The sequence below is a fragment of the Phoenix dactylifera genome, chromosome 18 (assembly GCF_051530095.1).
Source record: "Phoenix dactylifera cultivar Ajwa chromosome 18, Ajwa_hap1_PhDact_Kaust_v1.1, whole genome shotgun sequence".
Lineage (NCBI taxonomy): Eukaryota > Viridiplantae > Streptophyta > Magnoliopsida > Arecales > Arecaceae > Phoenix > Phoenix dactylifera.
In genome coordinates this window covers 8,519,706-8,663,884 of record NC_143207.1, presented here as the reverse complement: position 1 = coordinate 8,663,884, position 144,179 = coordinate 8,519,706, and the positions used below count along the sequence as shown (strand labels likewise).

The 144,179-nt window shown below is 38.3% G+C and overlaps 3 protein-coding genes, 1 long non-coding RNA gene and 1 other non-coding gene across 21 annotated transcripts; 4 read left to right on the top strand and 1 right to left on the bottom strand.

Annotated features, from left to right (window-relative positions):
* The first annotated feature begins 6,238 nt into the window (after positions 1-6,238).
* HAG1 (histone acetyltransferase of the GNAT family 1) lies at positions 6,239-51,963 on the top strand. 6 transcript variants are annotated; one of them, XM_088714268.2, is made up of 14 exons: positions 6,244-7,103; positions 30,725-30,789; positions 30,941-31,021; positions 32,772-32,843; positions 36,025-36,193; positions 36,863-36,906; positions 37,568-37,667; positions 40,271-40,339; positions 43,199-43,253; positions 44,558-44,673; positions 45,136-45,229; positions 49,893-49,922; positions 51,207-51,348; positions 51,474-51,963. In XM_088714268.2, exons 1-14 carry the CDS (start codon positions 6,471-6,473, stop codon positions 51,535-51,537), a joined length of 1,734 nt encoding a protein of 577 aa, XP_088570394.2. In that variant the 5' UTR covers positions 6,244-6,470; the 3' UTR covers positions 51,538-51,963. The 6 variants fall into 6 exon arrangements, 4 of the variants coding, with proteins under 4 accessions (XP_088570396.2, XP_088570394.2, XP_088570395.2 ...); XR_015974676.2 differs by lacking the exons at positions 49,893-49,922; positions 51,474-51,963 and adding an exon at positions 45,436-46,807 and having other exon boundaries at positions 6,240-7,103; positions 51,207-51,346; XR_015974675.2 differs by lacking the exons at positions 49,893-49,922; positions 51,474-51,963 and adding an exon at positions 49,010-49,079 and having other exon boundaries at positions 6,240-7,103; positions 51,207-51,342.
* Positions 51,964-70,625: 18,662 nt separating this feature from the next.
* LOC113463021 (small nucleolar RNA R71) lies at positions 70,626-70,731 on the top strand. Its single transcript, XR_003386560.1, has one exon. It is a non-coding gene; the product is annotated as a small nucleolar RNA R71 (small nucleolar RNA).
* A 6,576-nt stretch (positions 70,732-77,307) lies between these two features.
* Positions 77,308-106,394, bottom strand: AARE (acylaminoacyl-peptidase-like protein). 4 transcript variants are annotated; one of them, XR_015974745.2, is made up of 19 exons: positions 106,121-106,343; positions 105,193-105,368; positions 104,744-105,053; positions 104,366-104,587; positions 104,027-104,266; positions 103,799-103,876; positions 94,142-94,280; positions 93,019-93,170; positions 92,854-92,936; positions 92,651-92,772; positions 92,475-92,553; positions 85,420-85,600; positions 81,890-81,950; positions 81,665-81,787; positions 79,704-79,901; positions 78,977-79,045; positions 77,704-77,981; positions 77,538-77,614; positions 77,308-77,462 (listed from the first exon to the last, which is right to left on the bottom strand). XR_015974745.2 is itself a non-coding variant. In XM_039116603.3 (18 exons), exons 1-18 carry the CDS (start codon positions 106,240-106,242, stop codon positions 77,399-77,401), a joined length of 2,496 nt encoding a protein of 831 aa, XP_038972531.2. In that variant the 5' UTR covers positions 106,243-106,394; the 3' UTR covers positions 77,308-77,398. The 4 variants fall into 4 exon arrangements, 2 of the variants coding, with proteins under 2 accessions (XP_038972531.2, XP_017699420.2); XR_015974746.2 differs by having other exon boundaries at positions 105,193-105,345; positions 106,121-106,336; XM_039116603.3 differs by lacking the exon at positions 77,704-77,981 and having other exon boundaries at positions 106,121-106,394.
* A 10,199-nt stretch (positions 106,395-116,593) lies between these two features.
* Positions 116,594-117,137, top strand: LOC149750895 (uncharacterized). Its single transcript, XR_016398940.1, has 2 exons — positions 116,594-116,786; positions 116,922-117,137. It is a non-coding gene; the product is annotated as an uncharacterized LOC149750895 (long non-coding RNA).
* A 1,093-nt stretch (positions 117,138-118,230) lies between these two features.
* Positions 118,231-141,361, top strand: GR (glutathione reductase). 9 transcript variants are annotated; one of them, XR_005507160.3, is made up of 13 exons: positions 118,231-118,762; positions 121,067-121,292; positions 121,404-121,682; positions 121,767-121,943; positions 122,063-122,116; positions 122,220-122,368; positions 132,019-132,082; positions 132,257-132,427; positions 132,527-132,664; positions 132,862-132,918; positions 137,634-137,684; positions 140,756-140,911; positions 141,003-141,262. XR_005507160.3 is itself a non-coding variant. In XM_008797841.6 (11 exons), exons 1-10 carry the CDS (start codon positions 118,362-118,364, stop codon positions 132,901-132,903), a joined length of 1,701 nt encoding a protein of 566 aa, XP_008796063.4. In that variant the 5' UTR covers positions 118,231-118,361; the 3' UTR covers positions 132,904-132,918; positions 141,003-141,262. The 9 variants fall into 9 exon arrangements, 4 of the variants coding, with proteins under 4 accessions (XP_008796063.4, XP_008796062.4, XP_088570398.2 ...); XR_015974678.2 differs by lacking the exons at positions 140,756-140,911; positions 141,003-141,262 and adding exons at positions 138,334-138,398; positions 138,980-139,262; XR_016399043.1 differs by lacking the exons at positions 140,756-140,911; positions 141,003-141,262 and adding exons at positions 138,334-138,460; positions 138,955-139,262.
* Positions 141,362-144,179: the final 2,818 nt, after the last annotated feature.

Here is a 144,179-nt window from a genome sequence, read left to right as displayed (position 1 = left end):
GTTCGGTGCTCTTCTAAGCACCTACGTCCACTTTCAAAGCGATTCCTTGAAAATTCACTATAATTCCGTGGATTACAGTTGGATTGTTTTCCGGGCTCACAATCCAAAAACCTTTACACTTTAGTTTTCCGGGATCACCAAGAACCTATGTTGGTTTTACGGGCTCACCAACGAACCTTCATAATTAATTTTACGGGCTCACCAAGAAACCTACACCGTTGGTTTTACGGGCTCACCAACAAACCTTTACAAGGTGATTAAAGAGAAGAAGAAAGTTGAAACTCCTAAATGAGCAAGTATAATAATTATAAGCTACAAAGAAGAGTTTAGAATATAGTTATCGCTTGATGAGACTTCTCTCTTCTTTGTCAAGAATGCTTAACTCTTCAGGGGTGGATGGAGCTCTTAATGTCTCTTGGAATCTGCTCAACCACTTCCTTTTAACTCTTTGAATGAAGCACTTGGATGAAGAAAGTTAGGAATCTTGTCTTTCTTGGGTAAGCTTTGATATTTTTCAAAAGTCTCTTTCCTTTGATGAATAGTGTCCCTTTAAATAGTTTTTCTCATCCATTGGACACCCCCCATTGGTTAGATTTCAAAAACTAGCCGTTACTTGCTGTTGGGAGGACAAAAAGTACTTCTGCAGAACTAGCCGTTATGCTTCTACCCGTGCTTGGGTCGACCCAAACTTTCCTGGGGTCGACTCAAACCACTATTCATCAAACTTGGGGTCGACTCAACTTTCACTGCGGTCGACCCAACTTTCACTGGGATCGACTCATGCTACATTGGGGTCGACCCTCTCAGGAAACACAGAACCTTACATTTCAGCCGTCTATCACTTGGGTCGACTCAACTCTTTTTGGGTCGACTCAAAGTTCAGGTGGGTCGACTCAATTTTCATTGGGGTCGACCCTTTCAAGGATTTCAGAAAATCAATTTTTGAATGACACAGCCTTTGGGTCGACTCATGTTCAGTTTGGGTCGACTCAGGGTGGGGTCGACTCAAGTTTCATTGGGGTCGACCCTCTCAGGGATTTCAGAGACTTGTTTTCATGAGGCTTGAAGATGGGGTCAACTCAACTTTCACTTGGGTCGACCCAAGTACTATTCTTCCGTGCCATTTTTGCAGAAGTATGCCTGATGGTTCCTTGATGTGCCGGGGTCGACTCCACCAATCTTGGGGTCGACTCATTCGACATTTTGTTGCAACTTAAGGTTAGATTCATCCATATAGTCAATGAAATATACTTCAAGCAATTTTGAATATATGTCATGGTGGTGCTACATACTCTAAATAATGAAAATTACTACCGTCCACTTAAGAGTACGTTTTACTTAAAACTTTGCCGAGTTGGAATTTAGAATTCACTATCCCTTTTCTATCGCAAATTTTATCTCATTGGTAATCATTGAAGTACATCTTGATCTCATTCTTCTAATATACCGTGGGTGACGAACTTAGTAATGATGTATCATATTACCTTATAATATCTAATTAGATATTTCCTTAATGGTTGTGTTAATCATCAAAATACCACTATCATTCTCAAAGTAGCAACCATACTCATTTTTGTCCTTTAATATACTTCAAGTACAAATAGCCCTTCTTCTAACTGCTTGTACCGCTCACACATCTAAACCATATACTAAGGCTCCCATAGATGTAGAGGACTGCGACTTTGATACCAACTGATTTGATCTGATCAAGTGAGAATTCCATCACAGAAGAGCATGGCTCTGATACAAACTTAATCCGATCGAAGAGAAGAAAGATTTTATTCAACCCACTTAACTCGAATCTTTCAAAAGAAAAATAGAAGATGGAAGGAATCATGAAAGTAGGACTTAAAGTCTCCTTTTTTTTATTAATTCTTAAAAACTTGAGATTCATAGCCTCAATTTATAATGTGAGATCCACCCCAACATAATTTGGGTCGGATTCCTCTTTTGTAAACCTAGTAGGACTTTTTTTTATAAAATAGATATCTTTAGTAGAAATTTTCTAGAATAAACTAAAAATTTTGAAGAGATAGATCTCCACTTCTACATCAACTTTGCTTTTGTCGCTTCGCTCGATTCTTCTCAAATAAAAAGCTACGCTTAGTCAAAGTCTTATTCGAAAAAAAAAAAATTTCATTTTGAACAACCTATTTTAGGGTCTAACAATGAAATTTCATCATAATTCAATCTTCTAGTTATAGATCTCGAAAAGATACCCAATTTTTTTAAAAAAGATTATCTCAATCGGGCATCGTATGACCAAGTTATGGCTTCCAAAAATTTGGTTGCGACTTAGCTTTCCGTATGGCAGATTTCGCTCTTGAATCCTGTCTAACCTCGCTCATAGTGGTCAAAGTGGTCTACATCGAGTTTAGTGATCTTTCTGAATACTCATAGTAGCCAAAGTAATCCACTTCGAGTCTCGTGGTCCTCTTGGATATCTGTAATATCTAAAGTATTTTATATCGAGTCTAGTGATCCTCCTAAATACTCGTAGTGGCCAAAGTATTTCACATTGAGTTTAATGATCCTCTTGGATACTCGTAATGGTCAAAGATCTATATTGAGTTTGGTGATCCCATTGGATACTCGTAGTGGCTAAAATGATCTACATTAAGTCCAGTGATCCTCATGCATCACTTATTTTTTTAGCAGCTAGCGAAGGTTAGTCTTTTATGACATTAAAAAGGTTAGTCTCATCTCGAGTTTATTTGCAAAATTAAAAAGGTTTTGTATGGTCATAAGCAGGCGCCCATAGCATGGTATGAAAAAATTGTAAAGTTTTATTATTTTGTAGCTATTCTTTATCTTCCGTAGACTAGTTTTTTTATGAAGCACACTAGTAAAGGTATAGTGATTATTTGCTTCTATGTTGATAATTTAATTATTATCTGTGATGATGTTGACTAGGTTTGTAATGTTCGTGGGTAGCTATATATCTATACAGTTTGAGATAAAGGAATTTGGTGCATTGAAATATTTCTTTAGAATTGAAGTAGCTAAGTTTAAGAATGGCTATTTTATTTGTTAGAAAAAAAAATACTCTTGATTTATTGAATAAGTATGGATTAGCTAATTGTAAACATATACGTATAACAATTAAATTAAATTTAAAGTTAAGCAAAGAGCAAAGGAAACTTTTTAATGATCTTACCATATATAGATAGGTTGTGAGTAGTTTAATTTATTTGACTATCATCATGCCAGTTATTTCTTATGAAGTTGGTCTTGCTAATTGATATATGCAGCATCCTTAGCAGCCACATTTTGTTGCAGTTTTATGGATCCTAAGGTATATTGTTAAGACTATCTATTATAGTATTTTATATACTAATAATTATTCAATCAAGTTAGTAGGCTTTATAGATATAAACTATGCTGGTGATGTACACACATGTAGGACTTGTCAGGATTAAACGTTACCATTACACCAAAAGCAATTGCTGTTAGTGAAGGCGCAGCTCTATTTTCTTAACCAAGGCAGCACAAAGCACCCACCACTTTGGTGCCAAGGGTTCTCGAGTCAAAGGGTGGTGCTGCACCCCACCTGGGCCAACAATCACTCCCCCAGTACTAGCCTGTGCTTGGGAAAACTCGAATCCGCGACCTCAGGCTTTGATACCAACTGTCAGGATCAAATGCTACCATTACATCAAAAGCAATTGCTGTTAGTAAAGGCGCAGCTTTATTTTCTTAACCAAGGCAGCGCAAAGCACCCACCACTTGGGTGCCACGGGTTCTCGATTCAAAGGGTGGTGTTGCACCCCACCTGGGCCAACAGGGCTCCCACTGGTTATTCTTTTAGCTTGGGATCTAGTATTATTTCTTGGTATAGTAAGAGACAACATACTAATTCATCTTCTACAAAGATAGAGTATTGTGCAGCTGTGATGGCAATTTAGGAATTGACTTGGCTCATGAGATTGCTTGATGATTTAGGTCAAGACACTAATTATATTATTCCTCTTTATTGAGTGCTCCGATGGGTAAGGAATCTGATGTTTCATGGGAGGACAAAGCACATGGAGGTTCATCATTGCTTTATTAGAGAGAAAATTAATGATAAAGAAGTTGATTTGTTTGTTGGTTCCATAAAAGATTAGCTAGTGGATATCTTCACCAAGGTTTGGCAGTCAAACGGTTTAAAGATTTGGACAATAAGCTCGGTGTTGTTGGCATGGACTTCGCAATGAAGGAGAGTGTTGAAAATCGTCGCTTGTTTATAATGAAATTCTATTCATAGTTTTATTTTACTTAGTTATTCTATCTAAAATAGACATTGTTGTCCTTTAATGATTATCAAGGTTTGTCTTTTAGTGGTAGTGGCACCGAGCCTATGTGGGGCATCTTTTAAGGGGCAATATGAAGTGTTCATATGTGGAATGAGAAAGAAAGGGAGAGAGAGCGGGACACATCCTTATGGCATCCTTGTAGTAGTGAGTAGCTGGACTTCTATTTTTAAATTAAAAATTTTGTTTTCTCTCTCAAATTTTTTTCTTTCTCTTCTTAAACTTTTTCTTCCTGTATTTCTTCCCTACTATTTTTTTGGGATATTTTTTCTAAATCTTGGGCCGCCATGATCGATCTACTCTAGATAGCGTTCTACAAAGCATTCATCCTATATAGATCACATTTGGTGATCAAATAATATCCTTTATAAAGAGAGAGCAATCCATTCATCCTCTTCATGATCATGTGTTAGAACGAGCTATCGACAAACATAGCGATATTTACTGATGTTGCATGGTTTAGAAGGAGACATTGCAGATTCCTTATCAACTACATGATAGGAAAGTTGCTGCTAAACCAAGATTGAATGTTGAAGGAACATTAATTGCATTCCCGGTATTGAAAGATGCGACGATCAAAGAAGTGTTCATAAACCAGACTAAAGAGGAGCGCTTTCCATTGATAGAAAGACAGTCTTTACCTTAGTTCTCTCCTATGTTCTCCCCAATAATTTACACCAAAGACCTTCCTATATTCATTTCACCCTCAGCCACCATGGTAGGTCGTGGGCTCTTTAATGTTGGACCCTTGTGAATCTCATTCTTTGGTGGGATTTTGGCTACGCGTCCACTCATGGACTTGGATATTGTATGTTTTCTTTTCTTCTTGTTTTTTTTTTAGCAAAGGTGTTGTAGGTTTAATTTTGGATGGTATTATGGGTTTTGGTAATTTAGTTTTCTTATTTTGGTGATGTTAAGTGGGTGGAATCCACCTAGTATTTATAGATCTTACGAGGCTTATGACATGGATGATGGTCTTTGATATTTTATAGTGGTCATTATGATGTTTATTGTTAGAGAGTTTGGCTTCAATGTTGTCTAAACTATAAATTGGATCAATTGGTATTAACAAACTCTATGTATAGAAGTCACTTTCACAACACTAAGTTCTACAGGCTATGTGATTTATTGGGTTCAAGGGATTTTGTAGCCAGCAAAAAGTATATTAGCACTAATAAATAGCTTACCACTTTTGGGCAAGGAGTCTTCGATGTAAAATTGCTAAGAAATTATTTTACTCTAAGAGATCACAAGTAGGCATTTCAATTTAGTACTCAGAAATATGATGTCTTTGAAGCAAGAGTCCATGTAGTTATCGAAATCTGAAAGTGATGGTCCAATCTTGTGTTAGGACAACCTCATTTTTACCATCATGTCAAGATAATTTTGATGGTTAAGTTTTTAATAATCAGCATTGCTATGATGTAAAATAGAATTAAGAATAAATTATAAAACTCTTCTCGAGATTTATGTTTATTACATTTATACTTAGTAATTTATGAAACTGACATTTATGCTGAGTTCAATTAATAGCATTGGTAAATTCGTTTACTTCATATGAAAAATTAAAGTTGCTTTTGAATGAAGAGGAGGATACATATATTTTTATATGTTTTTGGATGGCTGTTATGCTATGTAAAATTATTTTAATTATTTTTTATTTTTTTAAATATAATATTTAAATTTATTTAAAGTTAACTGTTTGGCTAACATTCTGTTATGCGCTAAAGTATTAGATAAAAATAAATTTTAGAGAATAAACATAGATTTTTGGACATAAATATAATTTATCTTTAATCTTATTTTTTTAAATTTATTTTATAATTTAGTATTTTTTCTAGTCAACTATCGTTTAATTATCGGTAGAAATCTTTTAGCGTAATTCATGGCGCACACATCCGGCTTTATGTGGAAAAGGATAAGCAACAATATTATCAAAATCATTCGATTCCACTCGGTAAGAATATGTCCTATCTGATTTTGGGGAGTGCCCCGATAACAAAAGACAAAAAAAGGATTGGAAATTATCTCGATCCATGATGTATATTGTACTGAACTAATCGTTCGCAGCACGGGTGTTATGCTGCGTCGAGGATTATTTCGTCTCCTCAGAGGAGCGGCTCTCCAAGCGATCGCCCAAATTCCCCTAAAACCCTAGCCTCTCGATCGTAACCCTAGATGGACGGCCACTCCGCCGCCCCCGTCCGGTCGCGGAGCTCCCAGTCCCCGTCCCCCTCCCACTCCGCCTCGGCCTCCGCCTCCGCCTCCAGCTCTGTCCACCACAAGCGCAAGTTCCCGGGTGCCGCCGCCCCCACTGCCGCGGCGGCGGCGGCGGCGGCGGCCGCGGCGGCCCCCTTCTCCCTCTCCGACACAGGTGCCCTCACTTCGAACGACGACCTCGACAGCATCAGCGCCCGGGAGGAGGAGGAGGACACCGAGGAGGAGGAGGAGGAGGAGGAGGAGGAGGAGGAGGAAGAGGAGGAGGAGGAAGATAATGACTCCATGAGGGCCTTCACTGCTGCCCGCCTCGAGGCCCCCGGTGGCGTCGGCTCCAGCAACCCGAGGAGCGCGAAGCCGCCCAAGGCCGAGAATCCCTCGATCAAGGTTGAGCCTTCCGGCGGAGGGCTTTCAGAGATTGGAGTGAAGGATGAGCGCGGAGCCACGGGCTCGTCAGGTCAGCAGAATGCAGCTGCTGCGGCAAGCCTGATGCCGGGAATTGTTGTGAAGGAGGATACGGTGAAGGGGTTATTCACCGAGAACATACAGGCCAGCGGGGCTTACAGTGCCAGAGAGGAAGGGTTGAAAAGAGAGGTATTTCTTCTTGCATTTAGTTTTCTACCCTTTTCTTTTCTTGTCCCCTTGCTATCATGCTTAAATTAGACAGAACAATCATTTAAGTAATGCATCCAACAAGGACTTGTATGAAAGCTCCCATACTTAAGAAATTAGATAGTTTAAACCGTGATTTACTGTTGTCATTAGATAGTTTTGAGTTCATGTGGGTAAGATCAGATGTTACTTAACATGGAGGTTAGAATTCCTTTAATCTCAAAAATTGAAAGCAGAACATTATGAAACCCTTTTTTGTTAGTGGTCCTAGACGGAGAAGGTGATTGTGAAGTTACGGAGATAATGTTAAGACCTAAATTTCAGTCCATAGATATTAATCACTGTTTGTAATTCTGTGGTTAGCGACTTCTTCACAATGTTACCTTCATGTAAATTATACTTTTTACCTGTACAAGAAATCTTTACAGGACAAGGGATTTGAAGAATCGAAAAGAAACAACGGACATAATTTATGTGATGAAGTTTCAGGAAAAAAATCAAAAACAAAATTGTGGCTCCAATCAATATCATGGACAAGAGATACTATGAAGTGATTGATTTCTAAACTCAATTTTACAGAACAATAGAGCGATAGATGAAGACACATATAATATGACCACAAGTTATGATGCACGTGCATATGCATATGACTTAAAAATTTAGATTCATGATATCTTAAATAAATTCTGAATTCTAAAAAATTGATAATAACTAATTTATAATTTTCCTAGTGCATTATTTCTCACCTTTCATCTCGTGGTTCAGAAGTATCTCCCTTCCTCTTCCTTTAAAAGTTCTTAGAGTCCAAATATACTAAGTTATCTTTTTTAAAAGTTTTGAATTCTTTCATTCTTGATAAATTGGAATTTTCTCATCTGTTGATTTGAAGTTAGCATGAGTAGGTCTGTTCTTAGGTACCGTCTCTCCTCCTTTTTTTTTCATTTTTTCAAGTCTAGCAATATTATAAGTCTACCATGTTTTATACTTTTAAGAAGGAAATCCAATTAGGCTTGTTATACAAATATTTGATCTTTACTTTAGATCTTTAATGAACTAATTTGATTAGGGTTATTTTTGGAATTGAAGAATTGAGAAATTAAGCTGCTTTTATATAGTTTAAGGATTACTGTTTGATGGATGAAGTGGAAAGGTTCTATTGGGGTGCCATCAAATGGTTACTTAATGTGGTGATGTGAGGGAAAAGTTTATAAAATGATTATAAGGACTTTTAGTGTTGTATTATTTAGAATGTTGTGCAGTGTACTGGTTTCAAAGAAATAAGTTGAATGCAGCATATGAGAAAATTGAGATGGATGTATGGTAAAATTAAGAAATAAAATGTTATTTTAGTATATTAGAGGAGTCTCAAGATATTTTACAAGCAAAAATTAATTATAGAATTGTTCACAAATAGCATGAGGGTTGTAATTCTTGCCATTTGTACAACCTATGGAGGATTATAAAGATCACCTTCTTTTCTTTTTTGATTTGGAGAAACCTCAGAGAAAGCTCCCTGTCCCTCCTCTTTCAAACACCATGATTTCTCCAGACTCTATTTTCCAAGAGGAAAGATTTGCCTTATCAACATTATGCTAAAACCTAGCAAAAGCTAGATGAGTATTCCCAACATCAGTAACTTGAAATCATTATGAATATGTTGGAAGTAATACATATTTGAAATTCAGTACTCTGTGTAGTGGTAAGTGAAAACAACACTACTTTCTTATAAAGATCTTAATGTTGCATTCTAGACTTCTCTGAAATAGGTTACTTAAGTTAACACATGTATAATTTAAGCACATCATAGCTTTTCCCTTCTCAAATTAATGTCTAGCTTTGATTTTTAACTTTAACATAATGTATTAAAAATGGATAGTGGGCATGTGAGGCCTAGGCCATTATGGCCCAGACCTAGCAAGGCTCGCCACAAGGCGGTGCCTTGCATGGTGGAAGTGGGAGAGGGGCCTTCTGGCTTTCTATCCGGGAGACAAGAGAGGGGCCACACACCCTTCTCTTCCTTGTGGAAAAAAAACAAAGAAAGAAGAAGATAAACAACGTGATGGATGCTTTGTTCTTCTTGTTCTTCTTCTTCCTCCTATCGTGACCACCCCAACCTAGCTGATGCTCCCTCTCGCTCTCTACATGCTCTCTCTCACACACTCTCTCTCGCTCCTACTCTCTCTCTCTCATCTCTTTCCCTCTCTTGTGCTAGAATTTCCTCTCCCTCCCATGCCGTGTTCGACATTGTCTGCTGCTTCTCTCTCCTTGCACCCTTAGCCACTGGTAAGTCTCCCTCCTCCTTTGTTTTTTTTCTTCTTTTAAAGAGCTTTAAAAAGGAGATTAGTATAGGACTTTGTCTCCCTATTTCCACGGTGGCCGGAGATCGTGTCGTGGTGGCCGGAGGTGGTGCCGCGGGTAGTGGCTGTAGGCTGACCACGTGCATGTTTCCTTCTGCTCTTAGATGAAAAAAAACAAAAATAGGAAAAGAAAGAAGAAGAAAAAATAGGAAAAGAAAGAAGAAAGAAGAAGAAAAAGAGAGGAGAAGAAGAAAGAAAAGAAGAAAAGGAGGGTGACAAGCATCTCTTTTCCTTCCCCTCTTTTTTGTAAAAAGCCCAAAAAGGAAGAAAGAAAGAAGAGGAGGGCTGTCACCACCCCCTCTCTTCTCTTTCTCCCTCTTTATTTCGTGGAACCAAAAGAAATAAAAAGAAGAAAAATAGAGAGAAAAGGGGGAGTTATTTTCTTCCTCTCCTTGTGTGTGTGCGATTGCATGTATAAGGTTGTACAACAAGGAGGCCCCCACAGTGTCGCCTCTTGTCACACTAAGCATGAGTTGTAGCATAGACATGAGAATAGTAACCATTTTCCTGTTATAATAGTCCTAGGCTAGAAAATCGGAACTTTCGAATTTTGGCAAAAATTTTAGAATTATATTGGAAATATAGCTCTAATTTGATGTTTGTGTGATTTGGAGGATGGTTAGGTTCCAACAAGTCCTAGTGAAGTGATTAGATTATTTGAGTTCTCGGCATCCGCGATGTAGGTAGCATGTACGTTCTATATTATTGTCTAAATTAATTATGTAAATAGTTATCATGATTCCAAATGAATTAAATAGGAAGTTTATGATTATATGAGATCTGAGTTATCATTATGTTTCTATTGATTAATCGCATGATTGAATCATCATTATGGATTAAATCTGTAAGTTTAGTGGAAGAACTTATAGTGATATCATAAAAGTAATGAATACTGGATCTATATATATATATATGTGTGTGTGTGTGTGTGTGTGTGTATTACTTGACTTTGAGCATGACTGCGTATAGAATCAGACTTGATTACATGTCTCGCCATGGCGGTAAGCATGGGGACCCTACCATGGGGGTCAACATGGCGTGTCCCTGCCACAGGGGATATATGTGGTGACACTACGACGGGGATAAGTATGGCGTGACCTAAACTGCAGGGGCTCAGTGCGGTTGCGTGATCATTATTCTGATTGAGAATCTAGACTACAACGGTTATATGTGAGGGCCCCGCCATGGGGTAAGCATGGCATGACCTATGTTGCAGGGCCTAAATGCGGTCATAGTTATTGACTGTAGAGCAGAAATTGTAAATTGGATACCCGGGTATAAGTATGTGTATAGATTGATGTATCAATATATAAATATATGCATAGTATAATCTTAAGACTTGGATAATTTTTCTCCGATTTCAGTGATTCATTTATTCTATGTATAATATTGAAAAGGTGAAATGTATCATGTTACTATATGACTATTGTTAAAACCGATTATCATAAAGTAACCTATACAGATTTGTCATGTTTGTATGATTTGATTAAGCTGCATTGTATAATTTAATTTTATTTAATTCTATAAAGTGAATTTGTTACTTACTGAGCCGTGAAGCTTATAATGTTTACTTATATTTTTTAGATCTAGGGATTAAATTTTGGGGGGTGCGAGTATCAGCATTTTGGGGCATGTATATAGAGGCAAGGCCAACTTGTAGTTGTTAGATATAGTTCTTTGGATCGGTCTGTATATTAATGTGTCATATGTGGATTATGTATAAACAGGTTAAATACTAAAATTTTGAGATGTAAGGATAATACTTAGTTATTTTTGATAAAAACCACTATATGTGTATGGAATATATTATTTTCCAAATTATATTAGATTGATTGATAGGTAGAATGCCTTGTATGCTTATAGGGTCATTCCTTGTGAGCATGTGGCGGCTATTCATGCCCTCGAATTGTGATTCTGGGGCCGGGGGCATGACAACTAGAGTGGTATCAGTGCAGTTAGGTTCTATTTATAGGAATTTATTTAGATCTTAGGAGATGACATACGTTGAGTGTAGGTGGGGTAGTCACTAGATGCTAGAATATAAGTTCTATCTATTATGTTATAAGTGGTTAATAACTTTAAATCTTAGTTTCTTGGAATCATTATAAAGAACTTTTGGTTGTTGTTTCAGTGTGGATTAGAAATGGCATCCCATCGTATTAAGAAGGTTGCCCAAATTGTTGATGACACTCATATGGAGGAACCTTCAAATCAATGGGCTAACAACACCGGTTAGCAAGAGGGTGCTACAACCTCTACTGAAAATATCCAGATTGATCAAAAATAACAACCTACAATGCTCTAGTTTATGGATATCGTAGTTGGAATAATGCAACAACAGTTGCAATTTCAACAACAGATGCAACAACAGTAGCTGTTGCAGCAAAACAAATCGCAATCAGCTTGTGTTGAGGCCCATCTTGAGGTGGGGAGGTATTTCCGAATTTAAGGTGGTGGCTTCACCAGCTTTCCGAGGTACTACTGAACCTTTGGAGGCTAAGATTTGGCTGGAGGAGATGGAGAAAGCTCTACTGATTATAAAATGCCCAGAAGGAGATAAAATAGCCTATGCTTCCTACATGCTGCAGGGGGAAGCCTTGGATTGGAGGATGGTACAACCTAAATATATCTCTGAGATGGAGCGCCTCACTTGGGAGAAATTCTGTAAGGTATTTTATGAAAAATATTTTCTTGCTAGTGTTAGAGCTCAGAAGGAACAAGAATTCATTGCTCTGAAATAGAAAAATATGACTGTAGCTCAATATGAAGCTAATTTAATAAACTTGCTAAGTTTGCCTCTAAGCTGGTAGAGGATGAGCAGACCCAAGCCTGCAAGTTCCAAATGGGCTTAAGAGCAGAGATTAGGAAAGACATGGCACCTCTCCAGTTAACTACCAATGCAGAAGTTATAAATACAACTTTGATAATAGAAAGAGAAATTGAGCAAGAACAGAAGAAAAGGAAGTTTAGAGAAAGAAGTTTAGGCCAATGACTTTACAAAGGGGACAGAGTTCGGCCGGACAATCAAGAAAATTTGTCCAGGAAAATGCGATTAATCAGCAGAAAAGGAGTTCTGATCAATGTTCATGGTGTGGAAAAAGTCATTCGGAAATGTATTGTCCTTGGAACATTGGTGCATGTTTTAGGTGTGGACAGAAGGGTTATAAAGTAGCGACTTGCCCAATGATAACTCACAGTGGGGCTGCTTCGATCCCTTTTGTAACCTAGTCAGCTCAAGCATCTGTTATCATAACTCCTACTGTACAACGTAAAAGGGGGAAATCTTAAAAAGAAGCTTACAATACTAGTTATGCTGTGTATCCTGATAGCATCAAGCTGTACCGGAATGTAAACTTTTGTTGTATATATATATATATATATATATATATATATATATATATGTTATGGCTAGTTATTTTCTCGTGTCTAAATTAGTTGGATAGTGGAAAAAAAAGAATTGTTGTGCACTCAAATATTTAAGATATGATATTGACATGTATGGTGTGAGGATTTTGGAACAAGACTAATTTTGAGAAGTTCTAGTATTTAGTTAAATACTGAATTAGAGTTGCATGGTGGAATTATAACTCATAGGTTGTGAAAATTGTTGATACATACTTTTCTGATGTTAGTTCTAAAAAAAAATATTTATTATGTATATGGTTATATTCCAGTTAGAATTTATTTTTGAAACATATATATTGATGGTCATTTTGGATATGTAATTAACCTTCTTGTGGTGGTAATTACAGAGGAATGGAGGTTATTGAGATATCATTAAAAGTCATTTTAATAGAACAGAAAAGCTAAAACTGCCTGAACCCATTTATGGACATGAACGGCACAATGGACAATATATAAGATCGTTTGTTGATATGGTGGTAAACCGAGGGGAAGAGCCACATGAAGTTGTCAGGCTGTGGGGGCCTAGAGGTGTAGAACAGCAGAAGTCGAAAGAGAAAGCAGCTGCCTTTGGTATTAATAAACTCAAGGGATAATTTAATTTAGAAATTAAAGATGTAATTTTGAGGATGAGGAGTATTACAAGTGTGTATATCAATGAGTTGATGCCGGTTATAAGGACCTACGATTGGAACATCAATAACTAAGATGGGAATTTGATGTATTAATGAACATATACAGAAATCAAATGAATAAGTGTACTCAGTTACAGCGAGAAGTAGAAAAATATAAAAAGATGTTCCGTCCAAATGCCGAGTCCTCAGTTGGGGAGAATTCTATATAGAAAGAAAGAGAAAGTTGCACCAGATGAAGATATAATTTATTTTATATAAAATAGATAGTTATTTCACATGCATCATCTTGGTTATTGGTTTTGATTTGTATTGAGATTTTTTATGTGCCAAATGATTTAGTAGTACGATAAATTTTGAATTATATTGTTGAAAACTCTTATAAGCTAGTTAAATATCTTGAATAATGGTTAATAGAAATAATTATTCAAGTCTTGAGGAATGTTCGAGTTATGACTTAAGGGTTTGGTACATGGATATTTATTTTTAGTAGACGTTACACAAGATAGCATATTCAAGATAATATTTGAAATAGCATCATACATGGTAGTCCAGAACAAGGTTAGATCTCTTGATATTTGGGAAGATAATTGGAAAAGAAAGTGATTAGTAGTTACAATGGTACATCGATAGTGGAATGGATTCGACAAATCTAGATATTTTGATGCCATCATTCTTGAAAGTTACAAGATTAAAGGAGACACAGTATGTTTTGATTATTTTTGATCTTCAGAATATAAATTTCGAGGACGAAATTCAATTAAGGGGGGAGGGAGGGGAGGAGGATGTCAGGCCCAAGCCACTGCGACCTAGACCCGGCAAGCCCCTTGCATGGTGGAAGCAGGAGAGGGGCCATGCGGTTCTCTTCAGAAGACTAGTGAAGGGCCACGCGCCCTTCTCTTCCGTGTGAAGAAAAAACAAAGAGGAAGAGAAATAGAGTGATGGATGTTCTGTTCTCCTTCTTCCTCCTATCGTGAGCACCCCACCCCAGTCAACGCTCCCTCTTGCTCACTGCTCCCTCTCACTTTCTCTCTCTCCTACTCTTTCTGTCACATCTCTTTCCCTCTTTTGCGCTAGAATCCCCTCTCCCTCCCATGCCATGTTCGACGCCATCTGCTGCTTCTCTCTCTCTCTCCTTCTTGCACCCTTAGCCACCGGTAAGTTTCCTCCTCCTTTGGTTTTTTTTCTTCTTGTTGTAAAGAGCTTTAAAAAGGGGATTGGCATAGGACTTTGACTCCCTATTTCCACTGTGGTTGGAGGTGGTGCTGCGGGCTGACCACCCACATGTTTCCTTTCTGCTCTTAGATGGAAAAAAAACAAAAACAAGAAAAGTAAGAGGAAAGAAGGAAAAGAGAGGAGAATAAGAAAGAAAGGTAGAAAAGGAGGGTGACAAGCCTCCTCTTCCCCTTTCAGTCTCAGTCTCTTTTCCTTCCCCTCTTTATTGTAAAAAGCCCAAAAAGGAAGAAATAAATGAGAGGAGGGCTGTCGCCACCCCCTCTCTTCTCTTTCTCCCTCTTTATGCCGTTGAACCAAAATCAAAAAGAAGAATAAAAGAGAGAGGAAGGGGGGGGGGGTTGTTTTCTCCCTCTCCTTATGTTTGTGTGCGTGCATGTGTAAGGTTGTACAGTAAGGGGGTCCATCCAGCCTCCTGTCACACTAAGCATGGTATAAATATGAGAATAATGACCATTTTTCTATTATAACAGTCATGGGTTAGAAAATCGGGACTTTAGAATTTTAGAAAAAACATTTAGAATTATTTTGGAAATACGGATGTAGCTTTAATTTGATATATGTGTGATTTGGTGATAGTTAGGTCCCAAGAAGTCCTGGTGAAGTGATCGGATTATCTGAGTTCTCGGCATCCGTGATGTAACATTTACGCTTTATATTTTATCAAAATTAATTATATAAATTGTTATCATGATTTCAAATGAATTGAATAGGAAGTTTATGATTATATAGGATCTGAGTTATCATTATATTTCTATTGATTAACCGCATGATTGAATCGTCATTATGAGTCAAATCTGTAAGTTTAGTGAAAGAACTCATAGTGGCATCATAAAAGTAATGAATACTGGATCTATATATGTATATATATGTATCACTTGACTTTGAGCATGATTATGTACGGAATCAGGCTTGATTATGTGCCTTGCCATGGCGGTAAGCATGGTGACCCCACTATGGGGGTAAACATGGCGTGATCCTGCCATAGGAGATATATGTGATGACCCCGCCATGGGGGTAAACGTGGCATGACCTAAGCCGCAGGGTCTAAGTGCGGTCGCATGATCATTGTTCTGATCGAGTACCCAGACCACAAAGGTTAAATGTGGCGACCTTGCCACTAAGATAAGCGTAGCATGACCTATGCAAAAGGGGCTAGATGTAGCCGTAGTCATTGATTGTAGAGCAGAAATTATAAATTGGGTACCAAGGTAAATACATATAATTTTGAGATTTGGATAATTTTACTCTGATTTCAGTGATTCATTTATTTTATGTATAATATTTAAAAGGTGAAATGTATAACGTTAGTATATGAATATTGTCAAAACTAATTATCGTAAAGTGACCTGTATAGATGTATCATGTTTATATTGTATAATTTAGTTTGATTTTATTCTATAAAGTGAATTTGTTACTTACTGAGCCGTGAAGCTCATAATCTTCACATATATTTTTCAGATCTAGGGATCAGACTTTGGGGGCGCTAGTATTGGCATTTTGGGGCCTGTATATAGAGGCAAGGCCGACTTGAGGTTGGTAGATATAGTTTCTTGGATCAATCTCTACAGTGGATTATGTATAAATGGGTTAAATACCAATGTTTTGAGATGTAAGTATAATAGTTAATTATTTCTAATAAACACCACTGTATGTGTATGGAATATATTATTTTTCAAAGTATATTAGATTGATTGATAGGTAGAATGCCTTGTATGCTTATAGGGTCATTCCCTATGAGTATGCGGTGGTTGTTCACGCCTTCAAATTGTGATTTTGGGGCCGGGGGCATGACAGAGCATGTAGCAGCTGAGAAGTTTCACAGCAGAGTGGATAGCAGCCAATTTTTAAAATAATACTACATGTAGGTTGAATGTAGGATAAGATAATTGGCATTGTAGCATGAATCAATGTTTCTAGTATCAGTATTGGACCCATAGCGGTACCTTACCAATATAAGTTGGATTGGTACGGTACACCATTGTACCTATATGTAGTATGACATTGGAATTAATACTGCAGCTGTATCATGTGCCAATATGAGGGTGATTTGAGCCCATGTTGTACTTGTGGGTTGTAACATACCGGCTGGTGTGGGCTGGTATTGCAAACACTAGTATGGATGCTATGGTAATCTGTTATTTGATGCATATATATTGATTTAAAGGTACCAACAAGAGCTAGTAGATATAGGTTCAACACTAAAGACCTTAACAACTTGAAGGTTGTTGCCTCAGACTTAGGTGGATATGGATGTGTAAATTATTTTTAATTACAGGTGGCATAAATGTAGGATCCTTCTAATCCAATTAGCCACTATAAACAAGAACTTCTTACCCAATATCCTGTGCTTAGTGCCTTTATCTTTAAGTTTATTGCATGCTTAATCATTATCGAGGGAATGGAAAGGTTCCACCTTCCTTTGCTACGTGAGAAAATGGAAAGGGGGTTGCTAGCTTCATTGGTTCAAGAACCCTTGGGGAAATGCATCTTGCCTCTCACCTGTCCCTTTGTCTCGGCCCCAACCTTAAATTCACGATACGAGAGTTTGAATAGCCACTTCATACTCACAAGGAATGACCCTATAAGCGTGCAAGGCATTCTACCAATCAATCAACCCAATATAATTTGGAAAATAATATATTCCATACACATACAACGGTGTTTATTAGAAATAACTAACTATTATACTTACGTCTCAGAACTTTAGTATTTAAACCATTGATACATAATTTACATACAACACATTAATACACCAACTAATCCAAGGAACTATATCTGCCAACAACAAATCGGTCTTGCCTCTATATACATGCCCTAAAATGTTGATACTTGCCTCCCAAAATTTGATCCCGGGATCTGAAAAATATATGTAAAGATCATGAGCTTTACGGTTTTGTAAATAACAAATCCACTTTATAGAATTAAATCAACTAATTATACAATGCAGCTCAATCAAATCATGTGTTCATGTAACTTTATGATAATCAGTTTTGACAATATTCATATACTAACATGATACATTTCGTCTTTTCAATATTATATATAAAATGAATGGATCATTGGAATCAGAATAAGATTATCCAAGTCTCAAGATTATAGTATGCACATGTTCATATACTGATACATCAATCTATATACATAATTACATACTTAGATCTGGGTGCCCAATTTACAATTTCTGCTCTACAGTCAATGACCATGGCCGCATTTAACTCTTGCAGCATAGGTCATTCCATGCTTATCCCTGTGGCGAGGTCGCCATATTTAATTCCTGCGGTCTGGGTTCTCAATCAGAATAATGATCATGCGACCGCACTTAACTCCTGCGGCTTACCCTTGTGGCGGGGTCACCATATATATTTCCTATGGTAGGGTCACGCCATGTTTACCCTCATGGCGGGGTCATCACTTTTACCCCTATGGCAGGGCACATAATCAAGTCCGATTCCGTACGTAGTCATGCTCAGAGTCAAGTGATACATATATACATAAATCCAATATTCATTACTTTTATGATATCACTATGAGTTTTTCCACTGGACTTGCATATTTGATCCATAATGACGATTCAATCATGTAGTTATTAATAGAAATATAATGATAACTCAGATATGATATATCATAAATTTTCTATTCAATTCATTTGGAATCATGCCAACAATTTACATAATGAATTTAGATAATAATGTAAAGCATAAATATTACTTACATCATGGATGCCGAGAACTCAGATAATCCGATCACTTCACTAGGACTTCTTGGAACCTAACCATCCCCAAATCACACATATCAAATTAGAGCTACATCCATATTTCCAAAATAATTCTAAATTTTTTTCAAAATTTCAAAGTTCCAATTTTTTAAACCCAGGATTGTTATAATAGAAAAATGGCCATTATTCTTATGTCTATGCTACAATCCGTGCTTAGTGTGACAGGCGGCGACATTGTGTGGACCCCCTTGTTGTACAATCTTACACATGCATGCATACACAAGAAAAGGAGAAAGAAAACAACCCCCCTTTTTCTCTCTCATTTTTGTTCTTTTGGTTCCACAGCATAAAAAGGGAGAAAGAGAAGAGAGGCGGTGGGGACGACCCTCTTCTGCTTTCTTTCTTCCTTTTGAGCTTTTACAATAAAGAGGGGAAGGGAAAAAGAGGCAGAGACGGATAGGGAAAGAAAGGGTTGGGACACCCTCCTTTTTTTCTTTCTTTCTTCTCCTTTCTTCTTCTTCTTCTTCTTCTTCTTTCTTTGCTTGTTTTTTTTCTTTCAGCTAAGAATGGAAGGGAAACATGCCGATGGTCGACTTGTAGCCGCCACCCGCGACACATCCTCTGGCCACCGCAGCACGGCCTTCGGCCGCCGCCACCCATAGTACGGCCTCCGGCCACCGCAAAAAGGACCCTACACCCTTTTTTCCTTCCAAAAACCAAGGAAGGGAGACTTACCAGTGGCTAAGGGTGCGAGAAGGAGAGAGAGAGGAGCAGCGGATGACATCAAATGCGGTGTGAGAGGGAGAGGGGATTCCAGCACAAGAGAGGGAAGGAGACGTGAGGGAGAGAGAGAGCGAGTAGAAGCGAGCGAGCGAGAGTGAGAGTGTGTATGAGAGAGAGCGAGATAGAGAGCAAGAGGGAGCACCGACTGGGGTGGGGTGGTTGCGATGGGAGGAGGAAAGAAGAAGAATTGAGTGTCCATCGCTCTATTTCTCTTCTTCTTTCTTTGTTTTTTCTTTCCACGGAAGAGAAGGGCGTGTGGCCCCTCTCTTGACTCCCGGAGAGAGAGTCACGTGGCCCCTCTCTCGCATTACCGCTGCTAAGTTGGGGCTGGGCCGTAGGGCAAAGGGCTTGGGCCTCACACCCCTCACACCCTTTCTCTTCATGCATAAGTTTCAGGGAAGGAGGCACCTTGCCGTGCGTGTGGCATGATATCCTCTTATACATTCTTTTTATTTGTAGGAGATCGTGAGGGAGAGGAAACTAGCTGCTGATCCACCTCCTCCATGTGTATAGTCAGGAGAGAAAACAACCCTTCTATCTCTTAATTTTATCTTTAGTTAAACAATCAGTCTTAATAAAAGGAAAGATAATTTTCATGGTGAAATTTCACTTTCTTTTACTAATACCCAAATGACTCATTCAACATTTAGTTACATTTTACTAGGGGCACGATAACCACCATCAATGCCTTGATAGCCAGTTGTGAAAACTACTCAGACTATGCAATGAATCCTAATTCAGTACTTGTAACTAGAGTTTGCTCTTTTGAAATTATTGGTAAACAAAAGATTCATAAAGTCATTTCCAAGTGGTAGGGAGAAAGTGTAATGATTATGATACTAATGGCATGACGTTTTTTTTGTCGAGGATAAATGCTATTGTAAACAGTCACTTTTCAGTCTTCACCATTAAAGTTTTAAAAAACTTCTATTTTGGTTTTTGAATTTGAATTAAGCTTTAGCTTTAAGTTTTATTCCATATTTTTGAAGTACCTATACTATGTACAACATGAGAGGTCGCCTGAACCATACTTTGTCCATTAGCATTAGCCTTCACTTCTTTTCATGAAATGGAAGAATAGTGATGCTAATGATTATTGGATATTCATAAGCAGCCTAATCTGGAAAAGAAAATAATCTGAATGCCCAAAAGAACTAATGAATCTTAATTACGTATCTTGCCTATCGATGAATGAAGCAAGAAACTATGTAGAATACCATTTCAAAGGAGTTCTTTTTCCTATTCTATTCCACAAGCCCCTGTAGCAGAACATGAAGGATGGCAATTTTTGATCAGAAGACACTGGCCACCCAAAATGATTGGTTTTAGTGGGGGTTTTTTATAATTAGGTTGGGTTTTGATTTTTTGAGATCATAGTATGCCGTACCATACCGAATTAGACGGTATCGGACGTACCGTGTTGGTTTGGTACCGGTGGCGTACCGGTTTGGTATGCCAAAAGAACTGCGTACCGCACCATACTGACACTATGCTAGTGTGGCACCGATATGAAGTCCGGTACTGAGACAATGAACCTTGCTTGAGACCAACCTAATTATAAATGGTTAAGTTTTGGGTTTGGCATCTATATATTATGGGTCACCATAGGTTGGAACAAGGATTCAAATTGGTACCAAGGATGGTACTGGTTTTTTCCATAAGTGGCATGGTATCAAACCATCCTAATTGACTCTTAGAATGAAGCATTTTTTTCAACTTTTTAATTTTTGGTTTCTTTAGTTTTTTCGCGGTTTAAAATCCTCTTACCTTTTGTTTTTTTTTGGTTTTTATCCCATTGTCGATGGCAGAGAGGTTGGAATAGCGGTGATAGAAGTGGAAGTTGTGAATGGGGCTGTGATGGAAGGGGAGGATTTTGGCATGGCACCTAGAACACCAGACAATGAGGTCGGGTAGAGAATGCTTGGAGGGTTTCAAGGAGGATCTTGCCATTGGTAGAGGTAGGTGAGGGTCCAGAGTTGGTACATTTGGGAGGAGATTGTGGGGAAGGCAATGGTAGAGGCTTTGAAGGAGAGGATATGAGAGAAGAGGCATGGAATGGGGATTAGGGTTTGATTTGTGACCTTGGGTTGGGTTTGAATAATCGGTCGGATTTGAGTCGACCCCGATTATGGTGCACAAAATTTGATTTACGACATCTTGGACGTTGAAGGGGGAGGATGAGGAACCCTAACTCTTTGCCACTCCCTATCGCTCCTCTCTCATTCTCTCTCTTCCTTCCTTACGCATCTATTGCCTTCCCTTGCTTAGCCCAAAGGCAGGAGGTGATAGTGGAGGCCGCAAACCACCGCACCATATTGTGATGTTTGTGAACACCACGAACTGCCATGGAGGAGGAAGCTCCCACTCGTCTGCCTTCGCCTCCTCTCCCTCTCTTTCTCTTCTCTCTCTTTCTCTTCTAAATCCCACCCCACATTGGTACCCATCAGTATTGTCTTGGTACTGATTGAACTGATGCTGATACTCCTGTGTTCTGTCCGGTACCTATCTGTACGATTGGTATACACCACTACTACTCGATTTTGGCAATATGGCACGCATCCTAGTACCACTTCTCACTAAAAAGATATGATACTGTGGTACTTTTGGATAATATTTAAATCCATGGGTTGGAATAACCTATAAAATCTAGGTTCCTAGCATAGTGGTTAATAGTGCATGGGCCATGGGCTAATCAAGGCTTGGTTTGAGTGGTTGAGATCGGGGTTGGTGGAACTATCCCAAATCATGTGGTTCTGGCCGTTCCGAGCCATATCAGCAACCCACCGGTACGGTTCCATCAACGGAAACGAAAACCGTTGCCGGAGGCGGAGAAGGAGAAGGAAAGAGAGAAAAAAATAGCAAGCGGGGGAGGGAGAGGGAGAGAGGGAGGGTGGTGGAGGGTGGTGTCGGGGCAGAAAGGGGAAGTCGCGGCCGTTCTCTTGTTTCATTCGAAACAGGGGTCGATCGCTTTTTTAATTTTTCGATTTTTAAGTAAAGTAGGCAAATTGCTTTCCGACTTCACTTAAAAATCGATTTTTTTTTTTAATTTTACGATTTTTAAGTGAAGTCGGCAAGCAATTTGCCGACTTCACTTAAAAATCGTGAAATAAAAAAGCGGCCGACCCCTGTTTGGAATGAAATAGGGGAACGATTGCGACTTTTCTTTTCCACCCCGGCGCCGGCCTCTGTCGGTCCTTTGCCAGCCTCTGCCACCCTCTACCGGCTTCCCTCCTTCCCTCCCCTGCTCTCTCTTTTTTCCTCTTCATTCTCCCTCTACCCCGCCTCTTTTATTGTGTCGGTATGGTCCGGCACGGCGCGGGCCCATACTGACTCGTCCAGTTGGAGGACCGGTGCGGTGCCCGGTACCAGTTTCGCCGACGTTGGTTGAGATAGTGATGTAGCTTGAACTATTGCAAAGAAAAAAGTCGGGAAAGTTTTCTTTGAAATCTGATTTAAATCTATCGAAACAACACTACTTTGCTTGATATTGTAGAGTTCTGTAACAATTTGCTGCGAAAATATATTTGGAGAGTAGTGAAGAGAAAATAGAAAGAGGATTAAGGAAAAACCTTTAGAAAGATGAATGTTAGGATTTGTCACATGCCGCTAAAATTCAAAAAATTTTTCAGATGCGTAGCGGAAGGACATGTGCATATCCCGTTCATCGTATGAACGTATTTTAAAACCATTTATAGATAGATTAGGATTAAATTCTATTTAAATCATTTTAAAATCATGATTAAGAAGATCAGATCTTCACCTTGTGCGGGTAGATGGTCTCCGTAAATCTGATTTACGTGGATTTGTAGAAGGTTCGATGGAAGTCGCACACGCGTCCGGCCTCTACGGGTATCCACACGAGGTAGTGAACCGATCGAAGCTTTTGGATCTCCCCAGGGTGCTAGCTCCCTTGCAGAGATGGCTATAGATGGCTGAGATCCTCTCCTTTAAATCAACTCTTGATTGCCTTGAGAAGAGGAAGATGAAGAAGAAAATCTAGGAAGAAGAATAAAAGGCCCTTCGCAGCCTTTTCTTTTCCATACGCTAGAACTAAGGAAGAAAGACCAAGAGGAGATGAAAGCCTCCTCTTCTTTTCTTCTTGCTGATGGCGGATGAAAGGAGGAAGAGAGGAGAGGTCTTCACGGCTGAAAATGAAGGGAATTCATTCAAAAATTCGCAGCCCCTTGACCCCCTTCTTTTATGGTGTGTGAATAAGGATGAGCTCCTAAATTTTAGGAGCTCATCTTTATCCCTATTTTGAATTCAAATAGGAGGGGCATGGCCCCTCCTTTTTCCTTCACGCCACCAGCCAAGGGAGAGGCGTGGGCCCCTCCCTCTTCTCCCATATGGTCAGCCCCTAGTTGATCAAATCAAGTAGGGAGGGTTGGGTCCAAAGGATGGGTCCAATCCTATTCAAAATAGGATTATGTACACCCATTTTAATTTCTCCAAATTCTAATCCAATTAGAATTTAATTGAACTATGACTCAATTGAACTCTTCAATCCTAATCTAATTAGGAGTCATTTAATTAATTAGATTAAAATTAAAATTAATTAGGACTTAAGAAAATTCTAATCTAATTAGGACTTATTAAATTTCAGCCCTAATGCAATTAGGACTTTAGAAATCCTACTCCAAGTAGGATTCTAATTTAATTTGAAATCCTAATCCAATTAGGACTCCAAGAATCCTACTCCAAGTAGGACTTGTGATCAAGTCCAATTAATTAAATCCAATTAATTAAATTAAATTGCAATCCGATTGCAGTTATTTCTTCTTCGAACCACTAACTCTTAGCTGGTTAACCAATTATCAATCTAATTGATCATATGTGATTCTTAATCACAATTCAATCATCGGATCGGTCATTACCTTTAATGTGTGTGACCCCATAGGTTCTATTCTGACTGGTAGTGAGATATATTGCGATCTCTATTACAATATCATTGAAAACTCCTTTCAATGGTTGAAACAATTCCAACTCAACTCACCAGAAATTATCGACCATCAAGATGATCCCTGTGAGTCTCACCACCACCAGTGACACCTAGCAGTATGTAGTGGCTATCCAGCAGAATAGAATAATGAACCTCTAGGTGCAGTTATCGTATGATACAGTCTTTCTATCGTGGATCCCTACAGACCGGAGGTCATGGATAACTCGTCAAACCCCGCCGTCTGTCATATGTCTAGATTTATTCGACTTAAGTCCGATAGTGAAAAACTCTTTCTCCACCATATATTACTGCCCTGGCCAAAGTCTTAGAACTCAGTCTAATAAATCACATAGGTTCACTCCTCTTCTATCAAGGTCGATAGATTTCATGTAAGTGCATACCCTACTTCTATAGTGAACCTACTGCAACCAATCTACACTACAAGGACTCATATGACTAGAGACTATGTATATGTGCAGTCAAACTACAATAACCTCACTGTGAATAGCGGAAGCACCGTAGGTCAAAGGACCAGTCAGACCACTGCAACATCAAGCAAGTCACTGACGAGTGGATAGACATCTAAGTGACTTCTTGTCTTGGTCACGCTCAGTACCCTTGTTTTTTAACAAGCACTTGCACTATCACTTCAGTGTCCCTACACTGTGGACTCGAGTCTCATCCATCCATGAGGAAAGCCATCTGTGCACTGATCGGATCGATCACCGTCCTCGTGATGATTCATTGATCAGAGCATTTAAAAATTAATCATCAATAATACAAGGCTCAAATTCTCAACTCTTGAGAATATGTATCATCTTATTAATTCCTTGGATGATTCATAGACACATAAACAATATAAAAGAAAAGATGCCCATTTATTATTCAATAATAATGAAGTCAAGTACAAATTTATGTCCCAGAATTAATAATGTGTCCGCCAGATTGGCTTCTATGGCATACATTTAACAATCTTCCACTTGCACTAAAGCCAATCAGACATATATCTAAGTCCCATCTTCTCAAGGTGGGCTTCAGTCTTCTGCTGATTTAACTGCTTAGTGAGCAGGTCCGCCACGTTGTCCGCGGAGTCTACTCTCTGCACCTCGACATATTTCTTTTCGAGGTAGTCTTGTATGAGGTGAAAGCGCCGCTCTATGTGCTTGGACTTCTGATGAGACCTTGGCTCCTTAGCAAGAGCTATGGCGCCATTATTATCGCAGGAGAGTATGATGGCATCTGATGGCATTACATCTAGCTCTGCAATGAATTTCTTGAACCAGAAGGCTTCTTTTGCAGCTTCAGAGGCGGCGATATACTCAGCTTCCATGGTAGAATCAGCAATGATCGGTTGTTTGAAACTTTTCCAATTTACCATACCACCATTGCACAAGAACACATATCCAGAAGTAGATTTTCTATCTTCAATATCAGTCATTAAATCTGAATCTGTGTATCCTTCTGTCTTTAACTCTGATAATCCTCCAAAAACTAAGAACAAATCTTTAGTTCTTCTTAAGTACTTAAGAATGTTCTTCACAGCAGTCCAGTGCTCTTCGCCTGGATTCGACTGATATCTGCTAGTGACACTCACAGCAAGGGCTATATCAGGTCGTGTACACAGCATGGCATACATAAGGCTTCTTATTGTCGAAGCATAAGGAATCCTGCTCATGCGTTGAATCTCTTTAGATGTGTTGGGGCACATCTTCTTGGAGAGATGAATCCCATGCCTAAGGGGTAATAGACCTCTCTTGGAGTTTTCCATACTGAACCTCTTCAGTACCTCCTCTATGTACATCTTCTGTGATAGGCCAAGTATCCTTTTAGATCTATCTCTATAGACCTTAATCCCCAAAATATAGGATGCTTTCCCAAGGTCTTTAATGGAGAACTCTTTTGACAACCAGACCTTGATCGAGGTTAGCATGGGAATATCATTCCCTATCAGGAGAATGTCGTCTACGTACAGTACGAGGAACACGACAGCCCTCCCACTAACTTTCTTGTAAACACACGGTTCTTCTTCGTTTTTGATGAAATCAAACGATTTGATCGCATCATTGAAATAAGTGTTCCAACTCCGAGATGCTTGCTTTAGTCCATAGATGGACCTTTGCAGCTTGCAGACCTTGTGATCTCCATCACTGGAGGTGAAACCCAAAAGCTGCTCCATGTAAATACCTTCATCAAGATATCCATTCAGGAAAGCAGTTTTCACATCCATCTGCCATATTTCATAATCATGAAATGCTGCAATGGCAAGCAATGTTCGAATGGATTTCAGCATGACTACAGGTGAAAAGGTCTCCTGATAGTCAATGCCTTCGCGCTGACTATACCCTTTCGCCACTAGCCTTGCCTTATAGGTCTCTACCTTTCCATCCGAACCTATCTTTCTTTTGTAGATCCATTTGCATCCAATAGGTACTATACCTTCTGGTGGATTTACTAAGGTCCAAACTTGGTTGGAATACATGGAGTCTATCTCTGACTTCATGGCTTCCAGCCATTTCTCGGAATCGATATCAGATATCGCCTCGTTGTAGGTATTGGGAATCTCCCATGAGGAATATTTCCTCGGTATTCTCTATAAGCATACCTAAGTATCTATCAGGAGGATGGGAGACCCTACTAGATCTATGAGGTGGAGGAGATACTACGTGTACTGGCTCTATGTGAATAGGTTCTATAGGATCCATTACTCGTTGCTTTTCAGAGACTCTCTATTCGAGCTCAATTTTCCTCCCACTGCCTCTATCAAGGATAAACTGTTTTTCCAAGAAAATGGCATTTCGGCTCACAAATACATTGTGATCCTCTGAGACGTAAAAATTGTATCCTAATGACTCTTTAGGATATCCTATGAAACGAGCACTTATGGTCCTAAACTCTAACTTGTCCGCCTGTTGTCGCTTGACATGGGCAGGACATCCCCAAATCTTAAGATGACCAAGACTCGGCTTCTTACCATGCCATATCTTATACGGTGTGGTAGGAACGGATTTAGAGGAAACTCTATTCAGTAAATAAATTGCGGATAATAAGGCATCTTCCCAAAGAAACATAGGCAGATCTGTGAAGCTCATCATGGATCGAACCATATCCAATAGAGTCCGATTCCTCCTTTCTGACACCCCGTTGAGTTGAGGTGTACCCGGAGGCATCCATTGTGAGACTATACCATTCTCCTTGAGATAGTTCCGGAATTTTTCACTAAGGTATTCTTCTCCTCGATCTGATCAAAGAACTTTAAGGGTTTTTCCAGTCTGTTTTTCTACTTCATTTCTGAATTCTTTGAACTTGTCAAAAGACTCATATTTGTATCTCATAAGATACACATACCCATATTATGAATAGTCATCAGTAAAGGTAATGAAGTACGAATAACGACCCTTGGCTGACACATTAAATGGGCCACACACATCAGTGTGTACCAGGGTAAGTATTTAAATGGTCCTCTCCCATGTCCTACCTTGAAGACAAGACTCACAAACTGGATATGACTCGGAAGTCAATGGGCCGAGAAGCCCATCTTTCTCCATTTTGTTCATTCTGTCCTCTCCAATATGGCCAAGCCTGAGGTGCCACAAATACTTCTGGTTTATCTCATCTCTGGATCTTTTAGATCCTATGGCATTCGCTACTTGCTCAGACACATATACACACACATCAACATGCAACATTCACTTCGTCTGTCATATGTCTAGATTTATTCGACTTGAGTCCGATAGTGGAAAACTCTTTCTCCACTGTATATTACTGCCCTGGCTAAAGTCTTAGAACTCGGTCTAATAAATTACATAGGTTCACTCCTCTTCTATCAAGGTCGATAGATTCCATGTAAGTGCATGCCTTACTCCTACAGTGAACCTACTGCAGCCAATCTACACTACAAAGACTCATATGACTAGAGACCATGTATATGTGCAGTCAAACTACAATAACCTCGCTGTGAATAGCCGAAGCACCGCAGGTCAAAGGACCAGTCACACCACTGCAACATCAAGCAAGTCATTGACGAGTGGATAGACATCCAAGTGACTTATTGTCTTGGTCACGCTCAGTACCCTTGTTCTCTAACAAGCACCTGCACTATCACTTCAGTGTCTCTACACTGTGGACTCGAGTCTCGTCCATCCATAAGAAAAGCAATCTATGCACTGATCGGATCGATCACCGTCCTCGTGATGATCCATTAATCATGAGCATTTAGAAATAAATCACCAATAATACATGGCTCAAATTCTCAACTCTTGAGAACATGTATCATCTTATTAATTCCTTGGACGATTCATAGATACATAAACAATATGAATGAAAAGATGCCCATTTATTATTCAATAATAATGAAGTCAAGTACAAATTTATGTCTCAGAATTAATAATGTGTCTGCCAGATTGGCTTCTAGGGCATACATCTAACAATGAATAGAAGAGAGCGAGCTTTGGTGCAATGGTAAGGTTGCTTTTGTGACTTGGATGTCATGGGTTCAAAACATATATGTAGTCTCTCCATATATGGGGGTAAGGTGCATACATTTAACTCTCCCTAGACTCCACAATGCAGAAGCCTCATGCACTGGGATGCCTTTTATTAGAGATGAATAGAGGAATAAGAGAAAAAGATGCAAACAGAAGATAAAATAGAAGAAAGAGAATAGAGGAGTAAAGATAGAAGAGAGACGAGAGGAGAAGTGGATATGAGGCTTGTTATTCTACTCAAAATGACTCAAATACAAGACTGATTTTTACCACTATCAGTCGGCCAGAAAGGCTTTATTTACAGACAAAATAATCTCCTTTTCACCCTAAATAGGACTCTCTAAATAGGAAATAAATCTTAGAAAAATCAGTGACTGATACCCTCCAGCTGGCCACCTTTTCTATTACTTAAAGGACTCCTAAATTTGGAGAACAAATAGCAACTAATCCATGTAATTTTGGTTTGGCTGGCCACCTAGTAACTTCTCATTTTGAGTCTAATTAGGACTCCTAAAACGAAACTAAGCTTCATTTTATTGGGTGTCCATTATATCTGAATACAAGCCTTAAAATCTGGAAAAGGAATCCTATTGCAATCTGAAAATAGCCTAACAAAATCTGAACCAAAAGACAAGACCTTTTGCTCTAATAACAATCTATTGTAGCTTGAACTGTTGTAAATAATTGCAGCAGCTTTCTTCCAAATCTGGCGGTGTTCTGTCAAAATAGCAATACTTTGCTTGATATTGCAGAGGTCCGTTACAGCTCACTGTGAAAATATATTGAGCAGCGAAGAGAAGATTGAAAGAGGATAAAGGAAAAACTTTAGAAGGATTAGAGATGAATAGAGGAATAAGAGAAGAAGATGCAGAGTCAGGGAGAAGATAAAGAGAAGAAGAAAGAGACTAGTTTTTCCCACATAAAATAACTCATTATACAAGAGCAATATTCACCACCATCCGTTGACCACAAAGGCCTTATTTACAGACTAACTGATCTGTTTTTCCAACCTAACTAGGACTCTCAAAATAGGAACTAAATCTCAGAAAATCCAGTGACTAATATGCTTCAGCGGGCCAACTTTACTATTCCTTACAGGACTCCTAAATTAGGAAAACAAATAGCTACCAATCCTTGTACCTTTTGCTTTAGCCGGCCACTTAATAACTTCGCACTTTGAGTCTAATTAGGACTCTTAAGTGGAAGCTAAGCTTCCTTCTGTTGGGCACCTCAATTCGTAGTTATTTGAGCTCCATTACATCTCAATACAAACCTTAAAATCTGGAAAAAGAATCCTATTGCAATCTGAAAGTGACCTAAAAAAATCTGAACCAAAATACATGGCCAAAATTACAACCCATAGTAGCTCTTTTGGTTGGTATTAGCTGCACCAGATAGTTTACTGGTTAATTTTTAAGAGAGTACAAAAAAATACCGGAAGGAAACATGGAACAGGCATTGTGTTCAGGATCTGTCATATTTTATTCTCTACTTTATTTTCTTCTCCTCTCTCTTTATTTTGTTGCCCAACCATAGATTTCCTCTTGTTTTCATGTTTTAAGATTTATTTACTGATAAGTGAAGTTTAAACTAGGTTGGTCGTTGTGTACAGGTCCATGTAAAAATACATGGGTAGTTATGGTTTTACTTTTTTCAACCTGATCATAAATGGGTTGGTTATGGGTTGAAAGATATTTTGACCTTATCCTGGTTTGACCATTCTCAACCCTTACCACTCCGATCTGTTGCCAACCCTACAAAACATATAGAACAGATCTTCATGTTGTTGTACACCTTTCTTGGATCTACTTTACCCCATCTTTAAATTACATTTATAACTGAGTTCATACATGGTTATTGTTGCAAAAAGCCATTAATCAACTCTAATGTTCAAACAGTTAATGAAAAATTATAAGAAACCACACATAAACCAAAACCTTAATTATATGGATGCCTCCTTAGAGACATTCGGTAAAATTGGAGTAACCAGACTTGTTTTAGTAGTTATTGTTTTCCATTTAAACTTATGTCAAGATAACCATCTAGTTTTCTTTGTAGGAAGATGCTGGAAGACTCAAATTCTTGTGTTATGCAAATGACGGGGTAGATGAACACATGATCTGGTATGTGTTTGACTTTTATCTTCTATTATTCTTCTGTGACATAGCATGTAATACTAATTATTTTTATGCTAATGTTAACTTTAATTCTTACATAAAATCTACAGTAGTTCTAGATGTTATTGGTTTTTCCATTTTTTTTCCCATACTTCAGGTTGATAGGATTGAAGAATATATTTGCAAGACAACTTCCTAACATGCCCAAGGAATACATAGTCCGCCTTGTTATGGATAGGTAGGTAAACATCCAGAATTTCTTTTAGGGATAATTTTGTAGAATACATAACTAATATATTGCTTGTTTTGCTTGAGTTTATGAATGTCTGATCTCCTGAAGTTATATAATTTCATTTCCATGGTCAGTGTCTTCTTTTTTTTTTGACATGAATAAGCATGGTCTGTTTATTGATCATTTATTAAAAATTTGTATGTGATGTTCATACCCTATTACTAATTTATCTTTAGGTTTTTACCCTTTTTTTAAAATCTAATCCTCGTTACAATGCTCGCCCCCCTCGTTCACTAACTCTTAATTCAATCAACATGGATGAGTAACATTGATTCTGCAAAAATTAACCAAAGAAAAGGTTAAAGTACACTTACTGGCCATCCATACACATATACATACTCAGACTTGTATGTACACATATACAAACACATATGGTTATTTATATGTGTGTGTGTGTGTGTGTGTGTGTATACTTATTTATACTTAATGGGTGTATTTACTTATTCTTGAAAAGGCACACACCTAGTGAAAGTAGCATAAGCTTAGATTTAAATATATGTCATACTAGCAAAACAGGATGGTCTTTTGCATTGGTTTATTGGTATATAGACCCAGCTTTTAGATTTCCTTCCAATTTCTAAAGATGAACATTTTAAAGTATTGCAAGAAATGGGGTGAAAGATAACTTTGCTCCACTTAAGACATCATAGGAGAAAAAATAAAAAAAGGAGATCTCCATAAATAACCATGTTGTATGCCAATATTCCTGTAGTTGACTGTGACGAACATTTCTGACATTCTTCTTTTGTTGGCCATATTGATGTAAGAACTGCTTGGAAGAGGAAGAGGGTAAACAGCGTTTAAATGAAAAAGAGTGTTTGAACACTTTTTTTATGTTCAAATTGGTTCATGAAGTAGAACTTAATCTTTAGATTATTGGGTTATGGACTCCTCTAATTGACACAAACCTGCAAGGCTGCAATAGATTTGGAATTTTGAGAATTCCTTATAAGCATCTTGTAGAAAGAATGAATTCCTACACATTCCAACAAGGAATTGGAAGACCTTAGTGGAGGAACATTCACCCCCAAAATTTGTGAAAAAAAGTCCTCACTTGCTAAACAATCTTCATCTTGTCTCCCTAAGTAACCATGTAATATTTACATGTTGTGGTCAAAAGTTGTCAAATATGGCTCCTTAATAACCAGTATTGCAGATGAAGGGAAACACAAACCAACACTAATTATGCTAGTGGTTTGCAAGAAGGCTTTTTTTTATTACTTTGTTCCATATCCTCTACATCCCTTATTTTGCATTATAAAGATAAGGTGTCTGCTATATGTGCTAGAAAGACCATTTGTCCTTTTACTTGTAAGTTGACTACTGAAGGTTAGTCTAATAAAAAGTCGTGCTAATATTCGAACATAGAAACAGTTACAAACCTGTTGGTTATCAACACATGCATTATATATCAATAAACGAATTACTTGCACAAATCAAAGACCTCTGTATTCATCACCATTTGTTGGTTAAATGCCGTTTTCTCTAATCAATCCCAGTCATTAATTCATGCATATGATGGTGGATGTACACAGCTTTTCTTACCTTTTTCCAGTCCATTTTAATCAGTGACATGACACTGATATCAATATGTTTAGATGTCAACTCTTGAGATGACCTTGTTTATATTCTCTTTCGGCTTCCAGTTGTTTTTTCTTTAACCTGTTCTGGTTCATTTTCTTTGTAACTGTTTCAGAAGCCACAAGTCTATGATGGTTATTAGGCATAATCAAGTTGTGGGGGGCATAACATATCGCCCATATATCAGGTAAAACTGTTGATCTGTTTTCTTCTTATCTCTAAGTTGTCTTTCATTCTTACTTGAGTGAAGATGCTAACAACTTGTTTATTTTATTACGGGAGCTACTTTCTTAATGATACTTGTCTGAGAAAACAGTAGAATCAAAACAGCCATCTAGCAGCTCTCTGCTCAACATATTCAACCTAACGTTCTTTAGAAGTTCACATAATAAAGCAACTATTTGCCAGTAGTTCCCATGATAAAGCAACTATTTGCAAAATGACAATGCAGACAGTGTGAGACTGTGAGTGCTGTTGGGGGAACTGGGAGTCTTATTATCTGGATTTGAGTCTGTACATATGTACATACATACATACGCTTTGCGTCCAGTCAACTACATTAATCCTCTCTCTTCCACAATTCATTCCTGTGGAATTTCACTTCATGCGTGATTCGCAACAAGAACATCTTTTGTGCGACCCGCCCACTATTACTACGAAAAAAGCCCTGCCCTGGCACCTTCACTAGATGGAGAGTAAACGACTTCTATTAGCGCCGGACCGTCGAGTCGAATTGATCGTGTCATGTGCAACGTCCATTAATGATGGTTCATTAATGTCCATTACATGGTATGCCGAACCGGCCTGTACCGGCCGATACTGGCCGGTACGGGCCGGTTCGGTTAGCTACCGGTACGCCGGAGCCATGGCAACCGGTACGGGCCGGTTCTGTGCCGGAGACGAAGAAGATGAAGAGAAGGAGAGAGAGCGCGGGGAAGAGAGGGAGGGAGGAGATCTGTGGCCGCCATCGGAGAGCCATGAAGGGGTGGCGGAGGCCGGGGGGGCTGCGGAACCCGGTGGGGGGTGAGGAAACTCGCGGGGGCACCGTGGAGGCCGAGGCCGCTACCGCGTCTCCTGTTTCGAAAGAAGTCGACAACCGATTTGCCCACTTCACTTAAAACCCCCAAATTAAAAACCTGCGGCCCCGTCCTCTGTTTCTTTCTTTTGAAACAGGGGATGCGGCCGCGGCCTCGGCCTCAGCCGCCTCCTTGCAGGTTCCCCCGCCCCCCGCCAGGCTTTGCCGCCCCCCCCCTCCCCGGCCCTCCTCTGCCCCTCCGCGGCTCTTCGATGGCGGTCACAGGTCTCCTCCCTCCTCTTCTCCACGCGCTCTCTCGTTCTCTTCTTCCCCGGCTCCGGCGGGAAGAGCTGGCCAGTTTGTACCGCCCGGTTCCGGTACAAACTGGAACCGTACCGGTCCGGTTGATGACCGATACGCAAACTGGACCCGGTATGGCGGACCTTGGTCCATTAATTTAGACTCCTTCCCCCTTCCCTTATGCGAAAAAGATCTATGGTGCTATCATTTTTGGTGCTTGAATAATCTATTCATGATATTATTGTGGAGAATTCATACATATGTTTTGGGCTCATTCATCTGCATCAATCCTCTCTTCCACAATTCATTCATTTGGAATTTTACTTCACACGTGATCCTCAACAAGTACCTCTTTTGTGCAATAAGCTCTGCGGTGCTATCATTTTTGGTGCTTGAATCATTTATTCATGACATTATTGTGGAGAATTCTTGAGTTGAATGACATGCATCTATTCCTCTATTTCATTCCCATCATGTTTCATAGATCTTTATTCATATCAATGCACTCTTCTCTATACGACAGGCATCAAATGGCTCCAATAATTATATCCCTTCATTAATTTTATAAGTTCTGTGATATTTTTGGGTTTTGCTATCAAATCAGTTTAAAATCTTCATTTGAGCTTTCTTCCATGTAAATCAATCTGCTTTCTGAGCAAATGTTACATGAGAAGAACTCATGTTGACATTCTCCAACCAAATCTTAATACATCTATTCCAAACTCTCTCTCTCTCTCTCTCTGACTCTCTCTGAGTCTGAATGTCAGTGTCGGTATCAAATTGTCCCATGTGCTCAACAGCTAGTGCTAATTCTTGATGTAGGCGTTCATAGCCCTGTCCAACTTGATGAAAATATTCGTCATCCGTTTACAATGTTTGGTCATCTTTTGCTGGACCTTGTGATTGCCAATCTGTCCTATAGTGATCAGCTGGTTAATTGCTGTTGCTTGTGAAAGGGGTGGTGACTGGTGAGTTAATTTCCAAAACTCTTGACCTTCCATTACCCTTTTTAGTTGCTAAAAGCAGAACAAGGCTTGCTACTACTTGTGCTTGAATGCACGTTGATTAGGTTGTCCTTGTGCCTGATTTATACTCAAGGTTTGCAATCTTGGTACTGGACCTTGTAACGGTACCTTCTTGATGTCGTGTTTCATAAGCCTAATACGGGGGTCGATTCAGCATACTGATACTCAGTACACCCTATATCACATATCGGTACAATATCAGTCTGCACCAGTACAGGCCGGTATGGCGTACCATGTTAAATATACTAAGCAAAGCAACTGGCAATCAGGGCTGCACTGAGCTAGCGTGCTTACTCGTCATCTCTATTTTTCTAAACATCAATCAGGTTTCAGGCTAAGCTGGGTTTGGGCTGTGGCTTAGGGAATCAACCTAACCTGAACCTTACCTGTAGTTGGATAATTGGCTTCCAATCTGACCATATTAATTTTGATCCAAACTATGTATGTTCTTTTTGTGAATTTTGTGTCTTCCCTTGTAACCAAAGTGGAGAAAATTCTTCAAAGTTGGAAACTTGTGTCTGGTACTATTCCAATGCCTCCAGACCGCTGAATTCTGGTTACATTTGCACAGTCATCTCTGTAGTTGTCGCAAACAATAATTTTTTCCTTCTCATAAAATACCAATATCTTTTCTACCCAAAACAACTGGTGAGATATCCGAAGAGTTTCATTATGGTTTTTATTTGACAATTAGGAAATATATGTTTGAAATATTAACCCCACAGAGAGCATGTGATGGCGATAGATCATAGGTGTTTGTTCTAGTCTAAATGTGCAAACATATTGTTTCTTTTTTCCTGCTTCCCTTTTTATTATGTTTATTTTCTTAGCAATCTATTCCTCTAAATTATTGGAGCATTTGTGTTATTTATATCTAATCTTATATCATCTCATTCTATATTTGAACTTGTGAAAGTAATGAAAAAGGTGCAAGATGTCCCTTTCATCTTTGTCATGGTACAATGATTCTAGTTGATATCAATCTGCATGATTTTGTCCATTAACATATGATCTTTGATTGCTTGCAGTCAGAGATTTGGAGAGATTGCATTTTGTGCAATCACAGCTGATGAACAAGTCAAAGGCTATGGCACAAGACTCATGAATCACTTGAAACAACATGCTCGTGATGTTGATGGGCTCACTCATTTTCTAACTTATGCAGACAATAATGCTGTTGGCTATTTTGTAAAGCAGGTATGATTACCCTACTCAGCCACACAAAAAAGGGAAGAAAGATAGCAAAGTTCTCTTTTATTTGCTATATAAGTTGATTTTGGTTCACGACCACAATGTTACCAAGCCATAAGCTGTGCTCTATTTGTAGCTTCCATTCAACTTTGCAAATTTCACTTGACATCTTAAAGAGCTCATTTTTTTTCCTTTTTTCTTCCGCTGATGGACACGAATCCTTGTTTTGTGGGTACATGGTGGGTCTGGAAAAGTTGTTGTACCTAGCATTTTTGTTCGTCACATCTTAACAATGCATCATTTTTGGCTTTTAGTTAAGGTGGTACCCTACAACAGCTACTCTCTCTCTCTCTCTCTCTGCGCGCGCGCGCATGCACATGCCCATGCAAGTGCATGCGTGCACCACTCACATGGAGATGGTGTCTCGTTTGAGCTTTTCAAGACTGACCTTGTGTTCGTGAATGGAGCTTCTCTGCTGCTTCACATCACACACTTGAAAGCTGCTCATGTTTTCCTTTTATGCTGATTGTTTATACCTGTAATGCAGTTTTCTGACTTTCCTTTGCTCTGCTATCATCAGCATCATCATTCTGATAGTCCAATTGTAAAGTTGCAAATACTCTCATGAACCAATTGAATTTAATATCATACTCATTATTTGATCTGTTCTTATAGGGCTTCACAAAGGAGATCACATTGGAGAAAGAAAGATGGCAGGGGTATGCATATTATTTTGTCTATATGACTTTTTAAGCTTGGCTTGCTTCTGAAGACTTATCTGCCTATTGACAATTTTGTAGTGTAGCTTTACCCCCATCATTTTGGGTTGAGCTTCACTAAAAGCTGAAATAGTCTTTACCAAGATTTATCCTGAACCTTGTCACTAGTTCTCACATATTTTACATGACAATTATGAGACTGGTCTTCTGGTATTAAAACACTGTTGAGTCACTTTCTAGTGTCCTCCAACATTGTCTTTAATATTTTGATGATTGATTAATTCATAAAATATCAAACATACTGTTTTTATGTTGGTTTCATGATAGTTAAAGAGGTTCTAAATACTGGTACCGAGCCCTATAACGTTTTTCTATTGCAATGGTATGGTATCGGTAGAATACCAGTACCGATGATACGTATGAAAACTAAGTTATTCTAAAACTTGAAAAACCACCTGTCAGATCAATACGATAACCTATCGGTATGTATTGGTATAGAGTGGTATAGATCGATATGGACGGTACATACTGGTACAATTGTTTGGGCATCCTTGCACCTGTACCAGTACTGGTTTCACCTAGAATGGATGGTACTGGTTGTACCATCCCGTTTTGACGGCTTTTGAAAATTTACCTTACCTTGATTATTTGTACGTTTCAGGTATATCAAAGACTATGATGGAGGTATACTAATGGAATGCAAAATTGATCCAAAGCTTCCATACACTGATTTGGCTACGATGATTCGTCGACAAAGGCAGGTAAATTGAAAGATGCTGCTTCACATAGTCAAACTTTTTGTTCCATTTTTTTGGTTGACTTAGGAAGCACTTTCTGTCGAAGGTCAGGTCTTCAAAGGTGAAAAGTGTTTTCAGATCCATAATTGTTACCATCCAAGTCCTCAACCCATTTTTGTCTTTTTTATTTTTATTTTTAACCTTCATCCAAATCCTATAATTTCTTTTTATTGGGATCTTATTTGGCCTATGCTGCACATAGCTAAACCTTTTTGAATTATTCTCTCTCACTTTTTTTCACCTTTTGTTTGTGTTACTCTTATGTATTCTAAAATGTGCATATTTTTGAACTCATGCTTGTTACCCTACCCATCCATCTCAATATCCTTGTATCTACTATGCCCTTACATGTTCATAGACCCTGTTATTTGCTCTGCTTTATTTCCAATGCTTTCTTTTTTAAGTGTCTTTGTTGTTTGATGATCAAATGATGCTCATGTGCATCTTTTCTTTGTCTATTTGTGGAGCATATTTATTTCCATCTCTTTTTGCATTTAATAGATTGTTGGTGTAAATAATAATTTGTTTGGAAGATTTCATATTTGTTAGTTCAGATTGAATTATCTAATTTCAACATCAAACCATAAGCATAACCAACTAACATACCATAGTTGTAACCTTTACTTAGATAATGGCTACACCTACAAGGACTCAAAATTGGGTTATGACTGGGGTTTTCCCATTCAAATGAGTTGAATGGTTGGGTTCCAGCCATCATAATCTGTAGCTTTGGCATCATCTAAGTATTTTGACAGTAATTTCCTCATTTGACCTCTGATTGAGGTAATTCTAGATGCGTTGGAAAGCTAATTTGATGCTGGATATAATGGAAATGGTCCCATTCATAATTCCAATTATGCTATTTCTATTAAATCTCTGAAGTTGCTGGGGCTTACAAAAATATCCACCTACGGCTAATATCGCTGAAGTTTGAGCCCATTGAACATCTATGAGCCAAGTGCAACCCATTCAACTACTAATAGCTTCCTTGTGGTTTGGAGGTTTTCCTCTATTCATTTTGATGTGCCGACTAATGTTTGCAAGAATCTAGAAGCATGGATTTTTTGGCTTGTTTTGTCACAGCTTTCTATGCAACCATGACTTTGCTTGAGTATTGGAAGTTTTTTACTGCTGTTGTTGGTATTTTGAGGTCTCTCATCGCCAACCTTGATAAAAAATAGGTATGGGATGCTTTGTTCCATATCAACGAGATTTGTATGGACTAATTATTTGCTTTCCACATACAGTCTCAAATAAAGGATGATGTGTTATAAGAATGAAGAATCTGAGTTATACTTGAATTGGTGATTATAGCCTAGAGGTAATAATATGATTATCTAGGAACCAAGACAATAGTTGATGGTTGGATAAAATTTTGTCTGCCTTAAGTGAGAACTATATGTAAGTGCATGGTTACATAGTCACCCTTCTTTTAGATATTTCTTTTTCAAACATTCATGGTGTTTGGTATTACCACTTGGGTCAAGCTCTATAGATCTAAGGGTTGGGATTGAACAAGTGTTTTTTTTTTCTCACTCAATCATGATGTCCATCTTATTGTCTAGTTGACAATAGCCATGATCCTAGGGAGGATCATGAGGAACTTTATGGCGATAATTCTAATAATTGTTGAAGTTATTATTATCAAGACTCAATCACTCATTCTTTTGTTTCTACCTCTAGAAAAGTTTTGGTCTCTCCTAAATCCTAAGGGAGGAAAAGTTATCTGCCACCAAATATGCTTCAGTTCTCAATCTTTTAATGCAGTTGATTCAGGAGGAGGGAATGTCTGATGGATGTATGTGATCCAAAAGGAAAAAGAAAATTTTGATGGATATGCTTTAGTTACCTCAAATCAGAGACAGCCCTACAATTGTGAGATTGAGACAAAACCATGTATTCACAAATGCCTGCAAGAGTTTCCTTTCTAGAACTCTTTCACCAGCTTCAGTTTTCAATTACAGAAACAACTTATAGGCCAATTTGCCTACGGACCATCGGAAAACTTTCCCATTATTATGATAAAGAAAATTTGGGGCCAGTTTTAATTTGTTAAGTCATTAAATTATATTGACCTCAACAACAACAGAAGATTTTCCATGTCCTTCTTTCCAGCTTTTGACTGGGTATATCAGGCATCCTTCCTCATTTTGGACCTTTCAACACAAATGCAAGCATCTTCCACTTTTTAAACTTTTCTAATTTTTGTTGCATGTTGTACTGTTTCAACCAGTTAACTAGTTTGCTCGCTAATCTTGTGACTTCCTTAATTCCTCTAGTGTATTCAATCTTTTATCACTCTTCTGAGCTTCACAAATGTCTTTATTATTATTTTCATCTTTTAATACATCTTTTTCTGCCCTATTTCTTTTTTGTAAATCTTCTTAGCTTTTAGAAGCTTTTGCAGAAATAATACTTTCATGAGAAAAGTTTAAGTAGAGAAATTATATTATCCAGAAAAACAGGAAGTTCCTCATTACCTGAATATGTGTTTTCTTTCTTTTTTTTTGTGTGACTCATTACCTGAATATGTGTTTTCTTTCTTTTTTTTTTGTGTGAATTTGCAGGCAATTGATGAGAAAATTAGAGAACTCTCCAACTGTCACATTGTTTATGCAGGAATTGACTTTCAAAAGGTTGTATGTGGCCCTTCATTGTGATGTTGACCTTGACCTTTCCTACTTGTTTAATTATTTTTGGTTGATGTTCCAAATAATATGCTTTTTTCACACATTGAGAAATAATTCCTTGAAGGAAGTATCCTTAATTATTTGTTGTGCTTTGTTTTGGACTACTAAAGACATACCATCTGTGAATCTTCCAATTGAATTATGCAGGGAGCTGCTTTTATTATGACCAAGGTTGACCATAATGGTGTATAATGTCCTATACCCGGCAGTACCATACTGGTACTAAATTGAGACTCGATACGGAGGATGTACCAGGTCTAACTACGTCGAACTAGCCTTGTACTGGGCATTCTAATACTATACTAGGATGGTACCACTACGGGGTCTGGTAACAAAATGGCGAATCTTGATTATGATAACAAGTCTAGTAATCAAATCATGCACTGTTCTTGACTGTTTTATTTTCTTGTACTACCCAGAAGTTGGTCTCACATGTGCTTGTCATCAATTGTGATTAGTTTTTTCTACAAAAATTAATAAGATGCTTTTATTAGTCCTAATAAAACCTTACACTTGGGTGAATTTGACAGAATCATGTTTTAAAGTTTTTGCATCATTTATCTGCATTAATGACTAAGGAATTGTGGAGAATGTGTTTTTCTGAATAATGTTTGTATGTGTACAGTTACGAACCAGAGCTGTACATATATGCATTTTTAATGGTTTTTTACTATGTATGTATGTATATATCTATATATATGTATGTATGTATGTATGTATGTATGTATGTATATGTACGTGTAATGCACATGTGCATGTGTCTAAATGTCTGCATGTCTAGGTAAAAATCATAAAGTAATTTTCTTTTTCAGGTTAGAAGTCTTAAGTTTGTAATCCATTCAATCGAATGGCAAAAAGTCATGTATACTTGAACAATTATCAAATGAGTACTATTACTCAAAATGCTATAAAAAGACATCCAGTGGAACTATTTTTTTATATATTTGAATAGCACTTCTGTAATACAAGTCTTATGGATATATTTACTAACTAATTCTTGTGACTAGGGTTCAGAGTTCAGACTTCTTACTTCACATGACAACATTTTTCCCCATGAATTTCTATTAGCAACAATCACATGTTGGTCTTTGTCATGCATGACAACATCACCAGACATCAGACCAATAACAGACTTAATATGTAGCGATGAATTTCATTATATTTTTGGATTAGTTTTGTTGCATCTTATTAAATAAATTCACCTGCAAAACTAATGATCGGAACATACCTTTCAATGTCATCTGTTCTGCTCTCTTGTATAGGGCCATGGTTTCCCTGATGAGTATCTTATTTCGATTGATGATAATCCTGTTTGTTGAACATGCCACTGCATGTGATTGACTAAATTTGTCCACTATCTAGCACTCCGAAGATGATGACTGGATCTTGCATTATGTTGATCTTTTAGGTCTGAGAACATGCAACATATGTAACTAAGAAGTAACATTACCATGACATGTAGTTTTAACCAGGTGTTCATGTAAGATTGTCTGCAGGAAGGAACCTATGAGGGTTAGAAGAGAGCTAAAACTTATAGGTTGCTGGGAGTTTGGGTTTAGACCCAAATTTGTTAAAAAAGTGAACTAGAAATATAATGTTCTTGAAGTAAATATGTAACTGATGACTATTATCAAAGACATTGTTTTGGATTCTAAAGCTGAAATCGAGTTTTTAAGGGTTTATGGAATTGAACAGTTGGAATGATGGAAGGTCTATTATCTGGTACATATATGACACGAGGTCTATGGGAACATACATAACGAGAAGCAAAGGGTAAAGGGAAAAGGGAGGATGATATGGGACTTACTCAAGGACTTCAGAATCACATCTTGAGTTGCAAACCTCATGCTTGTTCTACAGCATCACACTATAGGGGAAAAGAAAACTCAAATTTGATCCATCTTTTGCATAAATTCTGATTACATAACTTTTGTATTTGAAGAAAAAGAAACCCCTATTGGTCTTTTAAAGTCTTTAATCTTATAATGAACCAGTTATTTTCCATGGTTATTGTAGCATAAATAGCGCTGTGTGAACAGTATCATGACAGATATTTGGCTTGTCGAGTGGTTAAATTAGATCGAAGATCATTTAATCTTAGCCCTTGATTCATAATAACCCACTAGAAACTAAAAATCAACAAGATGAAAGAAAAATGCTGTAAATTGACAATTACAATTAAATCTAAGAAGAATCCCTAAGTTGCAGCCCTCCAATGCATCATAATAGCATGATCTTGGATCTCCATCAGACATGCTCTATATTCAACCTATAAACATATAAGAGATACCAAACTAACAGCATGCTGATGCAAAGTTAAAATTCTGATGGTTAAGTATCACCATTGCCTTCTTATGGTTAGCATTCACTGAGAGCGGCCATGTGAGTTATTCAAACTGACCTACAAGCATGATAGTTTATAGGACAAGGGATTGAGCACAGCATTCCCATGACCAAAGCTGATCATTTAAGCATTTTGTTGTTTGTATGTGGATTTTGGGTTGTCATATACCTTATTTCAATCTTCTTCTTCTTGTAGATGCCTCAGCATGTGTCAGATACAAAAACATGCAATGCTCTGACTCCAAGAAGAAGAATCAAAGTGTGGGAAAGTGGATAGAAATTGATTTAGCAAGTGGAAAATGAATTAACCCTATACTTTTAACACCTTTACTGTTCTGGTTGAGAACTTTGAACCATATTAATTGCTTGAAGTAGTTAATATCTTTCCTTATGTATTGTATTATCTTGAAAGAGTGGTCTCCTTTAAGAATTATGTCTAATTAACATCTTCTTTATGCTCAGAAAGATGCCGGTATACCTAGGAAGCCTATAAAAGTTGAAGATATTCCTGGTCTCCGTAAGTAAAACCACCGGCATATACCTTTTCAGGTTTAACTTTAGGAATAGTTGTAGTCCAATAACTACATTTTTATGTTTTTTTAGCTGAAATGTATATTCCTGTCTCTCTAAATGATGCATTTGCTTTGACATTGTGAAACAAGCATGCCTTTGACTTTTATGTTAGCATCTTTCTTTCATCCAATATATAACTTTTTACAAAACATGGATCATACATGCTATTAACTTGTTTATGTATTTGTTTAAAAGTCTTGGTAATTTTTTTCCCGTGGACTGCCACCATTTCAAATCATATTTGAGCATTCTAAGAACATTTTGACTAACAAATGCTTACTAGAAATGGAATTGAAAACCTAAAACTTTAAACTTAGTCACTTACTATATATGATTAGTTTTTGAAAATTGTTTTCACAATTCATTGGGTTGCCAAGGATTAACCAGGAAAATTCTGACCTTGCAAAAGATAGGACATTTATTTTTTGACCCTGGAAAGCTGTGATGCAGATTTTGCCTCTGCTTATAGCTTCTCCTATTAGTTCTCACTTACTAGATAAGGTTTGGGCCCCAGTAGTAGCTACCATGTAGCAACTTATTAGCAAAGAAGAGCTCTTTTTGACCATATAAATGCGAACTGCCTTTCCACTCTGACTGTGGAAGATAAGCATCTGCTATCTCACTTTGATGCTCCTGATCAGACCACCAAATAACTGAGCATAGGCTAAATTTGCTTGATGAATAAGCTCAGCCATGCGTAATGTCTTCTATATCCTATATTTCCTTACAAGATGGATATCCACATTGCTTATATTTCACGATGAACAGATGAATGTCAACTATCAAACACTTAATGAGCCACTTTCCATCATAAATGACTCCACAATGTGATGCTTAATTTACTTTTAACGTTAACTATCTTATTGCTAATGCCTTTTTTGAAGACGTTGTAAGAAACTGAAAGTAGTGCAGGCCCAGCCTAAAAAACAAAACCATTTGACGAACCCATTGGAGATTATATAAAGCAACTGGTTGGACACAGGAAACCCTAAAGAGTAAGGAGTGTTGTCTATTTCTAACTCTAACATCTATTTGATATTTTAGTAAAGAGGCTAGCTTTTGCATAGTGTTTTATTTTCATAGATGCACATGCTTGTATTATTACATGAATTTCTTGCTGTGGCTATGTGCTAATTGTACACTATCAAACCAAGAGTTTATGTTATTGATCTATGGTAACCTTAATAGGTTTTGGCCGTTGATGCTGTCAGTCAGCTTTCTTATTTGTGGTGTTATTTTCATAAATAGGAGAGGCTGGGTGGACTCCAGACCAGTGGGGCCACTCAAGGTTCAAGACAGCAAATGCAACAGATAGTGTTGCCTATCGTCAACAGCTGAATGCCTTTATGCGCGGTCTTCTAAAGGCAAGTTGTGACCATAAATAGATTGTTTATATAAGGGAGTTCATGGCATTGAAATCAATTAACCAGCATTTTAACATGGAATTACTACATACTTTCTTTTGGGTCCTAGTTTTCCATTGGTTTTTCAATTCCCAAACCTCTGAAACGTAAAATTGTTGTCAGTTTTCTGAGTCTTTGTTGACCTTGCCGACCCTTCATGGCCCTTTAACCTATATCTGATACCCTCTATGCATTGGGCAAGCCTCCACCCCTATTGTCAATGTCGACAACAACTTAGACAGTTCTTCCCCCTTATTTTTGTGACTCCTATGCTTCTGATATGAGTCATATCAAATATAGACAGAGTGCTTGCTAATACCATTAACCATAACTTCTGATTTGGACTCACCATGAAAATTCTATATGTTTATTAGCTCATGTGTGAGTTTATGCAAGTATGATTTTAAGATGGCTTTCTAACAGATGATGAATGAGCATCCTGATGCTTGGCCATTTAGGGAGCCGGTAGATGCACGTGATGTGCCTGATTATTATGATATCATTAAAGATCCGATGGGTAAGTGTGGAAGACTTGTGTTGTTTTGCATTCATAATATCTAATCTTCTTCAGCTCCATTGCATCCTTGCAAATCTTGTATCTCTTTTTCATAATTATTAGATTACAATATGTTACCTAGTAGAAGATTGAATATGCATATGGGCATATGTTTTTTTTTTTTTTTTTGTTTACTTAAAATGTTTGCAATTTTATAATGCTTGCAGATAATAATCTTTTATGATACTTAGCCTCTATGGTTCAAAAGTTCAACACGTGGTAGGCCGAACCAGAGTGAACTGTCCGATTCGGCCCGTACCAAGCCGACCCGATGGGAAACCGGATCAGTTTGCCCATTAAAATCGGTTCCAGCTCCGAACCAGCTGAAATGGTTTCCGAACCGACCGGAACCGGCCGGAAAAGGCCCAAACAGGACCGAATTGACCGGAATCGGCCGGGTCCAGTTTGCACCAAGTCGACCCAATTTACAATCGAGCTCCCTCCCCCTTTGCTTCGTTTGTTAAAAGGTGTTGTGAAGATGGAAGGGTCAGTTTCGTAGCCAGCGAGGCTAGGGTTAATGCAGGGCAATAGGTAGACAGATATTCCACGCATCCTTCCAGCTGATCAGCCACAACCACAGGAGAGTCGATCACCACATGACTCCCTTGTCAGAGACATCCTCTCAGAGAATTGATCGAGAGATGCTTACATGAGGCTACTACGTTACTCGGTCGACTTGATCAGGAGGACAACATACATCCTCCCAATATAGCCAGGCGAAGGGACATGAAGAGTAAGCAGGCAGCGAGTGACATGAAGGATGAGCAGGCAGTGAGTGGCACGAAGTATGAGTAGGCAGTGAGTGGCACGAAGGATAACAAAAGCTACCTGCAACCCCAATAGAGTGTGGAGGAGCTAGTTCATTCATATTTAGAGACCAGTAACAGCTGTTCTGGTGGTCATGGATTTGCTAGTTAGAAAGAGAGTAGAGGACATAAGACCACCGTTTATGAGACACACCTGCAGGGTAGTCTTCGATTCATTGGTGAGTCCCAGTTTATGCATACTACACACGGTAGGGATCACGGTGCACGATCTGGTGGAGCCCGCTTGGATCCTATTGCATATAGGAGACTGGCTTTTTGAGGTCATTCAGGAGGATACGATGTAGCTGCAAATGACCTCGCACGTGGAGTAGGATCCATAGACGTATATAGAATCATATTATCTATAGGCATAGACAACCTATAACCCATACAGATAAAGATATGAATGTGGTGCGTCTGAGGATCTTTCGGTGGTTACTACCTTATGAAGTTCAGAGCATCTTATGGATCGAATTTTGCTGCCGGCTTATTCAAATGAGCTCCTTTATGGCCGTTTTATCAGCTAGTTTATCAGCCAGAGGACACCTCTCAAAGCCAGAGCTTCAGTGAGAGATCTGAGAGTGCTTGTAACCTGGAGTACGTTCCTTATGGGATGAACATACAAGACTACAATGCCACTTGGTTAGAGGGACGGGCTGATGTACTTTCTGACTCTGCTAATGATTCGGATATCTACGAGAGGCACCGTCACGCAACGAGATTTTAGATATCGGTATGTATGTTGTACTTTAAATATCTATAATTAATAGTATTATTTTATATTTTCACCTCACCACTTGATTTGAGGATATTTCATGTTGCTTCTTGTAGCATGCAACATCTCATTAATTATTTTATGGTTTGTATCATTTTAAAACAACAAGATGTATAATTTAGGTTAAATCGGGATCACAGAAATCTCAAAAACATCAAAAATTATCAAAAAAAATCAATTTAGACTTAAAATCATTAAGAAAGTTGAAAACGATTGATTGTCAATTAATTGAACTTGAAAACTAAAAAAAATGGACGTGCTGGTACGGAATAGAAAGCTCTAGTGTACCGTGTGCCGGTACGGTACCAAAATTGGTATTGTACCAGGTTTGGTACTGTGCAGGTCCGTCTGCCGACCGGTATGGGTTTCGGTACCGGTTCGGCGGACCTTGGTTCAACATGTGCACATTGATTTCAGCACAACACTCGTTTAACTTCTTTTTAGATAGTTTAAAATCTTTTTCTTTTCTTTTGTTTCAGCATTGTACTGTTTCCAGCAGGTGACCAGCATACTCACTAGTACTGACAAAATTTTGTCTATGAACATTGATTAATATAGTAATTACAAGGTTGTTAATTATTTGAAAAATTCTAGTCAAACCCATTTTTGTGACAGAAATAGGGGGCAGCTTACATGGCATATTGAGGTGTCCCTTAATTAACTTGTTAGAAAAGTTAAAGGATAATACTGGAATTATAAAATATTCCCTTCCCTTTCTTCTCTTCCACCAGAAATGGAAATGCTGACGTATGTCCTGCCTCCCATTCTCCTTTTCCACTGGAAGAAAGAAAATGGAGATTTATATTCCATCCTGTTGGAGATCTCCTTTCACCAAAGGAAAACTTATTAGCGTGTATTCTTATGCAATACCTAATACCTCTATTTTCTCTTGTTGGATAATTTTTTTTAATAAGCCAACTATTGAAGATGGGAGAAGAAGAGGATGACACGGGTAGGCAAGTGGCCAACACCTAATATGCATGCTTATTTGATTATTTAACAACCACCACCGCAAAACTATTCTTCAAATCACACAAAAATCTCAGGGAAAAAGGCTAGGAGGATGTGGTACCACACAGACTCCTAAGTTCTAAAACCAGATCTAGATGTGTGATGTGCTTCCTCTTTAAATCTTTCATAATCAAAAGAGAAGGATGGGAAAACGGCAGAATTGCTTTCACCTGTTATGGTTAAGGGTTGTTTTCTTATTTTTTTTGGTAGTAAGGGTTAAGAGTCTCTTGTTATATGCTCTGCAATATTTTTGTTCCTATCTGATCCATGGGTTTCCTGATCTTGTTTTGTATTAATTCATTAGTTATTGGGATAATCCCACCATTTTACCTATTAAACAGAGGCAAACAACACAGTCTAGTTCATTTATTTACTTCTTCGTCTTCTTCACAAATTGATTTTTTATGAATATTTTCTATTCCGATGGATAGGAAGGGAACACCTCAAGGGAAGTTTCAAGGTTGAAATTGGACCATGTTGGCAGCAGACATGATGGCAAATGCTGAAGTGGTTCTCTGTCACAGCCATCGACCTCATCTTTCACTGACAGAGTCACAGAGATCAGTCTCCTTCAAACCCACTAGAACCATTGAGGATGAGATCAGTTTTGATGAAGAAAAGAGATCATATTTTGAAGATGAGGTTAATGGCGGTGATATAGGTTCAATCGAGATAAAAGAGAGCGCCTCAAATGGACTATAGTCCTGTAGAAATTCTACTCTGTTGAAACAGAGTAGAAGAGGAAGGAGGTTGGCAAGAAATAGATTCTGGCCTCTCACTAGTTTTCTTCTCTAGTAATCAAAATTTTGACTTTCCGCCATTGGAAAGAAATCAAGGAAGAAGAAAAGGCTTTGTGTCACTTTCTCCTTCCCACAATCCCCGTTTCTACCATTTATCTAAAAGGTATTCAGCTATCAAGAGCCTGCCACATAAGCTCTCCCCTCATTTCTGTCCCATTTTTGGATCGTAGTAGCATAACTCGAATTATTCCCTTACCAATCTTCTGTTTTCTGAGGTTGTCAGCTATACTTATCATGTCGTAGTAGTAAAATGGGCCCCACTTTCCAGATTCCACTGACTCCATATATTTGTCGAAGTACTCCATATAATTTTGTGCATTTTCATATCGATGATTTCCTTCTATGCCAGGCTCTCCATTAGACAAATAGACAAGAATCAGTTGAGCTAATATAGTTCCCTTGTATTCAATATAGCCCAGGTACCTTCTGAACTTCAATACACTGATTTGATTTGACAAAAATACATGTTATCATTTCCATTAGCATTCAATCCGTGATGCCAGAAGTTTCAAATAGATTAGTGAAAGACAAAGTTATATAACAACTATAGCCAAAATACTGAATTTAAAAAATTATATAACACATTGGAAAAGAGAAAATAGTTGTCCTCCCTATCTTTATTGATAGGAACTGCAAAGATTGTAATTGATAATGATTTCTTAATTGGTTGAATGTTATTTATAGTTATCTTTATGGAATTCATTTCAAAAATGTAATGAACTCATATAAAGTTTTAGCATTTCTCAATACTAGCACATCACAGATATCCTTAGGAGCAGAAATGCAATTACGAATTCTCATCGAGAGGAAAACCCATGCAGATTGCTAGCCAAATGGCTTCTGTTAAGAATTATGAGAAGAAAGATGCATCTTACTAATCAGCCTCAATATTTTGACAAGTTATTTTGAAGGACTTGTGGCACTAATAGAAGAAATCAAAGTGTTAAATATGCATGCATACTCATGATGGTGCACATTAAACAACCTCATCTATTATATCATCCTCTAATTGGATTCTTAGCTTTTCATTTTACCAACTAAAACAACATTGAATATTTATCTAATTTCGAGTAAAGCACTCTGAAATCTGGATTCTATATGAAAATATTTTGATAACTTTTACATGAATGAATTGTTTCATTTAAAATGGCTTGTTAATGATTCACTTTTTAAAGTGAAGGCGGCTTACCTCTTTTTAATTTGCAAAATCACTGATACCTTCTCTTTTGTAGATGCTAGTGAATCCAGCACATGCCATGCAGGTGCGGGGATGCCTGCTTTTTTTAGCTGACCTATTAAGTAACTTTTCAATAGTTAAATTATATTTATAATATTTATATTCCAATGTTGTAGTAAATTAAAAGTGACCTTTGTCAGATATATATATATATATATATATATATATATATATATTTGCAATATTTTCTGAATTCTATAGTTTTCATGAATAACGCCATGAATCATACCCAAAAAAAGAAGCCCTTCACAACTTGTAGCTAACATGCCATGTGATGATAGGGGATTAGCATGATTCACAAGGTCGGCATGATTCATGGCAAGTTCCATACAGTGCTGTTATAATGACCATTATTACAGTCATTGTTTTCATAATAAACAAAACTAAACGGCATAAGTTGTGGAAAGTAATGGCTGATGTAACCTTTATGACAGTCAATAAAAATTTCTGTAGTATTCGTTATAATGAAAGAGCACTTATTGAAACCAAAGGTAAAGGAAGGATTAAAATATAACCTTGTTTTCTGTTATTGTTTGTTATAACAATCATAAAAAAAATGGCATTACGAAAGTCATTATCGTGATCATTATTTAATAGTAAACAATTTTAAATTACATAGGCTTGGCAAATAATGGCCATCCTAACCATTTAACAGTCTCTGTTAAGGTCTGTTATAACCAAATGATATTGTTACTGAAACCTTGAAGGAAGGAGTGAGTATGTTATATTTCATTATAATATTGTTAATCGCTGTTATCATGGTTATTAGTTTTATAATAAATAATTCAAAATAGCATAGGTTGGGAGAGGAAATGGCCGTTTTAACGGACAATATCCATTTCCATAAGATCTGTTGTAATGGCAAATGTTGTTATTGAAACTTTGAAGGAAAGTAAGGAGTAAAATAAAATAGTGACAAGGGAGAAGAAAAGGAGATAAGGAATAAAATAAAATAAAAAAAGATTGTGTTTCTCTGTCTCAGAGGGGAATAAAAGATGTATGTTGGAATTTTGCAAAACTTTAGTGAAAAACTGCTTTATAAGTAGGCCAAAGAAGAGGAAGAAAGGATATGAATGGAAAATTCAAGCTTTGAAGTGTTAAATGGTGGTTTATACACTCATGGTGATAAACTGAGTATTATTTGGTAATATGTGGTGTACTGTTTGTATATCATGAAGTTTTCCACATTCATTTCCTTCTAATGTCAAAAGCTCGAAAAATAAGTAAGAAAAGATGGTGGTAGAACTTGCTTTTATTTCAGGAACTCCAATTCTTTAAACCTGATTTTGATGTACATATGTTCATGCAGATTTGAGGACCATGTCAAAGAGAGTAGAGTCAGAACAGTATTATGTTACTTTTGAGATGTTTGTTGCTGATGTCAAGAGAATGTTTGCAAATGCTCGGACCTACAACTCCCCTGAAACTATCTACTATAAATGTGCAACAAGGTGCATCAATTACGCCCAAACCCTACATTTTCATTATTGGGATGTACATCATTACATGACATTGTACTTCTTCAATATCAGCATGCTAAGTTGGTTTTTCTCTTTCTTCCTTTTTGTCCACACAGGCTTGAGAACTATTTTTCAAACAAGGTACAGGCACATCTGCTCCAAACAGCCAACAAGAATTAGTATTGCGCACAAAGAAATCTTTTCCTAGTTGAGAATGGAAGAACCTAGAGCAGTTCTGGCGGGGCATTCACAAACTACAAAGGAACCATGACATGTAGGACTGAATGCTGAGTTTGTGGGGCACAACTAGGCTCACCCGTCTTAATTTAAGAAAACTCTTCATTTGTACAAACCACAACTCAAAAGTACTTTTTTAACTCATCATCAGGATGTGTAAAAGAAAGACTGCACCATCATGCTACTCATTTGCTTGCGACCTTGGTGTTAGCCATGCAATGCTGCATTTGTTGGTGGCAGTCATACAGGGCTAGGTTTCATTGTACTGATTATGCCAAGCATGAGATCTGATTACCTTTGGCATTGATATGGAGATTGTTACCCAGTGGCATTCATCCACGGCGCAAATGAAGTTGTTTTAGAGATGCACACATTGGTCTAGATGAACAACTCAGAAAATTCCCAGGCAAGCTTCATTTAATTTGGTTAGAAGTTGTCATTACCAACGTTTTCATCTCCGTGGGTGATTCTAAAACGAGGGTAGGCATGCAGATCGAGGAAGGTTCTATAAAACTAGTTGCAGGCTTAATGCCACTCTCTACAATTCTCATCCCTTTGCAGTGTCGTGCCCTGGTGTCGATTTTTTCCCTTGTACTATTGGAAACAGGCTGTAAGCAGCATGATTTTTTTTTTTTTTGCCAAACAAAAAAGGTTAGGGGGGAGGAACGGACAACTTGCCCCCGCGTAGCAGCCTTCGCCCCGTTAGGAGAGTATTCGATGTGGGTAGACACCGTTTTAGTCATACTCTCTCTATCCGAAAGTGAGTACGTCATACCTGGCACCACCAAAGCTATTAGTGGACTAATAAGCGCTTCTAAACTCCAAGTCCAAGCAATGTCACCATATTTTAATCGACGTGCGGTGCGATTCGAATTTGGAACTCTGCGATTAGAAGACTACGCCCAGTTCTGGCTAGCATGACTTAGCTAGCCCATATTTTAATATGTTATCCTCATTTGAACCTAGCATCTGAGCACGGAGACGGGGCTTTTGCTAGGCCATTTTTATGTGTGCATAAAAAAATGACATGAGAAAAAGTGGGTGATGGTTGGTATACCTTTGCATAAACCCCTCTCGGGGACAAAGTGATACTCTTGGAATCAGTCTTTATTTGTTGGACATCAATATGTTCCTCGAATTATGATGTTTCTTTATAAGAAAGATACTAGCAATTTAACATAGAAAAAAGTAACATATTTTGTCACAAAATTTAGAAAGTCAATGTTCTACTGATGCCTTATGATGGGGGAACACATTTATTTCAACCTAGAAAATATGAGAGTGCTCATGACTTGAGATCTATGGTCTATTTGCTGATACAACACATGCTTGTCAAGCAGGGTAGTGAGAAGATGCACGATCATTTTAGCTGAGTAGCAATTTCTTTAAACATTTAGTCAGGCATTAATTACAACGTAATAAAAAACAATAAGATAATTTTTGTACTGGCTATGTTTGCTCTATAGCTGTTATGAATGAGTGAAGCTGCAAATACATGATCTGACAGTCCAGGAGCAAGAACATTTAGGTCCCATTTAGGATTGTTTTTGGAGGACCCAAAATCATCTCTAGAACCCAAAAAATATTTCGAGGGGATACATGGGTGTTTGGTAAAAAACTTGAAATAGCTTCTTGATCCTCTTAGAAGTTGAAAAATCTCCGCTTGGCAAAAGCTCCAAACTAAAGCTTCTCTCCACGAAAATTTATTTGTGTGACCAAAATGTTTTCAAACTTTATGGCTATTACATTATTTATTATATCTTTATATTGAAATAAAATACATAAATTATAATTAACAATATTTTATACCACATAATATTAATATGATCTTATCTCATTCATATATTATAATAATATTAGAGTTTGTAATAATATATTAATATGAAATAATAATAATTTTAATACTTTATATCAAAATATTGTATCACAATTATTAACTAATAATACATATATTATTAATATAATATAATATATTATTAATATATTATTATATTATATTATATTATATCATATCATATTATTTAATTTTATTTTATTATACTATAAATATTATATTATATTATACTAATATTATGGTAATGCCAAGGTATTACCATAATAATCATATTTTAATAATAAAACATTATTAGATTTCTATAATATTACACTATCATACTATACTAATGCACACATATTAAAAGTCTGATACACATTATAAGATTTTGATGCTCACATTTGAAATGGACTATCCATGCATCCAATTATTGTTGCATGCACCTTAAACGGGTGATGTACTCGCCAGATGATAACTAAAGCGATGATATGCACCACCACCCATCACCACTAATGATGTTCCCCACTGTCTACCATGATCAATACTCTCTACCACTACTCACTGTTGTTAGTGATTTCAATTATTTCTCATCATTGCCCATCACGACTAATGAGCTTTATTGTCATCTACTATCATTGATGATCTCCACCATAACCCATCACTATCGATAATATCCACCATTGGGATCTTGAACATTGCCTATCATTGTTAACAAGATCTACCATTGCCCACCACCATCATTGATCCTACCACCACTCACAACTACTGATGATAGCGGTGGCGATCATTGTTGATGCATGTGCCTTTTAAAGGAGATGCGCACATTAGATAACCAATATACAGGGCCGGCCCGAGCCTTAGGCGACTGAGGCGGTCGCCTAAGGCCCCGGGCCAACAGAAGGCCCCCGGAAGGTGGAGAGAGAGAGAGAGAGAGAGAGAGAGAGAGGGAGGGAGGGAGGGACCGTGACCAAAAGGAAGCAAAGGCCCCATATAAAACGGGATGAGCTGGCTACGAGTCTTCCCCCTTGATGGAAGGGAGGTGGAGAGTTTCTTGGCCTGCAGAGGAAAAATTTAGGAAGTTGGGGACGGTAGTTTTGTTTTGGATGGAGAGAGAGAGAGAGAGAGGAGGGATTTGGTTGGCTTGATACACGCCTGAAGCCACTCTTACCTTTCATCCCTTCTCTTGTTTGGTTTTGGTCTTGGTTTTCCTTCCCTCACATTACTCCTGATCTAGCTGGACTATCAGGAAGAAAGGGGGATTGGAAATGGACTTTCTTGGAGGGTGGAGATTCTTTTAATTTTCTCCTCTCGGTTTCTTCTCCCCTCTTGGGTGGTAGAGAGAGAAGGAGGGAGGGGGTTGAATGGCTGCTGTGCTGTGATGTTGCGGTTGCTGCTTGGGTACTCACTTGAAGGGGAGATGGAGGGATGGGACTTTTATTAATTAGATGGAGTCAATTTCCCATAATGCCCCTACTTTCTCTTATAGAGAAGCTCCTGGAGAAATTCTTTTCTTTACCTTGACCATGAAGTGCCATGGGATGACCTTTTCCTATTCCGCTCTTGCTTGACATGATAAACAAAATTGCCAAGCATTATCTCAGTTATTTAATCAATTTTATGGCCCTTCTTTTAGGATAATTACTTTTCTGCATTTCCATTCAAAAATAATATTAAATTAAAAAGATTTCTGGCCTATCTTTGTTAGATTCATGTACCTTTGTTGAAATAGTGTACTTGATAGCTATCCATTTTCATATCATTTTTTTAATATTTTATATTTATTAAAAAAATTTATTATTAAAAAAAAAGCCCTCATTCATTGGATTCGCCTTAGGCCCCCAAATGTATTGGGAATATACATGTTTCAAATTGATCGTGCATACATGCATGACATATAGCTGTACACTAAAATCTAATGTGAATGTTTTAATAGAGTGATGCACACATTATAAACTTTTAGTTAACATACTTGAAACGGACAATCTATACATAATTTATTAGTATACAAATTTTATGAGTACATTTTGAACAGCACTCATGGATGATACAACTTTTGTTAGTATACTTGACGCACATATTATAGATACGAAAGATTATAAGTACTTATTTTAAATAACTAATGCATACATTTTAAAAGTATGATGCACACATTATAAGCTTTTGATGCTCATATTTGAAATGGAGCATGTCCAATTATTATTGCATGCATCTTAAACAGGTGAAGTACTTACTGGATGGCAACTAATGCACATATTGAAAGATATCAAAGTGGTATAAATGCATATTTAAAAAGGAGAATTACTCATTAGATAACAACTGATGTACATATTTTAAATAGTCGATACAAAAGAATCTGATACTAATGTCCTAAAAAGTGACACATATATTAATTTTTGAGTAATATCCACGATTTGAATCTTGAACCTCATGATAGGCAATCTTGTAGGGGTGAGGTACCAACTAACTATGCTAACAATTATTGACAACTATCTAATATTTAAAATGGGCAATTCACACATGCTTAATACTATGCACATTTTAAATAGGTGATAAACATGTCTTGAAAAGGTGGCATTTATTGGATGACAATTGATGCATATATTATAAGAGATTAAAATGTTACCACTATACAATTTAAACGAGTGATGTGTACATTTCAAATTGGGCTTAAATAGCTGATGCTCTTGAATTGACGTTTGCTTTTAAAGAAGATGATATATGTACATTTTTCAAAAAGATGATGCCTACAGTATTAAACAGTAATTTACATATTTAAAATGGATGATCCATATATGCTCAATTACCATGCATAATTTTTTGTAGGGGATCAGATCACTTACATAATTTTAAACATGATAAGCAAATTTTATTGCAAAGTTGAGCATATGTCCATTACAAGACTCAAATAGAGAGTCACTACAAGTACTAGCTTGGCCGATTATTACCGTGATAACTAGACACTTCTTCACATTCATTAATTTAAATTTTACTTCTTCTGATTTCTTAGAATTTTTCATTTTTGATGGTACCAAAATGCCATTATATCCGCATATCTTATCTATTTCCCTACAAAAATGAATATTTTCAGAAAAAAATCAGTTCAATATTTATGCATCATCAATTTATAATATGTAAACAGCACTTTTTAAAAATATGTGCATTAATAACTTTTGTCAACTATAATTAACAGTTGTGGTTGGTGGTGTAAATTGTTAAAAGTAGTAGGTTATAGTGGAGATCTTGATGATAAGTGATAGCAATCATTAGCTATCACGTACGAAATTCGGGACGTAATATGGCCATACTATAGAGAGGAACAACCCATGATAACACAAAGCCAAACATTTCATTTAACTTCCAAATTCATCTCAAACAAAATATAATAAATAAAAATCTAATTTTATTATCCATAAAATGCATTGAATACTGGTTCAAAGCATCTAAATTCAAACATAAATACCAAACCCATAATCCTCAATATTTAAAAAATCATTAGCTACAAATTCTTAGTCAATTTAAAATACTAAATTTTTTTTACAAAATTGTCAAACTTGCTAACGCAAACTTAAGTCTGGGCCTTCGTCCTTATCGACCTTATTCATCTGGAGAGAGAAAAATAAAAATAGAGATATATGAGTGATAGTTTAGTAAGTAAATCTTACTCTACCTTACCGGATCAAGCTTTTTTATAGCAATGCATTATTTAAAAGAAATAACAGATATTATAAAATAAAGCATTTCATAGTACAATATATTAAAATAAGTCACAAAGCCAGTCATGCATGCATAAATTATTCAATTTCATAAACATAGTTACAAGAATATATTCAAAAACCATCCCTCTACCATTTAGCTATATCATAGTTCAAAATATTGCTTACAAATATTCGTGCTACAGTTACTTTATACTCATGACAGGGTCTGTGTTCATAATCGACATTTATTTTTATTTTGTATGTCAACTTTATACCCACTGGCAGGACCTGTGCTCTAATGGATGCTAACTCCATATGTCGATTTTTTCAATTATAGAGATCATACATAGCAATTTGAGAGCTTTTCAAATACTTATATCTTTTCTTAAAATATATACATAAATAGATAAAAAAATACTAAATAACATGATCAGATTCAGCTTTCATAACAGAACTATTTTTATTAAAGTATTCATAGACCTATTTTTCATAATAAAACATGATATTTCCACCAGTAAATTTTAAAAAAAGTATGATATTTTCATCAACAAATTTTATGCATGAAAAATATGATCATTTGAAAAATAATGAGTGTAATATCTACTTACTTCTTTCGCCTGTATAAATTTTACTAGGTAAATTAGTTAGCCCTATTTAAAAATATTAAAAGCAAGATTAATTTCTATTCGATGATTTTAATCAAACTAAAATAATAAGAAAAGGAGACGGTTGGTCAGGTGACAGCATTTGGCAGCTTCAGGCAGGTCAAATCTAAGAAACTCAATCAATGAATCATGGGATATGGACTCGATTAGCGCTAAGGTCATTCGATAAGATTCATTATGAGTGGAATCCAAGAATATTTAACAGAGCCGAAATGATAGGTCCAATAGGCATTCGGGGCACCAAGGCAGTATAGAGCCTCTTTTCAGGGGTCAACTTAGGTTCGTAGATTAGGTCGACAAGACTCTGTACTGGGATCCATAAGTCTCCTAGAGAGAGAAAGAGGAAGAAGAGAGAGAAGAAATAAGAGAGAGATAGGTTCTCTTTCTTCTTTTTCTTTTCTTTTCTAACTTTTCTTCTTCTTTCCTTTTAAACTCTTCTTCTCCTTGGCAGAACAGGGGAAGGAGGCAGCGGACCACGGTCATGGTCATGGTGGTTCGACGAGGTGGCAATTGGAGGTGATGAAGGGCAATGGGTGGTGATCGATGGTGGCGGCCGGCACAAATCAACCCAAAATAGGGCCAAATAGAGAAATTTTTTGGCTCGGTGATTCTCGAGTCCTAGCCCACTTGCCGACAACTAGAGGTCCGACTCGGATCAGGGATGAAGATAAGGAGGTCGGCCGACTCAACCAAGGCCTCGACATTAAAAAACAGTGGCATCAGTGGCCGAAAAAGAAGAAAAATTTCAGCCAAAAATAGGAAAAAAATTGGGGGTCAGATTTTCGGTCGATTTTTGGCTGATTGTTCGGCCAACTATCGTGATTCTAGATCATGGAAAGAAGAAAAAGAAAAGGGGAAAAAGGCTGGGGCATTAACTCAGTTCTAGTGGTGTCCGACGGCCCCAATTTTTGGCAAACACGAAGACGGACAACCATGAGATCAAGGGGAGAAAAGAGAGAGAAGGAGAGCTGATGACCGTCGATGGAGGGCTTAGAGGGGGGAAAAGGTGTTTATATAGAGGAGACCTAAGGCTCCAGTGTCCCTAAGTTTCTGACTCGGAGTCGAAGTCGTCGTGGGAGTCTTCCACCCATCATGTGCAAAGCATGCTTGGGGCTAACATGGGAAACTTAACACTTAATTCTTAAACAAATTGGGGTACTTTGTCTTTCATTTAACATTCCGCCATACTTTTGCTGCAGAACTTTGATCTGATCTTACTCTTCTAGGGCTCAAAACTCTAGATTGGTTTGTATTAACCCTAACTTCCTCGTCTAAGTGATACACATCTTAAATAAAACATCTGTAAAAATAACTTTATTAAGAGAAATGGCAACACATAATGGCTCATTCAAATCTTCAATTATGCAGCTTAAAAAAGTAGGAAACTTGAGAGATGCAAAAGAATAAGAAGAATCTTATTCAAATAGCACATGAGCATCTATGGACTTGTCTAGAATGGTACCTATCATTACTTGATCACTTGAATTGGCATGATGTTGGGTCAAAGCGAACACCCGTACATTCTCTTTGTGTTCCTGGTCAGCTTGTTTGGTAGATTTTGGATTTTCTTTTTTCTTGATAGAGAAATCTCTTGCCATATGACCCACCTTGTTGCATGTAAAACATGCTCCCAGCTTCTCAAGATAAGATCCATGATGATTCTTGCCATAATATTTTGAACTTTCTATTGATCTCGGCCTCTTTCTATCTCCTCTCTCTTGTTCTGATCTTTTCATATCATATTCCACTTTCAAAGCTCTTTCTAACACATCTTGTAGTTGTTAAAAGTATGAGATGACAAGTGCGACCGAATTTTATATCTTAGACCATGCTCAAATCTGTTGGCTTTGCCCTTATCGGACTCAATGACATGAGGGCAAAAGCATCCTAGCTCATTAAACTTATTAGCATATTCTAGCACTGACATATTTTCTGTATATTGTAGAGCTAGGAATTCATAACATAAGTCGGCGGCAAAAATCAACCCAAAATAGGGCTAAACAGGAGAGTTTCTTGGCTCATTGATTCTCGGGTCCCAGCCCACTTGCTGACAGCTAGAGGTTCGGCTCCAACTAAGGAGGAAGGTAGGGAGGCCGAGTAACTCAACAAAGGCCTCGATGTCAAGAAACGATGGCACCAATGGCTAAAAAAGAAAGAAAATTTCGGCCAAAATAGGAGAAAATTAGGGGGTCTAATTTTTGGTCGATTTTCGGTTGATTGTTTGGCCGACGACTGTGATTCTGGGTCATGGGAAGAAGAAAAGAAAAAGGGGAGAAAGGCTAGGAAATTACTCCAGCTCTGGTGGAGTCCGGCGGTCCTGATTTTTTGTGAACACAAAGATAGGCAACTATAAGTTCAAGGGGAGAAAAGAGAGAGAAAGAGAGCTGATGATCGTCAGTGGAGGGCTTAGACAAGGGAATAGGTGTTTATATAGAGAAGACCTAGGGCTTCGATGGACCTAGGTGTCCGACTCCTAGTTGGAGTCATCGGGGAGAAGGGAGGAAGGAAGACTCCTGATGAGAGTCTTCTACCTGTCACATGCGAAGCTGCGCAGGGCTAACATGGGCCAAGCCCAGTCAGGCCTTCACATTAGCAATGGTGGATGATAGAAGATATCACTGATGGTGATAGACAGTGGTAGAGATCATCTGCAATGGTAGGTGGTGGTGGAATCATTGATAGTAGTGGGCCATGGTGGAGATTATCGATGATTACGAGTAGTGTTGAAAGTTGTCAAATAGTGGTTGGCAACGGTAGAGATCCTAGATAGGTGAATATCATCAATAGTGATGGTTAGTGGTGAAAATCATAAGAATGGTAGGTGAACTAGAAATCGTTAATGGTGGTGCATGGTAGTAATGGAGATTATTAATGATGGTAAGTGGTGGTAGAGATTATCCATGATGGAGGGCAATTCTAGAGATCTAAGATCGTGAGTGGTGTTGGAGATCGATAATAATAGCGGACAGCTATGAGAATTCTTGGCAATAGTGGATAGTGATGAGATTGTTGATGGTGGTGGGCATGGCTGAAATAGCAAGTGGTGGTGGATAATGAGAGAGAAGATAGTTCTCTTTCTCTCTCTCCCTTTTTTATCTCTCAAGCTATCATTTTTTTCTCTTAATTCATTTTATATATGCCATATATTTTCAATATAATCCTCACCTGTAAAGAGAAATGATATTATGGAATATGCTGTTATGGCATGTGATGGCTACCATTATAGCATGAAATGTGAAGAACCTCTACATGTGGGCCCTTATTTTTTTTCTCCAAATGCTTTGATATCTTTCCATCCTTCAATAACAATCAATAATTGTGCTTTCTTTCATTTCTGTATAACAACCATAGCCGTAGATTATTTTCTATCTTATTTTTTATTCAATAGCATCAATCTTGTTATTATGATCATGTTGTATAATTATATATACATATCAATGAAAGGCTCTATGCAAACCTATTCACTAAACTTTCCATTGTATTAGAGCAGGTCGATCGACGCCTGCCAATAGTGTTGAATTAAATTAAATATTTTAAACCTTTCCTCCAAATTCAAAATTTGAATTCAAATTCCGCGTCAACGGGCTTTCTGCTTCTTTTGGCCTGTGTCTGCTTTGACTTAGTCAACGGCCAAGTGTCAAACATTCGCGCGCAAGCAATGGAGCAAACATAGAAAGATATCTAAAAAAGCAGGCCAAGACAAGTGTAATGCATCCATGCGCAAGAGCAAGAATGTAATGGCCCCCAAAGAAAAAAGGAAGCATGGAGGGCCAAGATACAACATGCCACAGGATCAAAGGAGCACAAAAAGACATGTCATCAATCCGCAGGAGGAGATTTTGCTTCTTTTGATGCGCCTGAGCCTATATAAAGGGCTCTAGGGATCATTTCAAGATAATGAAAAATTTCTCTTCTCCCTTTTGTTCTTATTCTCTTCTCCACATAATTTTAATTAATTTTCTGAGTTTCTTTTGAGCTATCTACAAGCATGAACGTGCTCTTCTTTCTTTCTGGAGGCGCACTGATGGAGAAAACGTGGTTCTATATTGCGTCATTGTATTTCTAGAAATCTGTACCAGCAGACCCATACGTGGGGGGCATAAACTTTTCTGGGACAGCGCGTCAGCGTGCTTCGATCCACAAGCCATCTTCTTTTATTTTTTTCATTTTATTATTCTATTTTCAAGTAAATAATTTGCTAGTTTACTCTTCTTATTTACTGTTTATGAATATTAGAAATATTCAATTATTGATTTATCAATTATATTTGTGCATCTAGGCTAACAATATAGAAAAATTTATGCACTGTTAGTACTAGATTTTAAATTACAATATTTATTATACATTCTGCCACATATGGCATGCATAATCTTGGTGTGATGTTACAATTGCCACATATTGAATGCACAATCTTGGTATGATATCAAACTACCACATATTGCATGCACAATCTTGTTACGATGTCACAATTGCCACATATTGCATGCACAATATGATATCACAACTGTCACATATTGCATGTATAATCTTGGTATGATATCACAACTGCCACATATTGTATGCACAATCTTGGTATGATATCACAGATCAATCTCCAAAAATTATTGAAACTGATTATCATATTCAAAATTAGTATTTATATCAAATCATAGGATTTAGTATATTTTAGCTGTTACACATTTTTGCTAGCTTTATTTTAGTGCTTAATTTTTCAAACAAAATATTAGATTATCTAACCTTCAAGAGGTTTATTAATACCTCCATTTGTACTTCTTACGGAGTAATTTCTAGATTCCATTCAAATAGAAATTCAGAAATTGGTTAATTCATAGGAGCTAGCTTAATATTTCACTTAGGATGAAATTGAATGATATCTAGTAAAATTATCTATTGAATAAGGTGTCTAAGAAAAGTTTGTCAAAAAGGCCTACGTGGCTAAGAAAAGCTGGTACTTAAGTGAGTCAAGTGCTCCACCACTGATCTGAAGCTGATCTAGCTGTTATTTTTTGAATTTTTCAACTTGACGTCTAAAGTTCAAATTAGATATCAGTGCAATAATTTGAAATAAACCTTCTCATTTTCACAGGTATCAAAACTGTGTTAAGCTACAAATCAATGGCTTCCCACACATTTGAAATCTTAGTGCTAAACCTAAAAAGTTTGATGGTCAAAACTTAGGAGGTGGCAGAATCAAATGCAGTTCTGGCTCACCATCCTAGACTTGATCTCAGCCATTGGTGAGAGCACTACTAAAGTCAATAATGGGTCTAACTCATCTGCTTTACGACTTGCTACTCGTTGCAAACCAAATCCTGCTGATGCGTTCGCAAAACTGCTCTCCCAAGTGCAGGAAAATATATCTTTCTTTTCTTTTAGAGATGAAAGAGCCCCCCTCTATTTTTTTTCGAATGAGAGATAAGAGCCCCCCCCCCCCAGCCGAGAGAGAAATATTCCTTGGCCTTCGATCCCCCTGATCGCATGCGGTGGAGACCGGTCGGCTGAGATGAATCCCCAGGAGAAGAGGATGGACGTGGACGGCTGGATGCTGATGTGGATGCGTGCGTGGGATCGCGATCTTCTTCAAATGGATGCATAGAGACGCTCGGGAGCTGATCGCGATCGCTTGCATCGTGGGAGGCTTGCTGGGATGTGCTGTGAAGCTCTGGGATGCGGACGGATGCGGAGGTGCTCGCGAACGGCTGGATGAAGCTGTGGATGCGGAAGAATCGAACACGGAGAAGCTGGTAGCAGGGCCTTGGACGCGGGAACCTGAGATCTAGGAGGTGGATCACGAACGCCTGCGGGATCTGATCGCAGATCCAGAAGCATGGGATGCGGAGGATACTTCGCGAAAGATTCGCACGCGGAGAAGACGGACACGGTGCCTGGGGTCGCGAATCCGGAAGACGCGCGGATGGGCTGCACAAGGGAGAGACTGATGCAGAATGAAGGAGCGTGGACTCGGAAGCGAGCTGATCGCGGGATGCCAATCCGAAAGCTGATTCGGAAGCTGGACGCAGAATCGTGGGAGCTCGGATGCGGGTCCATCCTGGATGGCAAGATACGGAAGAGGAAGCATGGATCACGGGCTCCAAAAGAATGAAGCGTTGTTTCCTTCTTTGAGCCACAAAAAGATGGGAACACGGAGACGCGTGGAGGGCGGATCCAACGCAGAAGGAAACTGAGATGCTTGGGCTCGCGGATGGATGAAGATCACTGATGGGAAGGGTATGATGTTGCTGCATGTGGCTGCACTTAGTCTGCTAATGCTCCTTTTAGTATGCAATTGGGGATGACCCCATACAGTTGGCTGTTCACCTGCGGTGATGCATCTTTTTGGACCCAATGTGCATTTCAGCTTTGATTTTACGATCACCTGCACTCAACAAAAGTATAATATTAAATCGGCAATTTTATCATTATCTGTTAACAATAATACTAATTTAAGTGATGTGTAAATTGCACTTTTGTGCTCTCATTACACCCCCCCCCCAAAACTAGCTTATTGCTAGTCTCTAGCAATTAACGAGCAAATAATAAAAAGAGGGCACAAAAGTTGTAGTCTAACCTATGACTTTTTATTGAAGCTAAGTACAAAGAATTAAGATATGTATCCACTTTCGTAAAGCATCACGATTGCACTTAGCACGTGCAACAAGCCGTTAAACCCCTAGGTTACCCTAGTGGACGAGTGTTGTCTCGTGAGAGTTTTCAGGGATGTTAGCCACAAACATCATGAATGATATGACATGAGATCCTAATACAAATATGAAATAAATCCTAAGCTAATACACATGTAATTAATTAATATGTATTTTCAAGCATGGCAACTGTCAAAGCAAGGAAATATAAAAGTGTAGTGTGCATAAAATAGTTTGACTTTATCAGAGTACTAATACCTCCACCACAACAGGGCACCGCCCGAGTTTTAGGCGCACTACTCAATTTCACAAGTGTTTTCTACAGTTTGTTAGAACCTGATCCATCAAATTTTTAGAATATCAAATATTGTATAAATTTGTCAAGAATGGTTTGCATGTAAAGAAAAAGCTATCAATCCCAACTAAACAACCCGGGTACACAGAGGTCCAATACAATGGAGTCAAACTAGCAATTACCACATGTCATTGGGTTCAGCCTGACCAACTCATTCATGCTTATTTTTATTTTATTTTTCATTCTTTTTTTTTACCAACACATATGACGACTACAGCTGTCCAACCTCCATGTAGCGAGCTTTCAGCCAATGACCCTCGACCAGTTGGCTCAAGATATTAGGTGAAACACCCCTCGGACTTAATTACTCGAACCAGACTATGCCACGAGGCTGACTTGTCATCATAAGAATTTTTTTTTGAATAATAATTATGCAAGAAAAGAGAAGGTATACTGAACCGTATAGATATTTTTATTATATACGTGACTGCATCATGACTATAGATCAACCAAGGTCGGATCATAAGGCACCTAAGTAATCTAGACGGGATATTCAACCTCTATCTTTATGTGAAAACCAAATCATGAACCTTATGGTACGAACAAAAATACTCGTACTTCTTTTACGGATAAGGCAAACAAAAATACAGTTAACAAATGTGAACTCCTGAGGCCTTCTTATTTATTATTAAGTACACGTGCGGGGATCTAATAATAGGTCTCTGATTAGTCATAGTGTACATGTGTTCCTTACCTTAATAGTCACACAAACTCAATATGAAAATACATGTGCATTTGTTCAGAAAAGAAAGTAATAGAATAAATCAAATGCAAAGACAAAATCTCTCTTTTTTATTTTTTATGTTTTTTTCATTCATTTCTTTTTTTCATTCATTCTTTTTTTAAAAAAAATATTTTTCTCCCCTTAACTTAAACATTGCATTGTCCTCAATGTACTATATACAAGAAAACTATATATGAAAGACAATAGAGAAAATAATATAGAAGAGAAGAGGAATACCTTGAGCTGTTGATATCCAGAAAAGAAGATCTATAAAATAAGAAGAAAACTAGAAATAAAAGAAAAATTAATTCTAACTAATATATACATACCTTTGTCGTCATGCTCAGTCATAAGAAGGCTCTCCCAAGGAAAAGGAGTCCTCTTCATCTGCAAAATTCTCAAGAAAAAATTTTAACTTGTGTCCATTTACCTTGAAAGTATTACCATCCCGTGGATTCTCAATCTCAACTGCCCCATGTGGAAAAACAGTTTTTATAATGTAAGGGCCTATCCATCTCGATCGTAACTTGCCGGAAAACAGATGTAAGCGAGAATCATATAAAAGAACTTTTTGCAGAGGTTTGAAAGACAATTTTAAAATTGATTTGTCGTGTAAAATATTCATTCGTTCTTTGCAAATTTTAGCATTATCATAAGCATCTTTGTGAATCTCATTAAGCTCGTTCAATTGCAATTTTCTAGTTAGATCGGCATCTTGGAGGTCAAAATTCAATTTTCTAATTACCCAATACGATTTATGCTCTATTTCTATAGGCAGATGACACGCTTTTCTGTAGACTAGTCGGTAGGAAGACATGCCAAGAATAGTTTTGTATGCAGTACGATAAGCCCACATGCATCTGATAGTTTCAAGGACCAATCTTTTCATGATGGGTTTACCGTTTTCTCTAAAATACGTTTGATCTCCCTATTGGCTAACTCTACCTGGCCACAAGTTTGCAGATGATATGGGGTAGCAACTCTATGGGTGACACCATACTTTTTCAATAAGGTCTCGAAAGGCTTATTACAAAAGTGCTTTCCACCATCACTAATTATGACCTTAGCCAAATCGTGAAAAAATATTTTCTTTCAGAAATTTCAAAACAGGTTTGTGATCATTGGTTCTACAGGCAACAGCTTCTACCCATTTAGACACATACTCGACACCAACTAAAAAATGTACTCATATCCAAAAGACGGTGGGAATGGGCCCATGAAATCAATGGCCCAACAATCAAAATTTCGATAATAGTAATGGGTTGAAGAGGCATCATTTGCCTACGAGTTAAACTTCCAATACGTTGACATGGATCACATATCATACAGAACTTGTGGGCATCTTTAAACATTGTAGGCCAATAGAAACCACATTACAAGACCTTTGCAGCAGTTTTCTTAGAGGCAAAGTGTCCACCACAAGCATCAGTATGGCAGAAAGAGAGTACGCTTTGTATATCATGATCCGGTATGCATCGTTTAAAGATTTGATCAATGCAATATTTAAACAAATAGGATTCATCATAATAATAATTCCTCACTTTGCGCAAAAAAAAATTTCTATCTGTCGACCCCCAATGCTCTAGAATCCAGTTCGTAACAAGAAAATTTACAATGTCAGCGTACCATGGCACAGTAGAGAGTGCAAACAACTGCTCTTCAGGGAATGAGTCCTTGATGGAAAAATATGACACCGAATCATGAAAAACTAGCCATGATAAATGGTCAGCAACCACATTCTCTACTCCTTTTTTATCTTTAATAGTGATGTTAAATTCTTGGAGTAGAAGTATCCATCGTATTAAGCATGGTTTGGCCTATTTCTTATCCAGCAATTATTTTAACGCTGCATGGTCCGTGAAGATAACAATAAGAGCACTAAGAATATAAGAGCGAAATTTGTCTAATGCAAATACTACTGCAAGCAATTTCTTCTCGGTGGTGATGTAATTCATTTGAACATCGTTTAAGATTTTGCTTGCATAGTAAATGACATATGGCTTATTATCTTTACGTTGTCCTAGGACAGCTCCTATTGCATAGTCGCTAGCGTCGGACATGATCTCAAAAGGTAGTGACCAATCGGGTGGTCGCACGATGGGTGCAGTGCTAAGCATAGACTTCAACTTTTCGAATGCATCTTAACAGGTTTCAGTCCAATTGAACGGTGTATCAAGGGATAGGGGATTACATAATGGTCGAGCTATGACACTAAAGTCCTTGATGAACCTCCTATAAAATCCAGCATGACCAAAAAATGATCTAACATCTCTAACCGTCTCGGGTGCAGGTAGCTTGGTGATTAAGTCAATCTTAACTCTATCAACTTCCATGCCCTTCGATGAAACAATATGTCCTAGGACAATTTCCTTTGGCACCATGAGGTGGCATTTCTCCCAATTTAATATCAAATTCTTTTCCATACATCGAGCTAAGACTGCTTGTAAATGTGACAAGCAATCTTCAAATGAGTCGCCAAAAACGGAGAAGTCATCTATAAACATTTCCAAAAACTTCTCGTTCATGTCTTCAAATATGTTGAGCATGCATTTTTGGAATGTTGCAGGTGCATTACACAACCCGAATGGCATCCGATGGAAAGCGAATGTGCCGAAAGGATAAGTGAAGGTAGTCTTCTCTTGATCTTCTGGTGAAATCTCGATTTGGTAATATCCGGAATAGCCATCGAGAAAACAATAAAAATCATGCCCTGCAACTCTCTCCAACACTTGGTCTAGGAAGGGTAGAGGAAAGTGATCCTTTCTTGTGACCAAATTCAGCTTACGGTAGTCGACACATATGTGCCAACTCGCCGGGACACGAGTTGGGACCAGTTCACCTTGTTCATTTTCTACTACCGTCAAACCCGACTTCTTAGGAACGACTTGAGTAGGGCTTACCCACTTGCTGTTGGAAATTGAGTAAATAATTCCCACGTCAAGCAACTTGAGGACTTCTGCCTTAACCACATCTCTCATCGTAGATTCAACCTTCGTTGCATTTGCCTTATGGTTTTGGCATTGTCCTCCAAATATATCCGGTGCGTGCAAATTAAGGGGCTAATTTCCTTCAATTTGGCAATAGATCACCCTAGAGCTCCTTTATGATTCCGTAGAACACCAAGTAATTTTCTTTCTTGGTCATAATCAAGATCAGATGAGATGATTATAGGAAAAGTATCCTCGGGTCCAAGAAAGGCATCCTTGAGTTCCTTTGGTAAGAGTTTCAACTCGAGCTTAGGTGTTTGTTTATGGGATGGTACTATTTTTGCCTCTCGAGGTGGCAGCTGTTCAAAATCTTCTACTTTTGGTCTCCATCCATTGATCATCATGGCATTCGAAAAATCCATACTAGGTGTGACTAACAAATCATCTTCATCGGTGCCATTAGAACACCAATCAATTAAGCCATCGCCGGATGGGTCGTTAAATGCTTCAGCTAACAAATATTCTTTCACGATAGTTTCAACCCAATTAACCTCCTTACTCTCTTCGTGATCATTAGGTTGCTTGCACACATTAAAATTGTTCAATTCCAGGGTCATGTTACCAAAAGAAAGCTTCATGACGCCATTCCTACAATTAATCAATGCATTAGAAGTTGCAAGAAATGGGCATCCTAAAATGACCGGAATCTGAGACTGTGAGTTCGAAGCCGGATGTGTGTCCAATACGATAAAGTCGACGGAAAAGTAGAACTTATCTATTTGGACCAATACATCCTCGATAATCCTCCTTGGAATCTTGATTGACCTGTCAGCTAATTGCAAAGTGACGGAGGTTGGCTTCAACTCACCTAAACCAAGTTGCTCATATACAAAATATGGCAACAAATTCACACTCGCCCCTAAATTTAACAATGCTCGCTCTATCCTAAAGTTGCCTATGATGCATGAGATAGTTGGGCAACTGGGATCTTTATATTTAGGGAGAATGTTGTGCTGCAAAATAGCACTCACATTTTCAGTTAAAAATGCATTCTTCTTAACATTTAATCGACGCTTGACAGTACACAAGTCCTTCAAAAATTTGGCATATGAGGGTACTCGTTTGATTGCATCAAGAAGAGGTATGTTAATCTTTACCTGCTTAAAAAGCTCAAGAATTTCAAAATTAGGTTCGAACTTTTGCAACAGCTTTAACCGTTGTGGAAAAGGTGAAGAAAAAGGGCATTCAACTTTTTCAGTAGAAGTTGGGACCTCAACTTCTTCTTTGTCCTTTTCATCAGCTTTGGGCACATCAGAATTAAAAGTGACCTGCGGTCTCAATGGGATGGTCTGATCAATGACTTTCCCATTACGCAAAATCATAATGCTCTTTGCATTCTTTGTATGCGAACTAGAAGGAGCCGCATTATTACTACCATGCACTTGTAGGTTAGGTTGGGGTTCAGCTAGAAACTTACCCTTCTCTTGGGTACTTAGGACGGTAGTCAACATTGACAATTGGTTCCTTATATCTTCAAAATTTCGAGTATTTTGAGCATTGATATTGGCTTGACCTTGTAGAAAAGATTGTATAGATTGCAAGGTATCCTCAATATTCGGCTTCTGAGAGGGCGGTGATGCAAAAGTAGAATGTGCAGGTGGAGGAGCTGAATGGTATTACTGCTGAGGATAATCATTTTTCCACCTAAAGTTCGGATGATTCTTCCAATCAGGGTTATAGGTATTCGAGAATGGATCATTATAAGGCTTCTGGTAGGAGTTCATAGTATTTGCTTGATCGTGCAAGACTTCCTTGAATGCCGGTATGGTGGAGCCATCTGTAGTGGTATGACTAGACATATCACAGATCCCACAACACTCGTTTATGAGCTCTATAGTCTTGACAGGCTCAACCTTTCTAAGCTCAATTTCTTCTACCTTCCCAGTGAGGGCTGCCATTTTAGCATGAAGATCATCTTCAGTTCTGAGGTTGTAAAGGCCACCCTATCCAGAGCTAGTAGGCTTAGGCAAAGACTTATTGTTTCTATCCCCGTTATCCCAAAGTTGGGCAGTCTCAGCAAGGGAATCCAAATACTCCCATGCCTCATCATGTTGTTTTTCTAAAAATCTACCATTGCACCTGGTCTCTACAAACTGTTTCAACTGTAGAGATAAACCTTCATAGAAGAAGCTAATAGTACTCCAAGTTTCGAACCCATAATGGGGCATGAGAGAAGAAGATCTTTAAATCTCTCCCAACATTCATAAAAAGTTTCATTGTCTTTTTGTTGGAAATTGCTGATATGCCTTTTGAGAAAGTTGATTCTTTGTGCAGGAAAGAACTTCTTCAAAAATTCTCTCTGCATATCTTGCCAAGTTCTTATTGATCTAGATCGCAAGGAGTTTAACCATGTTTTGGCCTTATCCTTTAGAGAGAAAGGGAACAACGTCAGCTTGAGGACATCCTCACGTTCGGCACTCTAAATGTAATGCCCAATTCTTCAAAGTCTTTCAGATGAAGGTAAGGACTCTCAGACTCTAATCCCTAAAATTTTGGTAGTAATTGAATTACCCCTGGTTTGACGTCAAAATGTCCTACATTATTGAAAAAAATCATGCATGAAGGCTGACTAGCTCTAGTAGGTTGTAGGTATTGTCTCAAAGTCATAACAGGGGGTTCATATTCTCAATCATGATGACTCCCCGCATCTTCATTTAAATCAGTCATCTTACAGGGTGTGAAATACTGCGAAGGAATCTCAAGATTGTGTTCTAAGGAATTATCACAAAATGAACGACTCAATCGACCGGTGTCGTCCCTATTCCACTTTAGCATGCAATTTTTATTTTATTTTTATTTTATTTTATTTTATTATTTTTATTAAATAAATGAAACTTACCTAAACTAAATCTCTAATTAAATCTGAAAATATATTAATAATTCAGCCGATTCTCCGGTAACGGCGCCAAAAACTTGATGCGTTCGCAAAACTGCTCTCCAAAGTGCAAGAGAATCGCGCAAGTAGTAAAACTCGGAAGTCCGAGGTCGAATCCTCAGGGAACGGTATATGTATTACTATCGTAATTTCAGATGTAATTTCAGATGGTTTTTAGAATTAAAAATAAAGAATAATAGATAAATAAACAAAGTTCAATGAAATAGAGATGGTTAGGGATCTGAAATCCCCCTTGATGATATTGTATCCAAGAAATAAACTCTATGGTTCTTGATTAAAGATTAATAGTAGGATAGATCTAATCATGGTATATTTTTCATGAACACATGAACCCAACTTCTAAGCATTCATCGTACCTAGTACGTCTATGACAAATCAAATACTAAAGGAATCTATATATCAATAGACATAAACCATTAAAGAACTATCTACCCAATAATTATGCAAGAATCCATAAAACATCAAAAACATAAATCAATAAGAGCAAAGGTTCAGAGTTTACTTCAAAAAAAGTAATATATCAAAGGTTCCTCCATCACTCTTCAGCTAAAAAATCAGCCTCTCATTAAAAACATTATCCTCCCTCTCATTTTTTTCTTTTCTTTTCGGAAACAAGACCTCCCCTATTTCTTTCTTTTTTTTTTAGAGATGCGAGAGCCCCCCTCTGTTTTTTTCGAATGAGAGATAAGAGCCTCCCCCCCCCCCCCCCCTTCGGCAGCCGAGAGAGAAATATCCCTTGGCCTTCGATCCCCCTGATCGCACATGGTGGAGACCGGTTGGCTGAGATGAATCCCCAGGAGAAGAGGATGGACGCGGACGGCTGGATGCTGATGTGGATGCATGCGTAGGATCGCAATCTTCTTCAAATGGATAAACAGAGACGCTCGGGAACTGATCGTGATCGCTTGCATCGCGGGAGGCTTGCTGGGATGTGCTGTGAAGCTCTAAGACGCAGACGGATGCAGAGGTGCTCGCGAACAGCTGGATGAAGCTGTGGATGCGGAAGAATCGGACGCGGAGGAGCCGGTAGCTGGGCCGTGGACGCAGGAACCTAAGATCTGGGAGGTGGATCATGGACGCCTGCGGGATCTGATCATAGATCTGGAAGCATGGGATGCGGAGGATGCTTTGCGGGAGATTCGCATGTAGAGAAGACGGAAGCGGTGCCTAGGGTCGCGAATCCGGAAGACGCACGGATGGACTGCATGCGGGAGAGATTGATGCGGAAGGAAGGAGCGTGGACTCGGAAACGAGCTGATCGTGGGATGCTAATCTGGAAGCTGATTCAAAGCTGGACGCAGAATCGTGGGAGCTTGGATGCGGGTCCGTCCTAGATGGCAAGATACGGAAGAGGAAGCATGGATCACGCGCTCCAGAAGAATGAAGCATTGTTTCCTTTTTTGGGCCACAAAAAGATGGGAACGCGGAGATGCGTGGAGGGCGGATCCAACGCGGAAGGAAACTGAGATGCTTGGGCTCACGGACGGATGAAGATCACGGATGGGAAGGATATGTTGTTGCTACATGTGGCTGCACTTAGTCTGCTAATGCTCCTTCTAGTGTGCAACTAGGTCTGACCCCATACGGTTGGTTGTTCACCTGCGGTGATGCATTTTTTTGGACCCAATGTGCATTTCAGCTTTGATTTTACGATCACTTGCACTCAACAAAAATATAATATTAAATCAGCAATTTTATCATTATCTGTTAACAATAATACTAATTTAAGTGATGTGTAGATTGCACTTTTGTGCTCTCATCACCTGCTCATTCCTCTTCTCAAACTGCTGCTGCTTCCTCCACCTCCTCCACTAGGACTCCAGAAGAAACCAACTACCACTGTCTTCATAGAATCCTAGGAGCCTTTTCTAATAAGCTTTATGATATTTATTATATAGCTAAGAGTGCCAAGGATATCTGGGATCCCCTAGAAAATCAATATAGACTTGATGATGCCAAGGATCTCTAGGATACCCTAGAAAATAAATATGGACTTGATGATGCCGGGGTAAAGAGATTTAAGGCCTCTGACTTTAGCAAGTTTAAATTTGTTGATTCCAAATCTGTGAATGATCAAATCCATGAATATGAAACCCTGATTCTTCAACTCCAGGCAAATGGAACCCACCTAGATGAGTCTTTTCAAGTTGCCTGTATCATAGACAAACTTCCTTCTACTTGGTCAGACTTTGCGAAGACTTTAAGCCACACCCAAGAAGATCTGTCTCTAACTCAAGTCCTAAATTCTATTAGGATTGAAAAAGAACATCGCCTTAGGAAAAAATTTCACTCCTCCACTCCTTTGCCAAAAGTCAACAATGTTGAATCCAAGCCTAAATCCAAAAATTAGAATCATTCTTTCCATCTAACCACAACAAATCCTTCAACAAAAAATCATTCAACCATAGAAACTCCTTCCAGCCCAACAACAAAAGACCCAACTTCTCTTAGAAGCAGAAAAAAGAGAAAGAATGAGAATCTGTTCATTGCTGTTTTGTCTGTGGTCGGACCAACCATATGGCCAACCAATACTTCTACAAGATCACTACTCGTCGTCAACCTAGAAGTAAGGGTTCTGCCACTTCTGGCGCCCAGGCCAACATGGTAACCTATGGGGCTGACTCCTCTGGGACTGCTATCAGGTTTGTTTCCTTCATACCTGAAGTTAACATGATCCAATTAGCACTTGACTGGTGGATTGATACTAGAGCTAGTATACATGTTTGTTCTGATCGCTTCTGATTTTCATCTTATCAAGTCTCATGTGGAGGAACTGTGACCATGGGTAATAATGCTGTGGCACGCATGCTTGGAGTGGGACGAGTGGATTTGACACTTACCTTTGAAAAGATCCTCACTCTGCAAGGCATGCACCACATTCCAAATATCCGTAGAAATCTAGTTAGTGGATTCTTGCTTGTCGAGCAAGGATATCGAATTGTTTTTGAATCAAATAAACTTGTAGTAACCCATGGTATATCTTTTATCGAAAAAGATTTTTTTTGTGATGGGTTGTTCAAACCCAATGTAATTATTCCATCTATGAACGAAAATTCTATTGTTCTTCATATTGACTCTCCTGTTGTCGGGCATGGTAGGCTGGAACATGTAAACTACAGTTCAATTAAAAGATTAATACACTTGAACTTAATCCTAAAATCAAAACTTAAGAATAATGACAAATGTGAGATATGTGTAGAGGCCAAATTACTTAAAAAACCCTTTCACTCTGTAAGTAGAGATTCTTATCTCCTTGGACTCATACATAGTGATGTATGTGACTCAGGAAGAACCTCAAGGGGTAGAAACAAATATTTTGTAACTTTCATATATGACCTTTCTAGATACTGTCACCTTTATCTTATCAAAGCTAAAAATAAGATCTTAAATAACTCAAAATCTATAAAACAAATTCTAAAAACCAACTAGATAAAAAATTTAAAACCTTAAGGTCTGATAGAGAAGGTGAATATACCTCATTTGAGCTGACCCAGTTCTGTGAAAAACATGAGATAATTCATGAAATAACAGTTTCCTATTTACCCAATCTAATGGAGTAGCTGAAAGAAAAAATAGAACTTTAATGGATATGGTTAACTCTATGCTAATTAGTTCCGGTGCGCTAAAAAATCTTTGGAAGAAGGCACTAGTAATTGCATCTTATATCTTGAACAGAATTTCATTCAAATATAATGATAAAATCCAATATGAAATATGAAAACATAGAAAACCTAACTTAAAATACTTAAAAGTGTGCTTAGCTAAAGTAAAAATTTCAACAACAAAAAAAAAATTGATCCAAAACAGTAGATGCAATATTTATAGGATATGTAATTGAGAGTAATGTTAATAGATTTTTAGTGTTTAACTCTCAAATAAATAAAATTAATAACATCATAATGGAAGCAAGAGATGCAATCTACTTTGAAAGTATATTTTTCTTTAAAATAAGGATAAATGATCAAATAAATACCAAGAATAATCTAGGGACTAGTTCAAGCAGAACCAGATTTAGAGAGGAAGAAGAAGAAGAAACTGAACCTATAAGAAGTAAAAGAACTAAGAGTTGAAAAGAACTTTAGAGAAGACTACTACACATTCCTAATAGAAGACTCCCCTACTTCTTTAGAAAATGCCATGAAATCTTTAGATGCCCCCTTCTGGAAAGAAACAATAGATAATAAAATGCAATCCATAGTTCAAACCATACTTGAAAATTGGCAGATCTACCTGCAGGAAGTAATCCCATAGGGTGTAAATGGATCTTTAAGAAGAAACTTAGACCAGATAAAACTGCAGATAAATACAAGGCTAGGTTAGTAGCCAAAAGTTTTACTCAAAAACTTGGGATGGACTTCCTTGATGTTTATGCCCCTACAGCTAGAATCACTACCATTAGGATCCTTGTTGTCTTGGCTTCCATTGATAAGCTGGTTATACATCAAATGAATATTAAAACCACTTTCTTGAATGGGGACCTAGATGGAGATCTACATAGACCAACCCGAAGGTTTTATTGTCCCAGGTCAAGAGAAAAAGGTATGTAGGTTGATTAGATCTCTTTATAGTTTAAAACAAGCCTCAAAACAATGGCACCTTAAACTTGATGAAATAATCCTAAATAATGGTTTTAAAATTAATAACACACATGAATGTGTATATTATAAAAAGAAGAATAACAAAATTATAATCTTATGTTTATATGTAGATGATATCCTAATTTTTGGAACAGACTTAGAAATTATTAATGAAGTAAAATAATTTTTATCTCTAAAATTTGACATGAAAGATTAAGGAGAAGCAGACCCAATCCTAAATACTAAAATCATAAGGAATGAAGATGGAATAACATTATCCCAAAGCCACTATGTGGAGAAGATTCTTAAAAAGTTTCACTACTCTGATTATCATCCTGTATCTACTCCCTATAATGCATCTCTTCATCTAAAGAAGAACTTAGGTGATCCAGTCAATCAAAGCTTGTATGGCCAGATCATTGGTTTTCTATAGTTTCATGCAAATTACACCAGGCCTGATATTGCATACTTTGTGAACCGACTAAGTAGATATTCTCACAGCCCTAACAATAATCATTGGACTGCTCTAGAAAAAATTCTCTGGTACCTTAAGAATACCGTATCTCTAGGATTAAACTATTGCAATTATCCTGCTATTCAGGAAGGCTACAATGATGCCAACTGAATCAGTGATACAGTTGACACCAAACAAACTGTAGTGGTTAAAAGCACCATGGAACCTGAAATGATTGCCCTAGATACCACTAGCATTGAGACCGAGTGGCTTAAAGATCTACTGGAAGACTTACCTCTTGTGATTTCACCATTACCTTCTATATTTATTCATTATGACTACAGATTCGCTATAGATAAATGCAATCAAGAAAATGCAAATATGAAAATGAATAGGCACTTAAAAGTGCATTATAAATCATTGAGATACAAATTAAATAATAACTTGATTGCATTAAATTTTGTAAAATCTGAAAGGAATCTACCTGATCAGCTTACCAAAGGATTGTCTAGAACATTAGTTCTAGAGTTGTCAAGAGGGATGGTGCTAGTGGGGCCTCATATAGGCAAGACATGATTTTCTTTTTGGGGAATGGGAGTAGTAATTTTTTAATACATATTGATATCTTATAAAAAACTTTCAGATGTGATGGCTATATTCAACTGAAATGGATTGAAACAACCTGCACCTCAACAGACCGAGCATGTATTTCAACATAGCTTTGTGCAACATCTACCGCTAAATGAAACTTCCTCTCTCTTATCGGCTGGTTAGTCTACCCTTGATTAAGTTCTGTATATGTTTTTTCAGTTGTTGATCCAAGTGGTCCTTTTGCTAAGGTGGTGTCCACAACTTAAAGCCATGTCATCATTTTGGCTCAAAATATATATACAGAAACCAAGCAAATAAATACACAAGGCCAATGAATTCATTATTCCAATGATAATGTGAATGTTTAATACTCACCAACAAGTATAGTTAGAACAGAATATGATGTTCATTTACAGTACTTCTTAAACCATACACCAATGTTAAGAAAGCTTTCGAAATCAGATTGTGGTCTGCAACAAAGAGCAAATGTCAGTACTTCGAGTAATTGTTCATGGTTGTTTAGGCATGAGATGACAGTAGCAAACCTCTCGATTCCATGGACATCTTCAGGAAATACAATCACTTTGACCTCAACACCTTTCTCCCTGAGAGTCCTCGCATACTATGAACATTTGAGACAATCAATTAGTTGTGAAACATAAAATTGTCAGTTTCTGCCCAACGAAAAAGGTTTGCCCCTTTTTCTACTACCTTCCAATCAAATGACACATGTAATCTTTGATGTGGTAAAGAAACAGGCTGAAGATGTGAGGTAGGACGCCAGTTTGAACTCCTTTATGTCACTCCACATCAAAAATAAATAATGTGACAGCTTTATTAGGATTGTTCAAAGTCATAAATGTTTTTTAATGCTTTACTTTGCAGCCCTATGAGGAGCTGAAGTTATTTTCATCTGCTGCTTTTCAGAAATACGAAAGCTTCATGTCAGGTCTTCTGCTGCTATTTTGTTGCATTGCTCTAACTCAAAGCTCCAGGATGCAAATCATCATCATGCATTGTAACGATAGTAATAAAAACCCAGTCAGTTTGATGACTTAAAGTATAAAAATAATCTTTGTATTCATTGACTTGGACAAATTTATGTTTTTGTCATGGTATTTCAGATTGGGTAGCCTCCTTTAGAGGAAGGCTGCACTACATTACTAGGTACATGTAGGGCTGTCACTCAATTAGAAAAGCTCAACTAAAGCTCAGTTTGGGTTAAACTCAACTCAGAGTTATTCATAGGCTTAAAATTAATTTCAAACCAAGCTGGAGATTAACCCAGCTTGGTCAGCCCCGGCTCAATAAGGTTTGAAAATATTATATAATATAATATCATATAAATAATACTAATATATTATTATACATAGCTTTTTCTATGACTTCGTTAAATTATTATGTTTTAGTTCGACATTTCCTAGTATATCTAATAATTTTCTAGATTTATGTTTAATATTATTTTTTGTAAATTTAATCATTTGAATCAGTTAAATGTTAACTCAAGCTTGAACACCACTAAAAGTATCTTGACTCAAGTTGCAATTAATTTCAGCTTGATATAAGATTATCAAGCAAATTGAGTAGGCAGTTTTGGGCTTCAATTGATAGTAAGCTTCAAGTAATAAACAAATCAAGCTTGATCCTAAGTTTCCAGCTCGAAAATAATTTCCAACAAAGTTTGATCAGATTCAAGCTTGAAAAAGCTCGGCTCAGTTACAACCCTAGATACCTGTTTTGTTTCCAAACAAAAATTTATGTTTTTGAATGATTGAGGTGGGTTCTGCTGCTCCATAATTTGAGGTTCGTTAATCTCAACATGTTAGGAAAGAAGCAATATTCTTATGTTTGTTTAATGGAAGTGAACCATTATTTTTCTCACAGAAATGAATATTGCTTAATCTGCTTGAAATCACTAACTTTTACAGATTCTTCAATTTTCCAGCCGTAAAAGGAAAAATATATAATAACACCAAATCTGTACCTGGAGACCATTAGAAACTGGAACACGAAGATCCTGTGCTCCCAAGAGGAAAAGGACAGGTGTTTTAACCTGCAGTTATTATCAAATTAGCAAATATGTTATTGCTAATTAAAAAAACTCTCTTAAAATATCTATCTCCAGCCATATTAAGCATACCCCCCCCCCCCTCCCCCCCTCCGCGCCCCATCTTCCTGAATGAAAGTGTTTTGTTTGAATTTATTTTCTCAAAGTTATGGGTCATAATGTTATTATGGAAGTACAGTTTTCATAAATGTTGTTGAAATTTAATAATGATATTATCATGTTCATCATGTAACCACTAAAAAATTGGGCATCACATTCTTCAGATCTTCTAATTGTTTATCTCTTCCCTTGTAAGTCACCCCTCTTCTGCAGGAGGGATAATACTGAGAACAGCAGTTTCATTCTGGTTCCATCTTTCATCTCCTGCACTTATCTGATATCATAACATATATGAATCTTTGGAAGAGAAGGAGCTTAAGTTCAACAGAAGAGGAGAGCATGCAAAGTTGTTACAGTTTATGTAGTTCCCCTTTTGTCCTACAGGCAAACAAAGGAAAAGGACAACAAAATCACCATAATGAAGAAACATGATGGGCTATCCTGAAGTGAACCCTTGGATTCTATCCCGAGGTCAACCATAAAATTCTATTTCACCATTGGTTGTAGAAATTAACTAAAAGCAGAATGACTGATAAGAACATACCTTTGAGATATGTGCGATTGGAGATTTGCTATAAAAGAGACTTAAATATTCAGCTGAAGGAGCCTCTGAGAAGTAACTTTTTCCGTCTGACCCAAAGGCCTCTACATAACACCAATCAGGGATGTCAGTAGTACCAAGCATTAATGATAGGTTACAAACAGGATTTCGGACAGCTGCCACAACAAATCTATCTGGAGCCTGCATGAATGAAAAGATTAGGACATATGAATTTGCAAGATAATTCCATTAACTTTTAATAAATTGTACATTACCAAGTATTTTAAGCAGAATTAACTAGGACAAAGACCTGCATCTAGACATCTAGAAGGCATGCATATTTTACACTTGGAAGAAGAAAAAAGAGTTGGAGATTTGAAAACGATGACTCATTTCATATCCACATTTCATGAAAGGGTCATTGAGATATCAGACAGTACTATAATAAAGAGTCTAAATTACATTCTGTTTTACATTAAATTATTGGTAGCATATATTAACATATTTACTATTTAAATTATTAGTCTATAAAAAGCAGCAAGGAGCCTTATGAGCTGAAAAATGGTATAAAGAAGAACTGACAAATGATGAGAATACTCATTAATACCAGATGTGACAAATGATAAGAGAAAAATGGTAAAGAAGAATAGGTGGGAGGTGGAAAGAGCAAGGAATGTTTTTCTTTTTCTTTTCTTTTTTCTTTATAGGTGGGTGGGGGAGGAGCTGCAGGGAGGGTGGTGCCCAATTACATCTCATCAATTACATATAGGCCTTCTTATATCCAAACACACCTCTACACATGACAGAATGGTAGTTAAGCTCAAGATCTTTAAATGTTCTAAATCCTATTGCATGGTTGTGAAAACAGTCAAATGCTTGCTAGAAGCTTTCTGATCCTCAAGCTTAACAGTAATATTATTTATTTTAAACCGTCTTAGCATTAAACGGTAGGAAAAACATATACAACATAAAAATGAATGCCATATAAAATAATATTTAGAATAAATTATTAACTATCAAACAAAATATGCGATAAAGATTTTTGGATGCCATGGCTGAAAAATAGAAGCCTGTGCACGAACAAACATCTACAGAAATAAGAAAACAATCAGAGTTAGATATAGAGGGACAGGAGAAGGTGAATAACATTTACTCAAATAGAGTGGCGGTTTCTCATTAATGGATCTCAAAGAATGGTTGCTTACTATGAGAAAAGAAGCTGATGTTGAGAATGAGAACAGCAAAAACCACATTTCTATAATCTTAGTATACATAAATTTTAGACTCATCCAGCAAATTATAGATTATGTGACACTTCGTGACCGATAGTTGTCCTTACATCATCATTACATCATATTAGATATGATATCTTAATAAGAGGACTAATAATCAAAATATCAAATATATCAAAAATTGCATGCATTGAAGCTTCAGATCAACTAGATCATTGTTCAAATGGTGAAGCAGATTAATGAACCACTTTAAAGGTTTAAGCCAACATCTATATGGTTAAGCATTTGAAGCAGCCTCTAACCATGCAGAGAAGGCTCTTTGATGAGTAAGTTAATTTATGAATTTATTTATGGAGGAAAGTATTTATTTAAATCTTAAGTCATTCATACAAGCGATAGACTGGAAACAAAATAACTCGGTAGGTTGACTATATTGTAGAATTTGGAGAAAACCAGAACCAAATTGTGTTGGTAAAATATATATAGTACAGTACATTTTGTTCAAATTAATGATGCAAATTATGCATCATCAATCACTCAAATGCAAACACTGTGAGTGAAAAATACTTTCATTTTGATATCTTGTTAGTTTCATTCATGCAAGGAAACTACCTGACAGTTCATGTACAAATAGCCTTTGATGTGTGTGAAGTACTAAAATGTGGAGGTGTATCAAGAAGAAATAAACTAGTGAACCTCAACATCTCGATGAAGTATCTTTGCATACTAAACCTGGCCAATTAAATGAGTTGTTAAGAAACCTCCATGTGAACCTCCAAGAACAGCTACTTTAGATGCATCCACTAGTCCCTTTCCAGTGACATAGTCTAAAGCTGCAAGTACATCATTCACATCCTGCTCACATAAGAAATGAGGTGATATAGGATATCCTCATTAAATTCTGACAAAAGAATATAGATATCAAATTTCAGAGCATGAGGACAACTGGACAAGTACCTGAGACCCAACTTTCCCTGGAAGAGATTGCAATGCTTCCTCTCCAAATCCCAATGAGCCTCTGAGACAGCAAATGTTTCAATGAAAGACATTACTTTTGAATCTTATAACTCTTGTTGGTATACAATATTACAAAATTTCCTCAAAATATGTATGCATGAATGCATGGATGCACACATCCAGGGGATGGATGCATGCATTATGCATGTGTGTATGGATGTATGTATGCACGGATGCATGCATGTATGCATGTATGTATGTGTATACATTGGTCAAGTTCAGCTTATACGTTTTTTGAATTGGATGATGAGGGTCCTCAACTATGATCCGAGCTAGTTGGATGCGATATACTACCTCTAAACTTCTTTGGGGACTCCCAGCCTCAACAAAAGTGGTCAAAATTGGATAAGTTTAAATAACATGAAATAATGTATGTTTTTTGAATACCTGATGCATAGACTATAGTTCTCTGGATCATATGATTTTTGGTATCTTAGCTGTTTACAAGTAGTAGATCACATCCAATGACTCGGATCATCGATGTGGGACTTCCATTGTCCAATTCAAAAAAGGTGTAACTCTATAAGAGTGATACCAGGTGTAACTTGATCCTAGTCCTATATAAACAATCGTACATAAATACATATATATGTAGATACATACATATGTACACAGAAACACACAATATCATGGTATCACTTGGCAGATCTTAAAACTTACAGGTATAGAAGACTATAAAAGGTTCGCAAATGGTACATTACATTTATAGGTCCACAATTTTAAGCATAAACAAATTTAATTTCTTTATATTAGTTCAAACAAAAAAACATTGTTCTTTGTTGCACTGTACAAACAGTATCATAAATCATCCAAGAGTTCCGTAACAACTGCAAATTGACAGGTGCATTATTTCTCATAATTTTTCATATAAACTGACTTTATGCAACTATTTTGATATAGCAACACATGAAAGCCTAAAAATTCATGATAAAAAACAACAGGGACATGCAAATATGCATAGACATCAAAGGTAAAAAGCGTAGTATTCTAAACTTGTATGTATATTGTTGATAATATGGGGAGCTTGTGTATTCTATAGTTTTGCGAAAAAGTTTATATTGTCAGCTACCTTGATTCCTAACCTCTAGCCAATATAAAACAATAATTGTTGTCAAGGTTCGCAGTCTCGATATCAGACCCCATACTGGCACCATGCTGGTACAGTATCAGTATGCCTAGTATAGAGGTCGGTTTGGCGTATCGACACTTGGTACAACCCTCATATTGAGTCTTGGTTTGGTAATAGTATGGTTAGTACACTCGGTATGGGGCAGTATGCAGCAGTACAACTAACCATGACTGTTGTTATCATGTTCGATATGTAGACTGGGCCTTCAATTTTTTATAAAACAAGGATTAAAGGAAAAAATTAAAGGGGAAGAGCTCCAAATCATCTAGAGTAGAGAAAAGGTGGTCAACAAAGGAAGGGTACAAATTGTCCAAGAAAGCAAGTTTCAGTTTCAGGTCCTTATTGCTATGTATCAACCTACATCAATGCATTTCAACTCAATATGCATTAGTATAGGATAGTGCATAGGGTACATAGGTGGAGCTCGAACAATATACTGATAATCTAAAATCTAAAAAAATAGTACGAATTAAATCTAAAAAATAGTACGAATTATAGATGCAATATGCTTTTGATATGCATTGCCAATTAAAATATAAATTTTTTAATTTTCACATATCATTTTGGAAAAAGCAAACATTCTATATCTGAAACAATACAATCTCAAATAAATGGAAATACATTTGTTATTTATGGTAATGGGATCCGAGGCATGTAACTGACAAAATACAAGGCAAAATGGTAATTGACTTTGTCGAGCAAAATAAGGGCAAAAATGCAAATGTCGCTAACTAAATTCAATTATGTCCATCCTTATTAAAAATGTTATATATAAATATATGTGCTAGGACACCAATTTTGTTCATAACATGCATATCAAGCAAGCCTTAAATCCTTCAAAAATCGAAACAGTCTCCTTTTCGAATGCTCCCACGGTATGATAACCAAAACCACAAGATGAAGACCATTATAATCAGCTTCATTAGGCTTATTTATCATTCAATAATATCTGAAATACTACATATTAAATGGGCAGCTAAAGGATAGATTATGCTGAAGGAATGAGATAATTTTTTGGGTAAAATGCACCTAGGTCGAGTAAAAAAACAAAATTAGCTAATAGTAGTTACATGGAAACTTAGAAATATATCAGCAAACTTTTTAAAATGTAAATTAAGAAAATGTTTTTACACCTATTTAATGTAACATAAGATAATGACAATGTCCCAACTACCAAAAAAGCTATACAATGATATAAATTGATCATCCAAGCCTCCACCTCCCATCCCCCAACAAAAAAGGGTAAAATAACTTGATACTTCAAGTTAATGAAACAAGCAATTATACTGATTTACTGATAATAACACAAAATCAGAAAGAAAAAAAAGTATAATTGAAACCTGTATGTTGCAACAAATTAAGATGCTGGGGCACAATTGTGTAAGACTTGAACTGAAACAGAAGGTGGGTATTAGGGAATGTCATAATTCATCCTTCCTCTTTGCCCCACCTGATACCCTAGAACAATTCAAACTTGATCAGTTAGTTTGCCTAGGAGGAGGTAGAATTGCACCCACTAGAAAGGCGAGGCAACATGTAGAAGATGCTCTTAGCTGAGTCCTTAATGGAGAAGCAGGGGCTGTCGTAGAGACCCAGTTGTTTTCCAAAACAATGGTTCGCAATTTTCACTACAATCTTCTCGTGTCTGATCTCACAAATTGTATGTTTTCTCTTAGGGTCTCCCTCTAATCAAACTATTCAGCTTGAATCAAACCCTTCTTTATTAAATTCAGTTAAAACATAGTGGCAATCAAGCAAACATTTAAACTGGTTCTCCACTAATTATGATACTTCATAGTTCCTAAGCTTTCCTTAATATTAATTTGGTTCAGGTTTCACCACACATCTACCATCATTGTCCATTTCTACAACACTCAGATGTGTGAATTTATCCTATTTCTTTTCCAAAACTTAACCTTGCAAGATTGCAACCTCTATGATTTCTACCTATGTTCCATCTCGTCTTGCCTTGTTGCCTCTCATACTGATTTTTCAATTCCTGATCTGAAGAATAGAAAATATATTTTGTGTTTCTAATCATCCTTAAAACTCTCATTGACTAATTGTAAATTATCTGCTGATAACATAAACAAAGAAGTGATTCTCTTGAGTCATTTTCAGTCATTTCATTTACAGAATTATGAATGGATCAATGTTCCACAATGATACATGGTGACATCCACTAGAAATGAAAACCAATCATTCTCTTTCTGAAAACAATTGTTAGAAAAATAATAATAGCTAGAAAGGTCAATTTGCATAAAAATTAGCCTAGCATAAAATATTAAACCACTGTATGAACAAATGAATAAACAGGTACAGAAGAAGAGTAAATCTACACCTATAATTTACAATAAGCAAGGTGTAGCCTAGTGAAGAGAGAAATGCCAACGACTTAGAGTAGCTTGTCAATGAAACTGAATGTGGACCACCATGAAGAATTACAATTAGTGGATTGCGCGCACCATCTATCTTATTCTCTTTGTTCGATATAAAAATAGCCTCATATGGTTTTCTGGCACCTGCATTAAGTCGAATAATTAACAAAGATTGCAAATAACAGGATTTTCTTTAACATGCATGCATATCAAACTCCAAGACAAATTTCAGAATCCTCTTAAATATGGTAAAATATAATACTTAAAAATAGGGATATTTGGAATATACAATACTAAATATAAAGAATATAGAATCTTTAAATAGATAAATAAATTGGATAAGTAAAACTATGCTTCTTGCTGACAGCAACACAAAGTCCAGTTTAATGGGGTCAGATAAAGCTGGATCAGCAAAGTTATCATATTCAAAATCCCTTCCAAAAGCAAGCAATGGGGTGTTAGTGACTATCCATGGGACACTTAAGGAATCCTCTTTAGACTGGACATTAAATCTTATCATGAACCTCAGCAGATCAAGTTCGGCATAATTTTAAATAAAATACTTAAAACATCTTTAGCCGTACCCCCGTACCTCCCCAACACATATGCATCCCTGTTTTTTTCTTTTTTTCCCCCTTTTTTTCCAAATCTGCCTATTCAATTTTGCAGGTTTGAGAACTGATGTACGACTTGAGTGGCAAACAAGTATTAGTTAAGGCAAGCTCAATGGATATGGTTATGACAGAAGAGGAGAATTGAATAAGAAAAGAAGTTCGGAGTGGCTACTTAAACACTTCTACATGCGCAGTTTCTATACGTCCCTGTACATGTTTTCGGGTGCATGCTGATGCCTGCATGGGTACACTCACCATGGTAACATACCACTAACTACACAAAATATCAGTTTATTTAGATCAAAGACAAAGTATAGTTCTATGTACTTCAATACACTCCCTGCTTACCCTCCTCCATTTCCCCCAATATTCCAACATTGTGGATTATGCAGAGAACCAGTGAGGCGGAAAATGCTAAATAATGTCTAATTTTGACAACAGCTCAGCAAACTAGTTTGCAGAAAAAATGCAAGCAACTGGGAAGGCATGCCAATTCTCAACAAAACAATAATAACTAAACGACCACTCTCATAAGACACTCCACTTCTAGTAATCTGAAAGACACTCCAGTTATCATGATGGAGGGGACTGAACATTTGTCAAGAGAAAAAATTGAAGTTTCAGCCAGAATTGGATTCTTTTTACTGAAACAAATAGTTCCAGTAGTTTCAGTGGTTCTGGCCGGTTCAAAACACTATCCCTTATTTGGCTAGATTTTCTTGAACTTAGCTACTGGCCTAAAGAATGGAAAGTGACCATTATGGTTAATTTAGTAAATTTAGAAGATGTACAGCAGTACAGGTAATAAATGCCATTTTGGATGGTTCTTAATTTCTTTCATTATATTTCAACAAGTATGTCATTTCTTAGGTCATTTCTTCACTTATTTAATTTTGGAGGAAGGACATAGTTATCAGGTGCTAACAACTTCCCAGAAGCATTTCCTATGATTAAACTTAGAAATTTCGACAAGTTTGAAATTTAGGGTGCTGCTTGCAAAAATTCAAATGGTAAAATTTTCTTGCCAACTTTCTATATCGGCAGTTAAACTAATATAGGCTAAACAGAATTATGTTCATGAGAGACTGAAAGTTAAGCAACAAATCTTGTAGAAATCAAGAAAATAATTTATTATTACTTCTATGATTATTTTAGTGAAAGATATTTGACAGATGTGCTTTCTTGTTTTGCATTATGTTTCTTGAAAATCTCATTTAAATAATAAACCATTATAGATATCAAAACAATAAATCTACCTAATTTTATTTCATATTGTAAATAGAAAAGAGGGGATGTCTGAACTTTATTATTTATAATTTTGTATTTGGGTGCTTGATATGATGGTATTGGATTTTTATAGCCTATGATCAACAAACTTATACCTTACACATACTTACTTTCATATACATCTTGATACTTAAATGTTAATTTTACAAGAAACTATAAAATAAGATTTTACTCTATCTCTGGTAATAATATGACATTACCCTTTACTATAAGGTGAAATATCATTTCATCCTTTTATTTTGTTAAAAACTTCTATAATTTTTGAGTTGTTCCACCATGAACAACCAAAACTGTAAACTGAAGTACCAAAACAAAGAACTATACTCCAAATGATACCTAACGAAGTTTTTCCATTTTATACTTTTCATTATTTAGATTTCTTTATTTATTTTTTGGGTTGAAAAGCCAAAGCTGCAATCAAAAATTATTTACGTAGAGCTCTTTCAATCCAATCAGACCAAAACCAAAAATTATGTTTAACCCTTGGTGGAGAGAGAACATGAGACTTGTCAACAAGTATTGAAACCACACTACAAGAAGGTGGAAGCTTACCGACTTGGTTGTCTGTTGGTGGTTGTGTTAGATATTTGGGTTCAAATCCCACCTTCACCAGGGTTTGGGGAGTTAGGGATATTTGGGGATATTTGGGCAACGGCTACCTTCTGATGGGTAGCCCATTGCCTACACTTCTTCTATTAAAAATAAAGGGGCAAGAAAAAAGAAAAAAGAAACAAAAATTCTGAAAAGGGTACTAGCAATTAGCCAAAATTTCACTTGAATGCCCAAGCAAAAAATAATGTTTTTCAAAACATTCTACAAGATGAAAATATCTTTATTGAGGACAAAATTGGTGGTAATAGACTGATGGTTTATCACTGTCATAGTTGGCATCATAGTAGGCATACGCAAAAACAGAGAAAGGATAAGAGAAAGAGGATCTTGGTGATGTTGCCACAAAGATATCAGAAAATAGGAAGGATTTAGAAGATGAAAATGACAGCAATTTTTTTCAACATGAATAGTTGTTAGTATTGACTCAAAGCTCAACAACTTATAGCAACTAGCAAGATCTGCAATCTCGGTACCGGATACCATATCGGTACTTTATCGTACAGTACGGTATAATATACCTCTATACCGAAATAGCTCTCCAACAATTTTCGCAATTTTTATCTCAGTACGCCTCAATACAGGTCAGTATACCTCGGTACAGACCAGTACACACCTCGGTACAGGGCGGTACACCTCGAAATGGGCGGTACGGGGCTTGTACCGACTTAAAGTTGCGTTTTGTATCGGTTTTCTCCTAGTACGGTATGGTATGCCTCATACTGGGCAGTATGAGGTGGTACGGCAAACTATAACTTATAGCATCTGACATAAATTGGATAAAAATCTTAATGGAAGTTTCAGCAGTTCAAGTTTCTATTAATTAATAAATAAATATTATTAGTTAGGTATATGTTGTTGAGTAAGACATCCCCAAGAGCCATTAGACACCTCAAGCATGAGGAAGTGGTGAGTAGGAACTGCATTTTTATTTCCTTGCAAATAATAAAATAACACCAGCTCCCACATGAAAGGACTCACCAATACTTCACTTTGATATGTTTGTTGTGTTATTTCATTATTTGACCTTCAACATTCTCCACAGTCCCACATGGTTCGGTGTCTCCTATAAATTATGCTATAGCAAAGACTTGCATAATCGACATGATGATGCACAGGATGCCTACCGTCCATGTATGTTTAACTCATCATTGCAAGTGATACGATCTATTAGTGACCTTGTCCATCTTTTCAAAGGTCTCAAGCAACATCCTCCTGATGGAACTGAACCCTGACTTGCTTTATCCATTCCACTTGAAGTCAAGGTTTGCTGAACCGATATTGGAGGGCGTATTGGTCGACGACTAATTCGGCACAATACGGATCCATACTGTGCTATCCCGAAGCGTACCGAAATTGAGAGAGAAGCAGGAGGAAGTGAGAGAGGACCGAAGGGGCGAAAGAGGGAGAGAAGTGGGAGAGAGGTGAAGAGGCTTACTTGGACGTTGGATGACGTCGATTAGCATTGATCGGTGTCAAAGAGAGCCCGATGAGTGACCAAGTGAGCGAGACGAGCAATCGAGCAAGGGGGACGAAGGATATGGCGAGCAAGATGAACGATCTGGTGAGTGGGATGATCAATCGGGCAAGCAATGCGAGAGATGGAGCTTCAAAGCTCTGATAATGGTGGAATGAGGGGGAGAGAGAGGTACTCAGAGGGCATCGGGGGGGAGTTGAGAGCCTTTGAACATGTCGAGCCAATGCTCAGAAGCCTTTAAATGTGCCAAACTGACCTAATTAGCCAAATCGTTTAGGTTCTTGACCGATTTGGTACAACCCGACTGTCCGATTTGGGTTGGTTCGACCAACCTTGCCTGGAGTTACTATCAAGATGCTCAAATAGCATATCATATTTCATGCAACAGTGATACTGGATCAACTGGTGGATTTGTCCCTGGATCACCTTCTTTTGAACAGCTTGACAAATATGGACAAATCTCTCCAGTTTTACATTAGTCCCAAGAGTAGTAGCTTCTTTGTAATACCCAATTCCTTAAATAGGGTCACTATGTATTGATAAAATCCTCCCTTCATCCCATCTATCAAGAAGGGTTTTAGCAATTTAAACATCACCAACATTTCTATCCAATATTCGCCATCTTGATACTGGATCCCATACTAGTAGCATGCTAGTGCAATGTCGGTATGCTTGGTATGAGGTCGGTATGCTTGGTATAAGATCGGTTCGGCGTACCAAGACTCTGTACGCCCTTCATACCAAGTTTCAATTCGATACTAGTACAGTATAGTATATGCCCAGTATGGGGCAATCCACACCAGTAAGCGAACCTTGATTCTGTCAATTCTTGATGCATCTTCTCAACAAGTACCCCAATCTAAGGATAATAACTCATTGAAGTTCTTCTATCACCAAGCTCATCCCTATGAAAACCCAACTTCATGCTTTTGCATTTAGACTTGTTGCCACCACTGTATTTGCTGGTACATACTAGGCTACCGTTTTGGTTCTTGAGCTTCTTCCATTTCGGCTCTAGGTGTGATGCATCAGAGGGCTGCAAATTATTGAAATATATAGAATGTTTTTTTTAGTCTTTAGAAATGACTCTTCTTTGAAAGAATTATGAAGGTACATCTCACTTTCAAAAGAATCTTAAGGCAACACCTCATGACTTCTTTTAGTTATGTTGCCTTAAACCATAAGCTCTTTAAGTCTTGACATGAGCCTTTTAAAGCATGGATGCAGCACCCATAGTCTAGTTTCACATGCTGGGTGAATGCCTGCATTATTAAATTATGCAAAACTACTACCTCAAAGGAGCTTCACCCAAAGCTTCATGCCAAAAATGGTAATGTCACTTCCCCTTGATATTGTTAACTTTTGATTGGTCTAGGTTTAGCACATACGTATAAAATTGCACATGCAGTATGTGAAAGGGTCAATCTTTTAGTGCCTGTTACTCTAATTAATGTGCATCAAATGGTCCTTCTACATAATCATCAATCATTGTTTCTCTCCTACCTCAGCATTAGAGCTTTACACTTGCACACAGATTGTCTTGCAGACTATCTTGATCCATTGGCCGTGTATAGACTTCTGTGTCCTGGAGTAGGTTTTCATCCAAGAAAAGCAAGTAGAAGTAATCTTTCATCCTAGCGCCGAAGCAAAGTTCAGTTCAATATCTCATATTTTATGGAGGTTATGTGGCTTTGCTGCCTTATATTATGAGTTGGTAATGCATTTAGTACTCCTTTATGCACTATGATCGCTAACATGCAATTTAGAAACTCAGATTGCAAAAACTCCAATTCTCTATGAGCTGATGAACCATATTGAGGTTGATCATCATTTATCTGACACTTACATCAATTATCTTGTCAAATTCTTACATTAATTGTAGAAAACAGCTCATGGCCTTCATGAAAAAGACATGTTACTACACGATTCTTGTTTTACTGCACAAACACCCGATGATTAATCCATTGTGAGACTGAGACTGTTAAAAAAAGTTTGTACATGGTGTTTGTACAGCCTTGCATTATTTGAAAGAACCATAGCCATAGCAATTTACATGGATTACTTAGATTACTGTTCTTATAGCTAATCTAACAATGGAGAATTGAAAGCCATCTAACATACATCATTAAACACTTGAAAGAAACAAAAAACATTGCACAACAGACAAATCTGCATAGCAAAGAGGCAAACAGTTTTCTTTACTACAAAAGATTCTGAAATTACCTTTAATAAGCTGGACTATAGATATAATTAAAACAAGTAACCCTAAATCTCTCTCATTGATCATATTTATATGTTTTATATAGTCAACAATGTTGAGCATGTTTTGCATCTTTCAGGAAGATCCATTACGACCATGTTATCGCAAATTTCATGACCAACTTGAAACAGAAGACATCAGATGTAGATGCTTAAAAATGCCTTCACATTTGGAGATGTAGATGTACTTGACAACAATGACAATGTACATGGTCGTATTATGATTTTTATATGTAGAGTATAAGTACAATACATATAAAGGAAATACTTGAAAATTTGTGAGGTTTCACAGAATGCATGATACATGAGACACACAATGCAGTTATCTCAAATTCTCAAATGTATTGTTGCATAAACTTATTGCCTCCATCCGTCATTAGATTCAATAATTCTTAGAAATTTCTGATAATTGTCTTGAACATTAACTTGATTTGTTTCCTTCACTCCTCAAACCATATTCTCAAGAGCTGTAGTCTACTTATGCCATTACAGCTGTCCAAGCTTTAATGTCATAAACTCATAATACTGTTTATAATGTGCTACCAGTCATCAGATGCCAAACTGTTGCAGTTTTCTTAGGAGTTAACTTATTTCAACATGAAATAGTTAACTAACATGCATCACTAGAATGGAACGAGCAAACAACTAAAATATAACCATATGCATCATGGTAGAATAGCATGGACCTTAAAAATTGCCTACCATATATGCATAGCAGCACAGAATCATACTAATTCAACATAAGAACAACAATGTTGTGTTTATTTGTTACCTTTAGAAAGGATTTCTGAAGGATCACTAACTGGAATCTTCATTATACTAAACTGAAGTGATGATAGGAAAGATTTCACCTGTTATAAGAAGAAAATTTAATTTTAACATTGTAAGAATTTTAATTCCTTAAATGCAGACAATGAATATAGAGTCCAAGAACCTGAGAAAGACAACCTTATCAGAGTATCTCACAAAAGGACTTGAAATGTTTAACCAATTCCACGTGTTTGATTGATCCATCTGACCAGTATGGTATCCATACTTGATTTGAGGAGGATCTATAGGGCTGCTTGACACTTGAAAATAGAAGAAAAAGATAAGTGAAAACTAAGTTTACTGCCCTTCCACTTGAACAACAGCATGATATGAACTTTTACCAGCAAGAATATTGTCCTCATCCAGTGCAAGAACATTCCATGAGTAGCTCGAGTCATTGGGAGTTAAACGTGATATTTCGCAGCTGTAGCAGAAAATTGCATTTTAACTATTTAAACAGGATAATTTAGCTCTTTATCTGCAAGTAAAGAGTAATCACTGATTACCTCAAAATGTTTACTGAAAGTATTACATTGGTGCTACCCCATACAGAAGACAAAATCATTGTACGTCCATCGGAAAGCCATGGATCAGAGAGAAAGCTGGAACAATAAAGTCCAGGGAAACAACCATCCTCAGGGCACACAACAACACGAACCTACCACATGTTTTTTAAAATTATGTACATTAGAATACAAGCTTTATTCCATCTACTTGAGCTAAAAAAAGTGATACTGCCAAAAGTATATATGACTGATGCAGCACTCTAGAATCCTCATGGGAACAACAAAAGATAGAAAAGAGATGAAATATATAGATGGTAGAGGCAAAAAAAGGGAGAAGTTTAAAGGAGGGAGGGAGGGAGACCATGGGGGAATAACCGTATAGACTTCTTCAGTCACAGATCTCCTTTTGTTTCATTCATTATTAGGATGAGTGTTCTATGGTCTGTACTAAGAACATTGCCTTCCATAGGTGGCTGGTCTCTTACTACACTGACCACAAATGAACTGGCAAATGTAAGGTTTCAACTACACAAATGAGATATAGTACAGACATTGTTCCACATAAGATTGATTTACAACCATCCATATAAACTGTCGTCGACAGTACAAGTTGATGTCATCATACAAACACAATAGTTTCAAAATTTTCAGAGGATTGTGTAGTGTATAGTGTATCAATCTCAGGCAGGTTAGGGTTTGGATCAGGTCCCCTGAGAATCCATATCTGATCTATATGTAAAAGGAGGTCATATTTTCCACCCAAAATTGATACACATGACCTTGAGTTGGACTGAAATAGGGTCATTTTCAGGTCAGTTTTGAATTGGAAGTACGTCAAACCAATCAACTTGCAGCCCTAATCACCAAAAACCCTGAAGAATCAGGGATAGCCTACCAGAGATATCTGCCCATAGGGGGCAATGGAATACAGGTGCGGGGCCCTGAATTCTGACCCTGATAATAAGCCACTAAGTCACATTTCAGAATAGTCTATAAGAATTGTTCATTATTTTAGTATCCCTCTCCCAATTATTCAGTAAGATAATAATAACATGCTTGCGAACACATTTCAAGTCATGTAACAAGAAGCTTGAGTTTTTAAATAGAACAGACAAGATCTTACCACATCTATAATATTTAAAGAGGACTGCAATTTCCTGTCGGCAGGCCAGTCAATTCTATGAAGTGAATTTGTGGCTGAATGTGCACCGCTATCAACAGCAGTTTTTGCAGATAGAAATACAAGGGACTTTCCATCTGGACTGTAAAATAACAAACCTATTCTACTTAGTTCAAAAATAAACTGTATAATCACTTGCTCAGCTTATATTAGTGGAGTGCAAACAAGATTGGTTACTGTGTATTCACAAAGAAAAAGTACTAATTACATATTTAAAAATGGTACACATGCACCAAGGCAAAACCAATTTTACCCATCAAAACATTGTAAAGCCAAGTCATGAACAAAAACAAAAAAACAAATGAGCGACTGGACCAGAATTTAATAATTGAAATGACCATGTGATGTGATACAAGGACCTTGAAGTATGCAAGAAACCCAATCCAGACTGCAACTTTCCATAATTACCGGTAACCAAAAGATAACTTACAACCAAAAACAGTCTATTTGCCATCAGATTTATGGATTTCCATTTGTCATTCATATCTATTGCCGCTGAAACTGGGCTGAGGTCGGAATGCATCGGACGACCCTGAGGTTGGCTGGAGGCGAAGTCGAGTAGGCTGACCGAGGTGCGGGGGGTGGTTCTTCTCCGTGTGTGGCCTACAAAAAGTCCACTTGTCGAAGAGTTTCTAGCGGAGGACCCTCCGATGTCAAGTCAGAATCGGGAGGTAGCAGTGTGGAAGAGAGAGAGTTTCAGCAAAGTGTAGGCTCCATGAGTAATATTGCATGCATACCAAAGGTCCCCCAGGCCGCCCCTTTATATAGGAGAGCTCATTTTGTCGTTATTTAGCCTGATGGGGCATGCAATAATGGTCAAATAACAGCCGATAGTATGGCTGAGGCATGGGTGTCAGTCTGCATGGGCGATGGGTGATGGGACGTAGGCCATGATACTACTGCAACTGTGAGCCGCCAGAGCTGTCGGTTGTTTGGACCGTCGGTCCTTATTGACATGTATTAATTGTTCTCCTCGACTGATGGATCTTCAATTGGGATCGAGGTTGCTCACTTCGGTTGATTGGCTGCTCGGTTGGGACTGAGGCCATTCTCGATTTTGTCCGGGGTCGAGGGAGCAGATCTAGCCTGAGGTTGAGGTATCTAACAATTCTCCCAACTTTTGCCCCCCACTTCTGAGGCCGAGCTACATCTCAGTTCGAGCGACGAAAGTCAAGCCGCTACTTCGATCAAGGACGAGACTTTCGTCGTGGGCAATAAATGAGTCGATTCATCTCCTCGAAGCGTCGTCGTATCTAGATTGTCCCAAGACATCATCACTACAGCGTTTCGCTTGAAAAATTATCAAAGCAGCGATCCGGCGGATTGCCCGTGCCATACCCCGAGGTAACATGTGGTGCGATCTACCGCAGTAGTTGATCGACACTTTGATCGGGGCCGTATGCACCTCAATATAAGGGTGTCCTCATCCTTCAGCCCCCACCCCTTGTTGCGCTTGCTTCTTCACTCGGGTGCTCGATTGTCCAAGCTCCCAGGTGGTGCTCCAATGAAGTCTTTCATCCCTCACTCCGGCATCCCCTGTGTTCCATTTCTAGTGGGTATTCACTCCTTTGGCTGCTCGATCCTTCTCCTTGTATTCTCTCTTGCCACCTTGTTCTCTTTGTCATCCTTCTCCGACGTCTTGTCCTTGGTCTTGCAGTTCTCGTCGCCATAAAGACCGATCTTGCACTAAGCCTTGAGAGGAGAAAGATGAAGAAGAGATCGGCAGCGGCTGCTGACGGTTAGACATCTTGGTGGAAAAAGTCGAGGGGGAAATCTTCCTCGGCCTGGGCTGCCGAGACCACCATCGAGGTCGATGTTGAGACCTTGATTCCAGGAGTTTCCCACGAGATGATCGTAACTCGGGGGGAGATTGCAGAACTTGACCCCAAAGAAGTCGTTCAGCCGTCTAGATCACCCCATCCAGAGGGGGCCGTTCTGCCCCCACGCCATCCGTCTCCCGAGGTTCGCACCTTGGCTCGATCGGATCCGAGCCTGTTTGCTTCAGCCGAGGGGGCCTTTTAGCCCCAACCCATGCCCGCAGGATCCATTTCCCAGAATGGACAGTCGAGGAGTCCGACTCAGCTCTGGAGTCTTTCAGAGTGGCGAGGGTGCTGGTCGAAAACAAACAGTTCCGAGCCGACAAGGAGCTCATACGCTCCCTCGACCCCACCGAGTTCTTTGACGCGGCTTTTGCCTCGATTATTCAGGCAGGTTTCATAAATATTCATTAAGTCATTTTTCTTGACAACTAACTCCCCCTCTTCTTTTCAGCACGCACTCGAGGTCAGTTGCTTGCATGATAGGTTCAAGATACTCTCGAGGAGCATCACAGAATACAAAGTGAGGGCAGAGGCCGCCGAGGAGCACACTCGTCTGGCCGAGGTGAGGGAGAAGGCTGTCGAGGAGCAGGCTCGAGAAGCCGAACAGAGGGCAAAGACAGCTGAAGACCGAGTTGAGTCGACAGAAGCCCAAGCCTCGGCTGTGCGGACCGAAGCCATGATCATGGAGAGGCAGCTGTCCTCCGTCAGGGGGGCATACAAGGCCGCCAAGCAGAACGTCGCGGAGCTTTCTGCAAAGCTAATTGAAGCCAAACGGAAGGCTACCGAGGCCAAAGAGCGGGCCGCCGAGACCAGGAGGCAGGCCATTCGGGTCGAGGCGGGGATTGCAGAGATGTTGAAGAAGTATTGCGCCTTGGAGGAGTTCCAAGAATAGGCCCTGAAGAATGTGACCGATGCCTTTGAGAAGGGCTTCAAAGCATGTCGGGCCCGAGCTCAGCAGCTCTTTCCACTTCTCCAGCCTCGATGACAACGACGCCAGAGAAAGGCAGATACACAAAGGCGGCGGCGGCAAAGGTGGCGACGCCGACGGCGACGGCGAAGGTGATAGAGATAAGGGCAAGGAGTGAAGCCCCGCCTCTCCATATATGTTTTTTGTTTGTTTTTCTTCTCGCTCGGATAAACCGAGTTCAATGTACTCGTCTTTTATCCAGCCTCTAGCTTTACTTTTATCCTTGTTGTTTGCTTTTTGTCTGAGTTCATATCGTTGCCCCAAACTTTAACCTTTTCTGGTAACTCCTTTTGCTCGACTTCTGTCGAGGTCAATGCATATACTAAAAGATAATGAAAGTAAAGAAATTTTCCAAAGTACCAGACTTGGTCTCTGTCTGTCACCTGCTTTCTGTTTGAGTCTAGGCCATAGCGACGAACTCCGACCTTCCATTGTAGTTATTTTTAGCTCGGTTTCTGCCGAGGTCAATTTACACACTGAAAGATAATAACAGTAAAGAAATTTCCAAAGTACCTGACTTGGCCTTTACTTGTGTTCGACCACTTCTTGATTTGAGATTGGATCGTCTCACCGAGCTCTTCCCCTTAAGGGGCTTCAGCCTATCTTGGGCTCCTCGGTCGATCTTTCTAGGATTCAGTTTCTAAGAAATTCTGAGTGAGCTCAGCTGAAGAAAGTCCCAAGTCGGACCAGGATGTCTCCTTTCATCTGAACCATGGTCCCAAAGGCATACTTGGATTGAGATCTGGGAGGGATTCCGAGCAGGCTTGATCTTCTATTGGGGCCATTTATGACCTAGGGAGGTTGAGTGGGAAGCCAGGCCTTCGGCACGGAGGCCGGTCTTCTGCTTGGGCCATTTACAATCTAGGAACATCAAGTGGCAAGCCAAGCCTTCGGCACGGGGGCCGATTTTCTGCTTGGGCCATTTACAATCTAGGAAGATCGAGTGGCAAGCCAGGCCTTCGACGTGGAGGCCGATCTTCTGCTTGGGCCATCTACGACCTAGAAAAGTTGAGTGGCAAGCCAAGATTTCGGCGTAGGGGCCGATCTTCTGCTTGAGCCATTTGCGACCTAGGGAGGTCGAGTGGCAAGTCAAGCCTTCGGCACAAAGGCCGGTCTTCTGCTTGGGCCATTTATGACCTGGGGAGATCAAGTGGCAAGCCAAGCCTCCGGCGTGGGGGCCGATCTTCTACTTAGGCCATTTATGACCTAAAAAGGTCGAGTGGCAAGCCAGGCCTCCGGCGTGGGGGCCGATCTTCTACTTAGGCCATTTATGACCTAAAAAGGTCGAGTGGCAAGCTAAGCCTTCGACACAGAGGCCAGCCTTCTGTTTGGGCCATTTACGACCTAGGAAGGTCGAGTGGCAAGCCAAGCCTTCGATGCAGGGGCCGGTCTTGAGGAGGTGCCAAGCTTCCTCGAGGTGTCTCCTCTGTTGGAGCCCAGGCGTCCCCAGAGTGACCCAAGTTAAATACGTTTTTCGCAACCATCCGATCTGAAAGATAGAAAAACAACAAAAAAAAATTATTAGAGATAAGTTAGGGATACAAAGGACCTCACTGATTAAAGACACGAGGGTTGTCGGAGTTCCGAGCCCATGGGATCAGGACATTGCCGAGGTACCCCAACCAGTACGTCAAAGACCTTCAATTGTTGGATTCCAAAGTCCTTTGAAGACTTGAGTCCGGTGATGAGCGCTTCGTGCTTAATTTCGTTGTCCAAGATGGAGAATATGAACCGAAAAGCATACTCCGTGATTACTCCACCAGGGCTGGTGAGTATGGGACTAGTCCCACCACCTCCCGGGCCCAACACCCACCCACATGCAGGGTCTATGGCCGCTCGATGGTCATCCTTTTGATGAGCTAGTTATCCGAGGCACTTAGACCCTCGACAGGTCCGCCAGTAATGCTGTTGATGATGCCTGTTGTCGGACGATTGTCGATCGACTCCAAAGATGGTGGATCAAAGGCCGACGTGGGTGCTTACCGGCCTGATCGAGGGTGCACGTACCGGTCAAGCCACTTGCGCCAAATGAGCGCTTCAATTTCATTTTTGAGCTAAACGCACTCCTCTATGTCGTGGTGGTTTTGGTAGAAGCGGCAGTACTTCTTCTGACCTCTCTTGGTTATTGGGTCTTTCATCAGATGCGGTGGGCGCAGATAGCCTCGGCCTTCGATTTTCATAAGGATCTGTGTCCTCGGGGCAATTAGAGGGGTATATTTCCCAAACTTCTAAGAAGGGCTCTAGGGCCGCTGCGAGCCCCTCTTGCGCTGAGGTGAGACACTCCTTGCTCTCTTCGCCCCTCGCATCTCTCTTTCCTCCTGGAGGGGTCTCCCGCTAGCAGACTCACGACAGGAGGCCATGGCGTCCTCTACATTGGTGTACTTGTTAGCTTGCGCCAACATTTCCACGAAGTCGATGGAGAAGCGCTTTTCCAAGGAGAAAAGAAAGCTTCACGGTGGTAGGTTGCTCTTTACTGCTGACATCGCGATCGACTGATCTAGGTCGTGGACCTCCAGCGTCTAATATTGAAGTGGCAAATATAGTCCCTAAAGGACTCTTTCTCCTTCTGCTTGATGTCGAATAGTATATCCGAGCCATGACACTGTCTTCGGCTAGAGACGAAGTGGGTCGTGAAGAGGCGAGCAAGCTACTTGAAGAACTGAATGAAATCGGGCTCTTTGCGAAGGGCTGCGGGAAATGCCTTGCAAAGCACGGTGTCGGTGGCTCCGTGCAGCATCATAAGAGCCTTGAAGCTCTCAAGATGGCCTAGGAGATCTAAGGGGCCATCGTATGGCTCTATCTAGGGCATCTTGAACCGATGTGGCATCGGTTCCTCCATGATCTGCTTGGTAAAGAGGGGCTCCAAGGAGAAGTGAGGTCATTGTTGGCCCTCGAAGCATGTCCCCTAAGGGCCCGAATCTGTCAGCCCATTTTTTCGATTATCCAATCGAGGTCGGCATCCCGTCAAGACGAGACTCAATGTGGCGAACAGGCGAGAGGCTCTAGACGAAGTCCTCATCAGAATGGGAGCTCAGAGTATGTCATTTTTCATTCCAGTGGGGATTGCTCCGCCGAGTATGCCAGCTCTGGTGAGATCGCTCCAAATCTCGGCATATTAGGGGCGGTGGCTGACTATGCGTATGCCATGAGCCGGTGATTGAGAGTGGTGGCTGGGTTGGCCAAATTCTGGCTGGACCATCTCCGGTCGCTCTACTGCCTGCTGCAGCACCTATACCTGTTGAGCGAGCAGGTTGAACTGCTCATTGTCCATAAGAGCGACAGATTGTTCCGGTGGAGTAGGTTCTAGGCTCTATCATTACCCTCAGCAGGTCGGTGCGTGGCGTTGCGAAGCACGCGATGCGCCGAGGGTTCCTCGTAACTTCATGCTGGTTGTCTCTTCCTTCGATAGATGCCAATGTTGCTGGGGTTGGTGGTCCTTCTAGCGCCAATCTGTTGCCGCCGAAACTAGGCTGAGGTCAAAGTGCAGCTCGAACAACCCTGAGGTCGGCTACAGGCAAAGCTGAGCAGGTTGACCGAGGTGCGAGGGATGGTTCTCCTCCATGTGTGGCCCGAAAAAAGTCCGGTTGCCGGAGAGTTTTCGATGGAAAACCCTTTGATGCCTAAGTCAAAATTAAAAGACAATAATGTGGAAGGAAAAAAAATTTCAGTAGAGTATAGCAAGGTCCGTCGTACCGAGTCCAGTAGGCATACCGGTTGCCTACTGGACCGGTACGGTTCCGGTTCGTACCGAAATCAGGCGGTATGAATCGGAAAGCTCTTCTCCGCCGGAGCCGGAGAAGAAGAAGAGAACGAGAGAGAGCGTGGGGAAGAGAGGGAGACCACTTGCGGCCGCCATCGAAGAGCCGCTGAGGGGCGGCGGAAGCCGGGAGGGCAGCAAAGCCCAACGGGGGGCAGGGAAACCCGCAGGGGCGCGGCGGAGGCAAAGGCCGCGGCCGCGTCCCCTGTTTCACCGTAGTTTTTAATTTGAAAATTTTAAGTGAAGTCGGCAAATCGGTTTTTAAGATTTTTAATTTGGCAACCGATTTGCCGACTTCACTTAAAATTCCTAAATTAAAAACCACAGCCGCGCCCCAAATTAAAAACCTCGGCCTCGGCCTCCGCCGCGCCTCTGCGGGTTCCCCCGCCCCCTGGCCTTCGCCGCCCCCGGCCTCCGCCCTCCCTCTCTTCCCCGCCATAGGTGGTCTCCCTCCCTCTCTTCCCCGTGCTTTCTCTTTTTCTCTTCGTCTTCTTCGTCTCCGGCATGGAACCAGCCTGTACCGATTTTCACGGCTCCGCCGTACCGATAACTGGCCGGACTGGTTCGTACCGGCCACCGATTCGGCATACCATGGAGTGTAGGCTCTATGAATAATATTGCATGCATACCTGAGTTTTCCTGGATTCTTTCTTTGTTTAGGAAAACTCATTTTGTCGTTATTTGGCCGGACGTAGCATGCAATGATGGTCAGATAACAGTCGGTAGTATGGCTGAGGCATGGGTGCCAGTTCGCGTGGACGGCGGACAGTGCTGATGGGGCACAGGTCATGGTGCTGTCACGGTTGTGGGCCGCCAAAGCTGTCGATTGATAGGATTGTCAATACTTGTCAACATGTGTTGATTGTTCTTCTTGACTGATGGCTCTTCGGTTGGGATTGAGATTGCTCACTTTAGTTGGTCGGCTGCTTGGCTGGGGCCAAGGTCGTTCTCTTCGGTTTACATCCGAGGTCGAGGTGTCCAACATTTCTCCCAGCAATATCAATGAATCTATTCAATTAGTCAAGCCTTTACATGTCATTTCAAACAACATAAATCCAAGATCACCTGCCTCTACTTTGTAGGTATCTATATAGTCTTCAATGCAAGATTTGCCATACCGGTTGGTACCGAGCACCGGACCGGTTGCCTAGCGGCATGGTCGGTACGGACCCCGCCATGCCATGCCGTGCCAGATCTGTACTAACACAGTAGAGGAAGAGGAGAGGGCAAACGGGAGAAGAAAAGAGAGAGGAGGAGGGAGGGAGGCCGATGGAGTGTCGGTGAAGGCCGGCGGCCTCCGCGATTTTTAAGTGAAATCGGCTTGCCCAAGCACCAACTTTCGACGGCCCTCCGCCGGCCTCCCTCCCTCTCCTTCTCCCTCTCCCGCTCGCTTTCTCTTTTCTCCTCTTTCCTTCTTCTCCCCCTCCAGCAACGGATTTCATTTTTTTTTGCCGAAACCATCCTGATCCACCGCTAGAATGGCTCGGTACAACTGGAACCGCCCGGTTCGGGATGGTTCCTTTGACTCTAAACCATACCATACAGTACTGGTACTAAACTGGTCAAACTAGCCCCGTACCGAGCATGCTAGCACATTAATAAAGTGGTACTAGTACAAAGTCTGGTACCAAGATGGCGAACCTTGCTTCAATGAATGCTAAAGAGATAACCATTGACTCTCCATCGCTTCATTCTTGATCAGCTATATAACTCTTAAACTTCTTGCATTGTACTGGTTTCTTACATTACTCTTCTATGTTCTACTGCATGCCCAACTTGGAATTGCAATCTTCAGAATTTTCATCTTATGTGCATGAATCAAGTTATTGATCAACTTTTTAAAACATCAAATATCCAAATTTCAAGTTTTATAAACAAATGCCACATTGAATGCAACAATCACGCATATTCCACAAGCATATCGAATGCAACAATTGAATGCATATTCCATGGAATCATGCATATTCCACGGTAATATTAAATATCTTCATCTAGCTCATGAATTCCAGATGAAAACATGATAGCATAAATTAACCAGCCTAGCGTACCTCTTGGCCATTAGGTCTAACCCCATCACTTTTGGTAGTTGTCCCATTAAAACTACTTCCATTCAATTTCGTATATGCGAGCCCAATAAAGATGGGGTAAGGGTTGTTGGTCAACATTGTATGTTGTTTAACAAATCCGAGGATCCAATACCTCCTTCCATCAAATCTTATCACCATTTACACAAGATTCAAGTATCATGCATTTTTCCACCTTGTTGACTAAGAACCAGCATGACATTTGGACCATGTCATGCCATGCTGTCACACAGCAGGCACTAGCATAAAAAGATAAAAAAACAGTATTAACTGATGCATAATTTGGACTCTGAATACTTTCCAAAAACTCAATCATTATTTTCATGTAGACTACTTTTGATTTCTAATATTTGGAGAAATCATATCTCAAACATCAAAGAAGATTTTGAATACTAAAAGAAAATCCAACTACTTATTTTAAGTTAACATGCACACATTCTTAAATGAAGGTATATTCAAGATCATTTTTTTTTATTTTTTCCTTCTTTTCAAAATTTCTCAAAAAATATATATAATGATATGTAACATTACTAAAAATAAGAAGAAAAGTAGTACTATCTCTAGATCTTAAATCAACAATCTGTTTGCCATATTTACAAGTATTCAATATTCATGTACTCCAGAACATTAAGAAATATCATCTGACTATTGAATGCTGGTGAACACAAATTGAAAGATGGTGAAGATTGAGGTTTGAAAACTCGGTTTTAGTATTGGTTTCAGTTAGGCATGTGGAGTTTCAATTTCACAGGCTCCACTTCAAGTTCTGAAGTGTTTGTAAGAAATTGGTAGACTAACCTAGAAACCATTGAACTTAATGAATCTACCATGGTTCTTTAGACATTATATTTATAGACCAATATGTCCAATGACAAAACAGAAATGACAAAATAATTATAGTAAACCAAAATTATGTTGGACGTGCTTTAAGATCAAAAGAGAATTATAATCAAGGGGAGCAATATACATTACCTAAACCGCGGAAAGAAAGCGCTACTTAAGCCATGAGTTAAATTGATCTCAGTTGCTGAATTGTCCATTTCATTATCACTGAATCATCATATATGATCAAAAGTTATCAACGAGAAAAGCTGGAATCCATAAAGCATCATATTAAGATTCTGTCAACTTTTAAGAAGAAATTGGTGAAGAAAGTGAGCATAACATCTCTATAGTTTCTAAGGGCAAAAGCACACTCACTTTAATGGTACTTCATTAGCTTTCAGTTCTTGAAAAGGAGCCCTAATTGCATATAAGGCACATGGCCTATTGTAACAATACTTAATACCGAGCTTTCTTGGAGTCTGGTTTGGACCATTTTCTGATGACCACCCAACAAAAACCAAGTAATTGTGACATCCATGGGAAGATGATGGAGCCCAAACAACTTGACCAACAGTTAAGGATTTTGAAATGCCTTGAATGGCCTGTACTTCTCCACTGTGACATAGATTGGAAAATGTTAGGTTGTAGAAATAGTCATCTCACACATATTTCAATAACTCATACTCATAGACATAGTTTGATGTAAAGATAGACCTGTTAATGTTGACAACAAACAATGAAGGTTTTCTTTTTTTTGAATAGGTTTCACCCCAGTCCTCTTCCCAATCTCCTTGGCCTTTCCAGCTACCACAGTCCTTCTCAGAACAACCTTCTTTCTTGTAGCCCAAATCATTAAATGCTGGTTTTAATGGAGATGGCTCTTCCGCAACATAAGCAATGAGAGTTTCTTTGTGATTCCAGGAAACTCCCTCAAACCTTTAAGAATAATTCAATTTTCAAGTAGCAGTTTAAAAAAAGGAAGTAACACTGTCAATTGTAACACCCAACAATATGCTATCAAAATAAATATTAGGTAGTCAGGTAGAACAATGAACTCGGGCTTCTAAGTCACAAAAACATGTAAGGTATTACCATCCATCAGTATATAGCGAGCCATGAACAGATTGTGGAATATGAATCTCCTTCTCCAACAGAGACGGACCCCATATTTCAAGCTGTGTAGGGGATTCTTTTTCTTTATTCCGAACCACAAGAAGCTTTGAACCTGATGGTGATGGGACAATTGTGGACACACCAGTCATTTCTATAGGAAAGGGGGTCCACTGGAAATCCACTGACTGTTTACTTGTCTTTGAAACATGAGATGATAGAATAACTGTCCGTTTTTTGTTAGCCAACAGATTCACTTGCCCAGTAGAAAACATTGCCCTAGAACAGTTTGCTGCAGTCACAGAAACAAAGGCCAAAATAATCTTGGAGAAAGAAACAAAGGCCAGAATAGATACAAACAATAGCATTGACTTCTGCAATCATTCAGAACATGGGTAGAGGTAAGAGTTGTAAAGGTCAAAAGTCCATACCACCATCAGACTTGAAAATCCATGCCTTGTCAATGCTAGGGATATTACTAAATTCTTGAAGCAATTTAGCCTGAGAAGCATATTCTGCTTCAATTGTTGCATCTATTCCCAGAGGCATTTCCTTCTCTGAGACAGCCCCAGGCACTTGCATAGCTGATGAGGTAGATAACGCCTGACTAATGTTACGAAATGAAGATAATAAACCAGCAAAATATCAACTTCTTGAATGGAAAACAAATCCAAAGCACTTGAGAAAAAAAAAAAAGGCAAAAGTAAGGCTTTCAAGGAGCAATTAACTTCTAAAATTATCGGCGTGTTTTTCAGTTATCCACAATATTGATTACCAAAAACACAAAGAGGAACCAATTTACACTAGGTTGCTCTTAGCAGATAAGGTGAATCAACGCTGATTTACATGAAATACTTTTAAGTAGAATTTTTCATAAAAACCAACAAAAACTATTATACTGTCAGAGATGCAATTAAATATTCTTAAATCGCTACCCAAATACACAAACACTACAGTGACAACCATTGTGAAGCAATGATATCTTGCACACTTTGCCACATAGTTGTATGACAGATGGATCTAAAACAAGTTAGAAGCAAAATGACCGCAATTCAAATTTAAAACATAGAATTGGGCATTTACGTTTTAAGAACTAGCATACAATATTACAATCTATAGAAGCTCTTGAGAATTTCTACGAAATAATACGGGAAAAAAATATAAAAGCAGACAAATAGAAGGGGGAGAAGAAGATCAAGCATCTAAAATCTCCAAAACCAACAATATTGGGCTTATGAATATTCAAGGACTGGCTTAAAAAAAAAACGTGGAAACACTGGCAATGTAGAGAAAGAGAGATTGAAAACCAGTAGGCATCTGAAAGCCGATAACAGAGAGAGAGAGTAGCGGGGTTCTTACGCGGGACTATAGAAGAATTTGAGAGAAGCGGAGCGGACTGAGGATTTGGGGCGGAAGGATGAGGAGGAAAACTGGAGGCCGTATAAATGGGGGGTGGCAGGCAACACGCTGGCCATTGGCATCTAGGCATCTACGGTCAGATCATCCCTGCCAAGATTCGGTACTTTATACTCCTCCGCGGATCATTGTAAAGTCCGATGTTCCTTTTTTTTTTTTGGTACATAAAATAGGTGACGAGGGGGAACCAAGCGGAATTTAGGTCGCCATTTGCGATACATGATAGGCTCATCGTTTCATGGTATGATCTGAAAATCCGTTGGCTAAGATTACCATGATCATCTTTTTAATTGGATTTCTTTGATCTCCAAATCTGCAGCAGGAGAATGCTGGGCCTAAATACATCATTGGACCACAGTCATCCTTTCTCCCTACAGGAACGTTGCTAGATTGAGCCAGTATGAATTCGGGCTAGATAAAGTACCGTTTCTTCGGCATGTAAAATAGTATTTCTATAAATCCCAAGAGGGTAAAAGCAATAATAGGATGAGCAGGCTGACTGATGTGTCTAAACTAGCTTTTTGAGTTTGGATAGACATTATGGATGATTTGTGGAATGATTTTCCAATATTATTGTGCCTTTGAATTGCTTGACTATTAAGGAAGTAAAGTTTGAATAGTCCAAGAAATGTGAGAGAAGCATTACTGAGCTGAAAAGAAGATTGATGTCACCTCTCATCCTCACTATATTTTCTGGGAGTAGAGCTTTTACCATATATAGCTAGGCTTCTAATGAGGGTCGACGATATGTCCTAATGCAGCATGATGAGTTCATGGCATATGGTTTTAGGCAATTAAAATCTTATGAACAAAAGTACTCTATAGAGATATGGACATAGATTTGGGGTTATTTGCATAAGTCTTTGGTCTTAAAATCTAGAGCATTATTTGTACTGTGAACACTATAAAATATTCTCTGAACAATGCATAAAATACATCTTTACTCAGAAAGAATTAAATATGAGGCAAAGGAGATTGCTAGTATTGCTAAAGAATTATAATTTATCAATTAACTATCATCCAAGAAAAAAAGCAGATGCTCTAAGTAAAAAATCTTTAGGTATTGGTTATATTAATCATTGTTGTTGTCGAATCCGGACTGAGGTAAGGAGTACAGCTCGGATAACCCTGAGGTCAATTGGAGGCAGGTTGACGCGTCGAATGCTGGGTTCCTTCGGAGATGCGATCAGAGACTTTTTGCAGGCAATAATATAAAAGGAGGAGAATTTCAATAGAATATGGTCTCTGTGAGTAATATTGCATGCATACTCACAGAAATATTACTCACAGAGTATGGTCTCTGTGAATAATATTGAAGTCCCTTAGGTTGTCCTTTTATATAAAGAAGCTCATTTTGTCGTTACCTAGTCTAATGTGGTGTGCGATGATGGCCAAATAATGACCGATAGTATGACCAAGGTATGGGTGCTAGTCTGTGTGGGCAGCAGGCGGCGCTGGTGGGGCGCAGACCGCGATGCTGCCATGACTATAAGCTATCAGAGGTATCAGTTGTTAGGATTATCAGTCCTTGTTAATATGTGCTGATTGTTATGGCTCCTTGGCTGATCAGCTTCTCAGCTAGGGCCGAAGAGCTCACTTCAGTTGGTTGGCTGCTCAGCTGGGGCCGAAGTTATTCTCCTTGGCTTATGTCGAGGTCAAGGGGGCAGGTCTGGCCATAGATCGAGGTGCCCAAAATTTTTTCCAACACATGCCCCCTTCTTTCAAGATCGAACTGCCTTCTGGTTTAGGCGATGGAAGTCAAATCATTACTTCGATTGAGGACGAGGCTTTCATCATGGGCAATAAATACGCCAATCTATCTTTTGGGGTACTCTTCGAGGCATCATTACTACAGCGATCTTGTGAATGATTTACAAGGGTGTACTAAATAGACATCTCAAGAATAACCTGCATATCACCCAATAATATCACTCTGTTGATTAAGGACATGTCCATACTTAAGCAGATGTGGATTCCCCGATTTTGATAGCCTACATCTTTAGGTCAATTAAGGCTCTAGGAGAGTCCTATTTAACAAGGAGAAAGGGCTTATAAAAAGTTTGCAGGATGCAATAAAAGGCTAAATTCGGTATAGTCATTGTAATAGAAGATCAGGGAAGAGAAGAACTAAGTTCTCATGACTTGGTTGTGTTGAGGAAGAAGAGAAAATGTAGTGCCAAGATCCGATGGAATGGAAGTATTGTTGTTTCTAGTCTTCAAGTTGGTGGAGGAAACAATGGAATGAACGAGATTATGGAAAGAAGTGCGTACAACCTAAATCATGAATTAACCTTTTTGGCTAAGTAAAACCTAAGACATATGATCGGAATTAGGTTGGTTGAGAGGGTTTGCAATTGTTAGGTATTATGAACTAAACTACTTCCTTGAGTAAGACTCTAAACCTAAACTAGAATATTCTATTAGATTCTTATGAATAATTCAAGAAGGTGCCTGGATAGATCTCTTAAGAACAACCAACATATCACCAAAGAGTCTCATTCTATTGAATGGGGACTTGTGCATTGAAAATGTTGGCAAATCTGGATTCCAACCGGTTTTGACATCCATATTTGGGTTTCTTCATGATTTGGAAGGATACTATTTTGATATCTCATGCGTGTTGTTGTTTGTGGGTTTTCCATTTGAAATTTTATGTATAATTCAAATAATTGTGATTTGTACAATAGTATTTGTATTTTTCTGGACTATGTTTATGGTCATCTATATACATAGTAGCTTTTCTTTTTCTAGAGAAAAGGAAGGGAAACCTTTCCATTTCATCAAAGAAATGCAATAAACTACATCAAACAAAGGAGGTGATCTTCCAAATCCTTTTTTACTCGCTAGCTCTTGTATAATGGAATGTTTGGTGTACAATGGAGGAGAAAGGGTATGTTACCAAGTTTGCAAATAGAATAGAAAGGCTTGACATTTAATTCCAAATCATGCTAGGAAGAGGATGGGGAAGAAGAGCTCCAACTCTCATTGCTTAATTGCATTTGAAGAAAAGAAAAAAAAAAGTGCCAAGATTTATTGGCACTCATAGGGTCCCAACCCAGCATATAGGCAAAGGATGAAAGGATGAAAAGAGTTGTGACCTAAACTACAAATCATATGCTTCTTTGGTTGAGCTGAAATAGTCAGTTGTCGATTCCACTGCTTAAATAGTTATTTTATTGTGCTACAAAAGTTTAAACCCAAATCTATAGTTTTGCCATAGCCTTTAATCAAACCCACTTTAAATACAAAACCTTTAGTGAACCCAATGCCAAACCATATTAGCCACATCTAGAGCCATTCCTTAACCACACTTGACATTTCTAAGACTAAATCCTATCTTGATTGATTCACATTGTACGTATTTGAGTGTTAACAAGTAAATTAGATGCAAATTACCCATATTATGACCATACTTAACTTGTTATAAAGAAGAAAAACCCTAGTCATCCCAAAAAAGAACATAGGCAAGAATATTATGTAATATATATAATCGAAGTTTCATGTATAAATAAGTCTGTTCATCACTAATGCAATAAGATTTTGTGTGTATTTTAGGAACTTAAATCTAACTATGACCAATTTAAGTGATATATCTAATTCAGGTCTAAACAAGGATAATATACAAGGAGTAATATCATGATGGTGCTACCTTGATTGTATTAACTTGTTATACAATCAAGTTTATCTTTCATGTTATAGTCTAAAGTAATATGTCCAACTAAAACTTAGACATATCAAGGTTTCAATAAAACTGATACTCCATTATAAAGAAACCCCATTGAAACTATTATTAACCGTTGTAATAGTTACGATCACTGTTAGTTATTTTGTGATTTAGAATTATTCAATATTAAAATAATAATACTATAATAGTTTTTTAATGGCTTATAGCGAAAATAATGGATGACTAATGATGTTATTGTCCAAGTCAATTCATTTATTAAAAGATTAGTAAATGTGGCACAAACTTTTTCGGAAGAAAATTGGCAAAAGTTGAATTTCAAATTGCTACATAAGTATTTTATTTAAGAAACAATACAATTACAACTAACCATCAATGTTCATTATATAATGGTTGTTATAATGGAATAATGGTCAAATAACAGCCATTAATCAAATGATTATTATTTATCTTAATATTATATGCAAATGTTTTAATTCTCCAACTTTTGAATTCCCATAGTGACCCTAACTTAACTTTTATTTTGTTCGTGTCTCTTTCTAATCCTTATTAGCAATTATAATCCAACACAAACTACATGCAAGGATTACTAAAGATCATTTACAATATTTAATAGTATCAAGCTACTTTTTTCGCCTAATATTCTACTATTTATTTAATTATAGTTATGATCTTATTGCTATAAGGTTAAGAGTCCTATTAATTGCTTGGACTATAGGAAGCCAGGTGGGAATTCTAGACCCCACAATCCAAATGTCGACGAGGGAGAAACTTAGTGATCTACTATACCTTCCACTTCTTCTCAAAATGCTACAAGATCAGTAATCTAAACGACGACAAGAAAGAAACTTCACAAACATATATGAATAGTAGCTTTGATTTTGTATGTGTTGTTTTCCTTGACTGTCATTATTGTTAGATTTTTATTAAATAATAATTAAAAGTTTTCATACTTAAAACATATATATTATGTATATATGTTAAGAAGGGAGTGTGGTGTGGATGGTTGGTGTGCCCGCTTGAGGTGCTTGAGGTAGGTAGTTCGAATCTCTGTTCCCTTCTTTTTTAAATCTCTCATATGGAGGATTTATTTACGTGAAGGCTCGGTTCTGTGCTTGTGCTCGTCCGACCCGACGGTCTTTGCGCTCGAGCCTGTGCTCGCTCGGCCCTGCTCGTCCGAGATTACTTGCGCCTCACAGGCCCTGCTCGTCCAAGGTTCCTTGTGCCTGTGCAACCAGAGGTTCTTTGCGCATGTGCCCTGCTCGTCCGAGTTTCCTTGCGCTCGTGCCTCTGCTCGTCGGCCCTACTCGTCCGAGGTTCCTTGCACCTGTGCGACCCAGAGCTGAGGTCGTCCAAGAGACTGAGGCCCTGCTCGTCCGAGGTTTCTTGTGCCTGTGCTCGTCCGAGGTGCCGAGGTTGAGGTCGGACCACAGGTGCAATGAGCCCAGAGGAGCCGAGGTCGGACAACAGGTGCGATGAGCCAAGAGGCGCATGAGTCGTGCTTCGCACCCTTAGCACGAGGAGCCACGTCGCTTCCTCGATAGCACCTCTTCGCAACCGACCTCGCATCCGCTGGCCATACTCCCAGTGTTTTTTCAAACTTTCTTACCGGTTTCGACCGTTGGATCGTTTTTTGGGTCGCGTCTGTCCCGAAGAAGTCTATAAATAGACCTCTTCGGATTAGACAGTATATAGAAAATTGAAAACGGAGAACTTCTATTCTTCCTGTTTGCTGTTTTTCTTTCAATCAATGGGCTTGCTGCATACTGATTCTGGGTTCGAAAGCTTCTTTGATCCGTGCAAATCATTGAGGCAGAAGGAACAGTGCGAGAGGCTGTTGTATCTCAGGAGTAGAACGCCATCCAAGCCTAGTGCACTGTAAGGCGGCGAAATCTACTTCAAGGAAAGTGACCAACATACCACGCCTCAGCATCTCGGGTTCCATTTTTCCACTTTCTCTATTTATTTTCTGTAAGCCTATTTCTGCCTATTATTTGTTGAAGTAGAGTATTATAGATTTAAAAATTTCTGGGACAGTATATTCCCAACATTCTTGAAGTAGATTTCTTCCTACATATAATAGGCTAGTACTTAGAGTTACCCCAATGGCCAATGCAAGTGACCCGGTTCCTCCTGAAAAATTTAATGGAAATAACTTTAAGCGTTGGAGACAGAAGATGGAAATCTTCTTAACCACACTTGGGTTATTTTCCATAATCTTTGACTCTCCTCCAAATGAGGAAGAGAATGAACCAGCTAGAACTTGTAATTTGGAGGAATTTAAGAAGAAAGACTACCTGTGTAGGGGAAGGATTCTGTCCTATCTTACTGATCCCCTTTTTGATGTCTACTGCACTTTTAAAACCTCCAAGGAGATTTGGGATGATCTTAATAAGAAATATGGTATCCAAGATGCCGGAATGGACAAGTATGCTGCTAGTCAATTCCTGTCTTATAAGATGGTTGACACCAAGCCCGTAGTTGACCAAGCCCATGAGTTAACAGTGATTTATCATGAGTTAGGCTTAAGGGGAATGGGAATAACTGAGAGCCTTCAAGTTGCTTGTACCATTGACAAGCTCCCACCTTCTTGGAAAGACTTTGGGTTATCCCTGAAATATAAAACCGAGGATATGACAATGAAAACTCTATTGTCTGCCATTAGGATCCAAGAACAACACCTTGAGAAAGATAATGAGCAACTCATGAATCCTGAGCTTCTTACCAAGGTGAACTTTGTAGAAAGCCAAAATAAGACCCATAAGTTCAAGAACTCCAAATTTGAAAAGGGTGGACCTAGAAACAAAAGAAAACCTATGAAGCCAAAATACCATATCAATAAGAATGATCGGAAGCCGATTTGCTACAATTGTGGGAAACTCGGTCATATGGCTCGAGTATGCCGGATGAAGAAGAAGAAGTATCAGAACTATGAACATGCGCCTTCTCAACCTGCAAATCCACAAACCAACATGGTGCTATCCAGTACTGATCCTACTAGTACTGATGATCGGTATGTAACTTTAAGTCCAGAATTAAATTTGGCAATTTGCTCTACCGATTGGTTAGTGGATACAGGTGCGAATGTTCATATGTGTACTGATCATACCCTTTTTACTACTTATCAGGTCCGGAGTGGCCTAACAGTAACTATGGGGAACTCCACCTCGGCACGAGTGCTTGGAACTGGAAAAGTACTTCTAAGGCTTACGTCTGGAAATGTGCTTACACTATTTAATGTGTACCATGTGCCCGATGGAAGGAGGAATCTGATCAGTGGATCTCTTCTAAATAGAAGTGGTTATTCTTTGTTATTTCAATCTAAGAAAGTGATTATAACAAAGAATGGAACATTTGTAGGCAAAGGTTATGAGTGTGATGGCTTGTATGTAATAAATAATGTATCTTTGGATTTTTCTTCTAATAATAATAATAAAATTGTGCTTTCAATATGTTCTTCATCTCTTTGGCATGCTAGATTAGGACATGTGAATAATAATACTATTAAAAGAATGATTAGCTCTGGTTTATTATCTAATGTTTCATTAAATGAAAAGGAAAGGTGCCAAATTTGTGTTCAATCTAAACAACCTAGAAAACCATTTAAAATAGTAAATAGAAATTTAACTTTATTAGAATTAATACATTCAGATGTATGTGATCTAAATGGAACTTTGACTAAAGGGGGTAGAAGGTATTTCATTACCTTCATAGATGATTATTCTAAGTATTGTCAAGTTTATTTAATGAAATCTAAAGATGAAGCATTTGAGATGTTTAAGACTTATAAATCTTTAGTAGAAAATCAACTTGACAAGAGAATAAAGATTCTCAGGTCAGACAGAGGAGGAGAATACACCTCTAATGACTTGAATGAATTCTGTAGAGTTAATGGAATTCTACATGAAGTTACACCTCCCTATTCACCTCAGTCTAATGGAGTGGCTGAAAGGAAAAATAGGACTCTGCAAGATATGGTAAGATCTTTGCTTGCCAACTCAAGTTTACCTGAGGTTTGGTGGGGGGAAGCAATGCTTACTGCATATTTCCTGCTTAATAGGGTTCCATTTAAAGGTTCTAATGAATCTCCTTATGAACTTTGGAAAGGAGGAAAACCTAACCTAAACTTTGTAAAAGTTTGGGGTTGTTTGGCTAAGGTTAATATTCCTTTAATCAAGAAAAGAAAATTAGGACCTAATACTTTTGATGCTGTGTTTCTTGGTTATTCTCTTAATAGTGTTACTTATAGGTTCTTAGTCATTAGTTCTGATATTAATGGCATAGAAAAGAATACTATAATTGAATCTAAAGATGCTTCTTTCTTTGAAGATATTTTTCCATTTAAGGATAAAATAGAAAAGCATGTAATAAATAGATCTAATGATGCATCTTGTAGTTCGCCATCTAATTCTCTAATTATTCCTAATAATGAAAATGAAAATGAACTTAATGATATTAATGAACTTGGTAAAGGGAAAAGAATTAGGAAAAAGAAAGATTTTGGATCTGATTTCTATACTTTTATGGTTGAAGATGATCCTAAAACTTATAAAGATGCTATGAACTCATTAGATTCTATGTTTTGGAAGGAAGCTATTAATAGTGAAATGAATTCACTTATGACTAATAAAACATGGTTTTTAACTGACTTACCACCTGGTAGTAAGGCTATAGGTTGTAAATGGATATTTAAGAAGAAATTAAGACCTGATGGTTCTATTGAAAAATATAAAGCAAGATTAGTTGCTAAGGGCTTTTCTCAGAAAGAGGGTATTGACTACTTTGATACATATTCTCCTGTGACTAGGATAACCACAATTCGTACTTTAATTGCACTGGCTTCAATCCATAATTTGATAATTCATCAAATGGATGTCAAGACTGCCTTCCTTCATGGTGATTTAGAGGAAGAGATCTATATGGATCAGCCAGAGGGATATGTGGCTCAAGGACAGGAAAGAAAAGTTTGTAGGTTAGTCAAATCCCTCTATGGTTTAAAACAAGCTCCTAAGCAATGGCATAGGAAATTTGATAAAATAATTGTTTCTTATGGCTTTAAAGCAAATGAATCAGATAAGTGCTTATATTCAAAGTTAGAAAATGATTCATGTATTATCTTGTGTTTATATGTTGATGATATTTTAATTTTTGGTACTGATATGAATATGGTGACTGATATCAAAACTTTCTTGTCTAATAATTTTGATATGAAAGATTTAGGTCAGGCAGAGGTAATTCTTGGTAACAGGATTACCAGAATACCTGATGGTATAATTTTTGATCAATCACAATATATTGAGAAAATATTGAAGAAATTTGATAAGTACAACTGTAAACCAGTGAGTACACCTTATGAGCATGGTTTGAACTTGAAGTGCAATAAAGGTGATCCAGTGGCCCAAGAGAAATATGCTCAAATTATTGGGACACTGATGTATGTTGCAAATACAAGTAGACCTGACATTTCTTATGCTATAGGAAAGCTCAGTAGGTTTAATAGTTGCCCTAGTCTTAGTCACTGGGAAGCACTGGATAGAGTACTTAGATACTTGAGAGGTACAATATATTATGGTTTACATTACTCAAGATTTTCCACTGTACTTGAAGGATACAGTGATGCTAGTTGGATCACTGATTCAGTGAATCGAAAAGGAACTAGTGGATACATATTCATGTTGGGTGGTGCAGCTGTTGCTTGGAGATCATCCAAACAAACTGTGATCACAAGATCCACTATGGAGGCTGAGATTGTAGCCTTAGATTCTGCAAGTCAAGAAGCAGAATGGTTTAAGAATCTTATGTCTGAAATACCTATTATGGAAAAGCCTATACCTGCTATCTCTTTGTTATGTGATAATGAAGCTGCAATTAATACTTGTAGAAATACTGAGTATAACAAGAGAAACAGAAGACACATTAGTGTGAGACATAAGACTATTAGATACCTAATTAAAAATGGTATCATAACTTTGGAATTTGTTGGATCTAAAGATAACCTAGCAGATCCTTTAACTAAAGGACTGGCTAGAAGCAAAGTCATAGAAACATCAAAGGGGATGGGACTGAAACCCATAAGGAATCATTGATAATGGCAACCCAACCTTTTCTGACTGGAGATCCCAAGACGAAAGGTTCAACGGGAAAAACAAGTTGTTTAATGATTAGTTAGCACTATAATAAAATGACTTTATGTCATTTGGTCTCTTCCTGTGATGTGAGTGCTAAATACAGCAGAGGTATACGGAAGAGTTTAAAACTCTGAATGAGTCCGAGACTATGGCAAGGTGCTGTGCTGCGAGCACCCTTAGAGGACTCACCTATGTGAGTGTGACTGTGTGGCCGCAGTCTATGGGGATAAGGGTTTAACCCCTAGAGCACTCATGAAACTGAGATATTGGCGCATAAGGCCAGAAAAAGCACCACCTATAATGAACCCAGTATTTGCATTTGTCATGGGTGAAGTATATAGAAATCTGAACCAAAGGATTTGGTTCAAAGCTTTTTAGCTACCACTATACCTTTCAGATGAAAATATACTTTCACTAGGTAAAGGTTCAAAGCCGCAAGCTACCTTTATTGAAGTCGTGACATAAACAAGCCCAGTTTGACTATTTTTTATTTTATATAGTTTTTGAAAACATTTTAATCAGGTGGGGGAATGTTAGATTTTTATTAAATAATAATTAAAAGTTTTCATACTTAAAACATATATATTATGTATATATGTTAAGAAGGGAATGTGGTGTGGATGGTTGGTGTGCCCGCTTGAGGTGCTTGAGGTAGGTGGTTCGAATCTCTGTTCCCTCCTTTTTTAAATCTCTCATATGGAGGATTTATTTACGTGAAGGCTCGGTTCTGTGCCTGTGCTCGTCCGACCCGACGGTCTTTGCGCTCGAGCCTGTGCTCGCTCGGCCCTGCTCGTCCGAGGTTACTTGCGCCTCACAGGCCCTGCTCGTCCAAGGTTCCTTGTGCCTGTGCGACCAGAGGTTCTTTGCGCATGTGCCCTGCTCGTCCGAGTTTCCTTGCGCTCGTGCCTCTGCTCGTCGGCCCTGCTCGTCCGAGGTTCCTTGCACCTGTGCGACCCAGAGCTGAGGTCGTCCAAGAGACTGAGGCCCTGCTCGTCCGAGGTTCTTTGTGCCTGTGCTCGTCCGAGGTGCCGAGGTTGAGGTCGGACCACAGGTGCAATGAGCCCAGAGGAGCCGAGGTCGGACAACAGGTGCGATGAGCCAAGAGGCGCATGAGTCGTGCTTCGCACCCTTAGCACGAGGAGCTACGTCGCTTCCTCGATAGCACCTCTTCGCAACCGACCTCGCATCTGCTGGCCATACTCCCAGTGTTTTTTCAAACTTTCTTACCGGTTTCGACCGTTGGATCGTTTTTTGGGTCGCGTCTGTCCCGAAGAAGTCTATAAATAGACCTCTTCGGATTAGACAGTATATAGAAAATTGAAAACGGAGAACTTCTATTCTTCCTGTTTGCTGTTTTTCTTTCAATCAACGGGCTTGCTGCATACTGATTCTGGGTTCGAAAGCTTCTTTGATCCGTGCAAATCATTGAGGCAGAAGGAACAGTGCGAGAGGCTGTTGTATCTCAGGAGTAGAACGCCATCCAAGCCTAGTGCACTGTAAGGCGGCGAAATCTACTTCAAGGAAAGTGACCAACATACCACGCCTCAGCATCTCGGGTTCCATTTTTCCACTTTCTCTATTTATTTTCTGTAAGCCTATTTCTGCCTATTATTTGTTGAAGTAGAGTATTATAGATTTAAAAATTTCTGGGACAGTATATTCCCAACAATTATTTGATAGATATAGAGGTTAACGCTTGTGAGTACACACTTGTAAGATCATTAAGATGGTCTTTCCTTCACATCCCTCAAAAATATTTGATACTATTTTCACATCAAGTTTTGAAAATATCTCTTTACTCCTTCTAACTACTTTATGTTGATTATATTTTTTGTGTAATATTTATTATGAGGATTTCTTTTCTTTGTTTCGACTTCAACCTTTAAGCAATCATAAATCATGATTTGTTGTTTGTAAATTGTTCAATAAATTCAAGATTAGAATTATGTTGATTTAACCATGAAAGCATCTCTTTTATCATTTTCTTAAAAATTACTCATCATTTCCCGAGTAAATTATACTACTATTTAAAAAAAATAATGCATTTTTGCACTTATCATAACCAAAATCTTTGTTATTGCTATGCTGTCAAGCTTGTTAATAAATTATAATTTGAAATTTGTTGATGCACTAGTGGAGTGATTTACAGGCCATACAAAAGTAGTACTCTCTAAATAAAAAAAAAAAAAATACTGAGTCCAACTCCACGAATCGTTTTCCTTTTTTCTCCTTTCTTTTACAATGGGTCGAAGTCCAGCCCTAAAAAGAGGTTGCGCTGAAAGTAACCATCCTTAAATTTTCTCCTCTCGGAGACGAGGCAGTGAAACAAAGCCGTTTTCCTTTCCTTTCGGATTACACAAGAAGGCACCCATCCATGACCACCTCCCTCGGAGCCGCCCCGAAGCTCCCCTTCTCTCCCTCCACCCTCCACACCCTCGCCAGAAGGCTCCCTGTCTCCCCCTTTCTCCTATCCCCTAAACCCTTCTCCTCTCGAGCCCTCGGCTTCGGTTTTCCTCTTCCTCCACGCTTGCGCTCTTCTTCTTCTTCTTCTTCCCTTCTCCCCCGTCGTCGCTTGGCCGCGCGCGCCGGCACCGGCGCCGACAACGGAGCCGCAGGGGAGCCCCGGCGCTATGATTTTGATCTCTTCACCGTTGGCGCTGGCAGCGGCGGGGTCCGGGCCTCGCGCTTCGCCGCCAACTATGGTGCTTCCGTGGCCATTTGCGAGCTCCCCTTCGCCACGATATCTTCCGACCTTGCTGGCGGTGTCGGAGGAACGTAAGAATTCTTTTCCCTTCTTGCGGTCCCTTTTATTTCTGATAAATATGATTTCGTTCTTTACTTTTTTTTATTTTCAAAGTTTTGGAAATGGGTTTTGATTGTTTTTTTTTCGAGAGAATTTTTGAATTTTTTTTAAGGATAAGATGCAGTTGATGTGTCGTTTCTTATTGGTTAAATTATTTATTTCTTTTGTTTACAAGAAGTGCAGTGTGAATGTTTAAGGAATAACATTAGGTTCTGGGTCAAAACTTGAATATTGTGAGGTTTTTTTGATTTTTATTAGGAAGTTCCTGAGTAGGTAAGATTACGTTGTTATTCTAGTTTGGGAATTAAGAATGTCTCATACTGAAGTACTATAGATGGTTATTTGCAACTTTTCTCTGAGAGTTAAAGAATTGGAGAGCAAGCAATAATTGGAGAGTGTTTGCGAACATATTTCTCAAGAACAATCCCTGTGGATGGTGCTTGTTTCTTATTCACAGAGAAGGCAAGTTTGGCAATGGCATGAAGATATGACATCATATTTGCTGTTCAAAGGTCTTTCTGACTAGTTTTTTCCCCTCAATCAAACTACAGTTACATTTTCAGAAGAGTGTTAAATTATGGCAGTGCATATGCTAGTAATGAGCGCCTGGAATTTCTTTTGGTCCATTCTATGGTGGATTGTGGAGGTCTAAAAGAGCTCTGGAAGAGGGATTGGATGCAGAGCTCACCTCATCAAAGTGTGAAGGCTTTGGGGTTTCCTTTCTAGGGTTTTGTTGCGGAGTTCTTCTCACCGAGCACCGAGCCTCGAGAAGGCAGTGGAGTTTCTCTAGTGAATGGGTAGTGAGTACCACCGTCTTTCTTGAGTGCGAGAAGGGCAACTTAAACTGACGGTTCACTTGAAAAACCGAAATCGAGCAGCACAGTAGTTAACAACAGACCCCTCCTATGTTCTTTTATTATCTTCATTTTTCAAGAAGATGACCATGCAACTACTTCACAATCCTCGTAAAGAAAAGAAATAAAAACATTAATAATATATCCTCTCAAAAAAATAATATTCACCTAATTGATCTATTCCTTTTAGTTTACTTATTGTTTGATAAAAGACACCGGAGAAGCGCATTCTCAAAGTTTTTTTGGTACAGAGAAAAGCATTCTCAGATTTGAGTGTGCATTTATTAAACTATATAAATGATAAATTTAAACAGGAGCACCATGACCATCCATGATTTTGTAGTAATTTTTATTATGAGTTGAGTTTAGCTCTTACCAATTCTTTTTCTAGGAGAAAGAACCCTTTCAGGTGAAGGATTGAAAGAGAAAAAAAACTTATACTCATGTCAGAGGGGTGTGTAAGTTGAAAATTGGGGAGGGAGAGATTCCAATCAAAGGCATAATAGGGGAGGGAGAGAGTGAGAGACTAGACAAGGATTGGTTGGAATTATTGACAAGGGAGTTTAAGACATCTTCTATATTGGAGGACTTTGCATTTTTTTCTGGATTGGTGGTGAAGTAGGATCCATAATACGGGTGGCAATTTACTCAAGCCTATCGGGTACCTGACTCGTCCCGAACCTAATGGGGTGGGTTTTACTCGACCCGTAGTCGATCCAGAGTGGGTGTGGGTAATGATAAAACCCGCCTTGAATCCGATCCGGATATATATATTCTTCACAACTCCCTTCCATGAGGCAAAAAAATGTTTTGTGTGCCAACAAAAATGATTTTTGTAGTTTTACCAATTCGCTTTCCCTAACCTGCCCCGTCGAACTCTACTTGCCCCGTCCCGGGCCGAACCCTTCCTGCCCTGCCCTGAGGCAAGTCCAGGGCGGCTACGAGCCTACCTGACCCATTGCCATGCCTAATCCATAAAGATGAAGTCACTTTGAATGAGGCTGTAGAAGTGTTTTATATCTTGGGTAGGTCTCTCATCCAAGAAAACAAACTGCTAGTGAGCATGTCTAATTGATCATGACATCTGAAGGAATAACCAGGATTAATTATGTGTATTTTATCAGATACCTCTTCTGCATGCTTTCTTCACTAGTAAAATCATGCTTATCGACCAACATAGCTCTCACCTGTTCATATTTTCATGTCTCATAGAGAATGTTAGTTTTTTGGAATTTTGTTTTCTTTATGGATTGACATCATACTTAATGATTTAAATATTTAGGATGCATTAATGTTAATTGTTGTGTGTTACATGTTTGAGATGGCATAAGCCTTGATGATAGTAAAGATATATAATCATGAATGGGCTATGTTTTGGTTCGTCAAGCTTTGCTTATGCATACCTCAACTTTTTTACTGTAGCTGTGTGCTCCGTGGATGTGTTCCGAAGAAATTGCTGGTTTATTCATCCAAGTACTCTCATGAATTTGAAGAGAGTCGTGGTTTTGGATGGACCTATGAAGCTGATCCGAAGCATGACTGGAGCACCCTGATGGCCAACAAAAATGCCGAGTTGCAGCGCCTCACCGGGATTTACAAAAATATTTTGAAGAATGCTGGGGTGACATTAATTGAAGGTCGTGGAAAGGTTGGATGATGTTTTGAGATCAGGTTAAAAATTCGAAGAGAATTTTCTTCTGCTTAATTACTACAGATTGATGAGCAAAGTTTTATCTGTTGTCTCTTCTGAATGATACAGATAATTGACCCACATACTATTGACGTAGATGGGAAACTCTACTCTGCTAGGCACATACTTATTTCAGTTGGTGGTCGACCCTTCCTGCCAGACATTCCTGGAAAGGAGTTTGCCGTTGACTCAGATGCTGCTTTAGATTTGCCTTCAAAACCTGAAAAGATTGCAATAGTAGGAGGAGGCTACATTGCTTTAGAGTTTGCTGGCATCTTCAATGGACTAACAAGTGATGTTCATGTTTTTATTCGGCAAAAAAAAGTGCTTAGAGGCTTTGATGAGGAGGTCAGAAAGTCATTGGGATGTTTGATTTTATGACTTCAGCTATATGTTCAGAAAGTTCGCTTCCTCACATCTAGGATTTTGCAGATCAGAGACTTTGTTGCAGAGCAGATGTCTCTTAGGGGTATTGAATTTCACACTGAACAGTCTCCTCAGGCAATCCTTAAATCAGCAGATGGTTCACTATCGCTGAAAACTAACAAGGGAACTGTTGATGGTTTCTCACATGTAATGTTTGCAACAGGTCGAAGACCAAATACAAAGGTCCAATTTTCCTTGGGCAATTTATTTCACATACAAGTAGCCTGGTTTCATGTTGATGCATGAATAATCTTCATAATATGTACTGAATGTGATGTTAATAAATACCAATCATGTTGCAGAACTTGGGACTGGAGGAGGTTGGAGTGAAATTGGCCAAGAACGGAGCATTATTGGTATATATGAATTAGCCGTTAGTTCTTGCTGGATCTTTAACTTACTATTATCTCATCAAGAGCAATGTATTAGTCATTTTATCAATAGATTTAAGTTCTCCAGGTTGATGAATACTCTCGGACATCGGTTGATTCCATCTGGGGTGTCGGAGATGTTACTGATAGGATGAACCTCACTCCAGTTGCATTGATGGAAGGAGGGGCTTTTGCAAAAACTGTATTTGGCAATGAACCTACAAAACCAGATTACAGGTTAGCTTCTACTGCATAAACACTTGGATGAGTATTCTGAAGTAATCTTCAATAAGATTGCTTCTGAAACATATATCAGATTGCTAAAAATGGAAACAGAGATGTGGAAAAGACCAGATATTGCCCAATACACACTTTACTTTTCCCCCACTTACTACAACCATAACAATCAATTGTTATCACATATTGTTGTCAGCTTATTAAACAATCTTTTCAACATCATAGATATTTACTTTTCCTAAATGTGAGCTTTCATCCGTGTAGGCTGCATCTGGTTCGGGAATAGGAAAAATCTGAATAAGTTGTTTAGTTTCTCTATATTCCTCTTTATTCAACTTTATCCTGCTTTTATATGAATCAATCTGTAACCTGTTTGATTGGAAACTTTGAATAAACTGGAATAGCTGCAAATGTTGTTTGATTGGATAATATGGAATCAGTGAATAACTGCAAACGTTTTCGCACTTCGAGATGAATTAATGCTATTGCAATTCGCAAAAGTTGAGTACAAGTTATTCAACCGCTCCTAGCTGAATAGACTTATGCAGGTTAACATGGTTCTATACCTGTTGATCAAAATAAAGTTATGCTGGTTAGAGATGAATAAAAAATCAGTGATTGGCTGAATAAACCCCTTATTCAGCACTTATTCGGGGTTTATTCACGAACCAAACACAACCTAAGTCCGACAAAGAAGTAAAACCTCCAAAAATTATCTCAATTCAGGACTTTCAATATTGCTTTTTCTAACATTTTTCAAAATTCATCGATTTCTATTGGTTTGAAAACTCATTTTTGGTTCTACATATGTTTGTTACTTTTGAGGGTTCTGGGCGTGTGCAAACGGTGACATACATGATATTTTCAGCTGCACTAGAATATGGAACATGTGACATGTCCTCCTCATCTGACTGTGGTGACAAAGGAGCTGAAAGCCTGAAATGAGCAGCAAGTGGAGTAGTCACAGGCTTGGCATTTTTCATGCCAAAACACTTTAAGACCTCAATATATTTCTTTTGAGTCAGATCTAAGTTTCCTATGTTTTGGTCTCTATGTATCTCCATACCAAGAACCTTCTTGGCTGCTTCCAAATCTTTCATCTCAAATTCACCACTCAACTATGCTTTCAACCTGTTGATTTTAGACATATCCTTGGAAGCAATAAGCATATTGTCAATGTATAAAACAAATAAATGAAAGAACCATCTACAAGTTTCTTGAATTAAGCACAACTGTCTTGCTTACTCCTTGAGTAGTCATTAGCAACCATATCAAACTGCCTTACCACTTCCAAGGAGACTGTTTCAAGCCTTACGGTGACTTTTTCATAGGCAAACATGGTCTTCCTTTCCATCAATCACAAATCCCTTAGGTTGATGCGTATAAATCTGCTCTTCAAGTTCACCATGCAAGAAAGCTATTGTAGTATTGAGTTGCTCCAATTTCAAGTCATACATGGCAAATAAAGCAAGCAATAGACAAATAGAACTATGTTTCAAAACAGGTGAGTAAACATCATTATTGTCAACATCTTCAACCTGACTGTAGCCCTAAGCAACCAATTGGGCCTTGTACCTAGCATCTTCAACTCTTGGGGTACCTTCTTTCTTCTTAAAAACCCATTTGCAACTAACAATCTTCTTTCCTTTTTGTGGTTCCATGAACTCCCAAGTATAATCTTTTATGGAGAGACTCAATCTTCTCTTCTATGGCAGCTAGCCACTTAGCATAATCAACACGAGATAGCTTTTGAATATGTGGAAGGCTCACCACATCAACTACCCCCCTCTACCACTTGCAAAGCATAAGCAACTAAATTTGCATGGCCATATCTTTGAGGTGGTCTAATATCTTTCCTCTGTCTGTCTTTAGTAATACTATATTCCTTATCCTATGGTATTTCTTTCACCTTAGAAGTACCGCACACCTATTCTGAACCAAGTTGAGAAGAAGAACTATGTTGCAGAGGAATTGAGCCATCACTCTAACTCCACCTTCTTGATGTTACTCTTCATCTTTCCTAAGTCACCAGAAATAGAAGACTCCTTTCTCGGGTGAAGTATAGTGGACTCATCAAGGTAACACCCCTACTAATCATGAATTTGGATGACTTGGGATCAGGAGACCATAATCTATATCCCTTCACCCTAGATGCATAACCGAGAAATATGCACTTTTTAGGTCTAGGCTCTAATACTCTATCATCAACATGAGCATATGCAGAACATCCTAATATTTTCAAAAAGGCTGCCACTACCTAAAAGTCTTGTGACAAGCAAACATTTGAGGGCATACAACAAGCTCTCTCCATGGTAGTTCTGTTCATGCGCTCAACCACCCCATTTGCTATGGTGTATGTCTAACTTTTTTATGTCTGAGAATACCCTCATTTTTGCAAATTCTTCAAATTTAAAAGAACAAAGCTCCAATCCATTGTATGCTTTAATCCTGTTGATCTTCTTCCTTGTCTGCTTCTCAATCATAGCCTTCATTGCATAAATTGCTTAAACACTTCATCCTTGTGTTTTAACATAAATACCCAAACCTTTCTGGAATAATCATCAACCAAGGTAAACATATATTGAGTACCAACTTTAGAAGGAATATAATCCAAAAGGTATTGTGAACTGTAGTACTGAAGTTAACTCATTTCGGCTTGCCAAATACACAATGCTTGTAGAACTACATCTTTCCTATGCTCTGGCCATAAAGAGGACCTCTCCTACTCAACACAATCAACTCTCTTTCACTCACGTCTCAACCTCGTATGCAAATTTTGGTGATATCAGAATCTATTATGGAAGATGACGAAACAATTGTTGCACCTATAAGTTAGTAGCACCTTGAAGTACATACAAGCAAGGTTGGAGGAACCGGTACCGGGCACCGTACCGATTCTTCGGTGAGACGAGTCGGTACGGGCTGTGCCAGGCTTGTATCGGCAGAGTCAACAATATCGTGGGAGAAAAAGAGAGAGAAGGGGGAGAGGGAGGTTGGTGGAGGGTGGCTGACGCCGGCGGAGGCCGCATCGAAATAGGAGAACCAGCCGCGGCCTCGCCCCCCGCAGCCTCTGCCGGCCCCCTGCCGACCCTCCGCCAGCGTCCTGACCTCTCTCTCTCCCTCTCTCCCCTGCTTGCTCTCTCTTTTCTTCTCCTTCTTCGGCTCCGGCTCCGGCTCTAGCAACGGGTCTCTTTTCCGTTGCCGGGACCGTATCGGTGAGTCACTGGTACGGCTCGAAATAGTCGGAACCACCCAGTTTGGGACGGTTCCGCCGAACTTGCATACATGTTTCTAGACCTCTTAGCTTCTGTTACAACTTGGGCACCTTTAACTAGTGCACCCTTACTAACTTCTATAACAGTTGTGTACTTGGACCCATTAACATCAAGGGTTCTTAAAGAGATGAGATTCTTCTTCAAATGTAGAACATGTCAAACATTAATCAAGGTTTTCACCACAACATCATGTATTTTAACTCAAATTGCCGCTTTTCCAATTGTTTTACAAGGGGCACTTTTGCCCATCAATACAACTCCACCATCAACGGATTCGTATGTAGAGAACCAATCTCTATTGGGACACACGGTAGGAGCAACCCAAATCTAGAATCCATTCATCTTCAGAGGTGGAAATTTATTTCGCCTTATTGGGTATCTGACCCAACCCTAATGGGGTGGGTTTTACCCTACCCATTTCGAGTCGATGGTGGGGATAAAATCCACAACGGAGTTGAGGTAGGTGTAGATAATGGCAATAGTCGCCTTGAACCCAATCCGATTTTATATTGCTTTGATGATTATGATGATTATGATGATAATAAAGAAAAAAGTATTGTGATCGATCATAAGAATGATTAATCATGTGAAAGCTATAAGGTATATGCTTAGTTGTTCATTGTTTAGTTGATTGCTTTTTTTGGTTTAAGGGATGCTTGACCTTCTAAGAACAATATTTCTGTTTGTTGTTTCTATTATTGCTAAAAATTTGATTTGTTATGCTCTCTATCTTTGACTATTATTTTGTTTAATGTTATGTGAAGTACCAAGATTTACTTCTATATTCCTTTTTTATTTGGTTGCAAAAAATATAATTTATACAGCTCTACTTGCCTTGACCCGTCCCAACCCCTCCCGTCTAACTTTCTACCTGCACTGCCCCGTCCCTGAGATAGGTATGGGGTGAGTATGGGTATGTCATTCCAAATTGCGGGGTAGATATGTATGTCACCTAATCGACCCATACCCACCCTATTGCTATCCATATTAATCCTTGGATTTAAGCTCATTGGTCCATGAGAGAATGGTTTAAGCACCCTCAGAATCACCCTTTGGTACACTAGCTTGTATGGTTTTTTTTTTTTTTTTTTTTGATCCTACTGTTGCTTGTTTTTCAACTTATAACAATCAGTCCTAATATGTCCTTGCTTATGGCAGTAATGATAAGTCAAACTTCTGTAATTAGACTTCGATCTTGTCCTACGTTTGCTACTATTGAAGCCCTTTTCATTAGACCTCCCTCTGGCAATCAAGCTTTTTGCCTGACCTTCACTCACATTCCCAGTTGTGTGCTTCTCAATTTATTTTGTAAAATGTAAGGATGCTTTAATGTCCTCCATAGAAATAGTATCTCTACCATAAAGGAAGGTATCTCTAAAATGCATTTAGGAAGAAGGTAAAGAACAAAACAATAGGAGGGCTTGATCTTCATCATCTATTTGGATGTTAATACTCTTTAAATACATAATAATGGAATTAAACTCAACAAGATGAGATTTAATGGTTGTACCTTCTACCATATGCAGCATAAACAAATGTTGCCTAAAATACGGCTTGTTAGTGCGGGATTTTGTTATACACAAGGCCTCAAACTTGAGCCACAACTCGGCAGCCATCATCTCATTGAAAACTTCCTGCAAAACCTCATCAAATAAGCCCAACTGAATTGCAGTTAGGGTTCTATCATTCATATCCTCTTTCTACTCCTCCGTTAGAGTATTGGGCATCTTCTCCTTCTCCAGCAACACCTCTGCAACCCTTCTTATGTCAAGACAACATGCATCTTAATTTGTCATAAACCAAAGCTATTGGAGGGATCAAACTTCTCAATCCCGACTATCGTTGACATCTCAGGACCCAATCAAACAACCTAGGTCTTTGATACTAGTTTGTTAAAATGGATTTAGATGAAACAAGGTACTTAAGGAAGAAGAACAAAGAGATAAGAGAAGAGAGGGAAGGGAAAAACACAGCACACATAGATTTACGTGGTTAGGCCACATGCCTATGTCCACGGGTGAGGAGGAAGTAGAGATTCCACTATAATCAAAGGGATGGAGTACAGGAACAAAGTTGCTTCTCAGCAAAACCCTAACCCAATACATGCCATCTCTCATACTTTCCTAAGATGAGGCAAAACAAGATGTATATCAAAATTAGGTCAGATCCATATTACAGGGGCTCACGAAAAATTTCCAATCAACTTTTTTTTTCTTTTTTCCTTTTTTTCTCCAAATTCCAAACTGAATCATGGAGCGGGGTGAATCAAGGAATTCAAAGCACACTTAACAAGTGAGCTATTTAATTAAATTCTTTTAGATAAAAAATTATATTTGTTATATGTAAAAAAAGTTTTTATTCTTGTGAAGCATGTTGTATATATAGTTGTTCACATTAATCTTTATAAAATATTGTAATAAGGGTCTTTTTAGAGTGTGTGGTTTGTGAAGGGTTTTATTTATTAGCCACCTCCTCTATTAACTTGAGAAAAAAAGGAAAAACCAATGAAAATTGGCACGGTATAGCTTGTGTATTTAGAAAAATAAAGAATGAGTTAAGGATGATCATGGACACCAAAGTAAGGCAGAAAATAAATATGTATGGATAGTTCAGTTAGTTTTGGTGGAAATTTGTCAAAACCAGTAAACTGATTAGCTTTGGTCGGAACTAACTGAAACTTGAAACTGGGGGGTAAATTTCAGTTTTGTCTTAACATTCTGGCTGAAGCTGATGAATTTCTACCAAAACTTAAAACCATGATTTCTACATAGGTATTAGTCCATCCCGCCAAACATCATACACGACCTTTCTCTAGTATGTCGACCTTATACTCTTAATTTATTCATCCATATGGAGATTCCAACTGGATTCCATTAACAATGAGAATTCAGTGTTAACTGAGATGCAGACCTTGAAAACTACCAGTTCTCTATGATTTCTTGATCTCCGCAATAGATTTTTATAATGTTAATCTAGTTGATGATCAGTGGCATGATCTTATTGGTCTGCATGGTTTTCTATGACTAATTATTTTAAGTCACATAAAATTTAAATGCCAAGGAAAGCCAAGTAACTCTTTGAAGTCAAGTTCATTAAAGCTATAGAGAATTCATAGAGATCAACAACTGCACAAGCACCAGGCTATAATCATGTTAGATACCTAAACATTTTCACATGGTTTCCATTTGTAAACAGCATCCTCTAGTTAAGAATCTAGGCATGTGATAATTTTTACAAAAGATAATTTGACGTGACATCATTATAAGTCCAAATTAACCCTTTGACTAAGCAGCAAGAATAAAGCTGCCTACTGTATGTTGAAGCTGAAGTAATAATATGGATGCAACAAAGAAAGAAGAACATCAAGCACTATTTTGATATTGAATGTGGCTGTCACCACTCGTAGAATAACACCAATTCGAAATGTGCATAGTTTTTAAGTAGCAGTTAATCTTAAAAGTCTAAAGTTGAGGAACCTCTGGTGCTTTTATAGCTTTCCAAATCTTTAATTTTTCTTTTTAAGTCATGTCATTTTAAAGTTTATGAATTCAAGTTGTTTGTATTTGGGTGCCCACAAGGATTCTTTGCATATGCTTCTTTATGTTAAAGGAAAGATTCTACTGTTTTCTTGGTTTTTCTCAAAGCAAACTAGTTTTTCATGATGGTTGATATGTTGATTGGTTTAAGGCTTTGCTTTTTTGAATTATTGGTAAGTATTTAAGGTTTGAAGAATAGGGGTGGCAATTTACTCTACTCCATCCGGTACTCGACCCGATCTGACCCAACCTTAATGGGGTGGGTTTTACTTGACCCACAGCAGATCCGGGGCGGGTACAGATAATGATAAAAGCCTGTCTTGAACCCAATCTGGATATATAACACTTCATAAATTCTCTCTGAAGCAATTTGTATGCAAAAGATATTGATAACCCGCCGCATCATGAGACAAGTACGGGGTGGGTATGAGTGATGGCCTACCTGACCCATACCCAACTCATTGTAATCTCTATTGAAGGCCCTTACTCCTAGAAATTCGATACAAGTGCCAAAAAAATTTGAAGATTTTAACTTCGTCAGCTAGGTACCAGGAATTTTGGGTACTGCTGACTTTAGTTGCATACCTTAGATAACGTTGTTCATGAATTGTTATTTGTAGGATATTATGTACATAAATATAGTTTTAGGCACCATCTTGATGTCTTATATTTTAACATGCATTTCATGTACAACGTTCCAACTCATGTCTCCTTGCTGCCTGCACAAAGACTAGGACCTTACACCAAAACCTCTCTCTCACCCCCCCCTCTCTCTCTCTCTCTCTCTCGCATGTCTTCCCTCTTAAAATTGCTTCGTAGTTACTGCATTTTTTTCTCAATATGAACTTGTTACACTATGTCTTAGATGATATCACTCTATTGATGTTCTAGTGATGGTCATGTAGGGATGGCAATGTTTAACCAATTTAACTTGATTCAACTAGTTGTAGGTCGGGTCGGGTTGCATGTTTAATAAAATGGTCAGATTTGATTCTAGATTTTTCACCCATTTAATAAATAGGTCTGGTTCAGGTTGATAGATTTTTGATTTAATCTATATTCGACGCGACCCATATTTGGTCTGATCGACCTGATTGCTACCCCTATGATCAAGATATGGTTCCTTCAATTTTAATCAAACATTTGCTTTCGAACATGAAACTAATACTACTAAAAGATTCATATTAGATGAGCATGTGCATTCTAGGGCAAGGTTTCAAGTCCTGGTGGGACGTCCCATGGGATATCGAGATGGGGCACCAACAAAATGTTAGGATGATACTATTCCACCATTGTCCCAGTATCTTGTTTGGCATGTCTTGGGACATCCCCCATTTCAAGTGTTTGGATAAGGTGGGATGGCAGCACATCCCATTCCACAGAAATACCGGGACGGCCCGTCCCATGTGATTTGAGTGATTGCTCTAGGGGTGGATGCACATACATATTATATCTATGAAGTCAACATACAAACTCATACAAAGAAAGTAAAGAAAAAGCCAGTAATTTGGATAACGTAATTGATGTATATGGATGAGGTGCTGCAATGTCCATCATTCTAGGGCTATTATCTTGATGCTGCTTGCAAAGGGCTATGGTCTGTTGTGATTTCATGTAATGCTTTGTTGTGCATGCATGAGTGGACTTACTACACTTCTCTTGCTTTTGATTCTCACATAACTATTAGGACTTGCTAAGACTTTGTAAGATTCATTTTACCTGAATAGTCCTTCAAAATTTTACTGGTACTACTCTTCCTTACTGAAACCTATTGTACTACAACTTTTATTTTCGTTTGTCACCTATTATATACCATTTCTTTCAGCTGACTACTCAGCCGTAAGTTCTCAAATCCTCGAGTAAACCAATCTATATTTCATTCATCCTTGTTTCTGATCATGAACTGCCAAATTAATTTTAATCTTTTCTAAGATGATAAATTTAAAAGAGAGATGCTATAATTTTTATTGTAAACTACTGATCCTACCACTCTCTTTGTATAGGAAATCACCTGAGCAAGTGGATCTGTCTGATAGTTCATATGCTGTAGTGCTTATCAATGACCTTACTTTAAAAGGTGATGGCCATAGTGTGGACATCCACTTTCAGGGATGTTGGTTATGGCCTCTTCAGATTTAACCTCATGTAAAGTAACACTCGACTTATTATAGTTCATAGATGAGTGGAGACCAATTTGGACATTCTATATGCAAAAGGGGGCTGCAAGGGGTCCGTGATAGAGCCATAGAAAGGCAGATTACCTTAGTAGGGGGGAAATTTGTTCTTTCCACTTCATGTTATGAAGTTGAAATTCTATGAATGATGGTAACTTGTTTAGGTGGTTATGTATATCTTATATAGCAATTTATAGTGCAGCTTATACCAAATCATTGGGATAAAGTTTCCTTAAGATTAAAACCTAAAAATGGACAATGTCTTCTGAGCTTTATTTTCTCAATGATCAGGGTATCTGCAGTTTTTATCAATAAAATTGTAAAACCAATTCTTTATCTTCATTTGGCTTCTTACGAATCTCGATTCATTCACCAGTCATAAAATCTTGAGTTAAAGCTTAAAAATTATGACAACTACTAATCAACGTCAAGAAGGGGTTTTAAAAACCAAGAACCAATGAATTATTACATCAGGGTAAGCCTCTATCAATGATCAAAGTTTGCCTGGTTGATACTAGTATCACATGTGAAATTGTGCTGAAAGCAACCAAAGCTTTCTTTAATATTATTTTGTGGGCTTTTAGTTTATATAAAATTAGGTGGTGGAGTAGTTGTTGATCCAACTCCAAGACTTTTCTAATGGGTAGATGATGTATTTGTGACAGAGCGGTGCCATCTGCTGTGTTTTCTCAGCCACCTATTGGAACAGTCGGTCTTACTGAGGAGCAGGTGACACGAACACTATATCATTTCGTGTTGTGAATGAGTGGATGGGCATGTGCGGGCATGTTTGCACATGTGTGGGCATGTGCACTTGCATGCATGTCTGCATGTGTGTATGTGGGGATGGGTGTGCATATACATGTTTATTATGTTTTTCTTTTACATGTATAAATGGTTCAGGCAATTCAAGAATATGGGGATGTTGATATCTACACAGCTAACTTCAGGCCTCTGAAGGCCACTCTCTCTGGTCTTCCTGATCGTGTATTTATGAAAATTATTGTTTGTGCAAGCACGAACAAAGTTTTAGGAGTGCACATGTGTGGGGAGGATTCCCCAGAGATTGTCCAGGTGCTTTACTTAGACTTAGTATATTTTTGTGTGTTTTTTGCTAACATGTACCTGAGTGTACCTGATCTGCCGCCATTATTGTAATTTCTCGTGTTTCAGGGGATTGCTATTGCTGTCAAGGCTGAACTTACAAAGGCAGATTTTGATGCCACGGTTGGTATCCACCCTACGTCTTCAGAGGAATTTGTCACAATGAGAACTCCAACTCGAAAAATTCGGAGTTCTTCCTCTAGTGAGGTTTGTTCCATTTGTTCAATAGTTTCAAATATTAGCTGATTTAGTAGTGAATTATTAACTGCTGATATTTTGGCCAGTTCACACAATATTATATTCTGAAAGTTAGCAAATGAGCTTTTCAGAAATTTCTAGTCATTCCTTTTTGTTTAATAGCTCTTTTAAATAAATTTTCTTTTCTTTTTTTTTGATACTTCCAGGAAAAGACTGATGATGGGGTCAAGTCAGCAGTAGATGTTTAGAACTTTTACAGTAAGGTAAAGAACCACACTATTCTGTTAGTGATGACGTCAAAAACTCCTTATATTATTAATGGTGCTATGTTTTCTACTATTTTTCAAGCTAAGTACAAGTCTTACTAATCGTCGAGATGGTCATCGCTGTTGTTGGTTCTGAGACGTTTTTTGTCAATGCCTTGGATCCTAGATTCTATATGCATATTGTTGAGCTAATGTTATGCAAATGATGAAAAGCTTGGGCTGGAAATGGACCCAATCGACCCGAGGCCCATTGGGCTAGGCTAGCTTTAGGTTAGGCCTTTTTTTTGATAAAATTCAGGTTAGGCCTTGGGCGAAGCTCGAGACTATTTTGGGTCGGGCTTGGGCCTAAATATATTTCAAGCTGAGCTCATGCCAATGCTTGGCCTAGCTTGGACCCGACTCGAAGCTCGAGCCTAGAACCTGGCCAATCTCAAGAGAAATTATGCTGTAGTTGATTTATCAACAACCTTTTTAAAAATGATCTACTAGCTATAGTTATGCTAATTGTGGTTGAGTGCTTAAGCTTTTATTAAAGTTATTTAGTATTCACTATTTGATCTGCTAGGATTCTTTTGTGGTTGTGCTAAGCATCTCGGTCCATTTGAGCCAAGAATTTCAGATCAGTCGGACCAATTCGGATTGGACCCAACCTTTTAGTCCAAATGGTCTTTTTTTTTGGGGGGGGGGGGGGGGGGGTTGGGCCCAATTGGGGCTCGCGTTGGGCTTGAGCTCAGTGTAGGGGCCAGGATTTAGAAAAAAAAAAATTGTTCCTAGGCGTACACTAAAGCCCAGAATTTCCAGGCTGAGCTTAGGCAGTCCAGTGTGGCTTGACCCTACTCGGCTGGTTCTAGCCTTAATCTTAACTCTTGGAGTTTGGAATAATGGATGAGTGGGCAGTAAACATGGCACTAGTTCAATGTTGAGAATGCCTTGCCTTTACTTCTGCAAAACCTTCTTGTTCCTTCACAATCTTGTCTCTGCTCATCCAGAAGTTCTAGTATTTAATCAGGAGAATATTTTTCGAGGTAATGTGGATTGTTTTTGCACTAAGGGAAGAACTTGTTGGTAATTATGTTTATCTGATTTATGTGTTGTAGTGGAGGGCTTATAGTTACCAATGAGGATATGTCTTGTACATCAATGTAAGATATGGTTGATCAGGAGAGACACATACAATATTCGTGCCTGCAACCCACAGCATTGAGGCTATCATGTCCTTGAGCAATAATGATATATCCTTTTATTCTGTTGTCTAGCGACTAGATCTTCATATTTCAGGCAAGCTCCCAATACCATGTTTCCAGCTTAACATTTGTCGTCGCATTGGATGGAAAAGGTTCCCATTTTTGCACTAGCCAATGCAATAATTGTAGCTAAGGGTCTTTGATAATGAAGACAAATTTATTTGACTTGGTTCCTCCTCTACACGTCATTTTCAACCTACTCAAGTCAACAACTTGGTGAAGGCCTACAGCTTCAACCTATTGTGAGGCACGATGAAAGAAAGATCCATGTATGAGAATCCTCATTTTTAATTTGGCACTCAAATGATTAAGTTGCAGTAATATTATCTTGTGCCCTCACAAGAGTTTACTAGATAAAGCATCTTCTGACTACAAGTCAAACTACTGGTAGTTTGCAAATTGGTAGTTGGACCACAATTTCACTTAGTTCAGATCCAAGCCAATGAGGTAATGGGAAATTTCAGATGACATGAGTTAGCAAATTGATTATATTTCTTTGCATTTTTAAAACCAATAACTAGGTCATTTGGTTCGATTAGGGGTTTTCAAGTCAACTCCAATTTGTTCAATCTTGATCTTAACTTGTTGCAAATGGTGTCTAATATTTAGAACAAAAGGATAATGAAGTCAAGGGCTTGGATAATGGTTCGCCGTCTTGGTTGGTACCGGTGCGTATCGTGCATAATGTACAGTACCGGTACCGAACCGGTGCACGGTATAGGGCGCGTACTGAATTACACCGAATCAACCTCTATACTAGGCATATTGACACTGTACCAAGATGTTATGCATACAGGGTATGGTACTTAGATAGCGAACCTTAGCTTGGATCATACCACACAATCTATACCATGATTATTCAAGGCCTCATCGAACTATAGAGGTGTCAATGGAGCATCTTGGGACATCAAAAGTATTTAATGGTCCAAAATTAATCATGAGTCCAGTCTATATCTGTTTAGTATTTTATTAGATTCTTGGACATTAAATTACTTAAGTAACTTGGCCCATAAATTAGTTGGCTATCAAGTTACATGACTTGCAAGTTTCTTGGGCCCCAAATTTCATGCCTTTATAATATATTTGGTTAGTTGGTTCTTAAATTAGGGTTGGTTATATATATAGGATATAGATTAGTGAAAAGAAGGATTTGAATCACGCACTATATTTAGTTTATTGTTGAGAAAGGAAGTGGCTTTTCTCTCCTCTCCCTTGTCTCTTTAGTGCCTTCATCTCCTCTTTCCTTTCTCTCTTTTTCCCTTTCTTAATCTAGTCTTCTCAATTAGTTTGCTGAAATCTGAACCACATCTACAAATTAAAGAAAAAGGATTGTACTCTACTTACCCTTTCTTTCCCTTCACTCTCATATCTTTCCTTTGGTTCTCTTTTCATCATGTCACCATTCAATAAGTTTCTAGATGAGGTATGTCATCAACACATAAGGTAGGACTTTGGGGTTATGCACTAGATTGATATCTCTCAACAATGCATTGATGTTAAATGTTAATGCTAGACTGCAGGCAATTTCAGCAGATTTGGATGTTGGACAATGACTTGAAGTAAGGCCATCTTCTCTATCTTTTAATCATGAACAAGCTATGAAGCAAATTCCTGCAATGTCCGTGCAAGTCCAACTACATGAAGCACCCTAGATCAAAAGTCTTGTAGTTGAAAATACATCGACCAAGAATTTTATGATCAAAGATGTGTCCATCAAAGATCCTACAAAAGGTGATTCTTGATATCAAGAGCTTGCAATTGAAGATACACCATGTTCTAAAGATTTGATTGAGAAGCACGAAAGCACCAACGAACAAGTCCTCAAGCAGTTTCGAAACAACCAAGGCATGGATCGGTCTTTCAAGGGTTGTGATCCTATCACAACATTTTGATGATCCATGTCTTGTTGGCTTTGTGAAATTGTTGGAATATACCATCCATCAAATGATTAAAAGCTTCATGGTTGTCAATCTAAAGGCACTAGAATAACCAGATGATGGTGCAATCACAAGATGTGTTTGTATGGGTCTCCAGTAGATCCTGGAAATTCGGTGGTAAATCAAGCATTAAAGTGACATTAAGATCTCAAGGACGAGATCCATGCAGCGGAAGCGCATGATGAAGTCAAGGGCTTGGATCATGTAAAACAATCTATTCCATGATTATTCAAGCCCGGGCATCAAAGTTATTTGACAGTCCAAAATTGTTCCTTGTCCCTTTAAGTTATATTTGACAGTCTATATTTGTTTATTTTATTAGTTTTTGGGCATTAAGTTATCCAGCATTTAAATAGCTTATCCTTTAAGTTACTCGGCTGCTGTTAAGTTACTCGACCTACAAGTTACTTGGGTCCCAAGTTACATGCTTTCTTTAATTTGTTTCATGACTCACTTTTAAGTTAGGAAGGCTATATATAGAATATAGGAAGGATAAAAAGATGGACTTAGAGTCATGTATTTATGTGAGTTTGTTATTGAGAAAGAAAGTGGTTTCTCTCTCCCCCCTTCCTCCATAGTGCCTTATTTTCCTCTCTCCCTTCTATCTTTTTCCCTTTCTCTTTGTCAGCTATTCCTCTCTCTTAGTCTTCTGAAACCTGGACCATGTCTTGAAATTAGATTATAGGTCAATATCAACCCTTGTACTTTAATCCCTAGACCCTAAAAAAGCTGTTCCTAACACCAAACTCTATCTCCTAAATGCTTAGAAAGACCTAGAAAAAGTTCTTCCTTCCATTAATCTTTTATTGTGGTGTCAAGATCTAGGTCCGATTCTCCGAGGTTTTACCCTCTTTTGGGGCTCCTCACGGAGATATCTTCAGAATCCATTCAATGGATATTCGGAGATTAATTGGAATAGAGTTTTAAGTTTCAGATCTGATAGTTAATCCTTTAACCTCCAAAACAGTTCACTTCTTCCATGCTTTCTATGATAGGACAACAAGCACCAAAAGGGAGAAAAACTCTTAAACTTTCTAACCTGTCAGGTCCTCCAATGCAAAAGCAGGCCATCTGTAAGTTGTCCTGTGACACGAGTTAGCAAATTGATTATGTTACTTTGAATTTTTCAAACCAATAAGCTAGGTCATTGGTCGGTTTAGGTGTTTTTCAGGTCAGATCCAATTTGTTCGTTCCTGATCTTTTGTTATTACATAAAGGTGTCTAATATTTAGAGCGGCATGTGACTCATTTAAGTAAAGAACATGAGTAAGATCGGCTTTGACTTTAACAGTCGATCCATTTGCACTTGATAATTAATCAATTGGTTAGCTTCATTCAGATTCCTCTTGAGGTTCTTTGTATTTTTATTCCTGCAAAACATACATCTCTAGCCCTTTTTAGTCCTCTAAAACATTCTAAATGCATTCCATAAGTATGCTTATCATTGGGAGGTTATACATGTGAAATGTTGTATTTAACAGAGGATCTGAAGGAGATATTGTTTACATTGTAATCTGGTGATGTCTTGCAGGAGTCGAGGAACGATGAAGAGGTGTAAGTTCTTATTTTAAGAACAATACTGGTATGGGTCCATTCAATTGAATGTTGATATGGTTTTCTGAAAGTTATTTTCTTCTCAAACAAATGAATTGGTTCGTTGACTAGGATATAGTGGAGATGGATTTTGATAAGACTTACATATTCATTATTTTTAGTAGCAAAGTGTTGGAGGCTAAATTAGTTGAAAAACAATGCAAGTCTCTTGGAAATTGTTGCTCTAAAATACTTCAAATTGTTAAATGGGAATTTTAACAGCACATAACATACCTTGAAAATCATAGACAAGGAAAATTTGTTGGGTGAAACTGGCTTAATAATCGAGACAGAGAGGAATATTATAAAGGTTTTTATATAGAAAAGGCAAGAATAGGGAGTAAGGCAAAGGAACTTGATTGATTGAGACTGGTTATGGACAGAGCATAGGGAAAGAAATAGCTAGGCTAGTGAAGTTTATAAGAAATCTTGCAAGATTAAGAAATTAAATAGGGCCTAAAAATGAAAAAAAAAAATGTTCGGTCCAAACTTCAGATTACATGTGGGGTCGTTGATTAGGAAGTCCACAAAAAAGAAGGTTGTAGTATTTCTTTTCCGCTAATATATTTAATAACTTTTTATGCTGCAAAAGACTGCTAAAATTCATTGAGGAAGTTGTTCGAGGATAAATGATGCAGGAACAATGTGCCATGGATGCACAAAGATGCATTGTTGGTGGAGCATGGAGAATGATCACTTGCTGGTGGGGCTACTGATACTTTGGCCTCCTTAAAAACTGAAGTGGACGTTTAACTATGGCCTTAGGCCTGTTAACGAGCCGAGCCGAGCCCGAGCTTGGGGAGGCTCGGGCTTGGCTCGTTTCACAGAACTCGGGCTCGGTCTCGGGCTCGGGCTCGGTACCGAGCTCTGTATTGAGCTCGAGCTCGGGCTTGTTTGGTAAAAGAAAAGCTCGGGCTTGGGCTCGTAAAGCTCGTTTCGAGCTCGGACTCGAGCCCCATAACAAAAATCCACATTAAATACCACAAATGAGGCCGTTACGTCATTAAAATAAGGCCCATACGTCATTAGAATGAGGCCCATTTCCTTGGTCTCACTGTTGTGGCTCGAGCCCGTTTGGGCTCGTGAGCTGCTTGGGCTCGAGCTCGGGCTCGAGCTCGAATTTAAACGAGCCTCATTTTAGGCTCGGGCTCGAGCTCGTTTGACTAACGAGCCGAGCTCGAGCCGAGCTTTTAACGGGCCGAGCCCGAGCCGAGCCCGAGTAGCTCGGCTCGTTAACATGCCTATATGGCCTCATCTAGCTTGGCAAATTTACTCCACTGGCAGGTCAGGTTGAAATATCTGGACCTCTTAGTGCAACTGGATTGGATTGGAGTGGTGTTGCATGGACATGGAGATGAGAATGCTTTAGACATGCGTCCAAGTGTCTGTTTCAGCAAGAGGGAAAAAGTAAGATACTGGTATATGTGGGAAAAATAATTTTAAGTGAAATATTGTAGATTTATGTATTGTATATTATTTGTTAAGATCTTCTGGTATACATGTTTCTCATTCAAACATCCCATTAAACTGGAAGATTTTATTAAAAATTGATATTTTTCCAACTTAATTTAGCATATACATTTTTGATCAATCTCTGGGAGAAACAAAATCTCACTTTAGCATTATTATAGTAAACTGAATTCGTTGTTGGAAGATCCAACTCTATCAATTTCTAAAAGCTGCAACCAAAGTGTCTGTTGGACATGTATCTGGGGATATATATTTGACACGGATTCTAGGAGCTAGAACCAAAGTGTCCATATAACACAGGATCTGAGTTAATCTAAACTGTTTAATGAGAGCCAGTTTGTTGGCTCCAGTTGTCATATTTTAGTTTAACCTTGCTCGAACTAGATTTTATATATCTGGATGGTGCCATCCTGATTAGTTTTTCAACAGAGTCGAGCTGAATTTTGAAAATGTTGCAAATTTGGTTGGGTTTGGATCAAAAAGAGCCCAATTCTATCTTTAGGCCTAATATGGCCTCATACTTTTGTTCTGGAACAATCAAAGCCAAAAAAATGCTAATATGAAGCTGCACAGTCTAGAGATTGCACAAGAAAGCTATATGTGGTTGCTAGTGATGCCTATGATCCAGAAGTGCTAGTGCTAGTAATTAGAAGTTCTTGCAGGATCACTAATTGGCATCAAGAATGAAGAGATCCATCTCGTGCCATTATTCGCAAGATGTCAATGAAGATTAGCAACTCTTGATATAAAATTGCCATTATTTTGTTAGGTGAACCTGCCTCTGACTTGCATCTTTTGATTTTGCACTTTGGACGAGATAAAGATTTTTTCTATCTCTACGTCATTGGTTACTTCACTTGTGCAATAAACAAGAAATTACAGTAGAGAGAAACAAATTAATGAATGATAAATGGAGTATACATCCTATTATCCTTTGGGTGATTGTTCTCCTTGTTTGTGAAAAGAGAGCCTGTCCATGTACTGCACTGTATCTGCCATATGTACCATCTTGGTAGGTTATCAACATGGTGCAATGATTTGTATCTGTGTTCATTTTCTATTGGCTTGTATAAATAAAATATCAAAGTGATATACAGGCTACAGTAGACAGTTAGGGCATATGGGCTTGTACCGTGCTTTTCCTTTTTACCCATGACTAACCATGCTAACCTTATTTGTGCTTGAGAAAACTTGGAACTCTTTCGTTGTTTGTCTATTTTATTTTATTTTTAAATTTGAACACCAATAGCATGTTGTTTGCAGTATACCATGAGTATAGATTAAGGCAACCCAGAATGCACAAGCTTCCTAAATTACTACTAATAAGATGATCTTTGTGTAGTAGAAACAGCATGTACACAAAACCAAGTGTAATTATGTTTTAATAACATCGAAATGTAGCATGTGTAGTACAAACATATATTATTAGGAACACCATAAAAAATGGGCTCACTTGGAATCATTTAATCTTTTTGGTGGTGACAAAATTTTGCAGCATAATATAAAATATCCGAAAAAATGTAAGCAAATAATTAATAATCTATCATATGTTCAGGGCTTTTGTAATAGTGAGTTTACTTGATCTTTCAGGCAAGATAGAAAGAGCTTTGGATTCAAGAATATTGAGATATTCACTATTGAGGGAATTTAAGGAAATCTGTCATTTGTGCTCTCTCTTTCTGTGATCAAGTTCCGAGCTTTCTTCTCTTCATATCTCGGTGGAAATAAAAATTGATCATATTTTATGTAAATATAGTGCTCTCTCTCTCTCTCTCTCTCTCTCTCTCTCTCTCTTCCCTACATAATATTTATGCTGGTCAGGTTTCTGTTTCTTTAGATTATGCTTGAAGTCGTCAAAGAATTTATGCAGCTCGTACCCTCATCAATGTTTGGCTGGTCTATTTGCATCCCATTGGTTATATTATACCTGATGGCTGTGCCTGTGACTTGTAAGCCCTGCAGGATATTATCTACAAGCTAGATGATTGTATACTTTATGTATTTATTTTGCCTATTTAATTCCCCTGAGGAGCACTGTATATTGTGCTGCTATGTGGACTGATCAAATTGCGAACATATGAAAATTGATTATGTTCACTTTTTATGGTTTGCTATACGAAACTTTACGTTTCTTGATGGTGTCTGTAAACTTGCTAAGAAAAGCCAATTTATGAAACCATATGGCCATCATTTCCATTTTTGCTGTAAGCCCATTAAGCTGGCCTGAGTATCTTTCGGCATTTGCTATGTTTTAAGTTGACTATTTAACATTATAGCAATTGTTATAGCAATTTTAGAGGCCTCCTGTATATATATATATATATATATATATACACACACACACACACACACACACACACACACACACATACACACATACATATAGGTATTTAAATGATATTAGAAGCTGGTCCTCCAATTATAAGTGTTTATAAATTCAAATCTCCATGCATGTATGGAAAGCAATTTTATCCTTTAAGCATGAGAATCTTCTTTTTTTTTAATCATTATCTCTGTTATTATCTATTATTACTCACCATATTTGCTAATGATAGTTGTCATAACTGCCATCATTTTATACTTAAAAGTTCCTTCGACTGGGTAATGATTATTTGCAGAATGAAGAGAGGTCGGTTATTTTTATTACAAATGCAAATACAATTTAATTCCAACCAAAAATTTCTCAAATGTTAACAGGATGGCTTGAAAGATTTCTCCTACTAATCTCTCTGACGAAAAGTAAATAAAAGTAACTTGGGAACGATGGCAGGTCCCTATGCAATATAATTAAGACACGTGAATGCAAACCACTCATCCTGCATCCTTTACCCGGTAACCACCTCCTTCAGAATCAGAGCCCGTGGAAGCAGAAAGAATTTAGAGAACAGGGAAATACAAATGGCTGATCCAGTTGTTGTATTTGCGAGCAATGATGAACTTGACAATCAATCATCAATTCGAGATACTTGTTTACTTGTTGCGAGCAATATTGTTACCTCCGTTGATTTGGCTTCCAGTTAAGTCTATTGAGAGCTTCAAGTCCGTTATTAGGCAGCCGGGAGACTACTGGTTTCCGCTGAACGGCCCGTAGCTATTTTGACTGCGTTAAGCTACCTTTTGAAGTCTTATTTACTTGTGGCTCGCTTGCTCACTGCAGTGTACTGCAAGATGCATATGGTTAACATCTGGATGTAGTTTTTTTTCTTTTTTTTTAATGAAAAAAGCAGGAGGTTGTGGACAACTATCCTGAAATTTATTAAAGCAAAGCAAAAGCAAGCGGGATACTGCTCCTTGGTATTGATGATAACAATGTTAAGAGAGCTTCACGGGATCTTATAGCAATGAGCTTCACGCGATGTCTCGCACCAATCCAGAGGGGTAACGATTATGCTATGCAATGGTTACAGAAAAACAGAAGGCGGGCAATGAGTTGGCAGTGAGAGCTCGTCTTCCAGGGAAAGGTGGTGTCAAGGACTAGTAGAAGTATTGCTGTGATGGTCCTTTTTTTTGAAAGCCTCTAAGAGTTTCGCAATAATCCGTTTTGAACGTACCACCATAGACTTTTGTCCAGTTCTGAAGGCGGGGAGGATTATCCAAGTTGTTACTGTGAAGAGATAGTCCCATGCATCTGGTTTTTAGGGGGTGAAGTTTGCTGTCGATTCGCGAGAAGTGATCTTCTCTCATGTTTTCTTTTGTTAACAGTTTGTTGTGAAAAGCTAGCCAATTGAAGACTTTTGTTTTTTCTGGGAGTGGCAGCTTCCAATTTATGTTGGCAAAATGGGATTCTACTCCGCCATGACTGAAAAATCTGGAGCCGCGTCTGACTGAGTAGCCTTTCATGATATTCCATTTCCAGATTATGCTGTCTTCTGCATCCATAAGAGATACATTTTGTATGATATCTCTCGGTTGCTCTAGTTTCTCTGCTTTCCTTTGGCTCAGAATGAATGTAAGATTTGTTGGTTGTTTTATCATGGAGAGGTTGGCAACAGTGGCTTCCTTTTTATGAAAAATAGTTATAGCAGTGGGAAAAGTTTCTTCAACGGGATATTCGAAATCCGTGGGTTGTTCCAGAAACCGATTTGCTTCATGTTTCCAAGTTTGAAATTGATGCTTTGGAAGAACCTTTGTTTTGATGAAGCGATGCTCGCTATCAAGACTTGGCTTGGAGCAGAGGTTTTATAATGAAGTCCTTGAATCAGCCTTTTCCATGATCTGTTTTGCTCACTGAAGAACCTCCACGCCACTTCATGAGCTTGCATTTGTTGAAGAGGCGACAGATGATCACTTCGAGCCCGTCGATGGATTTTGGTCGACAGACTATAGACTATTTCGCAAGGCAGCAACCACCCTTGCAAGCTTTATCTCCTGGTCACAAGAATTATCTTCTTTTCTTTTCAATTTGTTTGATTACTTCGGCGGGTAGACCTAACGTGGACATCCAGTATGAAGGGATGGCACCATGGATGACATTAACCAATGTAATTCCTCCGACCATGGACAGGAGCTTACCTTTCCACCCAGCGAGTTTCTTTATCGATCTTTTCCTCCAAGAAGCGCCAATCAGATTTCTTAAGTTTTCTATAGTGAAGAGGGAAGCATACTTGATTGGGAGGTTCGATAATTGACACCCCATCTGATCTGCAAAACATTTGCTTTTTTCTGCTCCTAATCCCATTGATATGTGAGAGCTTCCGGGAAAATTTATCTTCATTCCTGTTAGGAGTTCTAAGCTGTAGAGAATGAATTTGAGGTTGGTGGCATGAAAGTTGGTTGCATTGCAGAAGATCAAGGTATGAGTGATATAACAAAGTTAGGGATCAAAATATGGATGTATGAGTGTGGGTCACATCTGGCAAACCTTAAAGTGCAACCCAATTTGATTGAAAGAGTCAAAGTTGCTCAAGATAGTGATCCAAAATTATAGAAAGTCAAAAGAGGAGTAGGTTGTGATAAGTAGTCAAAGTTTCTGGTTCATTAGAATGGGTCTTTGAGATTCAGAACAAATTATGTG

What these genes read in the sequence shown, in the direction of transcription:
- HAG1 (XM_088714268.2), top strand. Translation starts at nt 6,471, where the DNA reads ATGGACGGCCACTCCGCCGCCCCCGTCCGGTCGCGGAGCTCCCAGTCC. An exon ending in CAGGAATTGACTTTCAAAAG is followed by an intron (nt 40,340 to 43,198) that starts GTTGTATGTGGC and finishes CTTTATGCTCAG; the next exon opens with AAAGATGCCGGTATACCTAG. An exon ending in TATCATTAAAGATCCGATGG is followed by an intron (nt 45,230 to 49,892) that starts GTAAGTGTGGAA and finishes TCTCTTTTGTAG; the next exon opens with ATGCTAGTGAATCCAGCACA.
- GR (XM_008797841.6), top strand. Translation starts at nt 118,362, where the DNA reads ATGACCACCTCCCTCGGAGCCGCCCCGAAGCTCCCCTTCTCTCCCTCC. An exon ending in TCGGTCTTACTGAGGAGCAG is followed by an intron (nt 132,083 to 132,256) that starts GTGACACGAACA and finishes TAAATGGTTCAG; the next exon opens with GCAATTCAAGAATATGGGGA. An exon ending in ATTCCCCAGAGATTGTCCAG is followed by an intron (nt 132,428 to 132,526) that starts GTGCTTTACTTA and finishes CTCGTGTTTCAG; the next exon opens with GGGATTGCTATTGCTGTCAA.
- AARE (XM_039116603.3), bottom strand. Translation starts at nt 106,242, where the DNA reads ATGCCAATGGCCAGCGTGTTGCCTGCCACCCCCCATTTATACGGCCTC. An exon ending in GCTTTCTTTCCGCGGTTTAG is followed by an intron (nt 94,281 to 103,798) that starts GTAATGTATATT and finishes GTTATTTTACAG; the next exon opens with TCCAGATGGAAAGTCCCTTG. An exon ending in CAGTTTCTAATGGTCTCCAG is followed by an intron (nt 77,615 to 78,976) that starts GTACAGATTTGG and finishes AAATGTTCATAG; the next exon opens with TATGCGAGGACTCTCAGGGA.